Source organism: Tinamus guttatus, unplaced genomic scaffold (genome assembly GCF_059628265.1).
Source record: "Tinamus guttatus ecotype Peru unplaced genomic scaffold, ASM5962826v1 Tinamus_guttatus_pri_ptg000535l, whole genome shotgun sequence".
Taxonomy (NCBI): Eukaryota; Metazoa; Chordata; class Aves; order Tinamiformes; family Tinamidae; genus Tinamus; species Tinamus guttatus.
The window spans coordinates 376,667-520,845 of record NW_028289069.1 but is presented as its reverse complement, the minus strand read 5'-3'; the positions used below and the strand labels follow the sequence as shown (position 1 = coordinate 520,845).

Here is a 144,179-nt window from a genome sequence, read left to right as displayed (position 1 = left end):
AGGTCTCATGCTGTGTCCTTGTTGAGGAAGGGTGCTTCAAGAGTGAGTGCTGGGCCTGTGGACCAGGACACTTGTTTTTGGAGTCAGCAATGCCGAATTTCATCTGCCTGGTTTGTTTGCTCACAAACAGATCAGGGCTGTGAGTCGGGCCATCATGCACACCTGGCTTCTTCGAGTCCAGCCAGACCCCTCCAGAGAGGAGACTCTCTGCTGTATTGCTTCCTGGAATTTTTGGCTAAGCTTTTCCGGACGGTTAAAAAACCCTGCCTTCCTCTACATTTCTGTGTAATACCTGCACAAAATGCAATGCTAAAATGGATGGGGGGAGGGATGGAAGAAAAAGGAAGGAATCTAAGAGGACAGATAAGCATGAGAAGGGCATAAAAGAGCTGAAAGGAAATTTTCTTTTCTACATGCCTCATGCAGTTTCATCAGCATCTAAACCACGATGCCCTTTCTTAAAAGGCACTTGATTCTTTGAATGTCTGTAGGAATAGAAAAAACTCACAAAGATGTGATCTGGTTAAGTTGCAAGATTACAGGGAACAATAACAACAAAACCTGAGGTTTTCCTTCTCTCCCATTTGGGCCAACTATAGCCCACTGAGGGAGAATGATCTGCACATTTTCCTTCCCACTTTCCAGGATTATACTTCCTTTAGCATCTTTTCCGATACCGTCTCCCCCACTGTATAAAGCAGGTTCGTGAATTCATTTATCTGTTATTCAGCTGACAGAAGATCACAGCTGAGAGTTATCTTTTCTAGGAAGAGTGAGCAAAAAGGGTGCACCCCCCCACACACACTATCATATTTGAGAAATTAGCTATTCTCTCATCAGGTGCCCTGTTGTTAAATTTTATCCTTGAAACAAAAGGGAAAGTTTTAAGAAGAATGTCTGTTAGGGATAGTTAGCTGGCTTTGCTATTCCCTGTATATCATGAGCAGAAATGTTGTTATATATTATCTCAATTATCAGTAAAAGCTGGTAGGGCAGGGGGAAGGGGAGTGGATTTTAGCATGTTCCCCTATGTTTATGTGACGCAAAGCTCGCTTTGGCAGACCAAAAGGAAAGACCCAGACTGAGCTGCATCTTCAGGTTGAGACAGGCCTGTCTCTAGGTTTCTCAGGCTGGGTAGGCAACTTGGGTTTGACTGCAGGATGGATTTGGGCATCACCCTTGGAAGGACAGGTTTGGGATGACCAGCTTACTGTCTACAGTAGTCGCCCTGCAGAGTAGGACTTCCCTCTGAGGTTGCGCTGGACATGTGGAGCAGCACAGCTTTGCTGTGTCCTTTGCACCGGGGAATTGAATGTGCAAAGCAGTGGTTAAGCACCATAAGGCAGAAGAATCTGTAGCGCTATTTGTCACTTCCTACCTGTCCACGAGTTGCCTGATAAATACAGCAGTATGAAGTGATCTATTAACAGCACTGTTCATCGTAGCTGCACGCGACACAGCGTAAACCCAGTGTGAGGGAATAGGGGAGTCATAAGCTGCAGAGCAAAAGACGTCCAGAAAACTGTGCAAGAATGAGCAGGAGTAATATATATTTAATGTGGGATTATAGGTGAAGCTGCAGAGAAATCTCTCTACATTAAATTTTAAATTAAAAGCTGTACCTGAACCAGACAGTGGTGTTCTAGCTTGCTCTTACCAACTTTATTTTTGTGAACACATCAGTTAGTTTTTGGCATGCAGGTGCCTAAAAAGCATCACATGTGCTGAACATTTTCATCATTTCATGATTTCATCTTTTTAATGCAATCCTTGTATTCATTAAGGCTCATGTGTTCTTCCACAGCTATGATGAAATTCTGTAAGTTGTATGTTTTATAGTGTTACCAGAAGAGTCCAGGCACAAACTTCTATCATAGAAAATATACATGCATTGTATCTGATACGTGCTCAGGTGCATAGTTAGTAATGTCCAATGTTTTCTGTGATAAGAGTGTGTTTTCATCTACGTTTGTATATACAAACACCATAAACGCGCATCTACTTTTTGTACAAAAATCTTATTCATGATTGCCTGAAATTCTCAGTGCTATGATCATGATCCTCACTTAGGCAAGAAGAAAACCCTGCTATTAGAACAGATAAAAACTGCATGTTTTGGAATAACAGTAGCTACTAAAGTTCTTGAAGGTGATATATGAAGGACGTAAGTATTTGAGTAAAAGTCATAATGGTATTGCGAGTATTCTGCAGTAACATAATCTCATAGAGAAACCCCTCTTTCAAAGCTTGTGTCTTCATTAAATGCTGTGGAAAATGTTAACTATTCTTTGAGGCATGTCTATACTGTTACTGTACAATATTTGAAACATTTATATTCTGAAGGTATGTAAATGGCTGCAGATGGGTTATTCTTTAGCTGGTATTTCTGACGAATATTATGCAATGGAGCACTTGTCCTGTTGAAATGCATTTTTTTATTATCTATATTGTTCCGACACTAATTTTTTTACTAAAATATTTTACCTTGATGATATCCTAAATTCTCAGATTTTCAACAAATACATATGATGCCATTAGTTTACCTACAATATGAATACTTAATTCAATCTCCAACCTTCCAGGAGCTTTAAAATTATTCAATTTGTATCAAAACTGCAAAAGCAAATAAACAGGATGTAGCCCACCAACAGAAGTGAAACTGTCATTGATACCAGACCCAAATATTGTTATAAATGTTAAAAATGTGTGTGACAAATTTCACAATGACATATACAGTTTAGGAAAGACAGAACTATAGGCTACTTGTGTTTCAATTTTTCCACTGCATTAAAAATAACAACTTCACCTTATAGGAAATGTTATATTACTGAAGAACTTGTTTTTATTCAAGATCTGAAACAAAATAAAAACCAGGTAGTAATTTGAAAATACAGACTTGAATGTGAACTCTTGTCCTCCCAGGTATTTTGTTAACCAAACTGTGGTGCCAATTACCACTACCTGTTGAACGTGACTAGTGACTAGGATAAAGAAAGCTTCATGTAATGTTTTCTCCATCCTAACTGATTAGTGCTCTAGCTGCTACACTGCAACTTTTTTTGATGGTACTCTTTTGTTTCTTATTCTCTCAACTTTCGAGTATCAAAATTATGGCTTTGTTGTTTAATTTTAATTAGCTGTCTTCTTTCTCCAATATGTAAGCATCATTTTTTTAAAAAATATCCTGACTAGAAAGGAAGAATATCTGTAGCATGGAATGAAAACTCTCTTGCGGGTCAGGTTTGTCAGAAGAGAAAGGATTATGAAAGAACAAAAATTGAGATATACCAAAAGCTGGGTCTTTCTGAGTCTGCGTGTTCAGCTGGAAGTAGTTTATTTGCAATGAACAGGAAAAGAGTTGTAACCTAATTACTGAATAATAAATTCACCAAAATTTTGTCTCAATGACTTCATTAATGCAAAAGGAATATACTGTAACTCTAGTCCTGGTTGTGAAAATGATTAATGAATTAATCATTTTTTGTTAAATAATAGGCAAGATTAGTCAAATATGCCTGGGTGAAAACCTGGACAGCGTTACTGCAGTACTGAGTCTGTCAGAGACATCAGTGTGAGAGATGCCACAACCGAGCCAAAGAAGTTCTGCTCTAATCCAGCAGTTGACCTTAAAACCAGGTTTCTACAGTGCAGAGAGGAAGAGGCCTCTGGGAGAGGGAACTAGGGAATCCCTTCCATTTTTCAGGAGAAAACGTTCTCTAGAGGTATGTGCAAGCACCAAATGTAGTCACTCTTTAGCAGCATAAACATGCAAAGTTTTTATTCATTTAAAAGTGAAGATGTATTGATCTCTGTAACTGAAACTGATATCAGTCTTTTTCTCTCCCCCCCCCCGCCCCAAATTGGGGGAAAGAAAAGAAAGAGGAGAGAAAAAAACAAAAAACCAAAAACAGATGGACTACTGAACTTGTGCCAACCCCGAGAGAGGAGAATTGCTATGTGATGTTGGTTGACAAGGGAAGAACAACAACAAAGCTGCTTTAATTACTTGAACTATTCACATAAAATACAAGATAAACTGAAGATCCAAAGAGGAGGAAATAAAGGGAAATGTTGAGCTACCAAAGAAAAAAAAAATGCCTGAACTTTCTGCCCAGAATTTGTCCCATGGCAGTTGGGAGATGGTAGAAACTGTGTGGCAGGTGGATAAGGGAAATGCATATGAAAAATACAGAAACAAGTGTTCCCATTTCTGGTAGGCAAGATACTGCCAGCAGTAAGTCATTTACTCCAGCCTGGATTTTCTGTCATCACAGGGGAAATGCCACAAAACTGGTACCCCACTATTATAACAAATAATATCTGGATTTGTTGGAGTTTTGTTGTTTTTGTCACAAAATTTTGGAGCTATTCTACCTTGCTCGGGTGCTAAAGAAAGTTGAGTCATGAGAGCCAGTTTGGCCTTTTGCTTAGGGGCTGGAGACAGCCTCAGAGGCTGATGGCACCTGGGATTTGGAGAAGAGGCTCCTGCTGTCCTGGAGACCAGGTGGAGGCCAGCGAAGTGCCCTACAGAACCACACGGGGTATGAGATCAGCCAAAACATCTGCACTCTGCTTTTTATCTTTGACTACATGTGGACCCTGGACCCTTTTTTAGTGCTTTGGACCATACTGTGTTTTTACAACTCCTTTAAACTAACACAATAAACTGCAGAACAGCTTTCCTTTCCTGTGCAGCTCTGCAGCATTTTTGATGCAGAGGTGTCAGCAGACTTCATCAGACCAGGAGAGGCAGAAATGATGTGGCAGGGAGACATTTGCTTTGCTGAATGTCAAACTGCCAGGGAGGGAAAGGAGTTAATTGATTGCTGTAACTAGTTACATAAAAAATAAAATACCACTTAAGATGCAACTTGATTGCCCACAGTTCATACAACTGTGTTTCTGCAATTTGAGGCTCCATCCACCGTAATAAGAATCTTCTTGGATGCCTTGAAAATTAGTATACAATTGCTTTCAAACAACCTTTAGTTCTCCTCATTTTGTTGGGGTTGTCATCAAGCAATCCTGTTATTGTAAAGTATTAAACAGTTAACATGGCTCAGCCTTTGAGTGTGAAGTTTTTGCTTTACATTTTGCACAGAAAAGGTGCTAAGAAATGAATGTCATGTCCTGGAAATAAATAGGCTGCACAAGAGACAACCTTCCCAAGTCCCTTTTGTCCCAGGGAGGCTGCTGGATAGTCTTCTTGTTCGTTAAATAAACCTGCTAAGGGGGAAAGGAAGTTTTTTTGACTTTTGAAGCTGGTTTCTGTAGGAAAGGTGGTAATTTTCTTGCATTTGACAGAGCAGATGCAAAAGGCAAAGATATGGTGCAGCAGAAAGTAGGGAAGCATGTTTGCAGTCTGTGTTCTGGTGGTGCATGGCAGCTGGTCAGCCGCGGATGGATGCTCTGGGCTGGCAGGTCGTCTTTGACAGTTGTGGCTCTAAACCTTGGCTCGCTTCCCTGGTCTGCTCTGCCAGCCTAGTCAGAACAATTCTCTTCCCTTCATTCGTTCCTCATGGGCTACGCCCACAAGAAGAGGCTACTCCGCACTCTTGTGCCGGTGCAGTACAGGGCTGCTGACCTCCGAAGTGGGAGGAATGATGGGAGAGAACAGGACAAGGTGGGAAGGAGGGAAGGACAGAGAGCCGAAGGGGTGATGTACCCAATTCAGGTAATGCAGGATGATATCCTAATAGTTGTGGGTCTTGCTAACTCCCAGGACACACTGCAGCAACTCATCGTCTTTTGTTTTTCATCCGTAGCATTGTTTTATGTTTTTTGTGCATGTGTAAAGCTCCTCACGCTCTAAAATGATGACTGAAATAATTAAGAGATGATATATTCCAAATGCCAATTAGAAGTAGTTTCTCTTCCTCACATAAAGGTCTTCATAATGTCATAGTCCTTGAAAATTAATAGTTTATTGTGCTTGAATTGTCCTATGCTTTGTCTCCTCTTTCTACTCCTTCTGTCAGTAGTCATTATAGATTATCATCACATATGATGAACTTTCACCGATTTTCCTGCAGCAGAGCTAGCTCAGGCAAAGGGCAGATCGGTGGCCTCAATTAATTGCAGTATCCTTTTCTATTGCACATCAGGACTACACTGAATCAAGCATTTGCTCATAAAATTATTCTTATAAAAGGGAGGAATAAGGAAAATGTAATTGCTATCTTTGGGTTCCTTGACCCAGGTTCCCAAAGATAGTTATGCATCAAGTGCAGTGGATGTCCCTTTCTTCTCCATCCGTTTGAAGACCTGGGCCTCTCGATCTAACACTTGTTGCCCACCAGTCAGGACTGGCTGAATGATCAGCATTTTAAAGTCCTAATTTAGACCTGCCCAAGCGCTCAGCCACGTTATGCACCAGTGAGGCAGGTGACAGTGCAGGACTTTGACATGAAGCTGTTTCTAAAAATACCAGCTAGCTCGGCCTCCAGAGGAGGAAGTTGTTAGAGGAGATGCTGCTCACTTAGATACGGAGTCCTTTATTGGGACTACAAGAGCAAGTCTGAATGAACTAAATGAGCCTCATGTTCAAAATATAAGACTTCAATGTCTCATGTCTTGACCCCTGCCAAACAGAACTGGGAAATATCTGTACACCGTAAATCCTCAGCTGCTGAGGCAGAAATATTTTTTCCTTAATTTCTAAAACAGCCTTAGGACATGTTCTGCCCAACAGGAGGATCTCCGTTGCCTCCAGGAGGCTCCAAGGGGCTTTGGGTTGCAGTGAAATCATAACCAGGGGATCTTAAAACAGACTTCAGTACAGTATACCAGAGGACAGATGTAACCAGTAGTGCATTTGCTTCCTCCACCTAAAATGTCATCTATCCCACTGTTCTTGTAGTAGGTAATCACTAGGATACAGGTACAATCATAATCAATGCTTTAGAAAAGAGATTACCATTTCCTATGCCAATCTGCATATGAAAACAGTGGCCTGTAGTGCTGCCTCATGTCTAGTATTCATGGAAATAGCATTCATAGTGTCATGTTGGTTTGGAATCGGCACATTTATTTGTGTTATTTGTTTAAAACTTTTTTCATACAAATGGCCTTACTGATGACAGAACATTCTGTATGGCTGAAGAAATAAAAAGATCCTTAGGAAATGGTAAGCTTATAAAAATGAGAAGCATATCTAATATATCCATAATATTTTGTAAATGTGTATATATATGCATATGTATGTATTTTGTATATGTATATATATAAAAATGTATATGTATATATTATATATGCAGGATTTTATTATGGATATTTAGCACTAAATGTTTTCAGCTCAAAAAACTTGAGCATTTAAAATCTGAGAACACAAAAAGAAGAATGAAGTACAGTATCTGGTCTTTTAAACCTGAGTTAAAGAGGAAATAAGAAATAAAAGCATTTCAGCATCTGGAGAACACAAAATGTTGTGTGGCTAATTCATCCTGGACAAATGAACTGCATTTCCTAGAGGGTAGACCCATTAGACTAAAGCATGCTCAGAATAGACTGAATTTACAAGATGGTAAAGATAGATTTGTTTACAAAAAGTGGGGTTTTTTTGTGTGTTGTATAAAAAAAAGACCAACCCTGAAGTGCTTCTCATAATGCTATTTCTTTTATTGATCACGATAGAAGTTCCAGTGTGCAGAAAAATGATGCCTTCTGTTTTCATTATAGATACTCTTTGCTGTGCTGGGAGTCAGGAGCGAAACACTGCTTTTCACTGCTCCTCTACCTCCTCTCCTGGGACTCCTAGGGAAGTCATCGGGAATTATTCAGCTCTTTAGGGGGTTCTACAGCAATGCTGACCAATCTCTTTGGTTTTGTAGCCTACCACAGACATACATGTGCAACAGAGGGGGATTCTTGGAAGAGCAGATCTGACAGCACAGCCATAACATTAGCAGAGCGGAGATTTGTGCCTCCGCCACATATTACAGCTGGGCTGTCCCAAAGGAAGGCACGCAGGGATATGCTTTGTACTAAACTGTGTGCAAACTGTGCGTCATGGTTGCACTGTGGAGCAGTAAAAATAGAGGAGGGACAGATTTTACCCTGCCCTCTGCTAGGCAATACAAAAAGAGGCAGCTTCTCGTTTGAGGACTCTTTTCAGAGTTCTGCTGACGGGAAAATAAAGTCATCGGTGCTGTGGGATTAACAAACCTTTGGCTAGCCATCAGGAGAATGGTGTTTTTCCCAAAGCAAGGCCTCCTTTACCCTCTTCATGCATAGTCCAAATTTGCTCATCTAGTGGGGCAAATATATTCCTTAACGTAAAAGTAGATTTAGATGAAGTCTTTGACAGAGAAGGAGATTAATTTGAGTTAATACTTGTCTGTTTGAGCTGAAAAATACTGGAAGTGGATACAAGCATTGGGATTTCTGTAGGATCTGTAGCCTTCTATGGCAGTTTGTGCTGCCAGCCTGTGTGCAAGACTCTGCCTGCTGAGGCTGTGCTTTTTTGCAGTTTTATTTTAAGTAGCATCCATAGAAATCTTGCCAAACAAGACTGATGCCAGCTCATTTGCTGTGGATGGCCTGAAGTGCTGCCCTCGTTTTCTGTCCCTCTCTCTCTTTTTCTCTCTCTTTGTCTCTCTCTCTCTCTCTTTTTCCCTCTCTCTCTCCTTTCTTCCTCTTTTATTATTTTTTTTAAAGAGGGAGAGGGATGTGGGGAGGAGAAAACCATTGCTTTGTTTCACAAACATGGTCACTGAATTGTCTAATTTTCCTGAGTTTTCAGGAACCTATGACTTCAGCGTATCCGAGGCTTCATCTCAGATGGTGCTAGCTGTAACAAGGAGGGGAGCAGGAAAAAAAAAAAAAAAACAGGCAACTCAATCTCATGTTTGTGCCTATCACAAAGAGAAAGTCTTCAAAGTAACCTGCAGCTGTCAGGTATTTCATTTAGGGAGGCAGAGCTTGGATTTGGGTACAAAACACTGTCATCACTTTTGAAAGTTGTAGATAGCTCTGTGCTTTCAAAGTGTGCTGCAGGAATGACAGTGTTGCTCTGCTGTGCCTTGTCAGTGAGCAATGCTCACAGCCTCTTAATTCTCAAATCAAAAAATTGGTCTTTAGCAAAATAAAAAGCCCAAATGTTCGCCTCCTTGAAGGTTGATCTTCAAACTAAACTTTGTAATGGTGCTCAAAAGCAGTCCCTTTTTTAAACATAAGGAAATATATTCTTTTCCACCTGCTGCCTCCAACTCTGTGGCTAAAGCTATTATATTTTCAGACTAGAGTGCACAATAAGCAGAGATAAGCAGTAGAAACTCCAGGGATTTTCAGCGTGATAGGTGGAAGTTTTACAAAATTAAGCCTAGAAAAGAGGATTATTTAGTGCTCTTTGCGCACTTCAGAACTGAATGGGAATTCTGCTCTTTGGTGCGATAGGTGCGCTAAGGTCATACTCTTAAGAAGTACCTACATATATAACCATACACTAAACAGCCCTGCTATTGCACACCATTTTAAGAGAGCAAAAGTTTGCAAGCGATGAGAGAATCAAATTCAGGTCTTTTTAGATTAATATCAATAAATATTTGATCTTTGTTTTTCTTCTGAACATCCTGATTCAAGATTTCTGTCACAAATATCAACATAAATAGAATAAGCGGATGCCTAGGAATTTGTAGGACTGTTGGGAATCACTGTGTTGTAAAACTCTAGTTTTCTAAATTCTAGAACTCAATAACCAATTATTCTCAGCATTATCCAGATTTTGTGGTCTGAGTGTTAGAGAAAGGACTTCAGGCCTTTGCTGGTCAGCTACAAGCCTGGTTAGTTAAATGAAAGACTATTGCATGTTGTTTCAGATGTTGCATCTTCATGATCTCTAGGCAGTGAACTTCAACGTTGACCTTTGACATGAAATGTAAATCAATGGGGTCAAACTCTGAGCACCATCTGGGCAGGAAGATAGCTGTGGTTCTGAGTGCTACAGGCCAAGATCGATGACATTTCAAAGTACCTGAAGTTGTTTACCACCATCAAAGCACAAATGCCTTTGGCTGAATGCAAAGTAGAGCGTTTGATATCTGCTCTTGTTCCAATATCTCTTAAATGAACAACCTTTAAATACGTTACTCTTCGTATGCTGCACTTTGTTTCCTTCCACATAAGGGATTATTCAGAGCACTTTCTCTGGGACAGAGCTTGTCAGTCAATTGGAAGTGATTTCACAAGTATGTTCATATAGCAAGCTGTGTGGCTTTTGTGTTAAATGTTAATTGAAAAGCGTGTGCTCTACCAAATTTGAACAGAGACTATGCTGTCAGAGGTCCCATACCAACCTGTGACTTGGCTCTGACCACCTGATGTTATGCAAAATCAAAGAGAAGAAAAAGCATAAAGATATTCAGAAGTCTCTGGTCGTAGTGACAGTGGAACTTATATGACCAGGTGCTACAGAAAACAGTCATGAGGTGCCGGGTGAGAACTTTGTGTAAGTTTAAATGTGGCTCTATGACCTGAAAGATGGGCATCCAGGGTCATTGCTGAGTTACAAGAAGGCTGTATTCTTGAAAGCAATCCAAGGGTGTGATCCCAGGAGCTAAGCTACATAGGCTCCAGCACAGTCTGAAAAGGGTTCAGGCACTTGTTTTGCCTATGCTAAGAGAGCAGAACTAAAATTTCTGTGATTTCCCCCATCACTACCACCATAGGAATTTTCTGTCCAGGAAAAGAAAAGATCAAACTTGCTGCAGTGTATTATGATACTATTTTTTTTTAAGGTGAAGAAGTGTCAATCCTTTCCTTTTTCACAGGCTGACTTCCTTGCTTTTCTAACAAAGTTCTACTTCTCTAATCTGATCCTTTCTCTGTGCTAAATTGTTCTCTCACTTTAGCCTGTGAAGTTTGTTCCAAGCAGAATTCATTTGTTTTAAACAGATCGACTGCTTTCAACTTTAAGGAGGTTGTATTTTGCTTGGGAGAGACCAGGAAAGATCACCTAGCCCAAGCTGTCTCTGCTCCCAGGACTGAGACTTCCTGAACTAAGCTTGCTGACATATGGAACATCTTTCTATTTACTAATCTGCCCTTTTCCCCTCCCTCCCTGCCTTCTGTTTTAAAATCGCCATCCCCAAGCCTTCCTATCAAAATTATACGTTACTATCCTTAGATGTGGCTTATTTGCTGCTGCAAACAGAGATTTTCTAACATCCTGAGTTATTTCTTCATTCTTTGGAGATGAAAAGTGGTAGATTTTCAGAAAACTGCAGAGTTTTTTTTTTAAAGCTGAGAGATTTCCATCAACACAGCTGTTTTCTGTGCAGCAGGAAACATTTGAAAATCTAAGGCTTATGTATAGCAGCCAGAACCACTTGTAAGAGGTCCTTCATGGCCTATTAACAAAGCTGTCATATATATAGCTTGCCTGTAATTAAATATTGATATGGATTTAGTCTTAGTGCAACACTTCAGACTAACATGGAAAAATCCTTTTAATCTGTGGCTCATATCATCATCCCATTACACTGCTTACCCCTATAGGGCTGTGCAGTAAGGCTGGCATAAAAAATGAGAAGGTTCTTCAGCTTCTGATGCCAACTGAATCCCTAGTGTCTCTGCTAACCCTGTAATTAAAGATGCCAGTTCATGTCAGTGTTGGTTTACATGAGTGGAAGTTTATCCACAATGGGACTCCAGTCCTGATGGTGAGGATTGTCAGCCTCTTTCACGGTGGTTTTTCAGTAGCTTTTTTCTTTACTGGTTGACTCTTCTTGCAAAAATAGCAGGTATGTAAAAGTGTCTCGACTCAATAGTAGTCCTATACCCTCCATGAAATAAAAAGTTTTCTGAATGAACGGCTCACATTCCAAGAAGAATTTCATTCCATGATGCCTGCTCCTTTTCACCTTGCAGGGTCTGCTCCAGGTTGTATGTGACCCTACAGTACTTACAGGTTAATATGTCCTTGTGCACAACTGCCTTTGCTGCTAAAGCATCTTGTGTGATTGAGGTGGTCAGGGCCATGGTACATGGGAGAGAAGAGCAGTGTCTATTAAGGTGTAAAATGTACATTTAGAGTCTTTTGCCCATGGATCTGCCTGCATTTATTAAGCTGTGGCATGGGCATTTAAAGTGTCTTTTGCTTGTAGGTTTCCATCAGCCTTTTAATAAGCATTTTTAATTAGTGGGCTCTAAATCTTTATGTTTCTCCAAGCAATAATCATGTGTTGACTCTTGGTTTGAGTGTGGGATTTCAGGCTTCTTTTCAGCTTTTTAAGAACACTTCTCAGGCTCAAGAGACATTCCACAGAATCAGCAGTTTCTGACAAGTGTGAATGATTCACTTACACTCTATGTGGTTTTCTATTGTGTGGTGCTCATCTATTCTGATACCCAATTTTACAGGCAAAATTGTCTTTGAAGAGTATAAACGAGTTCCTATCTGGATAGAATAAATTCTTTGTATCACACCTTTACATGAATGGATTAGTCTATTTTTAAGATGAATTTTTCTAAATTGGGTCTTCTCTAAATTCAATGGCATTGAAATATTTTTCTCTCTGAACTGATGTAGTCTAATGAAATAAAAACGTGGATATGACTTAATGAGTTTTCTTCTATCATTAAGAGCATGTTTTTTCTTTTCATTTCTGGTCAACAGGAGTGACATCCTTTTCTCACCTGCTTATAAATAGCAGTTACAGAGATATGGCACAGCATAAACATAAGGAAAATGCACCTCCGGAGAGATTTAGCATAGCTTATTTTAATGAAATCTTTCTTTATTGGAATCTGATCTGTATCTGCCCTGTGGATTAGGGCATCTTTGCTCAGGAATCATTCTGGGTCAGTGGTGCTCGAGAGAGGTTCTATTTGCTGATATATTTTCAAGTGCTGTTTTTACTAGACCATGTAGTTCTGCACCTGTTTTTCTCCCCTGAGAAAACTAGTCTATTTAAAGGGATAATTTCTAATGCCATGGTCAGTGGACTCTATTTCTTTTCACATTTATGTGGTTTTGAGTTGTGCACTGTATCTGCTTTTGGTCACTAGGAATTGGCTCCTGTCAAATTCAGCTCTGCAAATGTTTATTCTTAAGAGGGTTTATATTGCCATAAACAGTCCTTCCAGTATCAGTGGAACTTCTTCCATGACTCAGTTCTCACTTTCTTTAGCTCATGGATCCCCTTCCTAAGATTTGACAACAGGATAAGGACCATTTTATTACCCCAGAGGGCCCTCTCCAGAGGGCTGCTATTTACAAGTGTTTCAAAAAACACTTGTATTTGTGCTCTTTTGGCCTGCTCCACATTGGGAGTCACCTTATATTAAAGAAGAAAAATAAAATACAAAGGAAAACAGAAATTAAGCTGATTGATAAAACAGAAATAATAAATAAGAGGGATCCAAGCAGCATGGGAAATGCAGCAAACAAATAAATGCTAGTTAAACTCCAGTTTATACTGGGAAGTCACAGAACTGCTTACAGAAGAGGCACTGCATAAGCATCTCCAAATCCTGCACACTGGCCTATTAATGGCTTTTACAGAGCTAGAAGGCTGAAAACATCACTTAGGAAAGAAAATAAGCAATAGCAAACTCTTATGTGGGAGTTGCAGCATCCTGCCTCTTTTGTTTAAAAAACAAACAAACAAACAAACAAAAGTCTCTTCAGTAATGCTGAATAGCTCCTGTAGACAGGAGCTTCAGTGGGAAAGGCTGAATATTACAGCTTATAGAAAGTTACTGATTATTGTGGTGATGAGAGGGGTGTGCTGGTTAAATTATGCGTGATATGTTCTTCAGAACCCAAATACCCTCATCTGCTGCTGCTCTGAAAGAGGTATTTCAGCACATGTAATGTTCACTGGCAGGTCTTCCTCATCCTCCACTCTATATGGGTTAGATAAATAATGTCCCTATTCTGCACACGTAGAGTTGAAGGGTAGGCTAGATTAAGAGACTTGCCCAAGGGCATAGAAGGAGGCCGAGTCTAACCATTGCTCTTGTCAACCAAAGTGCCATTTATCAGGTTGCTGAGTGAGTAGAAGCTCCTATGTGCTGTTATTGGTGTTGCTGGTCTGACAAGAAGGATGCATTAGTCGTGGTAAGGTGGCATACAAATGAACCATGTTAATTTAAGTGCCATTAGGAACATGAGACGGAAGGAAAAAAAATCAATGCTTTGTTTTATAGTAAAGAAAAAATCAATAGGGAAAGAAATGGTATTTTCTCGTATCTCAGAAAAAAATTGTTGGACAATGGGGAATAGTTGGAGGAAATTAAAGCTATTTAATATAAGTTGGTAGTGGCCTTTTAGAGAAGGATAGTCTGGAGTTATCATTCCATAATAAAAACCTGAGTAAAATCCAAAGTGAAGTGGTGAGAAAGAAATAATACCAAGTAGAGGCTGATTTTTTTTTTAATTAAACTGGCAGCGACGGCATCAAGTCTATGAAAACTGCAGAAAAGTTACTAATAAATAGAATCCAAAAGTAAAGATGTACAGCAAATGAGAGACCATCTATACTCCCCCAAATCATGAGGCAGCCTTGTACAAGAATGACCCTGCTAAGGGACCAGAGATCTTTTTCAAGTCCATTTTTCTGTCTCTGACAATAGCCTGTAATAGATAGAATGGAAGAAATGTAGGATCAGGCCAAAAATGAAATAATTTTTTGTCTCTCACTCTTGACAATCTGAATTTCAAAGACTTCTTGAATTGGAGATGGCATCTGGCCAATCTTATTCAAAAGCCTTTGACCTTTTTCCTGCATGTTTTCTAATTACAATCAAAACATAAAGTATTTTGTCAGAATGAATCCCACCACTTAAGTATGCATTGTATTAGAAATAGAGGGGTTGCTTTGCTTTAAAGCTGCTGTTAATCTTTTCCTCAGTACCCCTACTTCCTAAGACATGACAGACATGGAAAAGTTGTTCCCTTTGAGCTGCTTTTTCCCATCTCATATATATCTGCCAGATTTCTATTCCACTTGCTCCCCTCTAAGTCATCCAATTGACAGACTACAGTAGTCTTTGATATTTAGTTTTTCTTGAATTTAAATAATACTGCTGAATATCAATTTGCCTTGCTGTTCATATTATAGATACTTGTAGTCAGAACTTCAGGACACAGTGCCATCATAATGATGGTCTGTTACTTGTGTGTTTTGTTTGTTTGTTTTGTTTATTTTCTTCCTATTTTTCTGTGTTTTTTTGACCAGCAGTGACTATTGGGTGGCACATTTTCAACCACCTATCAAGAGCATCTCAAGCATCTTTCCTCACTGATTAGAAACCTGATGTTGAGTCCATCAGCTGTTTGCTTTAATTTTGCTTTAATTTTGATTATTATGTGAAACTCGCTCCTATTTCTACCCCTTTTCCAAATTTCTTTTCATGATAATAATAAGAAGAGTTGATCCTGGGGAGCTCAACTGCTTCTGCTCCTCTATGGTGAAATGTGCTGCTTCGTTTTCTGCCTTTTAGTTAGTGTTTTGTATGTGAGCAGATCTTTCTGTTATCATGGGGGTTGTGAGCAGCTTGGTCCAAAGTTTTATGTAAAATTGCAATCACTTCATTAGTAGAACCATCCTTCACTGTATTTCCATTGATTTGTTCAGAGAATTCTGATAGATTTGAGAGGCATGATTCATTCCTCATTATCTCATATTTACCGTGCGTTTACAAATTCTTGTACAGCTCATGGCTTGACTCAATTTGCATTGCACAAGAATCAAAGTTACTGATATCTAGGTACTTCTTGATGCATTTTTTAAAATATGCAATTGACATTATAGAAATTTTCTTCTGTTTTTCTGATGGCAAGATCAGTGAGTGAAATTTTGAATATAGTAGTTAAGACTTAACAATGTCATATTTCCATTCCTTTAGTATTCCAGGAATTCCATTAGGAATCTGAATAATAAACCATCAGCAACAAGGTTTTAAGTTTTACAAAGAGCCCTTGTAAAGGCTCATTTGCTGAAACGTTAATTTCAAATAGTTTTGCAAATGAGCATCCTGTAAAGAACAACTCTGGTACAAAAATCTATCTAAGGTTGTTGTATGCCAAAAACATGTAGACATTGGGACTTTTTTTCCTATAGTCCTTTTACTCTATTGCATGTTCTTTTACTACTATTATTGTATCTCCTCTTCTGTTATTTTCTTCTGCTTTTTTTTCTATATTTTTACACTTTATAACATCTCTCCGTATGTGTATATAATATAAGTTGTGTATATCATATATATGTATGTTTATATAATATTAATGCAATATATTTCTCTAGTATATATTCCATGTTTATATTATATATGTTTTTAAAGTTTTATTTTGCCAGTTGTATCTTTCCTTCATCTGAACGCGATTGCAACCTTTTGAGGAGGTTAACAGATTTATCAAAACACTTCAAGTTTGTTGTTAAACTATGCCATTTTTCTCTTGTTCTATTAATTCATTTTTTTCATAGGTAATACTAGCTTCGTCTAAGCCACTAACATTATGCTTTAAATAGTCTTCCTGATATCTGAAAACATTTTACCTTTTCAGATACTTCTTTTATTTTTTGTTGTTGTTTTTTATGTAATACCTTTTTTTGAAGCTAAGTGCGATAAATATATATTAGTAGCTTTCTGTAATGCACTTCTGACAAAAAAAGTGAAGTGTTGGTATGGTGAATCTTCTCTCATGCAATATTGCTTGATACCTTTGTGGTTTTTTTTCTTATCTCAGTTACACCTAAGAGATTAACTGCATGCACTATTCAAAAATTGGATGCAGAATGGATTCATACTTTATTTACACAGAATTTTCTCTGCCATTTTATTGCTAAGTCAGTTAGTGCAAGACATGTCTTAGTATAAGACATCTAAAGCAACATCCCACAGCATCTTTAGTTTTTATACCTCAGACTATCTTTTCCCTATACTCTCCTTTTTCTGGATCATTTATGAATACAATAAGCTAAATAAGTCTTGGCGCTGATCCCTACTTTCTTCCAGTGAGAAAAGTTTATTTCTCCCCTCTTCTTTTCTCTCAGTCCATTATTAACTCAATGTCTTCCCTCTTGCCCATTTTAATTAAAGCATATTGGGAAATACTTTTAAAAGCTTTCTCCCCGCCTTCCTTCCCCTGCTGCTGTGAAATTAATGGTATCACCTTATTCATCCTTATTCATCCTTATACTTATTGGCTTCTTCAGGTAATTCCAACTGATCTGAGACCTGACTTTCCATAGTAAATGTCCTTCTCAAATCTTCTTTGGTACGTTAGTTTGTTTATACATCTTTAAATCTTACTCCTTGCTATTATTTTAGCGATTGCAGAAGTCAGATATGTTTTCTACAGATTTTCACATTAGAGATGTCAATTCTTTTCTAGTTACCTCTTTCACTGGATCCCCATGGAATTCTTATAAATAAAGAAATAATACATTCTTCTGATACCAAGTGAGAAACCATACTTTCCTGTTGTAGTTCAACATGAGGGTGGAACTCTGGGCTGAATCTTAAGAGCTTGTTGCTATTATTTATATTAACTTTCTTCAGAAACCTTTAAATCTCAGATGCCACTTTTGATGCATTTCTGTAAAGGAAAATTTCTCCCACGGTGAACACAGTTACAAAGAATTAATTCACCTTTCTCTGTTATGACCTTATTTTAATCAAGTGCTGTGTACTTTGTTGTCAAAAAATGTCAAGGCTTCTTTTTCCTTTGCAAAACTAAATTATTTTGTTCTTGAGTAAGAGGAATCAAAGAAAGAATATGCCGGAGTCAGCCTCTTACAGTCAATACCACAAACATACATATATTGATACATGCACATCCTAATAGGGTTTTAGCTATATTTTAGAAGAGAAATGGGAAAGAGGAGGGAAGACTTATTCTACCCTTATTTTCCTCTGTATATATGCAAGAGCAAGTCTGCTGAAACAGCAGGGTAAGTCCAATATGATAACTAAGCCAAGAAGCTCAGGATGACCAGTGGAGGAAGAAAAGGTTTAGTAGAGCTATCCAGAGCTAAAAGTGAAAGGAAAAAAACAGGAGTGATTTTTCTCCCTTGAATCAAAGCCTTATAACAGAGTTCATGAGAGCATCCCATCTATTTCAGCAGTGTCTGACCAGCTGTCGTGTCCTTCCTCCTCCCGTCCTTTCCCTGGGGTATGTCCCTTTGAAGGCAGAACAAGATGAACATGTAGAGACTACCCTTGTGATTGTGATGTACTTTACCTGACTACAGCCCTTTAGGATCAGATAATTTTGCTAACTTGCAGCCTGTGGTAAAGCTTTTTAAATAGCTTTTGTATGCAGGTAAAAAGACTGACAGGGTTTATTATTATTATTATTATTATTATTACCTGAGATTTTGTAACTCTTGGAGCACTCTTGTACTCTGCCAGACAGAGTTTTTTTGTGAGAAGCTACTGAGTGAGTCATATTGAATGCAGTCATGGGAGTGTAGCTGTTCCACTGGAGTCTTCATCAGGAGGTTTTTGTGGGGCAGTAGAGTATCTGTTACTTGGTAGCTGGGGCAATGGCAGGGGATGCAGGAAACTAAGTTTCATGTGTATGCTTTACTGTTCTTGCAGCTTGCTAGTGAGTCCCCTTGGATGATCTTTGCATTTATTTTTTTTCTCTACACTTTTGTAAATATTCTGTGCTCTGGAGAATGATACTGAGGTCTACTGAGGTCTACTGAGGTCAGTGATCCAGAAGCACAGTAAAAGCCTGTCTTAGATGTCACCTCTTTCATGAATGCATTCTTTTGTGTTCTACCTTACTTGGTGTAATGATTTCAAAGTCCTCTAAATTAAGATAGTAAACCAGAAGGTTGGGCTAGCTGGAGGAAATGTGTAGTCATACTTTTCTATGAATTTACATGCCCATCAAAATGGAAAGGTTTTGCAAACATCATGTAATGACAGCGCAGTTCCAGCTCCCATGCAGCGAAAGGGGCCTGCAGGCTCCCACGTTCCTCTCGCTTCCCTGCCTTCCTCCTAGGCAGGCACCTGCTGCATTGCCACGGCCATGCTCCTGGCAGGGCTGAGCCATACTTTATTTTTCATTCCAAAGAAAAATGGTTTTTTTTTAGTTTTTAGGGTAAGCAGTCGTGACATGACATAGATATTATAGTTTATATAAGGCAGAACATGTCTTTATACATTAAGCATAGATATTATGGTTTATGTAAGGCAGAATATAGTTTATGTAAGACAAACCATTCATGCCTCTTTTACAAACTCTCCTTAGGTGGCTAGAGATAAAATAAGTCGTGATTTCATTATATTGGTTCTGTTCAGAGCATTAGAAATCCAAGAAGTGACCTCCCGTGAATTTAGCACAGCTCTTGAGCTTTGCTTGTATTACTTCTTCTCTCCTCCCCTCTCTCTCGCTCCTGCAACATCAGTGCAGCTGACAAAATGTTGCATATATCTGTGCTGAGAGATTTGACCTGAGGCTTGTCATCAAGCTCCTACAGCCCTGCTATAATTGACTGTTTGGCTTTGACAGCCCTTTTCAGCATTTGTGTCAATTAACCCTGGGGACTTGAGGGCTCCTCACACCAGTGCACCAACAGTAAATATCCTCTGCTCCAGACAGGAACTTAATGGATCATCTAAGGCAGGTTTCTTTCTGGATCACCTGCTGAAGCCTCTGTTTAAGATGCAAAAGAAGTGTAGGACCTAATTGCCATAAGTTCAACCACCAAATAATAAAACATGGCTAATAAATCAAGAGGCTGTGTTTGTCCAGCTGCCAACTGGCAAGTAAAGCACTGACACAGCCACTTGGCTTCTTTATCCTGTGGCATGTTTGGCAATCTGGAGTTGTTAGGCACGAGGGCAAGATGTCACTCTTTTATTTGAACACAGCTTCCTGGCAAATGAATCTCTGTCAGGCACCCATCAAAATAGAGCATTTTTTTCTTGGGCAATCCAAGTATTGCAGCCAGAAAAGCAAAGAAAATAAGTTGCAGCTGTGTATCTGTGCAATGCAAATTCTAAAGAGCAGCTCATAATGCCAACAGCAGAAACCAAATATACAAAGTAAGGCAGGAAAAGAAGCTGGGAACATATTCTCATTAAATCTTGCTTCTATCAAAAGCCGAGTTGACTTGTCAGAGAAATCCCATTAGCACCAAAGCAAGAACCTAGATACAGACGCAGTGAGCTACTTCAGGATTTTTGCTTCTGCTGCAGGGATTTTTTTTTTCTTCCATCTGCAACTCAATATAGATTTGTTTAGCAGCAGGAATGGTTTGTTTAAAACCTCAGGTGTGCCAGACATTTTCTTTTTCCAAAAGTAGTTATTACCTTCTCTGTTTTTTTTAAAGAAAAATTAATCCCAACTGAGGGGAAGAAAAAGCATTAGGGAAAGGATGAGGCTTTTTCTTTTACCTCATTCAATTTTGTTTAATTGAGAAAGTACAGGAGTTCTGGGAGCCCGTTCTTGCATGCTTACTCCTTACTCTAATGGTTCATTAGGAAAAAAGTATGTCCAGGCGAAGTCCAGGCAAAATCCTTTGTGAATGAGTCTGTTCCATAATGAACCATCTCACTTCTGTGAAAGGTAGAAACGTGGTTTTCGTTACCCTTTTACCCAACGATAGCTAACTTGTGTTAATAACATATTCCTCTTCTGGGAGAAACGCAGCCTAAGGGTCTGAGCTAAAAAGTCACTGGTCACCTGCAGCTCTGATCAGCTTCAGTGGGAAGTAGATGTCTCTGTGGATTAGAATTTACCAGAACAGAAATCCAGCCTTGGGATAAAATGAGACTTTTTAAAGAAATTTAATTTCCGAAGAGGAATGTGACTGCTTAGGGGGGTTGCAAGCTGCTGTGTAAGGCTCTCTCCAAGGCACCAGCTAGCATTTGATGGAGTGGCAGCAGGTGCATCTACTGCCATGGCTGCATCTTATACTAATTCTTACTCTCTTTAATAGAAGAAAAAGCAATTGGAAGTTACTTATTACCAGCAGATACAGAGTTGAGGAAAAGAACCCCTAAAAGAATATCGGACATTAGAGAGTGAATGATACAGTAACTTTTACTCCTGGGGAAAATCTTTAGGTCATGATTATTGACATGATCTTTATGTAGAAGTTACTAGGGTAAAATAAAGTTAATTCCATGGGAAAAAAAAATCTCAAATTCATCCCAAAAGTCCATGAAAATTGTAAATTTACAAATAAACATCAGTTCACAAAACTTTCAGCAAAAAGGATTTTAAGTGGAGCTTCGTAATAAAAGAAAGACAAGAGACGACATGAGAAAAAGAAGCCTAATTGCCTAAGTTGAAGAAATCAAGGAACTGCTGAAACAAAGTTCATTTGAGTGTCAACATGTATACTGCTTTCTCAGCTGATAGCTGTTTTGCACAAATAGTGGCAGGGGAGAGTGGTGATAAGGCACAGGACTGGGCAGTGTTTCAGGGTATTCTGAGGGCTGAATCTTCACAAGTCATGGCTATGCATTTGTTTCTACTCTGATACTAATTGACAGATTTTCAGAGCACTTTGGCACCTGACAAGGCTGATATCCTTGAGTTGAGATATTCGCTAGCTAAGAGTGAAGAAAGCCTTCCTGGGCGTTACAGTTATCAGAGGAACTGATTTTTTTTTCTCTTCTTACTATGTATGCTTGGCTTCTTGCTGTTACCTGTATGGCATTGGCAATGTTTAATTTCCCAGGTCTAGGACAAAAAACCTGAGGTACAGCCATTTAATGAAATTACCATGCTTGTTCAACAGCCTTTATCTGCTTCAGGAGTCAGTAATCGTGATACTAAAGCATTTAAGTTTGCTAATGAGGGAAGGAAGGATGTATTTTGAAGGAAAACATTTAAAAATGATGCTAGAGTTGAGGATTACCAGGTTATGTTGGCTTGGCTGAGCAAAGCAATCCTATGACTGATTTGGTTTGGTATCCTTAAACGCTTCCTCAACTTTACCCCTACAGAAGGACTGTTTTTCTTTACTTTTTATTTTTGTTTTCTCATTTTTTTTCTTTTTTTTCCTCTTTTTTTTCTCCTTTTTCTTCTTTTTTTTTTCCTCTTTTTTTTTCTTTTTTTTTCATTTAATGCCTGAGTGTTTTGCGGTTTTAGGACTATGGCCTTTGTTCTAAAAACAAGTTAAATGGTCTTTACTGAAAGAGCGACACCTTGGAGTGTAACAGCCTATTCATGTGAGAATTTATTTAGGTTGTGTTTATGGAGTAGTTTCTGATTAAGGTTAGAGTTCATAGAAATACGAGAAAAAAAAAAAGACTAATTTGTTCCTAAGCAGAGATTTGAAATAATACCTTCTGCCTCTCTATCTTAACCAAACCTTAGACCAGCAAGAGGTGAGGTTGGTTAAATTCTGCCCACTGGACTCGTTCTGCTTTAACAGAGCTAATGGCAGAGATGCAATCTCTTCTCCAATAAAATTTGTTATTTACACAATGCAGAATAGTGTCCAATGCGAAATTAATCACCAGTGGCCTTGTAATTAGGGTATTTTCATGGGAAGACAGGACTGTGCCTCCTCTGGCAGAGGAGGGATGGAGCATTCAACCTCCGATTTCCTAGTCACTGGTGTCACGAGGGAGTTTTTGTGAGCAGCTGAGCTGTCACCTTCTTCACTGATCTTGTGAGTGCCTAATCCAAAAACTCAATTATTTACAAGGCCCTGCCTGTAATAACTCTCAAGCACTACTGTGGATAGCCAGGAAAATTGTTTTGTTCCCTGCTTATCTCCTTCCAACAAATAGTAAACCAAGCCAACGTGACTGCCCTGCATGCAGTGTTCATTCATTAACAGAATTGCAGAGCAGGTCTATTCCTTTCATTTTAGACCTGTTTACCAGCAAGGCAAGCTTGATCTTGCAAATGCGCATGAGCACCCTGCTTGCTGCAGGAGTTCCATCGATGGTTGTATGTCAAGGCCTGGAGATAAGCTGAACAAGGGAGCGAGCTTTTGGAGAATGGACACTTTGGTTCTTCATTCAAGTTGTAGCCCAAAGACTGTTTGCACTGACTCTGGCTTTTGCTCTGCTCTCAGTCTAAATCATGATTTTGGAGTCATTTAACGTCTTTCATTAAAAGAAGATAGAAAAGCTGTTATCGCCAACCTTTGTGATTGCAGAACTTCCTGCTTGTGATCATCTCTAGTAATTATATCCAAAGCCAGAATTTTGGGGAATGTGCAAGTCATGAAACTTTTCATATGCTACAAATTACAATTTGTCTAGCTTTTTTTTTTTTTTTTTTTGATAATCATGAGGTAAATTACCAGGAAAGGGATGCAGGAATTCTATAATCATATAGAGAAGAGTAATGACAGGAAAGCAAACGAGTTAAGAATATCAGAATTAGCAAAGCACATTTTCTTACAGATTTGTGTCTTTAAATCACCTAGCTCCGTGTTGAAGGAGTTATCTAGTATTTATAGGTCACTTAGAAGTGTAGCCCCTTATATGCATTCTTTGCTGTGTAAGGCAAGGTCACAGTGTGACTTCGGTGACTAGTTTAGGGTTGCTTTCTCTGCCAAATCATCTATTTTTGTAAAGTTCTAAAATGCAGTTTCTTTATCAAGTTAGGCTGAATTTGACCAACAGGCTCAAAAGTAATTAGAGAGCAGTAGGATAAAACCGGTACGTGTTATATTCAAATGTCATTGCAGGAGCTTCATTTCTTACCAAGCGGATGGTAACAATGAGAGAAATGGAGGGCAAAGAATAGGAATAGTTTGAAGATGTATTCTATAAAGAATGTCACTGAAGTTTTTATGTCTAAGGGCTTATGCTCAGTGAATTATGGAGAATATCCCCTAAGAGCATAAATAATCTCAGGCAGATTTGTATTCAACAATTCATGTGAATTTCTCAGACTATCACACCATAATAATAATAATAATAAATCAGTCCAAGAGGGCAAATAGAGAATATGAATCACAAGTAAGTATGTTAAATTGCCCAAAGTTCTGGTGACCTTCTAAAATTCATCACGATTCGAAGTTGAGATTATTGTTAGGAATCACTGAATAATTTAGGATGAAAAATAATTTAGATTTAGTTTTGCCTCCTGCTCAAAGTCTGTTTTACTGGATAGATCTGGTTGCTCAGGATTTTACCCTGCTGAATGCTGAAAATCTCCAGGGAGGGAGATTCCTCAACCTCTTCAGCCAGCCAGGTTTTCTGTAGAGGTGAAAAATGTTTCTGACACTGCCAGATGTGTTTTCCAGTTTGTGTTGCATTAAATAAATGTGAGCATACAGGACTATATTAATTATGGATGTAATAATCCCAACAAAGTAAATGGAAATGCATCAGATACTGATTTGACTTGAGATTTTTCAGTGATGAGCAGTGGGTTTTGTGTTTCTTTTTAATGTATTAAACATGCTGTTATGATTTAAAGATTTTAATATACTCCTTTTGTTTTCCTTTCATATGTGTCCTTACCCTCAAATTTCCTTTACTTTTAATAAATTGATCTTATGTATTTCCTCTTTTCCCCCTTTAGTTTATTGTTTCAGAAGTTTCTTCTCCATTTCTGCGCCATTTCAGAAACTGACATTTCCCATCATCTGCTTCTTTTTCTTACAACGACCACCCTTTTTTGTACCTGCTTTTGTAAATACTTTTTGCATCTTTCATGTGTGGACAGGCTTTACATATAACAAGCTCAAAAAAACACCTGTCTGAAAAAAAAAACCAAAACCTCCAGAAACTTCTGGGCTGCAAGGTCATTTATTTGACTACTTGCAAGTGCCAAGTTCATAACGGACCTGTCATCTTAATTTTGCTCCTTTGTGCATCCAAGTAACGCATCAAGAGGCATGATGCTCCTCTGAGTCTGAAAGCAATTAAATTGCAGGATCAGTTGTCTGGTGGTTATATTTCAATTCTATAAGTCATGAAAAGGAATTAAGTCTTAACACTTACTGTGAATTTCTTAACTTTAAAATATTTGTCTTTGCAGTCAGATTTTCAACACATAGTACGTTATCAGCATCTCCAATAGTAAGTTTAAAAAATGAAAAAAAGAGCACTGTGATAGACAAGATTTTATATGGTCGGTTGTGCAAAAGCTGTGTAAGTTTGTCTTTATGTTTTTTTTAAGCGCTTGTCTTTGTGGGAGAGAGGAAATTAATCATAAGCTAGTCACATAATAAATGTGACTAATAAATATTCCACGCTGATATATTATACTGAATATTTGAATAAGAACAATGTGTTTTAAAACTTTTTTATCCTGCAAGTTAATAAATACATGCATCAAGTAAATACATGCATCAGTGTATTTATTTGAACCAACAAATGCATGTTGGTTCAAAAACTAGTCTACTTTATTATTCAAACAATTTAATGGAATAGAAATACTAAGCAATGAGATTTCTGTTACGGAGATTTTAAGGAAAGATGAAGAACTGAATTAAGCATTGATTGAGTTATAATGCTAAACCAGTTTTGACAATAATAGCTTTTCTTTTTACTTGTTTTCCTGGAGGGTACACGAGAATTTTTACTTCAGTTCCACTTACTCATTAAGTTTAGTTTAATGTTTAGTACAATCACAGCTGAGAAAACCTGTGAGAACTGAACAGACAGAAAGGCTGGCATTTTGGTTGGACTTTGTTTGCTTTGTTTGTGTGTTCCTTCTGCCAAAGTTAAAGAACAGTGAGAAGATAAGCTTTATTAATTCTGAAATCAGGAGCAGTATTGAACCAGCAATATTTTGTGGTAAAAACTTTTGATAGGTAATGTTTCCTTTATTGGAAAAAATTCTAGTGAACACTAAAATTTATTTAGAGAAACTTTAAATGATGTAAATAAATGTGATTGCAACTAATAAGAGAAAAAATATTAGTAATGCATCCTTGGTGCTGCAAAAGCGAAGACCGATACACAGTATTAAGACTCTCTTTATAGGAAAGAGATGCGCATGTACACACACATGTGCTTTGTTACTTCTTTTCAAGCAAAAAAGCACAAATATCAAATATGATTTTGAGCCATTATTAAAATTTGCTTTTCCTGATTGTTTATTGAAATCACAATGAAAATAGGTGCTTCAAAATCCACTTATAATCACTCTCTTGTGCCCTCTAAATGCAAGCACAAAATACTGTCCTTTGGATTTACACAATTATATTTCTTAAGAATGGCCTGTATGGACAGTTCCAGCATTGAATTTCCCCTCCTTTCTTGCCAAAGGCTTCACAGCACAACAATGCTTTCATATTGTTTAACTACTGTGGTTAAAATGGGAATAACACTTGTTTTTGTGTTTTGTTTTTTTTGAAAGTGTTTATTTTGGCAAAACCGCCATTAGAGATGCGTCAGGCATGTAGTGATAGAAGAATGATTTAAACAGGTAGATCCTGTATTCTTTTTCATTACAAAAAGGTAGCATGCATTTCCTTTGCTTTTTAATAGACTTAGATGGGGATTTTTATTGACTCAGAAAATATGTTTTAAAGTCTTCACAGAACTTAAAGGAACAGAGATATTATGGTTTTTTGTGTTCTTTTTTTCCAAAGTAAAATGTTTTTCATTATTTTTGCCTGAGCTTTTAGTATTAAGATTTAAACAGAAACAATCATTCCTATGTTTTGCAGCATCTCTTTATGAATACTATTAATTGAAAATACAAGTATTTTACTTTCAGAGTACTTTTATTTTACTTTAATCTAATAATGAGAGAAAGACTAATAATGAACAGTGTCTAAAAGCACTTTTTTGGGTTTTTAGAATATTAATTTGTAGCAGCAAAAACCTCTTTAGAGGGACATTTCATAAACCTATGACTTCTAAAGCTTAAATTTCTCAATTGGTCTAGGGAGATTTTTTTTTGTATTACAAGTAATAAGGAAAAAATACATATACATACACATACATATATATATATTTCATATATATAGTATGCAAAAATGTGATTGACAAAATGTGAAGAGAGTGTTTGTACTGAAGAGCCTCTACTAAATGACAGAGCAGTTTTGTATTCAGCATGTAAAGTAGAAAACATAATGTTGTAACGTATCATTATCTGAGATAAACCAAATAATTTAAAAGCAATTAATGAGGAGAGACAACTATAACTACAGCTTGTGTAATATTTCCTCAATAACCTCTTATCAGTCAACTTAAATAGACATCTTACTAGTGAAAAAAGAAGGAAGCGAAGCAGTATGTATTCAGCATCCTTCGACAAGTGGCATAAAGAAAACAGAAGAAATAAAAATGAAAAGATAAAAGCCAACCACCATAAAAAATAGTTGTAGAAGGCATTTTTTTAAAGTTGTTTAAACTGCTTATTTATAATTCAGCCTTTCAAACACACATGAATTGTTAGAGTAATTTACACCTTGGCATTGTCTCTCTGTTTCTGTTTCTGTCTGCTATTCTGTCTCTGACTGCTATTTGAAGGCCTTATTTTATACAGCTGGACTAATACTATTCCACAAATTGCTACCTTTCTGAAGCTCTGATGTGAACCTGTCTGAACAACTGCCACTTTAGCATCACCATAAAAAATACCTTTCAGATAACAGCTCTTCCTTTCGGAAGGAAAGCAAACAAAAAATAGGAACAGTGATCCGCTTCCACGCATAGCGGAGCTGGCAAGGGCTCGAGCCAGAGGAGTTGCACTTTTGAACTGTTTTCTCCTCTTTTGGGGACTTGCAGGACTGCTTGGGTGCACAGCTTGTCCCCAGTGAGTTACAGCCTGAGCGCCCTGTGGGCTCAGCAGCCATCCCCACTCCCAGACTTTATTCTTGCTGCCATATTTTTATGTAAACCTTGGCCTGGTCCTCCTGGGTGCCAAGGGGCATCCCCTGGAGGTTGTCCTGTGGCTTCGTTTTGTCCTCCTCTCCCGCTGTCTCCACACTGTCTCCCCCTTCCATGTTATGCAGAACTAGAGGAAACTTTGGACATTAAAACAGGGGAGATGGGAAGGAAGCTGTTGGTCTGCCTCGTGTTGCATGGAGGGCGGTGACGGGAGAATGGTCTTCCTCCCCTTTGGTGAGTAGTTCCACGGTTGTCTTCAAATGCTCTTAGATGTCCTGATGAAGCCATTGCATAGCTGTGATGTTTTGTGTTTCACTTGTTATCAACCATGCCAAACAAGTGGTTTTAAACTTAGATATATCCTATATTTCGGCGTCTCATTGTTTTCAATAAGGTGACGCTCAAAAGTATTTTTCAAATGTTCATACTCCCTAATCTCATGTTTAATTAAGTCTCCTCAACATGGCAGTCCACTCTCACTGTCTCAAGCCTGGTCTAAGGAAGATGGCCATCATTACCAGTTTAATTTAAATTACTCCTCACCAGCTCCATTTTTATTTCAGCTGGTGAAACTTATTTTTGTTTTATCTCTAGCCAGTTCCTAGATCCTTAGTAGATCCTTAGTACTTGGTAGAACTAAGACGAAAATATATGAGACTGTTTTAAAACGAGCAAGCACACTGTAACTCTGACTTAGCTAATGCAATGCCCTTGTTAGGACTCTGCAGAGGGGAAGGGCCTTGATTGGAGATGCAGGATTTGATGATCATCTAGAGACGCGACTTATACTTGCTGGTCATCCTTAGAGGTAAGGCCGAGTGGGGCAACCTGGACCCACATTTCTTGTGCCATAACTATTCTGTGAATAAGAATAGGGGTTTCAGCCTCAAGTTCTTTCTGTGTGACACCAAACCTATGAAATTCTCATTAAAATAGTTGTTTTAAATGGCTATGAAATAATTAGTTCCCCTGTTTCTCTCTTCTTTTAATCCAGAATCTACACTGAGGAAAGAATACCGAGCATTTCTCCCATATCTGCTATTTGGACTATAGTATACTGCAATTCGATCCTGTTACACTAATGAAGCGGTCCAGTCTCAGTTCTGCAGGGGACCTTGTATCGGGTACCATTCATCACTTTATATGCCTATGAATCTGGATGAATAGAGGCTGAAGTCCAATGAAAAATATTTTAGGATAAAAAAAAAAAAAAAAAAGAGGGTATTCATCTTAATGTAACAGTGCCAGGAAAGCTAAGGTGACCTGGGATTTGTGGCTGTGGATGTGCTCTAATGCTTTGCCTTTCATACAGCGATAGCGTGAACCTTCAGCCCTGGCTGATCTATGTGCTGCATAACTTGATGGGGGAGAGACAGAGCTCTCCAACAAGAAGTCCAGAATGTTGAAAATGTTTTGCTTTTCTGTAACAAAGTTTCATATGGGAATGCGTGACCGAGTTGGAAGCATAAATTGGCATCTTTCTCCTCTTTTTCACAGGATGGCATGTCTTCTCAGATCCTCTCCCTCTTCATCTTGCTCCAGCCACGAGTAGCCTTGCATGCTTGTAAGTAAAGCAGTGATGGTCATTCAAGCTCTTTGTGCAAAATAGCTTTTGAGGTGTGCTGGTGGCTTACCCCCATGCAAAGGTTTAAGCTTTATATAAAGCATAAATGACTGGTTTTAGAAAAGGCAAAGATTTAATTCATTATTCAGAGGTGATGAGGCAGTCATTTGGAGACAAATACTTCTTAATGACTGTTAATCAGACACTGAGAAAGGCCTCCCTTATCTATGATGTCTAGAAGCCCTGGGGCAGTCTGGAATTGCATTGTACTAGGGTAACCTGTGGAAATATTTGACTTGTTGGTATCCTTCAGAACTTGGTTCTTCTATTGTAAAAGTTTCAGAAGACTAAATCCTTGATTATCTGGTGAACATTTGAGTGATGTTGTTAGCAAGCATGATTTTGTAAAGTGCACAGGAATTGTCAAAAGCTCATAGGGAGAACTGAGCAGCCAAGAGAGTCCTGCAGAAGAGGATGTGGATGCTAGAGTTTAAGTGCCTGGGATTTCACAAATAACAGCTGTTCGTGGAGATGCTTAACAGCGAAACATGGAAAACTCATCGGTATCCAGCAGTTTTTGCTGTTCTCCAGAGTGCCGATCTCGCACTTCGATGAAGACATCTCCAAACGTTTCACCTAAACTTAAAACCTCAGTTACGGCTCGGGCTCTTTGGGCGCTGCCCGCTCCCCCGTGGCGGGGGCGGGCGCTGCGCGGCCGCGTGAGGACGGGGGGCGGCCGCGGCTCGGGCTAGGGGCCGAGCAGGGCCCCGCGGCAGAAGCAGCAGCAGGAGGAGGAAGAGGAGGGGGAGGACGAAGGGCAGCAAGGCGCTGCCGCCCGCAGCCCCGCCATGGGAGCGCGCCCCTGCCCGAACCGCCGCCGGCGCTGAGGCGGCTCCGGCGCAGGTAGGAGGGAGCCGGCCCCGAGCTGTGTGTGGGGGTCTGGGCCCCCGCGCACACGTGCTGAGGAGGCGGTGAGGGCGGCGCGGCGCGGCCCGGCCCGCCGGAAAGTTCGGGCAGGCGGCGCCGGGGCTGCAGCCGCCGTCGGGGGGCGCGGGTCCCGCTGCGGCCGCGGGCAGGACCGGGAAGCGGAGAGGGAGAGAGGGAAGGAGGCAGGGACGCTCCGAGGGCTTGGAGCAGCCACTCGCCTCTCTCCGCGGAGGTGCCGGGGGGCTGGGGCGCCCTTACTCGCCGCGGGAGCGTGCGCGGGGCGGCGCGTTTTGCCGCGGTGTCAAGTGAGCGGCCGGGGCTGAGCAAGCCGCTGCCGCGGAAACTCCTACGGGCTCCGCTTCGGCTTTAAAACGCGGCGGGGCGGCGCGGGGGGCCGCTTGCTCGGGCGCTGGTGCGGAGCCGGAGGCTCGCCCTGCGCGCTTTGATGCGCTGCTAGCGCTTGGATTTGGGAAGAAACGTGCTCGCCCGCAGGTATGGAAAGAAAAGACGCTTCGGAATGGATAGGAGGTTAAGGAAAACTCTCGTGTGTGCAGGCAGCGAGGGGGCTTGGACTGTTTGATTCCGGCTCTGCACCCTGCTGTGGCTTAGGGAGCTGCATTTAATTCGGCGTGCGTCCTGCTCACGTGGCGCCGCTTGGAAAGAATAACAGCGCCCAACCGTTGGGATTTTCTTTGCATTCACCTGCTGTTGCAAAGCCAAACTCCCCGGAGTTGCGCGCAGCGCATTGACAGAGGAGCTGAAGAAGCCGGGGTCGGTAGCCAGAGCCCTGCTATTTATAAGGCTTCAGAGAGCAGGGAGGAGGAGGTGAAGGAGGAGGGATGCAGCACAAGGCTGCTGCTTGCCTCCTGCATCAACTCCGGAGGCAGGTCCCGCACGGTTTGGGATGCCGCGCCGGCGCGGGCGAGCAGGGGGGAGCCGAGCCCGGGCTGAAGTGTGCCTAATCGCTCTCTTGGCAGGACGCGGGCGCCGTGCGGCCATCGCCTCCCATGTGAGCACACTGTCCCCTGTGGGATGCGGTAGGCGATGCCCAGTTCCACTGCAATGGCAATTGGAGCCCTCTCCAGTTCTCTCCTCGTGACCTGCTGCCTCATGGTTGCCCTCTGTAGCTCCACCATCCCTGTGCAGAAGCTGGCCAAGGCTCAAGACAAGCAGGAGATAAAAGCCAGCCAGGAAAAGAGGGATCACGCGTCTACGAGGGACGGTCAGGCAGGCGCTGGGAAGATGAACGAGATCGGCAGGAGCGGCAGGGAGGAGGGCACCAGAGACTGGAAGAGCAAAGGAAGCAGGAGCTCCTCCAACAAGGAGTCTTGGACTAAGCAAAAGCAGGCTTGGAATAGCCAGGGAACCAGCAGCAAGCTGGCGAACCTGCAAGCGCAGGAGCCGCGGGTCGATGATGCCTCTGAGGAGCCGCGGGCGGCTGAAGAGGCCGCGCTGCCCGAGGCCGTGGCCAGTGTGACCCCCGAGCCGCCGGAGGAGTACGCGTACCCCGACTACCGCGGCAAAGGCTGCGTGGACGAGAGCGGCTTCGTGTACGCCATCGGCGAGAAGTTCGCGCCGGGGCCCTCGGCCTGCCCCTGCCTGTGCACAGAAGAGGGGCCGCTGTGCATGCAGCCCGAGTGCCCCCGGCTGCACCCACGCTGTGTCCACGTGGACACCACGCAGTGCTGCCCTCAGTGCAAGGAGAGGAAGAACTACTGCGACTTCCGCGGGAAAACCTACCAGACCCTGGAGGAATTCATGGTAAGGAGTGGGGGGACTAAGCCCTTCCTCAGGTCATCCTGCCGTACAGAGCCATGTTATAGCCCTGAAATGCTTTCTCCATCTTTCAGGGCTTCCCCTCACCCTTTTTTTTTTTTTTTTTTTGCATTAATACTACATCTGCACTGCTGTAAAATATTTCCCTTCAACACGACCTTTCTTGCTCAGTGATACTTTAATATTTAAGACGGGAGGGGGCTGGTCTTTATTAAGTCCTCTGGTATTTGCAGTGAAAGATGTAACTCACAGTGATGCTGCTTGCTGTTGATGGGGATGTAAGGGGAATTCCCCGTGCCACATTTATTACCTTATTTTGCCTTTCATTAACCATGTGACTTCTACCTTGCATAGATCAAGTAGTGTTGGGAGGGCTGGTTTTCTATTCCTAGCAATTTGTCAGTGCGAGCACCTTTTTCCTGCAACTCATTTCTGCTTTTTTCCTTTTGGCTCTTTAAACAACTGGGCTGTCAAAATTACGTAATATTTTCTCTCTTATGGGCCTTGCTTTTAGTAAGAGCATAGTTTGCATTCTGGATTACAGTGATACTTTAAATATTCTACAGCTTTTCTTTAGAGAATTCCTCTTCAAATTGGGTCTTTTTTAGCACCATCGTGCAAAGTCATTATCATTGAAAACGCAGCTTGCACAGCATGGTGCACTGAAAAGTTTGGGAGTTGGGGCCAGGTTTTGTCGTTGCTTGCTGTGCCTTTTCCCCTTTAAGTCTCTTACTGGAGCCCAGATCTGTGAGCAGGTTCCAAGTGTTCACTTGTGTATGTGGAAATCAGCCCTGGAAACCATGCATGCAGTAAGAAGTCTTTAAAACTTTGCTACCGAAGCCTATGCACAGCATATGCAGAGGCATCGCGGCTTCAGCTGCCCTTGGGAATTGCGGCTTCGGCTGCGCTACGGAATCGCCTCTGCTTTGCTCGTGCTCGTCGGGTGGCAGCCCCGGACCACTGCAATCAGTGGGAATGCCAGGCAAAGTCACGCGCAGGTGGCGTCGCATCGCTACGGAGCAGGAGCAATCGCAAATGCAAATAACTACACGCTCTTTCCAAGGCTGCTTGCAAGTTTAAGGCTGGCAGTCTCATGGAGTTTGTTAATATGCTGCCTCTTGATTAAGGTCAGGGCAAGAATTATAAGTGGGTAGCGATCTGGTTTTATTCGGGTGAAATTAGCTGAACAAACTGTTACGTGTACATGCAAGTTTAGGGTTTTGCTTTTATAAGCTTGGTATGCCAAAATATGCCCTTAACCAGACCAAGTGCTAACTCAGATGCTGGCTTTGCCAGGGAATGGGAGGTTTGATGTGTTTTGTCTTCAACTTGTAGTTCTTCCTGCAGCCTGCACATGCGCATGTGTGTGCGCATGCACGTGCGTGTGTTTTTCCTTTTTAAAACAACACGCACATGTTGATTGGGGGAAAAACAAGCAAACAAACCATAGATGTGAGAGGAAGGATGAAATTTTCTTAAGCTGTTGTGACGAGGCTTCACTCTTCTCTTATAGAGGTTTGTTTCTTGTCAGCTTAATCTTGTGCACATGCACCTGACAGGTGAAAGTTGAAAGATAATATTGCTAGAAATTCCAGTGCCATAGCAAATAAGGTTAGGATTATGACTTTTTTTTTTTTTAATGTGATCTTTTTTCAAGCCTTGAGAAATCCAATATAGATTGTATAAGCTTTCAGGTTTTTTGTTCATGGATTTTTTTATTTTTAAATTAATGTTTGCCATGTCTAAAGTAGGAACAGAAAGCTAAAATTGCACCAGATCTTCAACCACTCTAAATTACTTGTTGCATTTTATTTTTGACAGGTGATACTAGTTGTTGGCTAAACCAAGCTATAGCTGTTTTTCATGCGTCACTAGTGGGAAATCTACCTGTTTAACATTTGTGTGTTTCGTTTTTTCCTACATCTGCAGCTCCACAACGAAACACTTATACATCTGCTGATAAACTGCCCTCTAAGCAATTCTAAAGAAGTTGTGGTTTTGCCATTTGCACACCCTTTTTAGCAGATTTTAAGGCTGCCTGATGGATACTTGAGGCTTCAGTGCCTCTCCTTGTCCTTGCTCAGTATTTGTGTAGGCAGAACTACCACTGTCCCGGAATTAATAACTTCAAACATAGACGCCTGGGGTTGTACAGAGCCATTGTATCATTTGGATTTAGAGAGAGGTTGACAGGTCTTAGGCTTTCCAGTCCTTCCTGGCTCTGTCAAATGTGAGTGGTACAGTTGTTCCACAAATGAACCTGTGGGATGTTCATCACATCAACCGGTCTTCAGGAGCAGAGGAGATGAAATGAAACAGCAGAGGTGTCTTTTCATTCTGATCTATTTAACTGCTGTTATTTGTGCACTACCTTATCATCCCGTTAGTGATGATTATGCCATCAAGTGTTGAGGTACTATTAAGATGAGGAAAAAAGTGGTGTTTTCTGTTTCTGTACAGTTTCTGTTGCAGCTTGAAGATCTATTAAAAGCAATGTGTTATCATTTAGTCCAGAAATACACAGATAAAGGTTGACACTGGTACTATTTTAGCAACTGCTGTGGTTCACTTCATGAATATAGCTTTATAAAAATAACTACATACAAAGCTTACTTGATTCTACTACGATCTACTACCATCTACTGCCATCACTCACATCGGTGTGTTGTGCATGTTATCCCATCAACTTGCAGTAAGCCACAAGAGCTGCTCTCTCAAATGTGGAAAGCTGCATTGTAAAACTGGAGAAAAGAAGTGGAGAAGTGGAAATTTTGGGGGAACAGAATCTGCTCTCTGGTCATGGCATGTGCTAAGGTGGTCAGTAGCTTTCCCACGCATTTCCCATGGGCTAATGTGTGAGGTGGTCAGGCCAGGTGTAGCTCTTCACTAAACCATGTTCCTTGGATTGAAGGAACGGCAGGGGACTGCGGGCAGCTCTTCCTACAACCAACGCAGCCCTCTGAGACAGAGGAGAGCATTTTTTCTCACCTGTCTCAGGACTTTCCATGCTTTTATTTATTTTTATTTGTCTTTATTTTTAAAGGCTTCTTGCTCTAAGGATTTTAGGCTTTTGTGAAATTTGTAATTCTAGTAAACAAGCTACTTACTTACTTAATTAGAATACGTTTAAGTATTACAGATGAGTGGTGTCATTCCCAGCATCTATGTGCTGCCTTCTTTCCCGATTATCATTAGATATTATAGTTTTTGCATTCCTTTTAGTACTGAGCTGTAAAGTCACTAAGTGGAGCTGTAGGAGAGGAAATTTCTTTTGTACTTACTGGGCATGTTATTGCATTTTTTTTTTCAAATGAAAAAACATTTCAGCAAGAACTAAAATGAAATGAAAGCAATAATTAGCCTTGTTGAGCCTGATCCTTGGGATGAGGTCTAGTAGGGCCTCATTGATCAAGTTGGATTCTTTAAAAAGCAGACAAAATCAAAAGAGCACCTTTTCATGATTCAGTATTATTGTTTGTAAATACAGGTCCAGAGGAAAGGGTTCTTAGTAGTGATTTGCAGATAGTTAGGGGCTCCAATTTCCTCAAGCACTCAAAATTTCTCATGCAGCTTTCGTGGTTATCTGCAATATCTGAGCCTCTTGACTGTGAAAATTGGGTCAGAAATCTCCCTGTCCACTGTGACTACTGCTCTACAAGTGAATGTGGCACCTCGTAATTAATTACAAGACAAAGTAGTAGTCCCAAAGCCTGTCACAAAGATCTGCAGTATTGGACTGTGCACCTACTCTGTAGTATTTTATCCAAGTATAGGATATTCATATTCTGGGGAGAGAGTAAAAGAAGAGAAATCTGGAAGGGACTAGCTAGCAAAGGAATTCTGAAAGCAGAGCGTAGCACAGCAAGGACCCTGTTTAGGCTTTCTGAGCAGACGGGGTGGCAGGAGAAGGAGATATATGAGAGTATTAGCAGGGGAGAGTGCTAGAAGAGAAGCAGCAAACCCAGGCAAGCAAGTGGCTGGAGATTGCAGAGCGCAAGCAGTGGCACTTTTGGGCTTGGGAAGCAAGGAGCATGTGAGAGACAAGCAAGCAGAAACATGTAGGTGAGGCACTTAGGGACATGGTTTAGCAGACATGGGGGTGATGGGCTTATAGTTGGACTGGATGATTTTGAAGGTCTTTTCCAACCATTATGATTCTATGGATGCAAGGAAATAATGTGCAAGACTGTCTAGGAGATAGGGAGAAGAACCAGATGGCCTGAAAGTTAAGAAGTCTGATTCTTCTCTGTGAAGAAATTTTTCTGGATTAGATGTTACTCTGCTTATGCTGCTGGAGAAATACAGAAGATGACTTGCCTGGCATTACCTGGAATCTGGAATGCTAACAGGTCCATGAAATAAATGGTTATTCCAAAACCAGAATCTGTACAGTTTATAAATTTAGAAAATTGCTAGTAATAAGATTAAACCATGCTTTCTTCTTCCGCTCTGAGCATGGATGCCGGTGTGGTTTTGGAGCTTGACAATGAGTTTTACAATACTGCGTTGACCCATCGTTAGTCCCTTTGCTTCCCATCTCCTTGTGTGGTGCAAAGCCACCAGAAGTGCAGCATACAGGGCCTAAGCTTGAGCACCGAAGAGGACAGGTAGAAATGGACAGGAAGCAAACACAGACCTTTACCAGTTCTTTTAATCCTAAATGGGGCCATGTCTCTGTTTTCTTTTGAGCTAATTTTATTGGAGGCCATTGGTTAAGTAGTTGTCATGGCTTTCCTGTGCTGCAGAGCTTTTCTGAACTTTCAAAAAAATCTCAGTAGAATAGAAAGCATGGCCCTGCTCTTGTTGCTTCATCCTTGTTCTTTAAATTTCAAATTCTTTTCAGAAAAGTTTCAAACAATTACAAAAAAAAATACTGCTAACTTACAAAAATAGCTAAATTCACGGGAACTTTTTCCAGACATATCAGACTTGTTTCCAGCATCCCTTTAAGGTTTGCATGTGGGACGCAGATTCAGAGCAGAAACTGTGATTTATTCTGCTGCAATGCTCTAATTTTGCAGGGCAGCTTCATTTTCCTCATTATTCAAACCAGAAAAAAAAAAAGCGCACTTGTTTTATAAAGGCACGGGGAAATAAGAAGAAATAAAGGAAAGACAGTGCAGATGGGAAGCTAGAAACTGTGTGGTTTAGAAGAGTGGAGGAACTAAAAGCTGATGAATTTGCGTTTCAGGTTTCTCCGTGTGAGAAATGCCGCTGTGAAGCCAATGGTGAAGTGCTGTGCACAGTGTCAGCTTGTCCCCAGACTGAGTGTGTGGATCCAGTCTATGAACCCGATCAGTGCTGTCCCATCTGCAAAAATGGTAAGTGACTGCTCAGAGATTCTTCTCTTTTTTTTTATTATTTTTTAATTTTTTTTCCTGAGGCAAATCAAATGTACCTTATTGAGCTCATTTAATTTTCATAACTTAATGAATTGAACTCCCCAGTTTAATTGAATATTTTTCGTAACTAAATTAGACAGAAAGTCTCTGTACTCCCAGCAAGGCCTTGCATTAGATCAAAGTCTTGGTCTATTTAGAAGAAAAAATTACATGACACACTAGCTCATCACTTATAAAGAAGAAATTATAATTTATTAATATAAATGAAAGCTGCAAAATCTCACATGGAATTATACTTAAAATGGAAAAAAAAGACATTTAAAATTATTCAGATAATTTTCAACCATTTATTATTTTCCTAGAATTGGTAGGTCCATTACATTAGCTAAAACAAACTGATGAAAATTGTGGCAAAGCGAGGGGAGGAGAGAATGTACAGCATATGCTTTCCACAAATTCAATAGTAGATGATAAGGGCTAGTTAATTGCATTGGAGGAGTTTCATTTGTATGGATATAAAAGTAATTGCTTCCCATGCCTTAATTGGTTGTTAGGACCCTGGAGGAATTGGTTCTTGAATGTACTGCTTAAAGGCTCTCTGCATTTGGAGATGAGGTGTGGCCTTTTTTGAGGCATTTAGGGGTGGTTGCTGCAACAGGCAGGTTTGGGAGTTGAGCTCACTGGGCTGCTCACACACAGTCCTCAACTTATTTTCCAGAGATGGGAACCGTTTCAAAAATCAGGCTCAAACCTGCTTTAGTTTCCACCGGGCTGCTGCTTCTCAGTGCACAAAAGCTGAATTCCTTGAGGTCTCCCTGCAAGGCAAGCGTCCTCAGCATCTGATTCTCCAATATTAATTGCATCTTACTTGGGCATGCTGGCATCACTGACCCAATTTCCAGGCAAGGTGACCAGAGCTGGCTGTTTGCAGTGAGCTGTCCTGTCACTTCTGGGCATGTCAGAGAACCAAGAGTGGTTTTCCTTGTTAGCTTTTAGACAAGAAAATAAAGCCACTAACGAGAACAACAAAAAACACGATAGTTCAAAAAAGGGTTGGCTTTTCTCGTTCAGCTGCTTTGATGCAGTAACACAAATACCTTCCCAAGCAATCCAGGGAACCAATTTAAAAAATACTAAGCTATTTGGTTTTGGAGATTTTTTTTAAAGCATGGGACATGTACCTTTTGCAAAGGGTTTTAGTGAATTGGTGAATATTTTCAATTAGATTGGAGCAAAAACCTATACAGCAGGGAGACCTTGCCTGCCTCGCCTTTTCCTGTTCAAGCCTACTGGAACAAATGTGAGTTGGGGAAGCGATCATTAATACCATGCTTCAAGGTTGATCAGAGCAGTGAATGACACCAGTGGTTACTAAACCAAAAGAGTTAAGGATGTGTATGTGAAGCTTAACCACAAAATCAGATGGTGGAAAAGGTAGTCAACGTTGTGGGGGGAACCTGTTGAAAGTTTGCAAGTGAGATGAACCAAGTCAGAGCTACATCCATCACTAGTAGCACCACATTCAGATGCTGGATTAAAAACTGTGCAGGAAATCTAGTGCAGGGAGGGAGAATTGACCTATTTAACTTGATTCCATAAAAGTGGTGGCAGCCACTCGAAGGGACGGACTCAGGCAAGTGTGCGCATGTGTAGGTGCACACTTCTCATTTTGAGCATAGTAAGAACAAGTGAGCGGAAAGCTTGCTGCAGAGTGATGTGCTGAACGCAATAATCTTCTGAATCCCATCCTGTCTAGCAGGAAAGAGCTGAGATATTATAGCTGTGGATCACTGATTTCAAGAAAAGGTGTTATTTTCCACTTTGTGGACAGGGAACACTTTAAAGAAGTGTGTGTTCTGAAAAGTGGCCTACAAAAGGTGTCCAAAGTGCAAGCTCATATGGAGGGAAGTTTGGTCACGGGGAGCTGTCTGCTTTTTGTATCTCAAGTCACTACTGCTGCGGGAGCTTATTTTGTTTTCTTGCGTATACGCCCTGCAAGGGAGCAAACTGGAGGCAGAAGGGAATGGGAGAGGGACTTTATTCTGTGGGTTTAAAAGTTGAGCCTTGTCTTTTAGGTTATTGACAGCAAGGAAGAACCTCCAAAAAAGCTGAATATGCCTTCGGAGAGCCTAATTAAGTAAGAGGAGCCCTGTCCTGTTCTCCTTCATGCTTTACATACTAATAGCTCAGAATCAAATAAATAATAAGCTCAGAATCAGGTACAAACATTAGTGCTGTGCAGAGCAGTGAGGGAAGAGTAAAGATAACAAGCGTAGCGCACCTTTTTCATTAGAAAAAGGTTGAGCATTTGTCACTACTGATTCATTTGGGGGGGGTGTCAATACTGAGAGTGAATTATCTCAGTAAATTAAATTACCTTGGTTGTCTGTTCCACTTCTATTTTGAGTATAAGAGCTCTAATAGGCATATGCAGCTGAGCAGTGGTTTGCTTGAAGCACGATGTCTCCAAGAAGGCAGTGGAATTGAGCGTGCTCTGGCAGGTAGCAGGACTTTGTAGGAGGGTTAAATTAAATCAATGGCTTCAGCGTTGTTCAAGCACCTTGGAGCATCTGAACTCTAAAATGGGATGTCCTGCTGCAATATGTTTAAATAAAATTAATTCCCTCAACTGTGTATGGCTTGGTCTCGGCAATGGAGGCTGTATTGCAATGCCGTCCTGGTAGAGATTGAGGCAGGGCTTCTGCAAACATCAGGAACCTCATCGGTCTGAGATTTAAATTCAATTAAATTAAGAAAAAAAAAAAAAAACCCACTACTGACCAAGCCAGCATTTCAGACTAATCCCAGTGCCACCCATATTGTGTGTACCAGCATGATTTGCTCATTCTGTTCCGCAGTTGAGGCATGTAAATACGTAAGGAGGTCAGTATTTGTTTCATGATTTTAGGTTCAAGAACCACTTAGCAAAATGTGCACAAACTTTCTGCTTTAATTGGCTGTACTTCTTAAAATGATTTATACCAGCAGACTCTTAACCAGGAAATATTAATGTTTCAGTAGGAAAAACACCATTAAAGTTGCATAAACAGCTGTATGTGATTAAAATTACCTAGTGACTTTGCAGGTAGGTGAAAAGCTATAGGAGATATTTTGACAGCTCCTTCCTGAAAACAAAGAAATATCAGACTTGACCATTTTGGCCAGCAGCTAGACAATGGACATTTAAAGCAGTTTCCAAATCTGATAGTTGATAAATTACTCTTAATAGTAATTTTTGTTATTGGTTTGTTGTTGATGAAATAGAGAACAAGTTCAATCTTCGCCGTCTTATTTCAAGGAACCACTTTAATCCTACTCCATCTCCTCTCTCCTGTGTCTCATTAGTTGTTTACTCGAGGAAAGCTGGTGGCTAAACAAGGTACATATGTTTCCAGGGCAGAAATCAGAGCCATTTTGTTTGGCAGCTTTTTTCATTTTGTTTTGCAGCAATTTTTTTTTTCCTCCTTAGGTCAGAACCTGATTTAATGTACATAGCTTACCAACCCCAAGTAGGTTGAGTAAAACGTTTGTCCCCAAAATACCTAGGCCCTGCTATTTCAAACTTACACAGATGAGCAGGCATGCATGCACACATATACGAGATCAAGGGTGACCTGGTCTTTTCATGCTCAACTGCCTTGGCAGCTCTATGTGTTTTTTATTCGCTCTAAGGGTATTTCCTTAGTACTTATGTTGTGTTGGCTTTATGATTATCTAATGACAGAGAGCTTTCAGAGGGATGAGAAGGATCTGTCTGAAGACATGGCAAAATTGTATGGACATCATGGCACTAAATCTGTTACTGGGACAAAAAAACATTATTTATTTTTCTTCTAAGCCAAGAGATTGCAGTATTTTTGTTTAAGGGAGCGGGTGGGTTCTGCTGTCAAAAGGCAGAAGCATCTGTCCCTGAGGATATAACATCATCTTGTGAGTGTGCTTGGACACAAAAGGATACCAGAATGATTAAACTAGTGTTTAATATTTAAAGTAGTGGCTTTGTGCTTAGCTAGGAGGATGTCAAATATAGAAGAGCACCTTAACATATCAAAGCAGTGTATCCTATAGACTTTCCAGCATTCACTTTGCTGTATTTTCTCATTAATGGTTATTTGAACGAGCCTGGGAAGTTTTTCCTCTGCACTCATTTTTTTTTTCCTCTTTCCTGATACTGTGGGTTTAGATTGTATATCAAGGCTAAATGCTGCTGTGCTGCTCCCCCCTGTAGCATCTGCATGGGGCATGGGGGGAGAAATCCCCTCCCTCCACTGTAGCTTGAAGCAAAAGGAGATGATAATGTGCCCCAAAGAGAGGGATAGCAGCACCAGACCCAGGGGAGTGTGAAAAACAAAGTGCAGGAGAATGAATAAATTTTCTGACAATTTTCATGTTACCAAAAAAATAACAACAACAACAAAAAAAACCCAAGGTCAAATTATCTTTTGCTGCTTGTCAAAGACATTTCACATATTGGTTGTACCATGTGGTCCTGTGAGCTGCTTCGGGTTCAGACAGGAAAGCACCTTTATGCTAATATACACCTGGTATTGCAATAAACTGCACTGTTGCTTGATTCTTCCTCGGTTACTGCATATTTTACAGGGAAACCCATCTGGGGCTTTGCTTGCTTTCCAGGGAAGTGGCTAGCCTGTATTCTTCTGAATTAAGTAATTGGTTTCTTCTGTGAAAAAAAAATTTAAGAAAAAAAGTATTTGCTAAAATTTGGACTGCAGTTTATATAAATGAGTTCACATTGAACTTCTCTCCACACACTGCCTCCAGTACTCTTGCTTTGCTGTTGGAAGAAAGTTCAGAAAATGAATATTAAGGGATTTGACTCTTCTCCAGCAGCTAGTGTTGCTTTTTATGCTGTTCACCAGAGAAAGCATTCCCAGCATTAACTGCTCCCTTCTTTTGCTATTGGGAGTCCGGATTTTGTGTATGTGACCAATTGAAATTGTGTGAAAGGTTTAGGAGCAGCGCATGATTCCAAGGTATGAAATATCTGTGTGCATCTTATGGTAGATCCATGGAATAAAATTGTATATCAGTAGAACACTTCTACTTGATTAAATTATAGTCTTATCAATCCTGAAACTGTCTCTTGCTCCAGCTCTAGTTACCAGAGCTTAATGCATTGCTTGACATTAGCTGAGCAAAGTAACTGTCCATGGGAGCTGTTAGTTTTATTTTCAGCACATAATCCTGTTTGGACAGAGAAGCTATAGCAATGATTGGGCTCTTCCAGTGTGATACCAAAACAAGTAATAGAAGAAGTACAAGTCTGACTAGTAGAGATAGAAGTGATATATTTGCAGCCTCCTTTCCTGCCATTAACTGGATCAGGGCCTGACTTGTATGTCTATGTGTCTTTCTGGAAAAGGATTAAGCAGGAACAGGGCCTTAGAGAAGCAGCCAAAAGTCACTAGTATTTTGATTAATATTTGTAAAATTGCAATGCTTTTCTTGTTGTTTTCTCTGCAAGTAATGTCTTGCCATTTCCAATTACAGAACTGGGGAACCCCCGTGCAGCTTGCGAGGTTAGAGTCCTGAATTAAGACCCCAGTGATTACTCTTGCCCAGCAGGGCAAACACCCTTCTCAGCTGGAGAGCACAAATGCTTTCCTAATTGCAGACCTTGCTGCTTAGGTGGAAGCAGCCTGAGCAGCCTTCACTTTGTGAACCTTTGGATCACTTCCATGAGAGTAATTACCCATGCGGTTTTGCTTCCTGGAGCGTGTTCGGCTGTACAGCTGTGATTTAAAAAGAAAAAAGTAACATTTTTTTAAATAATTCCTTACCTTCCTCAGCATAGTTACCTAGTTATCAAAATGATTAGTGTTCCAAAGATGACAGACAACCAAAAAGTATGATCGCCGTTTTCATCTTGGAAAACTCTCTAGTGTTTTCTTGCTGCCTACACTGGTGCTGTTTAAATTTTCATTAGAGGAATGACTTCCTACGGAAAAAAAAAATCACTTTCTTCCAAATGTTCCATTTTTCTGCTGACTCCAGAGCTCTGTCTGCCCTTTTCTGCACAAGTGGTCCTTGGATGGGAGCAAGTTCAGAACGATTAAAAGCTCCACATGTAAATCCAGCTTCCCTAACAGCCTTAGGGATAGTCGACACATTTCTCCCCTAGAGCCCTGTTCTCTATTTCCTCCCACACCTGCAGCGTTTTGCTGGTTGCTGGCTGACTTTTGACTCCAAAATGGAAGTCAATGCTTAAATTTGGCAGTTTTGGGAGAGGTATGTATGCATTAAAGATAGAATAGCAACAGAGAGTAACAACAGTTAAATGATACGAAACCAAGCACCAAGCCAACAGAACGGTTAATGAAATTCAGCATAACCTTGTATCTGGCAGTGAAAGAGATCGCTTGGGTATTTTGATGACGTCTTGTAAAGAATTCTGCCAAGCAGTTTTGGTTAAATATCACTGTGAAATGCTATATGTAAACATCTGTCATGCCTCATTAAGATAGGTTTGCATTTATTAGAAGTACGCTATTATAGAAAGGCTGGTTCCTCCCTCCTGATTTGTATGATGTTGTACGGTTGCTGAGCCTCAGCAACAGCAGGTTGCAGAAGTACAGAGAAGAGCAAAAAAACTCCAAGTGCATCCAAATACTCTCCCATGAGAAAAAAACAGGTCTCTAGTTTGGATGGCAGGTGAATTAAAACCCATATGATAAAGGGTTTTATTAGAGGAAGTAGGGGAAGGACAGTGGAAGAATAATACCAATTAAAAGCTTCCCTACATTCATCAAGGGGAAATGAAAGCAAACCCAAAGGCTTTCTATAAAGTTTTTTAATACACCCTATAATTAACCTGTGTAACATATTGCAGAAGCTAGTACCAATACACATTTTTCTGGGATTAAAGAAAGACCAGATCTTTGATAAAAGGAATAAAATATTGGCTTTAATCTGGCTACAGTGAAAATACTTGAAGAATATCAACCCGCATGCTGCAGAGTCTGGAAGAAACTTGCATATAGGAGTTTCTTCTTTTGCTTCAGCAAAACATTAACATCATATTTCTTATTGTCCAGATCTTACAATTTCCATTTTGAACTGTCTCTTTTTAAAATATATCCCAGAAAAAAAAAAGATTATTTTGTCTTGAGCTCAGCCAAATAAATATTTGAAGTGTGCATATGTTCTTGTTAAGGCAAAAATAAATGTATTTAATAAAAAAAAAATACAGGAGGAATCCTTTTTCCACATACCCATTGCTTTTTGGGGTGTGCTGGGACACAGCAGTACTGTCTAAAATAATGCTTTCAAGTTCTTTGGTACATATAGATGACAGAAGAGATAATGAGGATGCCTTTTGGCATGTTCTGGTTTTATTCTATCAAACTTTATTTAAATATAACTTGAAGAAAGATAGGTCACCCATAGATTGAGTGTGCAGTAGCTCTCCTTGCTTTCTGACATTGCTTTGATAGGTCTAAAGGGGCTCTGCAGCTGTAGTTCTTGCATGTTGAAAAGGATCAGCTGAAGGGTTAATTAAATAGAGGCCTAATAAGCAAATAAATCACACCAGTTTATGGAGTTATTTGTTATGTCACTGCACTGGAGAAACGTGCTGCCCCACACTGGAGAGCTAATTATTTTCCTGCCTTGGCAGCTCGTTGTCCTGACGTATCGATAATGAGCAGATTAGATGGCAGCTTGGCCACCCCCAGCATGTGAATGACTGTCTGGAGGTCCCGCTCCTGCTGACGCTGAGGCCTAGGCTAGGCACCAGTTATGGCCACTTCCAGGTTAGCTCTGCATCCGCTATTTAGCCTCTCTTGTGCTTTCTGTCTTTCCATGTATATTTGCTTGTAATTATACCTGTATGTCCACCCAAAGAGCTGAAATACCTAAGAAAATCTGATAGCCTAGCATACAGCCTCAACATGGAAGCCAAATGCAGACTGTGTTTTGATCTGAGTATTTAAACAAGTTGCATCTTTCTTCTTGCCTGCTGGTCACTCTTTGCCGGATCCTGTCAGCTGCTGAAGTGCCCCCAGGACTCAGAGAAGCAGGGATTTGTCCGAGCATTTCCGAGCCCCTTGCTGTGCTACTGGCTGTGCAGTCACCTGGCAAAAACTCTGCGCTGGAAGTCATTTTTCATGAACATGCCTGTGATGGAGTGGCTGCGCACAGGAGCCGTCTGGAAACCTTCACAGTCCTTGAAGCAGGTTTTGGGTCCCTGAGCAGGAGAATCTGATTTTTTGGTAATCTGATTTTGAAGACTGATATCAGAGCCAGTATTCCCAGTGGACAGCTGGCAGTACTTGAAAATCGCCCTTACCCAAAGTTATGATAGTGTAAATGAAATGTATGGATTACAAAATTCAGACTGTGCAAACTCCATAGTTTAAGGCGATATAAAGCACACTCACAATCCCCCAGCTGTCAGGTTAGCTGCAAAGGTCCTTCCAACCCTTTGAGGTCTGGCCTCCTGCCAAAGCATCCAGGTCGTAGTGAATGCCGGTGTCCTTAGGTTGTATTCCCTGAAGATCTGGCCAAGGGATGTATTTTCCTTTTGCAGCTGCAGTCCATCTTTTATCTTAGGAAAGAGGTTTGTTGAAGTGGGAGCTGGGGCTTCATGATGGCTTGCTGGAAAGCAACTGTTTCTAAGCATGCTAATCCTTGCACCTGGCTGATATATGGACGCATGGTAGTCCTTTGGGTACACAGACTGCTGCACCTATAATTCACTCATGATTACAGGTAATATATACAAGTTGGAGGTTCATCTTTAGTGCCTGTTCTTTGAAGCAGGGGTAGCCATGGATTTGGAGCTTCAAGAAAGACCTTGGGAATTAAAGTATTGCTAAGAAGCATTCCTAAATGGGCAGCTCCATAATAGGATAAATACTCACCTATTGTCACTAGAGGTCAGTGTTAAAGTAATTTTAAGGTTAATTTTTTAAAACTCTTTCTATCAAACCGTGGATTTTCTGTAAATTCAGACTTGTAGGGATTTTGGCTAACAGGTGGGACTTGCAGGTGTCATAGCTTGGCTGTGGCTCTGCACAAATGCAGCATACGGTCCTGACAGGTGGTAGCTAAACTGTGTTAATGCATTTTTCTGGAAGTTTATCTTCAAGTTAGAAAAACCTTCTAGAAGTTTTAGTCAGTGAATTCTGATTTTGCAAGGTGTGATACAAGTATGTTGGAAGATATCTTTCAGTGAGTAGGAACACTGCTGTAGAGAAAGAAAGTGTACAGTAATGGGAGCATGGAAGATGTAAAAAATGAGTACAAAAACTCAGACTGGATATGTGGGTTGAGTCATTTCATACATTTTTGTAATCCTTTTTGTTTTAGTGAAGTTACTGGTGATTTACCTCAACATAAATGACAAGCTGATTTGAGCTGTTATGTTTTTTTCTTTCCCTTCCTTACTTCCTTGCTTTATTTTAATTGAAAATTGGAGTTCTTTTTTAAATTCATAAATTAGTTCATTAGCAGAGATCTGATTGAATAGCTGTTAAAATCATTTTTAACTGGGGGTTTGAAAGCAAAGTTACTTACTGAAATTGACACAGCTTCTGCTGTGATTTGCTGCCTTTTACGCATTGGTTCCTGGGTGTGGAGGTGGTGATGTCCATGTGTGTGAGTATGTTTTTCTGTGAGCAGTGGAAAGGTAACATTTCCTCAGACAGCTCTGATTCTAACCTCGGCATAAGTCACTTTTTTCATCTTTTAATATCCCAACCCCTTCCCGCTCATGCTCCTCCCCCTGCCCCCCTAAAAAAAGAGATAAAAAAACATCCTTTGTAAAAGCCAGAGCTTGATGAAAGTCAAACCTAAGTGAGCATTTATATTTGAATGTGCATGCTGTGTCAAAATAAGGACTAGCCTTCCATGCCTGATTGCCTTGTGGAAGTAACTTACATAGAAGTCTCAACTAACAAGATGGATACCTTTATGCAAGGATAATGTTTGTTCAAGTGGAGCTGTACATCTGTGTTGAGGTCTGTAACAGATACATTGGCCATGCTCATGAAGAGCTTCTGGATGATCTAAATTTATGACCGCCTGAAACTGCTCAGCCACAGGCTCCCCGTACTGCAGGTGCCACTCACTGCAGCTTGCTGAAGGAGCCCTAATATCTGCGGAAACAGGGGGACTCTTGAAGAGTTGCCGCTATCTCCTGCCTGGGGACTTTTTCCAGAGCCTCTCATCTTCATGGTGATGGTATGTGCTTTGGTCATGCCTTGACCTGCATGGAACAGCATCTAATCCTCTCTGCTTTGGGCTATATTGATAAGGAAAAGAATTACATGACATGAAAATATCAGAGTAGCCTCATTTAAAAGTGATTCTTCATCAGGATGGAAGAATCAGGATGATTCTTCATTAGGCAAGGAAAAGCATTAGATGACACGAAAACACCTGGAAAAGAGTAGAGCAGCCTCACCTAAAAGTAATTATTCATCGGTATGGGATTGAACATTGTGGCGCATGTGCAGGAAAGAAGAATAAATTTGATGGAGGAAGGAAGGAAAGCTATCATTGGCTTCAGAGAGCCTATGGTGTCTCAGGAGGCCTTTGTAATGCCGAACTAATGAACCTGTTTTCAAACAGAAGATTATTTGATTATATTTTCCTTTGTAATTCTGGATAAAACAGCATTATTCAAATGGGTGTCATGCCTTCCGTTTATGGAAAGTGAAATGATGGCATTTGCATTTTATGCTGTCTCAAAGTCTTGACTTCCCCAAAATTGTTTTTCTGTGACAAACCAACCTCAGTGATAATTAAGAGAGAATAGCTTAGCATATATGCATATATAAAAGTACTTCCAACATTTTAATAGAAAGATGGCTGAGTAGTTCCCAAAAGTGAACTTGAACTTGGTGTTATTTTTGGTAAAGAAAATAAAAGAAACACTTAAGAATAACCTGTGACCACCGATCCCAGCCCTTGGAAGGTGCACCCCAAGAAAAAAAAAAGCTGTTAGGATGCATTACTGTGGATTCCTTAACAGTTTGGTAAGGTGACACAGACTAACTCAGTCCTTTTCTGTTTCTGGGATATTTTCTTAAGGAAGCTCAGTGATCAGTCTGAGCCTAGTTATCCCATCTGGTGAGCATGTTGATGACACGCAGGTTTCCTTCTGCAAAGAAATTATGTAGTTAGTGTGTTATTTATTCAACTTGAAGTTCTCAGCTGACAGGAGAGGTATTTGCTGGAGTTTGCATCTCCAGCTTTATGTGGAGAGCTTCATCTTCTGCTCTGCTACTGTGAGTCTAATTTCATCCTGTTTTTCAAACTCATTCTTTTCACTTTCTCAGAGGATAGTTAAAGGCTGTTAATGCATGTGTTGATTCAGAACTTCTTTTCAACCTTAAAGCCATTTCTCGCTTTCTTCTAGTACCAGTGATGTGCAGGGTGTTTTTTCCAGACGCACTATCAGGTGTCCAAAACTGTATGAGGTCTCCAGGTCTCTTGCAGCTTCATGCAACTAATCTTGTCTTTTTCGTCTTTATACACACCTCCACAAGTGCTCTATGCAATCAACTCACAGTCTTAAGGCAGCCCAGCCTTAAGCACCTCTGTAAAGCACTAAAGCAGTACTGGAGAAGACCACTGGTGGACTAAAATGTCATGCCCATGCATGTGCAGTGTGTGGCCATTTAAGGAGATGACTGTGTTAATTCTCAGATTATTTATTAGCATACAAACTGCTAAAGGCCATTGATTCCTTCCTAGGGCATCCATTCAGGATGCCAGCCAGCATTAATATGGATTACTGAGAGTGATTTTATTTAAACTTCTGCTGAGACTATGTGCAAAACTCAAATCTTCTGAGACATCATTTTTAATTGGAGCTGCTCCTTTATATGCAATAATACAGCTATATATTTTAAGACATCTATTTCCATGCTTTGTAATCCTATTTCAGGGAGCTCTGGGAAGAATGTAATATAATTCTTGCTGTAAAATGTTTTAGATAAACCTATGAATTCAGCCAAAGCAACATGTCCTTTATCTGCCGCTAAGTTCTTTCATTAGTGGCTTTTGACAAAACAGTGCTATGTAAAAGGTGACTGTCAAACTGATAAAAATTCAATTTTCTTTGTTTAACCAGAAACAGGTATGCCGTCTATTTCTGTTCTTTTTATCTGTTTTTTTCTTTTTTTTTCCCCTTTGAGCTTTGAGACTACTGACAGGATGGAGATAGGTCTGCAGCTATCAGTTTTGCAGCTTGAATTCAGGCACTGACAGTTTTCTAACTAGTACGAGCTATATATCTATTAGCAAAGGCACACAGCATATCCATACTAAGCAGTGATAAAGGTTGTATGCAGTAAAGCTATAAAAACAAACAAAATATTTTTGTTTTGCAGGAACGCAAGGATATATTACAGATGTTTGGAAATACTGCAGTGAGGGAGTGAAAGCTCAAAGGAATACTCTGCCCTTTTTTTTTTTTTTTTTTCCCTTTTCCTACTTTTTCCAGATCCACCTCGATCTGGAACAATTTCAGCAATGAATAGAACTGCAGTTTGCAGGGATCCAGAGTAGGCGAGCCCTTGTTATCTTTGTGTTTCTAAACACAGAGGGTTGTGGAGAGTGTAAACCCATCATCGGCTGAAGTTGGAATGAATATGTAGGCGCTTTTTCTAATATAATCATTTAAATGTGATTCTGGGAACATAAAGACTATAATTTATTTGTCTGGAAAATAAGCACCCAAAAGACTGGGTTATGGTGGACATATGTAAGTATTGTTTCCCTCCAAAAGTCAATTTAGTAGAGAGAAGCAGTTAAAATTGCAGATGTTTCTAGATCATCTCCACTGATTTTTACTTTTGCCAGCGTCTTCATTCAAATAATGCTTAGGTGAATTGAGGAAAGGAAATGGAAGAGAAGGGGAATGAGAAACTTTTGAAAGAGAAGAGGAGGAATAAAAGGTGGAGAAGGAATCAAGAAATGTGGGAGGAGGACTAGGCTTTGTCATTTTTGACTTTTTTTAATTGTATTTTGTATTTGATTATGAATTTTCTCATAATCTATGTTTGGTGAAGGAGATTTAGGGAACCCCTACATCTTTTTGGCTGAGGTCCCCAGTACAAGACAGATGTGGAGCTTCTAGAGAGGGTCCAGCAAAGAGCAACAAAGATGGCTAAGGGACTGGATCATCTATCATTTGCAGAAAGACTGAGAGCTGGGCCTGTTTAGCCTGGAGAAGAGAAGATTGAGAGGAGATCTGATCAACATGTACAAGTACCTGAGGGGTGCATGTAAAGAAGATGGGGCCAAACTCCTCTCGGTGGTGGCCAGTGACAGGGCAGGGAGTGATGCGTATCAATTAAAACACAAGAAGTTCCATCTCCATGTGAGGAAGAACTTCTTTCCTGTGAGGGTGACAGAGCCCTGGAACAGGCTGCCCAGAGAGGCTGTGGAGTCTCCTTCTCTGGAGATCTTCAAAACCCGCCTGGATGCCACCCTGTGCCATGTGCTCTGGATGTCCCTGCTGGAGCAGGCGGGGGTTGGACTAGATGATATCTAGAGGTCCCTTCCAACCTTAACCACTCTGTGATTTTGTGTGATTCTGTGGCTCTAACACAGTGGGAGAGTGAGCAGCAAATTGCATGGCACATGCTTCACCACCTCCCCTTGCACTCCTGCAAGCCCTAAATTGATCCCATTGCTTTAATCATGAACAAAGTCATGCATCAGAGTTTGTATATTTCCTACTAGGATAGGAGTTAAGTGTCCATTTTATTGATGAGCTTATTGAGATTTTACATGCCTCTGCCGGTGGCCTTTATCACAGCATGGTTTTGATGCTTTGGCAGGAGAATTTTATCAAAAATGTATGAAACAGAGAGGGGCTTGGCAGAGCTAACTATTTTAAAAAGATTTTTTTTAAAAAAATAGCAGTAGAGGCCTCTAATCACAAGAAGCATTGGGGTATTCAAGAAATAAGTTGGCTGAAAATTTGTTTTTTTTTCTAATTGGTTATTGTCTTTAGTCATAATAGCTTTTTGATGACCTTAGAAGTATTTGCAGTCTTAGCAAGAAGCACTGAAGGCTGAATGATTTCACCTCTAAGTTGCTTTTCTAGGTTAAGGCAGAGTACACTGAGATACTGTTTTTCTTTGTTGGTAAATGGTTTTGGTCTTGGTGGTTGTAAAGTTACCATTTTGTCCTTTGTGAGCACAAAAAAAAAAATCACATAGAAATTTATTTTATTTTCTTTTTAGAGACGAGAAAGGAGAAAGGGAAGCCCTAACATGGAGGCCTAGGTGTAAAGTAAAATACCCTCCTAGTCCAATGCTGTACCCCAGTTCTGTGGGGTGTTTCACTCTCGGACTCACTATGTCTAGAGCTGATGTCCTCAGGCTGGGAACCCCGGAAAGGAGCCGTGACATGTCCCCAGAGAGGAGCCAGTGATGCCTATGTTTTCTGGTGTTGGAGGGATGGCTATGTAGCCCAATTCTGTTTGTCCTTATCAAAGCTGATATCAACTGGAAAAATTGCTTGAGGTTTGGGGAACGACCTGTTTTTTTTCTCCCCTTTTCACTTTAAAGAGACATTGCCCATCTCAAGCAGGACCTGCTGGAACAAGCACTCTGGGATGCCTCTAGCTCGTGCGAAGTTGTTATGGTTGCACTAGTCAGTGAGATTCCCAATGCTTCAATTCCCAAACCATGGTGAGTGTATGAAGTGTGGAGAGAAGCTATCTGATCATGGTTAGTGCTCTAAAGTGGGATAACTCAATACAGCATAACAGTCATCTTGCTTCAATATGAAGCTTGAAAGCGTTGGAGAAAGCAAATACCATCAGTCATTAATCTGGCCAGTGAATGAAGCAAGGAGCTTTCAGGACCCTTTTAAAGGTAAATATTACTAAAATGCTTACTGCAGCTTAATGAGGTTGCTTGTTTGACACTAGACTGTCTCAATAAAGATCTTAATGAAATCAATCAAAGAAATTAAAGGAAATGTAAAATAAGCAATGGAGAAGGTTTAAATTTTAAGTAAATCAGGAACATCAGGAACATTCCACTTTTGTCAAATGCTTTTATTAGGAATTGATGCCATCACCATTGCCTTGTCACCTGGTTTATTTTTTAAAAAGGCAAAGATTTACTCCTAAACGAAGGCACAATGTCCCTCAGGTTGTTTTCTTTTCTTACTATAACTTCCTTTGCCAAACTTCTGACTCTCAGGCTTGGACAGTAGCCCAGTTAGGTTTGGATCGTTGCCTGTTCACAGTGTTTTTAAAGTAGAGAGACACACAGTGCAGATGTCAAGTTGTGTATGCACTTCTGAGTGTTTACTGTGGGATTCTGATACGCAAAGTTACCAAGTATTTGATAATCCAGGTAGGCATTGTCATGGTCTTTTGGGTTTTTGACCCACAACTGCAACGAAGCAGTTCTTTGTGGTATATATATAGTTATGTAGATGCAGTGATAGAGATTTGATTTACTAAATCTGATTTGACTGTATTACACAGTCTGTGATCACGCAGCCCAAGCAGAATGAAATCTATATAGATTGTTTTCTAAAGTTGTCTCTAGAGAAAGAGGGAAAAAAAAAAAAAACTAAGAAATACCCCAAAGCTGTGCAATGTAAGTGCAGCAGGATCCTGATCTAGGGCAAAGTCTTCTATTACTACCCATAATAAACATCTGAAGTCTGATTTTGCCATTTAAAAAGAGTAAGTAAGGAAGAAGTGATCTGCAATATCTTATCTATTATGCTCACTTTCCAGAAAAAGAGGGTTTTTTGTTTTGTTTTTGATAAATAGTACAGTACTATCCAAAGACAGCTTGGAGGTGAGAAGGAGCGACATCCTCTGTTGTGAAGAACTCACAGCTTAAATTTTTGTGCAAACATAAGGTTACAGAGCCGTATCTGGTTTTTTAGCTTTCATCCGGCCTGGCTAGTAAAACAGGGTGAACCTTAGTCTTAGGAGCTTGTGTAACTTGAAAACGCTGACAGTGGGGAAATCAGCAGCCAAGAGAAGTTGCATGGGAATAAGGGATGAACGTATGACTAGAGCTGGCTCTGGTCTTTCATTTCTGATGCAAATGGAAGCAATCTTTGGTTTGCTTCGTTTGGATTCATTTGGTATGTTGATTCATTTGCCTCTGTTTTGAGGCTAACAATTATTTTGAAAAAGACATGAAATGAGGAAGTTCTGAGTGGGGTCTCAGTGGCAAGAGATCTGGCTCCCAGTAGCGTGATTGGGATTTCACAGCTCTTGGCATTGCGTGTGGGACATAATTTAAACAGGGAGGTTGAAGGGAGAGGGACAAAGGAGAGAATGGGAAACTGAATACCATTAAACTGAAAAAATCCTCTGGTAAAAGGAGTTCAGACTTCATGTCTTGGTTGTTTAGATCGCATAGCATTAAAAATTGGATTAAAAAACACATGTTCATTTTATACATTGTATCACAACCATTCCAATCACTTTTAAGTTGGAATCAGTTAAGGAGCTTTAATGATAATGACCCAATTATTTTTAAGACTTCGTAGTAAACATATCGTGTCAAGATTTTAAGGGTTTAAATTAATGATTTTGGCTTTAAAACTTGGTAAAAGCTACTGTCAATAATAAAAATGCAGTATGAAGTTCTATAGGCCAGGCACACTAATCGTACTTTATGCTTGTTACATCAGGAAGTATTAATTAAAATTGGAAGCCTGTGAATATTTCTTTCTTTCTCTGCAGTTTTCCTAGAATGACCTTACTACATTCAAATCCTGCATGAAGGTCGTGGTTAATGTAGTTTAGACATCAGGGGATCGTTTTCAGTCTTTAGAGGATAGAGACCAGAAACTGATGTTTTCTCCTATACAGTCACTACTGTCACTATTACAATATTCTTTATTTTCTTTAATTTGAATATTAGAGTTCTTATTTCTGATGACTTCGTTAAAAGGGGATGAGGAAATTAAAATGTGTATTTCAAAATCAGCACAGGATGAAACCACAAATTCTGATAATAGTCTTTTGGGGATGACAGAGGTTCTGGAGAATGGAATAATAGGTTAAATAATTATTAAATATAAATAAAAAGTAAAGCTGTGGTGATATTACATGATTTCCTCCGTAATAATTGCCAAGGTTCACTTGACCAACAGTAATAATTGGGAATAGTTCATCTGTTTTTTTTGGATTGAGGAGAAAGCAACTCTATATTTCTACTTGTTGCAGGGAATAAGCCTTCCATTCTGCTCTTAACTGCTTGAAATGACCTCTAGGGCAACCGTGCATTCCCTGCAACTTCCACACCACCTTAGCCTTAGCACTTTAGTGTTTGGTTGTTTTTAAAGAAGAATAAAAGAGCAAACCTGGATCTTGACAAGCATATAAAAGAAAAAATGATTTTTATGGACAGCATCCTATTTCCCTCTATATTTTAACATTTTGAGCATATACGTCTATTTTATCTCTGATTTAGAATCTTAAATGATGTTCTATCATTCTCTTTACATTTCTGCAGTGTATATAATATAAATTAATACATGTAATGTAATACATTTTACAGTATAAGGTAGTGATTATAGATAGATGTGTGTATATGTGCGTATATATATGCATGTATGTATGCACACGCATACACACACACAGGCCCATACACAGTCTTAACTGTTCCTGCGATTACTTCTGGTGCAACTTTCATAACTGATTGACTAGAACAGGGTATATGTTAATAAAATTGTCTACTTAGACTAAGCTAATGAGAGGATCAGAGATTCATCTCTTAAGTACGTCCTATGGTTCGTAGTCCCTTATTGCTTTAATTGCTCTATGTTCTAGCTGTCCTGAGCAGAAAATATCACTGCAAATGCACATATTTCATGGTAAATTTGTTTCAATCCATACTTCTGAATGTGTGGGCACCCTCCACTCATCTGTTTTAATCCCACAGAGCTGAAAGTAGAAATTTCAGCTGTTATTGTAGTCAAAGACGACAAATTTCTGATTTTTTTTTTCTTTTCTGGGTAGTGCCTGTCTGCAGATTCTGTTTTGATGACCATGTCTCAGTGGTAGCCCAGAGTGGTGGGCACATTCTTCATGATGTCACCTTTTCAAAAAGAATCCATGGAAGAAGAATCCCTTATACCAAAGGGGGAAAAAAAAAAAAGCTAACTCGTGCTTTCTTGACAAATCTGTTTCAGGATTCATATTCATTTCCAAAGCTCTACGTTAATTTGGGGTGCTAATGATCCAAATATCCACTGAATTTTCAGCTGCCCTTTTAGTATTAACCGTCCATCTGTGACTTGTGAAGCTGGCAGGACAGATTTGCACTGCACGAAGTGCCTCCGACTGATACTTTTCTCCTCCTGTATGCTGCATGGGGCCATCTTTGCTTGGTAAAGAGTGAATCCATTTGTGTTTGCCACAGCAAAGCTTATAGCAGTGTTAATTGATAATAATTATTGTGTATTTAGGGCTCTGGGGCTGGCATACGAATTCCTGAAGTCTTTAAACAGTGAAAGCGCTCAGCTCATATTCACAAAAAGCAGTTTCTTTGCCAACAAATATTTGTCCAAATGTTCAGAGTTCAAGGCATTTTTTGTTTTCTTTTTTTTTTTTTTTTTTGCAAATGCACTAATAGTACAGTTAGCTTCTGCCTGTTGTGTATATATGCAGGATGAAGTGCATTAACAGTTATCTGTTATATAGGGGTGATTTGAGAAGCTGGATTTTGTTGCAGTGGTCTTTAGTTAGTTAGAAGCAGAAGAACTTGCAAAGGAGAGCCCTGTTCTGCAGCCTTTCTTTCTCTGACCCATGTTCTAATTATTCTTCAGTAGATGATGATGAAACTATATTATTTCATCTATTTTTGGTTCTTGTACCCTGCAGCTCTATGCTCCAAAAGATTTTTTTTTCCTATCCTGAATTTTATGCTGGAATAGCTCAGCAAATCCCCTTTTAACATTAAGAATGAGGCAAGCTCAAAGATTTTTTGCCCTTTCGTGTAGAGCTCGTAACAGGACACGGTCTGCAAATTGTATAAATATTTTGTTGACATAATTAATTCTTGGGACTAGATTTGGTCTGCCAGTAAGTTAGGTGGATGGTCTTGGGAGGTTTTTAGGAGCGCTTATACTGTTCTTGTCAATCAAATTGTATGCTTTGGTTTTTTGCTGTTTTTTGTAGAGGCCCGTCTGCCATTATCACCACTGTAAGAAATGGGCTAAGGCAGGTTTGTCAGGTACTCTGTTATGTCCAGCTCGCTCTTTTTTTATTAGAAATAGCCCTGAACTAATTTCTTAATACCTTTTAGAGCCCTTGCTGTGAAACTTTGAAAATATGTTTGCTGCTGGAACATCTGCTCACCGCGTTTATGTGAGGGAAGATTGTTCTCAGGGTGATTCTTAGTGAAGTTATCAAATGTTTGCCTTGCATAGTCTGCATATCACCAGCAACATCTGGCAGGGGTTAGTTGATGAGTCAACAGACAAGCAAGACCTGCTTGAGCAGTGTTGGTTTTTTTTCTGAAGTTCTTCAGGACAGCTAGAAAAAAAGGCCTGTATCTGAGTGATCTCTTGAGATCTCAAATATCTACTCAACTTCCATCTGGATTTTGGGCTTGTGTAGTTACACTGTGTCGCTCAATGGTCTCTAACAAGAGCTCTGATGTCAGGAAAAAGAGAACAAAACAAATATTGTGTTGTGTCCATGTAAACTCCTAAGAAAATACCTGTATTCTTATTCACTTGCATTTCACCCCAACTCAAGGTTTTGGCAGGTGCAAGAATGGCCTTGTGACTGCAGATCTGGCAACTTCATGAAGTATTCCGTGAAATTATGGCCTGAGGTGACAAGAGTTTGAAACTTGCATCTTTTTCTGAAGTTGTGTGCATTGTTCTGTCCTATACATTTATTTGGAGAAGTGTCTGTTGAGAACTTAATTGCTGAAATTCAAATGTATGTTACACTTTGAATAGTTAATTATTTTTTGTTAAGTGGAACACTGTGAAGAGATGTAATAGTAACTGAAATGAAAGTTGAAGATCACAGTGTCAGTTTTGTTTGCATCTCAGTAACTATCTTGAAAGTGGTACTCACGTGTCAAGTTGGTTGCATTTATTTCAGAAAAAAAAAAAGACCATCATCATAACTGTTCTGCACTATCTGCTCCATGAGTGAGAGCTTGGGACATGGAATATTTGTGTTTTTACCACACACAGTTAATATTACTCAGTGGGAGAATAAATAAAGTAGTTCAAAATGCTGCATGAATGGTTCGTATTTTTTTATATTCTTGTTATTATGTATTAAATACAGTTGCCACTATGACTGTTTGTTTGTCGTAGTTCCCAGGGATTTTAGAACAAAAAGGTGTCTTATTTTAAAGCTGTCCTTTTATTCCTGATGTATTGGAATTTGTTGCTAGTATTGCTTTCAGAATTGCTCCATAAGGAATAACAGAATTCCAATAAAAATGGTAATACTTGATTTCATAAAAGTAAAGTGGAGAATAAACCACTGTGCAGGAGCAAGAGAGGGTTTTTTTTTTTTTTTTTTTGCTGCTGGACTATATTATCACAGCAGATATCTTTTCTAGGTTCTTTTCCCAAGAGTCCAGGTCACTGTCCCATCCTTGGGCTCTCGCAACTGAATGTTTGTGGCACTATTTCAGGCTTGCTACGCTTTGTCATCTAATCTTTTGGACAGGAATATTTTCAAAATATAGTTTTGTTTGCAGTCAGCTGCCAGGACTACTTGGTGTCTGTGTCAGTTTGCATCATGCACTGAGCTAGCAGCAATGTGAAAATAAATGCAAGTCCGATTCCGCATGTCCAGTGTTTTTTCTCTTGGTTTTCCACTGAATTCCCATCCCGCTGTGTGCAAGCTAGTACCATTTAATGTTATTTCTATAGGCAGTGTAAAGGTCTGATGTGGGCAGCTTTTGATGGAAAAGCTGATATGATGCTTTTGGTGCAAGTTGTTCTGCTAATAAAATCAGGGCCTCTGAGCTTTACCAACTTGAGAGAGATACTGTATAGATACTAGTAAGACAGGTTTCATATATATGTAATAAGACAAATTATTAGAAATTTAGAACTTGCCTTAATTAAATGATGTGAAGGGAATCCTCTTTCTCTTCCTTCATAAGACAAATTATTAGAAATTTAGAACTTGCCTTAATTAAATGATGTGAAGGGAATCCTCTTTCTCTTCCTTCATCTGTGGTTTCTTTTTTTTTTTCTTGTTTGTTTAAATTGTGGTAGAACACGATTTATTATACATTAGTACACTGTATCTTGGTTGGGGCTCTAACAGGATATTACTATTCTACATGATTTCTGGCTGAAACCAACAGTTTTTACTTTGCAGGAGCTATGGTGGATGTGACTTGCCCTTATATCTGTGTGTATGGGTGCTCAGCATTTTATTTCATGTTGTACAGCAATTTAAAAAAATTCTGTGTAGTTTGAGCGTTTGGTGTGTATGCTGATGTGTGTGCCCCCTTCACACAGAAAGAGCTGTAGAAGTTGCACATACCGCCTAACACACATCTTTTTTACTGAACATTAAGCACACAGTGATCTTCTTTCTCTCTTCTGAACTGTGCATTTGAATGAGACTTCAGTATATTCTCATCTCCACAAAGCCTACGTGTAAGGAAATGTTGTATGAGCTGAAGGTTCTTATACCTCACATTTGATTTACAGTAGATCAAGTTTATGGCTGGTACATGCAGAATTTTACTGGCTTCCTGTATCCATTGGATATGCAAGTTTCAAATAAGTATAGAAATTGTAAATGTAAGAAGATTGCGTCCGTATCAAGCAGCAGCAAACTTTCCTATTTGCAGTTGATTGGTTTTTGAATTATTGTAGCCAAATGTAACATATTGGTGAAGTAAAAACACCCCTTGATGTCATGGGTTTGGAAAGCCAGGTTGTTTAGATCATTCTGCTCATTCGCCCCCCCAAAATAAAACCCTTCTGTCCTGAAACCTGATGCCTGGTGGGTGGATGTGGCACCTTGGAGTGATGGATGGATACCCCATATGTGTGTCTGTGTTTTGTTTTGTTTGTTTCTCTCCTTTTCAGATTTAAAAGTTTTTCTGCTGAAAGTAGGCATGCTTTTCCTACTTCTTTTTCTCTCCCACTTTCCCACTTCTTGCTTTCATTGTTTAATAAGAGTGTAGAAAAGAGGGAAATATAAGAAGACAGAAAAACCTGCATCAAAAGCAAATAAAACTAAAATTTTCCATTTTTCAAAAATCTTTTTGGCAAGATTGCTGTTGAAGGGTTAACAAAGCAAAATATTTTATATAAAACTTATCTTGTTTGTTGTTTAAATCCTTTTCTGACTATACATATGAAAGTTGTGCAGTCTGTACAGCTGATTTTCTTAAGGTTGATTATATGATATGTTCATTATATTCTTATATAACATATAATACATAATATTGTATGTAAATATATATATTATATCACATATAATATATGTAAAAGATATAATTTCTCAATTTATGTAGTTAAAGATCATTTTCCTATTTATTTCCATCTTTTTTTTTCTATTGATCATAGAAAGCTTCCTGCAACACATCAGGTCATATCTGACTTTATGATTTTTTTTAAATACCAGCTCTGGTCGTGCACTCAAGAACATACTTTGGCATTATCTGCATGTCATGAAACTATAACCATAAGCTCAGAGAAAAGTCAGGGAGTAGGGTGACACCAGCAAGTTTGACATGATGCAGTGTGCTGGGTGGAAAAAAAAGAATTTAAAGGTTTTTTTAAATATCAGCTATGTTGTTTATTTGAGTAATCCTTTAAAACAAATCTTTAAAAAGGAGGAATTGAGGTGAAGAGGCTCAAAGCTACGTGAGTGCTCTCAAATGATTTTATCATTAAGATGCTGAGAATTTCTGGCACCCAAAGGTTTCCAGAAAGAAACAATTCACAATATATACCAGGCATTTTACAGGAACTGCTTTGACATCTTCATGCAACAGTTAGTTCTGGAGGAAAAAAAAAAAGGGGGGGGGGGAAGGAGAGAGATACTTATTTAGATATTGCTGGTGGGGAGCACCGAATTGGTTGTGTCCTGGTACTTTTGAGTCCGAGACGTGGGGTGCTGTGCCCTGGTGTCTGAAGGAAGAAATTTGATTTATCCTGTGTCACCTCTGTGGCAGGATTTCTAGTTCCTCAGGCTACCTTTCCTGAGGGCGCAGATGTGCAGATTTGCAAGTACAAACTTGGCAGTGCTTCAGCCTGGCAGCCCGATTTGACGGAATCTGGCACCAGCCCGTGACAGCCCATACAGAAAGTCTGCTATCCTGAATGTCCCCAAAGGTGCTCAGGTGAGACCACCTGAAGGCAGGTCTCGGCTGTCCCAGCAGGCATGAAATTTGCTCTTTTCCAGAGTTTCTTGCAACTTGCCCCTTCAATTTATGGCTGGGATGCCCACGTCTTCTGACTTCAGTGTCTGCATGATGGCAACTTCAGGGAGAAAATTAGGGCAGTAGGGAGCTTCCCTTAAAATATTTCCTTTAATTGGAAATAAACAAGAAAGCAAGAAACCAAGCCATGGGAAGGCTACCCCTAATGAGTTGAATATTGTCAAACAGAGCTAGGCAGGCTAGCCCTTTCCTTTAGACAGTTTTTCTCACTGTCTAGCAGCCCAGACGTGGATACAGGCTTCTTTTAACAAGAAGCCTGTATTAGATGTATTAGAAACTTTTTTTCTTAAGCTGTGTCTTGTGCCGGAAGAACTTATAATAGGGTAGTTATAAAGGGAAAATAAGTGACCGAGTGTCTCTTTTAAAAGTTCTACCCTGAAAAGAAAAGAGCCTGAGATGAGGAAGGCCCCAAGTGATAAAAAGCAAAGCTTTTTCCTGATGCCTTCCATTGTATCTGATGCTTTATCCTGTTTCAAGAGTTTGCCTCTTTCTGACTGCCCGTATTTGCATTCAATCATTACTTGTCAACGTAGTTTTATTTAGTAGGAATAAATAGGGCATAATTACCTAAAATATGGCTCTCATAATTACAGGTGTAGAGTGGTTTTATTTGCTAAAACTTTGTGCCAAGGGAAAATGACACAACGTGCCCAGAAGGCTAAAAATCTGAAATTTAAATTTATCAATCTGATTGTTAAAGTTTGATTAGGGCATTTTGACTTTGTGTCAATTTTCTTTGACAGTCTGGTGTTTGCAGCATTAGCCAAAGATGAAGATGCCTTGAACTGCAGTTTTTATTGCAGGCATTTTGGAGAGCAGTTGCTTCTGCTTGCATATGATTCCCTCAGAGAATCTTATCTTTGCAGCTGGATTATTTTGTCCTGCTGTTGGTAAGTTTTTACCTCGAGCGGTTTTCCTCTTACAGTAGAAATCAAGACAATTGTACTTGAGGGACAATTCCTTGATGGATTTTAACTCCTTGGTGTAGTTTGACAGGAATTATACAAATTCGCTATAAAAGCTGCCTTTCCAAAATGCTTTAGCCTATCTTAAAGCTTAAAGCACTTAAGCCTCTTCACAGCACTGTGGTCAGGACTTCCCTTAAAATGATTTTTCTTTGTTGTTGGTGGTGGTTTTGTTTTTTTTGCTTGTTTTCTGGGTTTATTTTTTTTGCAGTTTAGAAATAAAATGACTCTGCGTTGTCTTGTCTAATAACATGAAGAAAAGATATTTTCACATTCGCTTTAGATGGCAAGAATATATTAAATGGCTGTTAGAAATTGGTTCGTGTCTCTCTACTACAGTTTTAAGAAAAAATGTCACTTTCAACAGAAGGATTTAAGTGATTTTTCACTTTCTTGAAATATAATGGAAAAAAGGTATTAAAGATCAGCACTATGCTTGTGCTTAAGAAAACAGATCCTCAAAGTACAAGTTCCTAGAGCTCTGACTAATCTTACAGCATGTAAGTCCCAAGACGTGCTGAAATCCATGGCTGCAAGGCATCGTAAAGGAGAAAGTCCTTATTATTGAGGGCTTCAGCTGTTCATCCTCTGAATAAGAATTCAGCTGCCCTTTGTCATGCAAGAGCTAGTCTAGCTCGATGAAATTATTAGGTGAAGACTCTATAAGGGATGTAGGTAATTTTCCATACAAAATACAGTTGAATCGTGGAGTCGTTGCCCAGTTTCTTGTGGCTGTCAAAGGGTTTCCATGCACTTAAAGTGCATTTACACCAGTTCAGTCAAAGAGAAGCTAACAAAGTGAAATGCAGGGATAAGATGCTCTGGAAATTCTTGTGCTGAGTGCAAGTCATTATTTGGACCATCAAGCAAAGCTCTAAATGGTCCTGGAGAAAGAAAATTATATATTGCAGTTTTAATGACTGTTTTCCAAATTCAGAGTGGGGATTTAAGTTGTGGGGTTGTATGCTAAATAAAATGCAACAAAATATTATCTAAAATGTAAACATTTTAGAGTTTATAATGCAGAAAAGGAGAAAAATATAGAAACTCAGATGCAAGGAAATCAGTCTAGATATCATAAGCCTCTTAAGAAGCTATTTGATGCTTGCAGGTTGTATGTTCATTCCTCCAGATTAAGTGCGTTCCCTGCTCTTCTCTAGTGGAGATGAGGCTCCCCTTAAAATTTCTCTCCTGACCACATCTCCATTCTCTCAAAAAACATATCCAAAGCTTTCAGGCTGCAAAGATTCCTTACAGGAGTGATTTATGCACAATGTGAATAATACACAGATTTCAGTGGTTTATACATAAAATCTCCCATAGAGAGGAAATTACAGACACATTAATGGCTATAGAATTTACAAGTACATCCTGTGCTACTAAAGCTTCGGGTACAAAGTGCAAAGACAGTTTTTGCAAGTTAAGTCCCCGAGGAAGATGGCGCAGGGATAAATCACAGTATGAAGGAGAAGGAGTCAGAGGAGTTGATGGTTTCTTCCTCTGAGGCCAATACTCCACCTTCCCTGGGAGGCTGGTTCTCCTTCTTTTCACTTTCCATGTCTCAGAATTTCACATATTTTGCAATACTTTGAGCTGCTCCGTAATTTAGTGTCCCTTCTTTTAATATAGTTTGCATTCTAGAGGTTTTCTGTAAATGAGTAATTTATATTCCACACCAGCTGCCCTGGTCTTCTGTATGCTGGGTGTGCAGTAGGTGTGAAGTGATCATTTTTACTATAATAGAGTAGAAGAATACCCTAAAGACAGATAGGGTGGGTGACAGTATAATCATAAATCGAGCTTTTAATTGTTGTTTGTAGGCTATTTTGCAGTAACAAATTCATTACAAATGTAAAATGTATTTTTCAGCTTTGCCACTTTCTATTTACTTAGTATCTCTCTCCATTGCATTAATCTGAGTTTTATGAAAATCAGTTCAAGTGTCTTGGGGATCATTTGTGATTTCCTAAGGCTCTGGTTTTGCCTAGGAGAAAGCAAACATAGCTTTCAGATAAACATAAAAGCACCAGCTGTTTTTCCTCCAGAATTTATTTCCATAATACTTGCCTTTGGAGATAATTTTACAAGAAGAAACCTATTATATGTGGAAATATTTAAGAATAAGTTTACAGTAATTCTATTACTGTAAATACAAGGACTAGCTTCATGCTTGAGTATCCGCTCCAGAGGTATGATGTTTTCGAGAAACAAAGAAAAAGACAGAAAAAGAGAGAGATCTGGGAAGCAGCCCAACCTCCCTGTGCTGGCTTGGCTGCCTTGGGGGCCCTGTGCCTGGAAGCCAGTTAGCTTTTTGCCAGGGCAATTTTATGGGCTATTATTTTAACGAAAGACCTAGTTTGATTATTTTATTTTATTTTATGAACATCTCTTTGATGGAGCATGATGACTGCCTCCTGTGAAGAGTAGCATCAGCAACAGTGGTGGTGCCTGTACCTTCATGTGCTTTCTGCTGAGTGGAAGAACGTTTAAATGGTGATGATGATGATTAGGGGCATCCTGTTTCTTACTCCTTAAAAGAGGAGACATCCTTGTGTCACTCATTACATGACTTTCTGCCGCTGAGATTGTAAACTGCTCTTTGCTAAAACGATGCACCCCGAAATGAGAAAAAAGATCAAATTTTTTAAAATGTGCCCTTTTTTGAAGGTACATCTGCATTGTGTGGACCTAGATGAACTATGGCTTTTTCCTAGCCAAAGTATTTTTCCTTGTGATGTTAGGGTTGATGTCTAACTATGCGAACTGTGTCCATTGGTGTAGCTTAAAAATCAGCAGCGGGAATACTGATGGAAAACTCCTTAGCTATATCGTCATCATCTTAAGATGTTTTTCAATAGACCTTGACCCAGCTGAAATATATGTACAAATTTGATTGTTCTCAGGATGATTCTTCCCAGTTTCAAGGACCTGTGTAACAGAGATGAACTCCAAGTGTGCAGTGACCACACTTCATTTTCTTCCAACCTCAGCAGTTTGCACACCTTTGCCTTGAACCATCTTTCCATCTTCTGGCTTCTCACTGCTCCTACCCCTCAGCCGCCCTGTTAGTAAGTGAGGCTGAAAGTGAATGGCAAAGGATGCTGTCAGAGTTCGTCATACTTTAAAGTGTTATATGATGTACCAACAATTGTAATTCATTTTTCAAGATTGATTCCTGTCCCTTCTTTCCCCACAGGAAATTATATTATTTATCCACTTTTAGAAGGCAGATTCTTGGAAACATTATAATTGAAAAAGTTAGAAGGGGGAGAGAAAGTCATTGAGCTTGAATACAAAAGTCCTTAGTGGAGCAGTTTTGTTTTGGTACATTTTAAATAAATCTTAGTCCACTTAGCTTTAGGAGAGGTTTCTACTGCACGCTGTCCTCACTGAAACCGATTTGCTGCCTCGCGCGCCAAATGGATAACTGAGCAGTTGAGGCATTAAAGTTATAGCTCTCATCTCAAGAAGGCAGCGACAGAGTGGGGTGATGGATGTCTGCAGGAAGGGGAAGCACATGGTGGGCAGAACCAGGGTTTTTCTGGGAGCGTAAGAGGGGAAGGAAAGTGGGTAACTGGATTATAGCAATGAAGTATTGGAGATGAGAACAGCTGTAGTGCCTGGGGGCATTTCACTGAGCAATTCCTGGGCACTTGCTCGCACGAGTCCCTCTTCTAAGAGATGCCTCCAGGCCTAGGTAGCACCTGGTCACGCAGACGACTAAGTGATGGGTCGCGTGTGCGTTGGGGGACCGCTCTGGCTGGGCTCTCGCCATGTGCCTCCAACAAATCTGTTAGTGCCTAACTCTGTAGCTTCAGTCTGGAAATGGCCTTCTGCAACTTGGCAGGTATCACTTTAGAAGTAGGTTAAGCAGAGAGAGCTATGCTAGTACGGCCAGAGCAGGTCAAGTCTAGTAGAGTAGTGAAAGGCTAGATTTTCTTTTTTTTTTTTTGGTGTGTGTGTATGTAGACAAGCCTCTAAGGAAATAAGTAAAGCAAACAAATGAACAAAAAAGCCTCAAACAAATATAAAAATGCAAGCAACAACCAAATGCTAAACCCTTGAAAAAATCTCATTTTGCCAGGAAGCTATTGAACCAGGAAAGTTTTTGTTGGCTCCTGCAACTGCCTTTCTGGAGTTGAATTCTTAAGATTCAGAGTTTTGATTCAAATAATTCTCAGTCAGAAAGATTTAGAAAAAATACAGCTTGCTATATTGGTTCCAAAGTGGGGTTAAATAGGAGCTGGCGCTCGATTGCAAATGTTTTGCCATTTTAATTGCGTAATTCCTTGTAGTAGTGAGCCACGTTGGCCATCCTTGAGCGGCAGATTCCCACTATCCTGTGTGTTACAGCGACTGGCAAAATACCCTGACTTGCTTTCTTGATTGCCAAAGCAGCATTATGCTGTACTTTGTTTCCACTTTAGCTTTCAATTTAGTGAAAGTCTTTAGGGATTTTTTTTCCTTAATTCTCAAATCTCTTTCTTCGTTAGCATTCTGCAGTTCCCTTTCATTAAACACATATTTATTAAGTTTTTGAGGATGCATGCACTGCCACGTGTTACTGCACATTTCCTGGTGCCCTAGCGAGCCCGGCTGATAGCACAGCTGACTAGTGCTGCAGTATTTTGGCTAACTAGAATACGCTTTTCGTTCCAGGCTTTGCAGCAACTCCCTGATGCATAAAATTACTCCGCCATAGCACGTGCTCTTGGACATGCAAAGTCCATTTAAATTTGCATCATGTTTTTTAGGATAGTGTGGGTATGGTCTTTTAATGAAGGCATTTCACATGGTTTGCTCAGACTGAGGAATAAACTGATATTTCGCCATGAGAATAAGATTTAATTCTGTTAAAAGCCGAGCAGAAATACTGTTTTCTGCAAGTTTAAGGCATGTACGGCCATGGTGCCGAGCAGCGAGTGGGCAGGCAGCGAGCTCGTCTGCAAACAAACTGCACCAGCTCCTGAGGGTGGCGGGTTGTGAAAAAATTGATAGGCTCCTTGCTGGCCTCAAAGTGTTTACATAGTTTTCTGCAAGATGCACACAGTGTTCAGCTCATGCCTAATTGGTGCAGTTTCCCAGCTTCTTGGGGAGCACAATATCTCTTTACAAATCCTAGGACTTTTGAAAATCATTTTAAGTAGAGTATTCAAGCCTTTCTCTCTTTTTTTTTCTGATAAAGGAGGTTGTTTGATGTAGCTTATTGTTATGACACTCGAGCCTCCTATTTAATTGGCCCCTTTTATGCTCCAAGTCTTTCTGTTTGGCTCATAGGGTATTTGACTGCGTTGTGTTCGATGTGCCTTGGCTGCTTTTTGTTCAGCATACAAAAAGCAGATATCTAAAATTCTCCGCTCTGAATGCACGTGGAAATCCGAGGGGACGGTGCTGTTGTCAGGATTATGGACTGCTCCCGTCTGCTCCCTTATGAAGTAATTTATATCTGTGCAAAAGCAATTGTGCTGCCCTGCTTTTAGTAGCTTTTTACATTTTCATTTCTCAGATGCTAATGTCACCACAAAGTGAAATGGAGAATCAGGCTTTGGAAGAATCGGTGGCGAAAAGGATAATTTCATTGGCTCTGATTGCTTTGTTTTATATTCTGTTGAATTTTCATATGCTTCTCCCATTTCCAGGGTTGGAGGCAGACCAAAACATTAATCAATATTTCTGTCACATATGATAAATTAAGAATAAAACAGTAAAACATAATCACAAAACAAGGCTTGTGCATCTCAAAAGCCGAGTCTTTAAAACACAACTCTAAATAACATTATGGCTCCTTTTATCTTCAATATTAAAACACACACGCGCACACCAAGACTTACTCTGAGTAAACACTCTCGATTTCATACCTGTGTTTTCATAGCAGTAAAATAGGGCACACGATGAGCCCATTTTGCTACACAAGAACTTCATTGAGCTTTCTTCTGTCTCTTTGCAGCAGATGCTGCTAGTTTTTTTTTCCAAATTACGTGGCAAAATGTTATTTTTAATTGTTTTTGCCCTTTGGCAGATTTTCTTTCAGTCTATCCTTTTCCTGTCTATCTAAAAAGGATGACCCTAAAAATGGAAATGATATTTTTATTATTGTTGTTATTATTGCCTTAAAAGCACCAAGACTCTATCTAGTGTGAACAAAACATTGCTTTTCAAAAAGATACCACGTGGCGCGTGCTGCCTATTGGTTAATGACCCTAGCAGCTAGGGAAAATTGCAAATGGATGGGAGCCTTTATTTTCATTCTGTCACATATATGCGTTTGTGAGAAGTCTCTGAAGATGTTTGCGATGTTATTTTCTCTCTGCATGCATGTCTTTAGGCATTGATAAACCACAGAAATAGTCATTTATCACTATTAAGTGGAGTCGCAGTGGGACTCCAAAGTCCCAGATTGCTTTTAAATTTGGGTCCACGTGAATCCTTCCTTTGTAGCAGAAAACTTTCCCTGGGACTTGGTTGAGTCATATCCAGAGGTGCTGAACTCAGTGGCACCAAGGGGAAGAGTTGCCAGTAGCAGAGGTGAAGTCTTCAGAACCAGTCACAGGCTACTTTTTGCTGGCTGCTTTTTGTGCTTTTGTCTTCCAAGCTAATGTTTCCCAGAAGATGGAAGAAGTCAGGCTGGGATATACTGTCTCTTTAGAAGAGATTAGGGATTGAGATGAAACAAAGTAGGAGCAGATACCATCTTTGGGAAAGCAATGAGATAGGGAAGGATGAAGGAGGCTCTGCCAATGCATCTTGTGTGAGCTGTGTGGCTGGTTCTGTTTTTTCTTGCCGCTTTGTGTTAGCGTGTTTCAAAATCCCTCTCAGGATTGCTCTGAGAGTGGAAGGGACTCTGTAATCCAAAGGAAGGCTGGTGTCTTTTGAAGTGCAGTGTGCAGAGCCAAGCACAGTAATCCTGTCTCCATGGCTTGACCCTTAACTCCCGGGTGTCACTGTGAGCTCAGAGAAAAGTCCTGTGTCATCCTGGTAACAGGGTCAGACAGTTTGGAAAAGAAGTAGGAAGCTTGTCTACATCTTAACAGAAAAGGGAAAAAAAAGAAATCTGTGTTTCATTAGTCTTTCTAAAAAAAAAAGGGAGAATTCTGTAGGAAGTACAGAAACATCAGAAAGCAAAAAGATCTGAATGATGAAATACAAAGCTCTTCCTTCATTTGAGTGCTTCTGAAGTTATAGGAATGGTGTCGCTATCCGTAATGTTGCTGGAAAGTGAAAGTTTTCTGTAGCAGAGGCATTTTGAGAGTTTCTTTGCATAAAACAAAACTGTTATTTCTATAAGATTTTTATCTGTGATACAATAGTGATAATTTCAGCGCAGTTTTGTCACTGGCAGTCACAACAGCAAATGATGTTAGGAATTCAGGAGAAATATGGAACAAACAGGTAAAGTAATATCACCCTGCTACTGTGCAAGTCCATGGTGTTTTTGTAGCTTGTATACGGCATGTCGGTCTGGCCTTCACACCCCAGAAACGTCTCAGGAGAAAAGGAAGATTTTTGGAGAGGTCAGCAAGGATGAAGGTACACCTGGACCCTTCAGGCTGCAGAAGAGGTGATGGGAGAGAGGATTGCTATTATAAAGGTCTAGAAATTGGCCTGTTATTGCCTCTTCCAGGACAGCAAAGAGTAGCAAATGTAATTAATCAGTGGGGAAGGGGTCAGGCAAACTATTGTACCCTGTGGACCTCCTTGTGACCACATCTTGTAGAAGTTTGCATGCGTTCGGCAATGGAGAGTTTAATCAAAAAAGAAATCCTTTAAAGAGCCACTTTCGAGTCTCTGGTTCAGAAAATGTTAGAAGCTGGGTGTACATTTTAGGAACCAGTGCTCTGTGTCCATGCCCTTCCCTACACAGCTCCTTTTGGTTGCTCCCAGATGCCACTGGACCTCTGATCCAACCTAGTGTGTTTATTTCTTACATAACATCATGACTTCCAGGATGAAGTCTAGGATTCCTTTTTTTTTTTTTTTTTTATGTTCAAGGACTGGAAATTTCTCCATCGAATTAGGAGCAAGTAGAAAGGAGATAAGCTAAACATTGAGGTTCTGCCATTCGCAAATACCGTAGTGATGAATATATTAGAAGTACGCAGGCAGATAGGTGTGCTGTCGGTTAATGTAAGAGTTATCTGCTTGACTGTTGCAAAGAGCTATTAGAAGGGCAGCCATATTAGAAGGGCAGTTTAATTTAAAGCCAAGGCCTGAATAAGTCTTAGATCAAAGCACTATATTACAGGTGTTGTCCCTGTGGTTCTAATCGGCTAAAATCTGCCCTGACTTATTCTCCGGGCAAGCACGTTGACTCGCAGTTGAGCAGGTTGTCCCTAATTTGGTTCCGTGCGCAACAGAAACAGCCGACTGGCGCGCGGTTTATCAAGTTGCTGTGTGCGCCTTGCGTATGGGGATCGCTGGCAGCCCATGCGTGTGCAGACGGGGGGCTGGAGGAACTCGACGGGGCTGCGAGCGCCGCTGCAGTTCTGTGTGAGGCGACGAGCGGCCGCCTGGGGGCTCCTTGCGAGGTTGCCAAGGTTACAGGTGCTCTCGCTCACGGAGGTGAGCGGCTTGGGCCTTCGCTGCTGATAATTGGTATCGGCTGTTTTCTTCGGAGATAACATAATTTGCATTTTAATTAAATTGTTGCATTTATCAACATTGAAGCATAAAACGTAACTCACTGGAAGCTTTTCACACCACCAGCATAAGGACTTTGGAGGAAAAAGAAGGCAAATAGCCATGGTCACATTTTCCCCAATAATGGTGTTAGGTTTTTAAACTTTTTAAGCCTTTAAGCATGTAAGGGAGGAGAAGCCAATTATAAAGTCTGAATGAATCAACCACCAAATATGCTCTCCTAATTGCTGAGGTGCCAATATCACTGTTGTTTTGGAATTTAGAATTTGTTACTTCAGTTATGGGAAGACCCAGTCCCCTGCTCAAGGTGGGAGCTGAGAATATTCGCAGAATTTGCTGCTCACAGAAGCAGTCAAACCTCTGCCTTCACCCTAGGAAAGTGATCTCTGCATTGATACCAGTGTGATTGGGCTCAAGCAGAGCCTGACAGAGCCAGGGGAAACTTTGGGAAAAACAAATGCTATTGTGGTGGATTTCACACTGCGCTTGGAATTGGTGCAATATTTCATATTGAATTTTCTGCCACTCTTAAGAGTGAGATGGTGAGAACTTCATCTGCGTGAAGATGCGCAGCACCGCTGCTTTCTCTGAGACTGACCACAGATCAAACAGGGTCAAGCTGAACTAGTAGCAGATGCTAAAGTCAGGCAGAGCAGTGATGATAATGACAAGCCCAGAAATGAAGGCAACCTGCTACGCAGACCAGGGATCTGAGATTCGCCTTCCCTGCTATTGGTGTTCACTAATACTGCATCTGGAACAATTAATGAGAGAACTGAGCAGCACTTTGGAGTTAGAAGAGCCTCAGTTTATCTTGAGATGCTTGTTATGTCCTAAGGCAGATAATTTCACAAACTTTTTTAAAACTTGGAAAATACCTTGCCTTTTGTGATGAGAAGTTGCAAAACTTGCCACATCCATACAAATGGCCCAGTTTTAAGCAAAGCTGCAGTTTCAGCAAATGCCATTAGGGCACCTTGTGTTGGCTGATTTTGGAGGAGAGGTCTCTCTCCCACAGGAGAGTGGGAAAAATGGCAGTGTAGAAAACTCGCTGCTCTTCTGCTCCCAGGGTCTACTTCAAATCTTTGCTTTCTCAGGCTCTCTCCTGGAAGGAGGTGGCATAGGGCTGTGTTAGGTGGTTCACCAGCATCATCTGCCCAAGTGACAGATCCCACCGGGTCCTGCTGTCCTCTCTTAGGCAGATCTAGGGCGGAGGTGGCTGCTGGAGCCCCATGGGTGCCCACCCTGAAAGCCACCCACAGGCTGGGTGCTCCGCTGGCACCTGCAACTGGGTAAGTCCCATTTTTGTGGCTGCAACAGGGGGAGAAGGGAAAAGGAGCTAGTGACCAGCTCCTCGGGCTGCGGAGGAGCCCCCAAAGCCAAAGCTTCAAGACTGAGTGAGACTTGGGGGAAAGGCTGAAGGTCAAGTTTCTCCCTAAAAGAGAGGTCTTAGCAATCAGAGAAATCATGAAAGGAGGGCTGAAGAACTGTTTTCTGTGTTCAGGCACTATATTTTATGGGCATTTAAGTGCATGGAAGCGTTCCTGTAATATAGCTAGCCCAGCCTTTTCATTGACGACCTTTTATGTAACATTAACCACAATACTAAATTCACAAAACTTCCTTACATTTAGCTTCCAAGAGCACAAAGGAAAATGTAAGGCAAGGATGCCTTGCATTCAAATAATGACTACTGCCATTCTGAATAATATCTAGGATGTGCAGTTACAATAATGATGTGTTTAAATGTAGAACCCTAAAAAGGTAATTTTCTGCAGAATAGCCATATAAAAAAAAAAAAAAAAGCTTGCTCAGTAACTTACCTTGTTGTTGCCACATATTTTTGTAGAGTTCCCTTTCTCAAGTAGATGGTTATTTTCTTTCTATAGCTTTTTAGCAACAGTATTATTTGACACCTATTAAAATAGTTTAAGAATTTAGGGCTAGCTTGTTCTGTCTTTACATTAAATACATTTCTGATTTCAGAAGGAAAGTCACCCTTGGCATTCAAATACTTCTAAGTGAGAATGGAGCATTTAGGGTTGGAATCCTAAGAAATGACATTTGCTGCACTGGTTTTACTTCGATCCCTGTTTTTTTCTTACACCGAAAACATCATTTTTGTTCTTCTGCCTTTTAAATAGCATTTTATATAAATCTCAAGTTCCCTATAGACCTTATACAAATTCTACTTCTAATTTTTTTTTTTAGCATTTCTTTTCACAGCTTTTAAAATGAAATAGCTACTACAGGACGGTATGCAAAATAGGGACTCTTTTTCTTCTGTGGGGATCAACCCATCTTGGCATGATGGAAAATTGTTAGTGACAGAAAGAATCCTGCATGTAACTGAAAAATATTGAGAACTCTATACATCAAAACAGAAATCTGTCAAAGTGCTAATGAGAGCACTGTAGACTTCCAGAGTTTGGAAGTCTACAGTATTGCTGCTGCAAGATGGTGAACTAAATATTGAGAGAATTAAAGTGGTGACATAAACTTCTGCAAGTCTTGCGGGTGCTCTCTAGAGGGATGACTCTTCAGTGGGAAATATCTTCATCACTGTCAGCCTGGCACATACTTCTTGGGCTGCTGTGTCAGTGCACAAAACACACGGTCTGATCCAAGGAGAGAACTGTTAAAATTGATTTGTGAGCCATTTGGTTTGTACTTTATAAAAAGTGCAGCTTGTGTCTGCCTTTAGCTTTCAGGGAGAGCACTTTAAAATAAATAAATAAATAAATTGCTTTAGCCATAACGTTTGGCTTAGTTCTTATGATTGATGACTGGCAGTGGGAGATTGAGCCTCTTCTGTGATTTATTTCCCTGCTTGGCAAAGGGATTGATAAGCTTTTGTGCACCACTGTTCTGTCATGAGTTTCAGCTGTCTCAGCTCAATGTTTGCTAGTTGGTACCGTGTGTCCTGCTCTGGGGAACGCTCGGACCCAGTGCTGTTAAATAGACAATCTCCATTGCAGAAGCTGAGCTCTGGCTTTCCTCAAGGAAAGTGCTGTCCTCCTGGGAGCAGCTGGCAGTATACATGTCTGGGATGTATAGGGCTTAGTGCTGTTTTACAGGTGTCTGTGGATTTTCAAGGCATTTCATTTGCTTTTCAAGGATTTTCTTTAACGTGGAGCTAGAGCTGATACAGCACTTGCAGCCTGCTGCTGCAGAAGGATGTGAGGCTGACATCTTTAGAAAGGATCAGATTTGTCTTGTGAACGTGCTGCTGTGCGCTTGTTCTGCCTGATCCTTGGAAATGAATTTGTTACAGTGTACTGTGAAAGAAAGAGTTTGTATGTCTGCTGACTTACATAAAATGGAGTTTTTCATTTTATATGTGAAAAGTGTTTTTATACAGACAGTGCTGGAGCTATTCAGTTCTAATGGAAGCAAAATATTTTCTCATTAAATGGAAAATAAACTACTCTGATACTTTGAATATTACACAGAATGTGACACTTCCAAAGTGCAGGAAAGTAATAATCTTTATAGCCGCCTCTCTAATAGTCTACAATACTTACAGATGCGATGCTCACGTTCATTTAACATGTCCAGTGTTGCTTACTTTGCATTAGCTTTTCCATGCTTGAGAGTACAGCTAGACTACGCTGGGTGCGAGCATGCGATAGGTGTCACATAATAAACTCTTTCTTTTTTTTAGGCCCAAACTGCTTTGCAGAAACCCTTGTCATTCCAGCAGGCCGAGAGGTGAAAACTGATGAATGCACTATATGTCACTGTACTTACGAAGAAGGCACGTGGAGAATTGAGCGGCAAGCTATGTGCACTAGACATGAATGCAAACAAATATAAGAAATCTACAAATCGAAGTACTTTGGGATTTTTTTTATAAAGTATTTCACAGCGGTGAGCACCCTTGATGGTCCAGGGAAATCTGAACATGAAGATTTTGGTGAGGAGCAGAGAACAGTATATTGGTATTTTGCTTTTCATGGTAACATAATACTGCAAAGCAAAGACGTGCATATATTTAAAAAAAAAAGTTTGGACATAAAGAATACCTGTCTTAATAAATGTGTTTTATTTTCACAGTGAGTACACTAAATGCACTCTATCAAATATTCTATGTATTTCTATAATATCATTATAGAGCTTAAAATAAATGTTTTATATAGACAATACAGATTAAATTATGGTTGCCTGTCCTGTTGTAAACATGCACCATAACTAAAACACTACATTTTTGTTCTAGTTTAATCATATTAGAGTTTTTTTTGTTTGTTTGCTTGCTCATTTTTTGTTTAGGGGGCCATGAAAGAACCAGTGTATGACAAAACTTGGAAGCTCTCTGTCTTTTGCAAACATGCAGCATATGCTTTCAGAGAATATTTGCTCATTTATTAATATTGCTGTAATGTAAAAGTGGGTCAAATCCTTTTCTAAGTTCTACTGGTGCGCATCTCCTGGTCCCAGCTGAGATAACTTGAAGCAGCAGGTAATATGAAGCTGATCTTGCATAACCGTTGTCATAAAAATGTAATTTGACCAAATCAATTCCTAATACAAGTTTGGACGTAACACATTGCAGTGGTACAAATTCCTTACGATGTGACCAAAACAGCTGGTTTGAAATGATGGTGAGTAACCAAACAGCATCATTAATGTAATGTGCAACAGATGTGAAGAAGTATAACTCAGAAGGGCTACAGTGGCTGAACAAGCATCTGCAGATGTGGTTCCTCTATACAAACCCTTTGGCAGCAAAACTGGTTCATAGCTGAAGGAAAGGAAAGGTTTTCAGACAGCTCTTTGGATCCACCAAAGAACTTAAAGCGTGCAACCTGACCCTGAAGACACCTAAGGTAAGGCTACTTCTGTGGCCTTTATCTAGTTTTGTTTTGCTTTTAATTTTGTTTATCACCAACTCCTAAATTGCTTTGAATTTGTATTGAAGAAAACATTTAAACATGGGCTTACCTGTGAGCTTTCACTGTACATAAGATTTAAAGAATCAAGGCCTGAAACAAGAGTAGCGTTACTTATGCTCTCATTTATCTTTTGCTACATACTTCCATGATGTGACCCGATTTCTAGGTTTCTATCCATATCAAGTATGAAATTCCAGCACTGCTGAAGACCATGGGAGCTTTGCAGTTCTCCAGCAACTGCAATTGCTAGCAGGGATAGAGGAAGTATTTCACCTGGGAATCACTCAGCTGGCAGCAGTGAATAGCAATGCAGAGTGCGGATTCTTTTTTCTTGGAAGCAAGGAGGAAGAAGCTCCTTGTATCTAGCTCACTTGTATCTAGACCAAGCACACCTGCAGGTATAAGCATAAATGCTTAATTTTGCCATTTTATACCTTATTCCATCAATTCCTTTCACTTATTCAAAGAGTGAAATTCTACTTAGTAGGAGTAAAGGAGGAAGGATTTGGCTAACAAAAAAATGCATTATTTAAGTATATCTCTTCACTGATGTACTTGGATAGGATTCATTGTTTATATGACATAAAGAAAGCTTGTTCCTAAATCAACAGCACTATGCTTCAAAGATATGTAGGTCCTTACTTACCAGAATCAAATATCTCCGCAGCCTGGAGAAGTGCCAGTATCCTTCCATGAATATCAGCCTGAAGGAAGTGGGAGTACCCCCATGTCAGAAGGGCCGCACAATGTGAGTAAGAGCAGCAAACTCATTTGCAACTTGGGATGGGATTGGTGTTCCCAGTGTGTTGGTTTGTACCTCTTTAGGACACTCTATTTTTAGTGCAAATATATGACTTGCAGAATTGTGAATCTTTCAGTGTATGGCTATGTTTAACTGGCAAACTTTGGAAATCTCATCTTTGACTAGTTACATTTTGTTTCTTCTTCACTGAAGGTTCTTGTTAAGCTTATGCTGCTTCCCTAGGCTTGAATTTTTTGTTCTTTTAGCATGATTTGTCTTTACCAAAGTATCAAGTATTGAAGTTATTGAAGTATGGAGGTTAAATTGAGGCTAAATGCTATTGTTGTATGTGTTTTTAAGTGCAGCTTTTATAAACATTTTCTACTGCACATTTTTTCAGCGCATTTTCCCTCCTTTCTCTCCTAGTGCCAATATATTCTTGTCATAATAGATTGGTCCTTTCTAATTTTACCTAGAATTTCCTGGACCGATTCATCTAGACCATTTAATGGTCACCCAGCTTTGCAGGTGGTTTCTTGAGGAGAAAGTATTTTGCTACTCTTTTGAGTTGCAGATTTTTTTTCAGATATAATGTTACCTAACTATAGAAGTCATGATGAACTGTGAACCTTCTTTACGTGAAGGTCACTGGACCACATCTGGCCTTGGCCTGCAGCATTTTCACATGAGAGCTCTTTGGCTGTCCCTAAGGTGTGGGTATAGGCTGATTCAGCTTTCCTGGACAGATTTCACCAGCCTTTCAATCAATGAGTATCAATCCTTGATACTCAGCTGGTTCCATGCAGATTATGTATCCTGTATATGAAAAATTCAACTTTGTATGTATGTAGTGTCTATAAAAACTCCATTTTAAGACATACTGATAGCAAACAAATAATTTTGTATTTGAAGGTCTATTGCTTGAAAAACGAATATTCTTCTTGGATGTTCTTTTGTAGCTTCATTGGCATGAATATATTTCTGTTTTGGCGTCACTTGCTTCTGCTTATTTCCCAGCTGAAATCACAGCAAGGTTAACTGTTGGTGTGGTCTTCTCCATTTTTGTAGGATTACACTATACATGTGTTTGGCTTCAAACATATAATTAAGGCCGCCAAGAGATCATATTCTAGATAGTTTCAGATAATTAGAAAATTACACCATTACTGTTTGATAGGAACATTTAAGCCCTAACACAAGCACATTTAAACCACAAAAATGGAAGTGCCAATATTTGCCTTAATTTTTTTGTGAGATTTAAAAGGTAAGAAGAAAATAATGAGAAACTTGAGCCACTGTGAGTGAAAAGTCTGAGCAGTTGAGGTATCAGTAAGAGTCCTTAAGGGAAAGGGAAGAAATACGGCAAAGGAAACAAACAGGAGAAACTCCTGAACAAGCCTAGAAGTGGTAGACAGAGACGCTGAATATTACTGGCCATGGTCCTGGGCAAGGTGCTCCTGCTGACCTGCCCCGAGCACAGAGGCTGGATGAGACAATCTCCAAGGGTCCCTGGCAACTCCAGCAAAATATGTGATTCTGAGTAAAATACCAAAACAGATTATGATATTCAAGGCCTTTAATACCTTAGTAATAGCAAGAAAGAAAACGATATGAAGAAAGGTCTCCTGACTTTTGGAAAACTCTCTTCCGTTCTCATGCAGTGCAATATAAGCTATATTGTCATGACTTGTAAAATACTTGATATTGCCTTTTGCTGATAATTTTAGCATCTAAACCAGGATAACCCTGCAATACATTGGATGCTTTCAGAATCATATATTATTTAGTAATTCAACATAATGTATATGAGTACTCGATTTATTTCTCCTTACTAGATAATTTTCTTCTCAGCCTATATTACCATGACTCTTTTGTCTACAAAAATATACGCTCTGCCCCGCTGCATTTAAAACAGAAGGAAACACAAGCTGGAGAGACTGCACTGAATTGAACCTTTTTTATTTATTTATTTTTATCCTGGTATTCAAACCATTCATCACTTTTTGATGAAAATAAGTACTATTTAGTTAAGGAATTTTATAACTCATTCAGTTCTTGGAACATAGCCGCTTCCTCCCAGAGTCCCTTTTCCTTTCAAAAATTATTATTCACCACATGAAAAATGTAAATTTTCAGTCCTTTGAAACATTAAACAACACCCATGGCAGAGAAAAATAAATACAGCCTACATTGTCTTTCCAATTAATCATTTATGTCTTTTTAAAAAGAAATATTGCTTAAGTCCAAACTTATATGCCAATTATCAGTTGCAGGTGAGTCAGAATTTTTTACTGGCTATGTGGAAATACTGATATGGAATATTAATTAATCAGTAATAGGAAATACATTGATATAATTAGATACATGAATACTGATGTTTAAAAACTCTGCACTTACTAGAAATACTTGTTACATTGTACGTATTACATTCGTTTGGGGCTACTAATTAAAAGCAGTGTCATTTCTGTCATTCTTAAGTTTCCTGCCTTAAATCAGTTTTTAAGAAGCAGCATAAAAAAGCTTTTGTTGCTAAGGACAATATAGTAATGGAATAGCAGGTTAGTCTTGCTGAAGTAAATATTTATAAACTTGCCATGCTAAATGTTAAGTTGATCAATAATCTTGACCTTAATACTTCAGTAAAGTCAAGAAGTTAGTCTACTTCAGTTTTCTATTTTGAACAAACTACAAGGTAGGCTTTGCAGGACTGTCTCCCAACCAGATATGCTCAGTGTTTTTGTGTGCACAGATTTTAAGCCTTGGAAAGAGGTGAGTTTACGGAAGATATGTTGAGGGGGAAAAAAAAAGGATATCTGTTCATACATAGTGTAGAAAAGTAGTAAACATAAAGCACACATAAGTTGACTGAATGAAAGCTTAACATGTATTTGTGAATACAAAAATAAGAAAATGTTCTTCCATAGTGTTATGCATAGCTCCAATCATACAAAATAGTAGTCTAGATGCTTTAGCAATGAGAGGCTTATGTCAAATTCAATTTCAATACCAGTATCTCTTGTACAAATATTCAAGACCACAAATAAATTGACAAATGAACTTTTTTTTTTTTCATAAACCAGCATAAACTAAATTAGAAACTCGGGATAATACTGATAACCAGATGTGAGAATTTGTTTCAATAATTCCTATGAAATAAAATATTTGTCTTTGACTGCAGTCATGGAACAGCAGACAAAACACAAATAATAACCTTAAGTGTTATTTTTGTTCACAGTAGGCAGAACTGAACGCAAACCTTTATAACTACTCATTTTACTTTTTCCCATAAGTCTTAAAGGGTACACAAACTGTCAATTAAAGTGCATTTCAGCTATTAGGAACACCAGAAAGCTTTGCATTTCTGTATTCTACTTAAATGTATAAATGTATGCATACAGAAGCAAGTCAATATTCTGTACTTTTCTCCTTCAAGGTATAGATACTATTTTATAAAGGCTTTTAAGTGATTGACTGATTTGCTAACTAGAACTTTCTGTTCCTGAAGTGCAACAGAAAGGTAAATACATTAATCTATATTTCTTACTTCATCTATATTTCAGCTGACTTAAAGTGCATTAAATGTCAGAGGATAATTCTGAAATTAATTTGCCATCCATACTGTAGGAAGCTCTGTGTGATTATTGGTATATTTTTACCACCACAAAGCCTATATTTTCTCAGAGACAATACTGTGACCTGGTGTGGGGGAATAGCCATTAATAAGTCAAACTAATAATAACAAATTTAGTGCTATTGCAATTGGCAAATTATGGAAATACCATATAGTTTTGCAGTGCTTCAAAGAAATATGACAACCTGTTACATGAAAACCTGTCACATTCACGTGTATTTCTAATTACACATGAAAACAAGGTATGGGTAGCATTAGTCATTTTTTGGATTCCAATTAAGTAGAGATGAATTTCTTAACTAGCTGCTAAACCTTCTTGTCTCAAAATGTCCTTTCCCAGCTATTTATCTTCAACTGTCATTTGATACAAATAACAATTTTATATTTTCTTATAAATAGTTATGTTGTTTATAGTGAAGTTCAAGAAATAAATAGTATCACTGTCTAGAAAATAATTCTTATCCTTTTATTTTAGATGCCTTATTACATATTTTATATAAAAATTACTGCTGTTCCTTCAAACTGCAAAAAGCAAGCTAAGACAGTGTGTTTTCATTTTCTGCATCCTTCACATCAAAGTACATTATATTTGGAGTTTCACTCATATAAGCCGCGTATTAATGAGCTGCTTTTAGTACAGAATTTTAGGTGATGTGCAATAACAGTAGTTTAAAACTACGTCTTGGAACTAGCACAGTATTTCTATTTTTTTTTCCCGAGAACATAGCTGCTTAAGAATATATTTAAACCTGTGGTCCATATTTATGCTTCTGAAGACTAGAAGAACTAAACACCACAAGCCTCCCCCTTTTTTTTTTTTTCAAACAAGACATATACAAGACATACAGGTAAAACTGGCTTTCCTGTCTAGCTCATTTTCATACAACTAAAGGGAAAGAGATAAACTCTGTAATCTTTTATTAAAACAGTACAATTTTCATAGGGTAGAATAGATAGAATTGGAGGGTGGGTCCTGTTACTGAATGTCAACTTAAATGAGGCTACTAATGAAAGAGAAGGGAAAGGGAGGCATCAAACCACCGCTTAGGAATCCTTGTCAAAGATTTTACAAATTAAAAAGTACAAGTGTCATAATACCAATATAAGTTGTATTTTATTTGTTTGTTTTTGTTTTATTATTTTGTTTTCATCAAGTAAAAGCCAAAGAGTGTTATGGTCAGCCGGATACCTTTAAGGGTGGAACAGGGGATGATTAAAGTGAAATTCTACATTCTATGAAAAGAAGTTACCTATTGGTTATAGGCGAAACGATAAAGCATCACTATACTGATAGTGATGTTATAATTCCTCATGGAAGAAAATTCAAGATGTTATTGCATTTGGGGCTAAAATGCAAAATTCATGACTTCTCAGTGTCAGATGCAGACCCCGAACTGTTCATTGCAACAGTCTAAGGCAGAGTAGACAGGCAGTTGAAAATGACAGCATAGAGTCATTACAATAGTCCATGTAGAAAATAGCTGTGGCCTATAAGCAAAGGACTAAGAAGAGGAGTACATATGCAAAATACTTATACTTCATTTTCTTTTTTTTTTATTTAGTTAATTGTCTCTACTGCTATTAACCTAGCATATAATATAAATGCCTCAAAAATGAAGTAGTCCCAAGGGATATGACCAAGCGTATTTTACCAATGTGCTGATGTATAATTAGCTCTCAAAAAACAAATCTATGCCATTGATGTAACTAAAACAAACTCTACACATTTAAAAATGTTTATTAATGTTATCATGTTAAAATACATCTGAGCTCCTGCAAGAGTGCAAATATTACAACTGTTGACACTTTGTTGCTCCGTATATGAAACTGTTGTTGCATGGACGACAGTGAGTTCTGTCACTGGGATTGTATGATCCTGGGCTGCAGACAACTTCGGGCAAGAAAAAAAAAAAGGTGATATTTAAATGATATTGATAAAAGAATTACTTGAAGAATTGCAAAGAATTACACTGGAAATGTTTGGAATGTACTTTTATTTGGAAAACAAAAACTGATTTTTTCCATCATTCTGTCACTGATGATGAAAAAGATTTATATATTTTATACATCTACATTTATTTTATAATACTGCATTTTTTCTTCAGCACTTACCACTGCATCTACTTTTTCCACCAGTGAAACCTTGAAATGGTTGATATGTGATAATGTTTTAATGAAAACTACTGTAGCTGCTTGTATAAATAATGGAAGATAAAGCTGAAATTTGAGGTCTGGTCATTATTAGAAAGTAGTGGACAAATAATCCATCAAGTGAGCAGAAATCAGTGTTTGTGTAGAAAGTATCTATAATCAAATGTTTTTTTCCAGTTGGTTCATGTTACACCATTTGATTAAGTCCATATGGCCATCTGAGGAATGACTTGATTTTTTGTCTATAAATGAAAGACTAACTCAGCACTAGAGTCTTGGCAGAAGAAAGCAAAATTTAAGCTGTTTGATTGTTCCTATCCTGAGCCCGACTTCATTTTGGCAACTGTAACCTTTCTTTAGGAGAGATTTCATTTTTAATCAGAATTTTAAAAATTTTCCTTCCCTTTACAGAACAGTTGCCCACCTGTCTGGGGGGTTTTGCCTAGCTTAATAATGACTCCTCGTCAGTACATCAGAATTTTTAGGGAGGATTTACAATATTTTGTATGCTTTACCTTAGGTGATCCTCAGGGGCTGCCATGACCTTGTCTAGCATTATTTGCCATTGCTATTGACTCAAGAGAGTTTTAGGGGTCTTTCTTAGAAAATTTCAGAGAGCAGTCTCATATATGACATTAAGATCTTGTATTTTTAGTATATTAGCACAGGCAGATCAAGACAGCTTTACTGGAAACATAAAGCTTTACAAATGCATGTAAATCAGAGGCATTTCCCACCCTATGCATCAATCCACTTGTGCACCAGAGGAATATTTATATTATTTACTGAAAATTATAGGCACACTTCTAGTAAATCCTCCAGTATCCTTCAGTTTAACTGCAGCAAGGTAAACTTCTCTTACATTGGAATTTTAAGTTGATTGTAAGCTTATTTCCTAGTAGAATGTTATCCAGGGGAAAGCATGAAAGGAGAAGGGAATGTGAAGTGGGTGACCTGTAGCTATTCAAACAGCTCCTCAAAAAATGTCTTTAACTAGTAAAAATAACTTGTCTCCATCTTTTTTCACTGAAGGTGAACTCGTATGCATATAGCATCACTCTGAAAGTATAAACATCTTAGAAAAGTAATCTGTCTTTACAGCATATTTTATGGACTAGCCATTTCACACCTCACCAATTTAAATGAATGTAACATTCCAATTTGTTTTGCATCCTAGGAGCTAACATTGTTTTTGATTCTCTCCTGATTTTTAGGACTCCTTCAATATTGTTTTGAATAATAAATTTCCTTGTGAAGTTTCAAGTTATTACATTTTCAAAATATAATCACTTTATAGTATGAAAGAAGTGAAGAAACAAAAATTAGAACTATTACATTATCTAGTCTATTAAAAATCACCTTAGAACATGAAGCTATGCAGAATAATAAGGCAAGACCAAAAAAAAATCATAAAGCTAATGTGGGTTATGTTATCAAGTTGTGTCTCCAGACAAGTCCTATGAAACATAAGAAATTTTGCACCATATTAATGTCGTGGCTGCATCTGAACCACCCCGTCCCCCTCCCGCCCCCCCCAAAAAAAAGCAATTAAAGAATATTTTTAAAAGCAGGTGAAAACTAATATTTAAAGATTTTGTTCATGTGTGACTCCATCAGTCCTGTTAAGGAAACTTTACAGGTGGATCATATCGCACATAGCAGTTATCTAAGCATTTAATTGACTTATCCTGGAATGCTGTGCTTCATTTAATATAAAGCAGGGCTTTATAAGTAGAACACAAAAATTATGAGGAGTCATATGAAATAATTTCTAAGATGTTTGGACCAGAAGATGAGACAATAGCGCAAGCTTTAGCGCTACTTTAATATACAAGCAAAAGGGAGAAAAGAAAAGAAAAAAAAAAAGGAAAGGAAAAAACAAATGAGGACATAGTACGATATGAAAGAATGTGAGACCAGATTATGGGGACCAAATTAAAGCAAGTTCCAGTATAGAAGATTTAGAGTGGTAGATGATATGGTGAAATGGTTATCTTTAGTGCACAAACTGTGTGGCAGCAGTATGAAAGAAATGATGTGTTGAGTTTTGTGCACTAAAGAACCACAACTACTGGGATGTGATGGGAAACTAGATACTATAAGTAGTAGTAGATTGAACAGGATAGAACAGGAATAACTGAACCTGTTTTACTGTTTCAGAGGTAAAAATAGAGCAGCTGTGTATGGGAATCCTGCAGGAGATACGCATGCCCTATTTCATCTTTTCTTCTTGTTATCAATAGTCCACCTTATAACCTTCCCTTTTCATTATTGAGACCAGGAGCCTAGAAACACACTATTCAGAGCTTAATGTAATTAAACTAGAAAGTCTGAATACTATCTTTTCCAGTGTTCCAAAACAGAAATGACACATGAAAGACTATTACCTGAGGTCTGCAATAAAACCGTGGTGCTGGTTTTAGCACCACAGCCCATGCTTAGTGCTAACCTATAACTGGGGAGTAAGAAACATGTTGTAATTTTTTTCAGAAAAGAAAAAAAAAGCCAGGAATCTACAGATCAGGCTCCAAGGCTATGTAAACTTTCATGAATAAACATTTAAACAGATAAAGGTAAGCTGAAAATGATGAAGTTCCATTAGTTTTATAATAGAGATAAATGTCTAATTAATTTGAATATGATAAGGCAGCACATGCAAACATACTACATTAGAATAAAAATCAGGGAAAGAAAAGACAGTAGTGAATGAAGCTTAAAAGGGGAATTAAGGTTTGGGGGCGGATTCTTAAAGGGATTACTCTTGAGCTTACTCTTAGATTTATTAAACATTTTCACAAACAAGGTTATCAGAAGAAGTCCCAGTGAAATATGCTGACAAGATAAAATTGGGAGATGCTGTCAGTAAGGGCAAGATTTAAATCGTCAGGAAGAAACAAAGAATGAGAAAGGCCAGAATATTTGTTTAGAGAGATCTTTGAGTCACTAAGTCAGCACTAAGATCTGTTACAACCCCAGATGAACTAAAATGAATGCTATTTGTCATAGCTCTTTGGGTTGATACTGGTGTGGATGTACGACTTCTATCTAGTCCTGCAGGCAAAGGAGTGTGGCAGACGAGAAAAAAGTATTAATGTCCCCTATTAGAGCTAAGAGTAAAGTTCTATTTTATATTGAAAAGGAATACAAATTAGTTTGGAAAGGAGTAAGACTTCAGGTTTAGGTCTAGAACAGAGCTATGACTTGTGTGTGGCGGCGGGGGAGAAGGGAAAGTGCACTTCTCGATATCTTGTTTCTGTTTGGGTCAGCATAGGTATCAATGAAGTCTGGGAAATATGATTTACTTTCATGGAAAATTAAGCTAAAGAAGATCAAATACTGGTAACTATATATGTTAACTGCATGTTCTCAAACTTTTTTTTTTAAAGACTGCATAGGTTAGCAATAAAGTTATTTTAAAACATAAACAGCACTTCTTAAATTATTAAAATATAGTCATCTTGTAACATGCCTATATGGATTGCTAAAGGCTGTTGTATTAATGGGAATGAGCCTTTGCCAAAGGGAAGAAGAAAAGGAGGAAAGCCCATGGCAGAACTAGTCTGTGCGTAACAAAACTTCCGAAAAGAAAGCAGCTTTTCTGAAAGATATTTTAATCTCCCTTTCCTTGACATAATGTTCAACAACAACATACAGGTAACCTAATAAATTCTGTATGTATTTAGCCCTTCCAATGATTTGTTACATTTTGCTGCAAGGCATCAATCAGCAAATTTAGGTTTCTTCTTTTAATGAAAAATAATTGCAAAAACACAATCACATGTGGAAACATTGCCTACATTCTGCGATTTTACAGTCGTCTCACTGTTTTCTATTTCCTGTGTAATCTTAACATTTCTTTTTAATGTGTATTTTTATTCTCTAAACCATGTTTGAAATGTAATCTAATACTTTCACTATGAAAAGCTTGACTACAGATTTATTCTATGTATGTCTGTCTTCTGTTGCTCCTTTGAGACTTAAGTCTTGTGATTTAGATGGGTATTTTTTAAAATAATAATTCAATTCTTAGTATCTACAGATACTAATAATTCTTAATATCTTACTTGTTTTAATATGCAGACTGGTGTGAGTAAAATTACCATAATTTGATCCACCCTCTTTCATTTTATCCCAAATGGATCACAGATATTTACAAATTTTAACTTCCTTCTGCAAAGTTATTGTTTCATATGTGATTGTCACTTAATTCAAGACTAAAATGTGAATTTAATGTAATTTTAATTTGTTAAGTTTTTAAGAAAGCACTGCATTAGTAACCCTGCTTTTAAAAATACTAAAAACAAAAATAATTCAGCCTTGTTTGTCTCACCTGAAAAATAGCATTTCAAAGGAAAAAGACTTAAATCTGAGTGATTTTAATTTAAACTGTCCCTAGAAATTGGGGCTTTGGCTTCTAAATCAACAGGATCTTAAAAAAGATTCTCCCAAGTAGTAATAGCATCAGTAATAAGTATTGGTTACCTTGACAGACCTGACCAAACCACACTCAAATGGCCTAAACCTGTATGGCTGAACAGGTTCATGAGGCTGAAGAGCAAGTATTCAATCAGCGCAAAAGACACCTTAGTAACATTAAATACTTAGTATGATAAATTTGTCACGTACCACAACAATCTGGGCAGTCTGGATGACTTACAGGATTCATTCCATATCCTGGATAGCAGCGGTCAATCCATACCATTTGCAGAGTTCCTTCAATGTAATATATTTCAGGCAGCGGGTCAGAACTTTTCCTTGTAATTTCCGCTTGATGCTTAAAAAAATTCTCTATGAGAATTCTGGCCTAAATTGGAAGAATATAGTTTTTTTTCAAAATCTTTGTAACAAAGAAGTAAAGATACACAAAAAAAAACACCTGAGAATGTGCTTATGAGCTAGGACTGGCATAAGATTTAAATGAATCACTGCTAAAGTTTTTGATTGTAGTTGATAGCTGAATGGAAACAGCAGGACAATGTGGTATTCTTGGATACGCTATTTTTAATTTAGATAATCTCTGATCAATTAACACAATATCTTGAAATTGGTGAAGATTGTATAAATAGAATTTGAAATACAATCATGGCAATTTTGCCCACATTATACTTCTGTAGCCAAAAATCAATAGCCTTATGGCTTTCCCACCTACGTAAGTACTATTATTTAGGCCCATTTTTATTTCAAAAATAATTTCTATCTTTGTTAGCTGTCTCCATTCAATGAAAAGAAAATGCTAAGAGTTTCTTAGGACCAAGTAAACTAACGAGATTATTATATCAATCAAACGTAATAACAGTAGACTATTTCACTTACTGAATAAGATTTGCAAAATCACAGTCTGAGAAAGCAAAAACATAATTTTCAAACAGTACAGAACTAGCAGCATAAAACTACTGAAAAATTAGGATTCAAGGCTTAATAACAAGCTTAACAATACCTGTTCTATTTCCCCGCCAAAGGCAACATATGCTTTTTAAAAGTTTTTTATCTTCTCTGGATTTTGTCAGCATTTTACAAAATACTGGAATATTAAAGATACTAAGTCATAGTTAAATTAAAAATGGTGAATTATAAACTGTAAGACAGATAAAATATGTTACGAAAAAAATAGATCCATTAGCAATCTGAAAAAGTCTGTCAATAAGAACTGTAAGTTCTGTATAATCAGAGTGTTCTTCATTTGTTCAGAAGAATTTATTATATATTTTAAAAGCTAAATTGAAGAAAAGGAAAAAAGCAATGTATACGCAAATTACAAAAATGGCAAAACTGAATCTGTTTTGGCTGTATTAATTTGACCCTCTTGTCTCTATGAAAAAGATGAACTTTGATCATGAGCTTCTTCCACAAATCTGGGATTTTTTCAGTGGGCAGGATAGAAGTTGCTTAATGAATACTGAGTATTTTAGACTTCCTAGCCCCTCCAGAGGAATCCCAAAGAACGAATTAGATACCTATTATTTTTCGACAATGGGAGGGGAAGAGATAGATTATTCAAAATGGTGTTCAAAGCAAAAACTATACTGAGGAGAGAGAGCACCTAAAATTGCTGCAATATGAACGAGTTGTTTAGAGGAAATCCCCAGAAACACTGAGGTCATGATTGTTCTCTTTTCTACTTGCCTCTAGTGCCTTAATGCAGGACAATATGTTGAGGATTCACAGAATTTTCTTCTGAATGTGGGCATACAAAAAGAAAAAAAATGTATCTTTTAACCAGATATCATCTCTATGAAAATATGACCCAAAGAGAATCAAGCCCTAAACCTCCTATAGAGCGGCATGTAAAGGACTTCATCAGCATGTTTATGAAATGACACTTCTTTGTTGTGACACTTCTTTGCAGAAGTTCCTTAGCAATTTATCTTTCCTCCTCTACAAGAATTTTTCTATGAAATTCTGCCCCTTTCATACCCCTTCCTTCCTCTTTTCTTTATTTCCTCTCTTCTAGCAGCAGGTATGTCTTCCTCCTGTCCTTCCCTGCTGCTGTTTTACTTCCCTCTCTAAGAATATCCCTGTCAATTCTTCTGAATTAACAGCTAGGACATTCACCTAGAAAGGGAGAGTTTGTTTTTGGTTCACCACAGCACGTACCAAAAGTCTACAAGCAGATAAAATTTTATCAGATCAGCCATAAGACCACTTTGAAGTGATGAAAAGGCACTTTCCATTGCAAAAGAGCATGTTTAATGTCTATAAGTTAGTACATGTTCAAAGCTTTCTCACTGTCCTGCTGCTTTTCATACTTAGTATTTCACTTCAGTGTAATTAGCTCCCCACCTATTACGAACAATATCAACTGTTCTCAGTACAGGCTGATAGCATGATCTGCCTTATCCATAAAATTAATAGAAAAATAATTTTAACTGACAAAACTTTTATATCCAATAGTTCATTTCTAAATTCACTAAATACAGTGTGTTTTATGATGCTTCCTCTATCTATCTACTGTACCTTGCTTAATCTTTCAGATGTGCCACAAGTGCTTTGTTGACATGGTGTGTTGCTTTTTCCCTGGTCTAATGAAGCAACTGTAACAACATACAGTCTATTTACAGAGGAACAAAATTAATGAAGTCAACACCAAGCTTTTCTTTCTTTTTGTTTGTTTGTTTGTTTGATGATTGATTGCTTTATTACTTAAAGATTCTGGTCATCTCTGATGCAAGTTTGTTGGAATTTCTTCCACATTTCAGATTTCTGATTTGCAACAATGTTTTTTAAAAAACACATTACTTAAACTTCTATGTCTAGTTTTCAGTATACTTAAATATTTCGTGGAAGCTGACATTTAATTGTAAATTCGGATGACAAGGAAATGTATGATCTTGAAAGCTTCCCAAAGTTGTAAATATTTGAATCCTTTAAAGAGAAATACGTTACTCTCTAAAAATTCCTGCATGTCACACTGTTTTTGTACTCTAATTCAGCAAGCCAGGAACCCCCGCATTTCAAGGTTCGGGCTATTTCTGCATGAAATCTGTATTTTCTCTCAAGAACAATCAGGACAATGTCTAGTGCTCTCAAACATATCACCCTCTTATCCCACCCTGCCCCAGCAAGGCAGGGGAAATAGTACAGTTTGATAAAACAAATTACTTTAGCTACTAGTAGTTTTTCAACCTGACTAGATTCATGTGGAATGTGAACTCATCATGGATATGTCTACCAGAGCTTTCCTCCTCTCACATCTCAGTTCCTCTTATTTACCGGCTCAACCCCTTCTATTCTCATAGGAATCCCTATGAGTTACTGACCTGAAGAAAGATTGGAAGTATGGATTGAGGAAAGATATATGGTTACATTTTATTAATTAATTCATTTGCATGGGTCCATGTTCCTAATCAGTTAACAACTACAAACACATTATGGCAAGGGTCTGAGGAATAGCTAAGTAAGAGGATGTAGGTCTCCAGAACTGGTATTAGATTTAGGAACCATATATTAAAAGCAGGATTACCTGTTAATGTGTGAATTTAAGTCTTCATATTATAAGCTTTAAATGTCTCTGCAGTGGAAGTAATTCTGAAACACCAAGTACTACTTATAACTCCAAAAGTATTTTCTTAGGCATCAAACTACTAAAAAGTCTGTGTTTTACCACTGTCATGACTCAGCCTTTAAATCCATTTGAAACTCTACCTGGAGAATTTCTCCTCCTAATGCTCAAACACTGTGGGAGACATGCCTATTGGCTGAATCTCATATATTTCAATAATCCTAGAATTAACCTAACTATGCTATTAGTATTGAGACTCTACATGTATGTAAGCTCTATCTATTACAAATTCAGTCTTTAGTTTCAAGAAGTGAGGGAAACGAAGTGTGGGTGCTATACTTGAAGAAAGAGTATATTCAAATTGCCTATCTTGGTACTTAGTGACTAATATGAAATGTATAAACGTACATGCAAAATGTATAAAAAAACAGTGGCCTTTTGAGAGTTGAAAGACTTAGAAACTAAGTTCAGCAAATTATTAAAGATGTCCTTGTGTACATTCAGCCTGCCAGTTATAACATTTTGCTGTATCTTTTTGGAATTTAGATGGTTTAATAACATAAAGTATTTCAAATGAACTACCCATTGATTGGGGGTGCTTTACAGTTGCTTTCAGACCTCATTCACAGCATAAAGGAGCTGAGTCTTTCATATGGTTTCAGTGTTCAGAGGAATACTCTGAAAGAGTCTCGAAAAGAACAAAGTATCTCCCGAGACTCACTGAGATTTTCATTTAAGTATAAACCCACCCAGATATGAGGTATCCCAAAATTTTATACTTACTCCAACACACATTGTTATTTAATTTTAATTGGATAATAATTAGGCATTGAATAATGAGACATCCTGTCTTAGCCCACTGTATAGAAACTGAAACTCAGAAATAATGTAAAATGAATACTTTTGAGTAGCCCAACTTAATTTTTTGCTATTGACATGAATTTTGCATACAATATTTTTCACTTTTACAATCTTGAATCTTTGTTATTAAACAAAATGTGCACAATATTTTCTACATATATGTAGTAAGTATATTCCACTAAAATAATTTTCATTAAGTGTATTATTAAACATTCTATAAAACCAAGGTAGATTTTACCTGAGAATGTAAAGAAGATTTCATTCTGTAGACCTGCTCTCTGCATTTTTACATGATGACATTCTGACTTAATTAATGTAACTTCACAAGAAAGTTCAGCCACAAGCTTGGTTAGCAACTGAAGCAATGTTTTCTCAAAAGAAATATTGTAAATACTGTTGCAAGGGGCTGCATGATACTGAACTGTAAACTCATAATAATAATTTGGGTCAGAATAAGCTGCAGGAAAAAAAATGTAGATGATGATGAGACCCATATATAAAGTAAAAAGTAGAACGTAATTTCTGTATTTGAAAATAAAATGCCAATTTAAATTTTAATTTATAAACAAAATCTTTTTTTGCACCCCCACAGAATTTTTACTGATAGACTAATGTGTGCTGGGTCCGTTGGAAATACTTAGAGATATTTACAAGTGAACAGTTTTATTTATATCCACATGTAAGTCTTACCCTTTATTAGTGGGAATTTTTTTTTCTTTTTTAATTTTGGTACCTAAACAAGCCTAACAAATACCTATACATATTGTATAGATATGAAATTTACTTTTAAGGATAGATCAGCTATTTCACCTCTACCATGAAGCTAACTGCACACCTGAATATCTATTACAAATATACTAGCATAGCATAAAATGTGTTTTCCTACTTATTTCATAATAATCACTCTACAAACCTAAAACTGTAGATCAACAGAGTAGCAGGTTAAAGGGCAGTTAAGAAAACCGGGGTAACAGAAGGAAGAATGGAGCTCATGGGGTGGGTAGAATCATAGAAAGGAGAACATGGGGCAGGGGGGAGGCATGAAAGAATAAATTAGAAGAAACTGAACCAGATGAAAGAGAAAAATAAAGCAGCAGAACATGCAGAATATGGTACCCAGTTAAGACAGCTCATCAGATCTTATGTCTTTTTGTTGCCTCCCCCAATTCCTTTTCCTTTTTGTTGCATTTTCTGAGTTTTTTGTATATTTGTATCAAACTTGAATTTTGTATGCTAATATTTAGACTGGATCTTTGCTGAAGAATATAAGAATGCATTTTTTTGTATTTCTTTTCCATCAGAAAGAACTGTGTTTGAAAGGTACTCCTTTTTTGATTCAGTCCAGCCAGCTAATTGCTGGAAGTCAGGGTTTTTCTTTATTAGGGATTCAATGTCAAAGTCAAATTAATTTATGTCAGTGGTTAATTTAGGTCATTGTGCTCTGCTCTCAGTTTTCAAATGAGCACTAGTTTGCATTTCAAATTTAAGGTCATAGTTCCTTCTGAAGGCAGACAACAGCTTTTGCCTGGGTCTTCTACAAGAATAAAATCCCTTTTTTGATCACTTTAAAGAATAGCTAGACGTGAATAAATAATGTTACATCTTTCATTTTATCACAGATGCTTTACCTCTTTGCTAAAGGAAATGTAAACAGAAGATATAGATATTACATAATTTTGAACTCAGGAAAGAAAATCAGGTAAAAAATTAATGTGTTAATCTGTTACGAAACAAATCCATGTGGCTCTGTTACAATTAGCTTCATAAGAAAAAATACAGATTGATATGATACTAGTTTTATGTTTTTGAGGATTACTGTTCACCCAATTCATTGCATGTCATTACTTTACATTTCTTTATAAAAGAACTGTATTTACAAATTTCTCAATCAACCAGTCATCTTCGTTTAGGGCTTTGTAAACGGCATTAAAGGAATGGTCTGGTAGCAATTACTATTAGAAACAATTTATCCCAAGAAACAGAATTACTTTTTCTCTCTGTGTTATGGTAGGCCTATACATGCAGTTGTTGAATAATTTTTCAAGGCAACAACACACTTACCAAATTTAATAACTTACCATAAATAAGGTATTTCATTATAAGCTTTTTAGCGGGTTCCTCTGCTGTTAGCTTGTAAATGAGGGAACAAGTGTAAACTCCGCTCTGGTCAGCTGTGAAATGTCTCAGTATTAACGTTCCTGTTGGTGATATTTTCACACTGCTATTTTCTAGAAAATACAATAATGAAATAAATTAAGCTGGCATTATGAGAAAATGGAGAGAGAAGGGTCCAAACAGTTATTTACTTTTATACTGGGCACACCATCATAATTATGGATTCAGTTGAAGGCACAAAACTCTTAGAAACATAGAAAACTCTTTAGAAATTGTTCAGCATTATGAAAATTTGTCTTACTGCTGCTGAGCTTTTAAACATCAGGTCATTATATTTTTTTATTTGATCTCAGCTGCCTATTGTTTTCTAGAATACCTAACTATTCCCAAGAGGAGAAACCTGCCAGACACAGGGCGAAGTGGGCATATACTCTGTATAATTTACAGTCATACTGTCTAGTAACCTTTCAGTCTTCAGGAACTGCCTCTGCCAATTTGCTGCCTGCTGGTGTTTAACAAGCAGTAAACTTCAAAGTAGGAAAGTCTGGAAGTTCTAATTAAACAAGGACTCTCAGACAGACATTCAAAAATATATTTATCTATATATCAAAATGATTCACGCTTGTTTTAGATTATGATAAATAATCTTTCTGTCACAAAAGCTATGTGCTGTTAAAGAGACAAGTCTGGAAAAATATTCTTGGTTAATTCAAGGCAGAGGGTAAATGAAATCCTATTTTAAAGGACAAATTGTAAGTAGCGCTCATAATAAGTTTTTTAAAGAGAAAGAAAAGCACTGCTTGAGGTCAGCCTTTGGATGCTGCTGATGAGCTGTACAGCTGCCCCATGTAGCCTCGATGTGGGTTACACGATGTCACTTGATCAGCCCTTTCCTGGGTTGAGAAGTCCTCGGGCAGTGACAATACAGATCAGGATTTCTCAAATATGCAGCCCATCGTGCTGGCAGCTGTCAAGGGAAACCTTGGGAACCCCTGGACTAGAATCAATTATAATAGATTTCAAGGTAAAATAACCCCTTTGGTAAAGTATTTTGTGAATGGTTTGTCAGAGGCCAAAATAAAATAAAAAAGTCCCATTAACTTCCTAAGTAATTTAGACCTTTTAACATCTATGCTTTTGCACATGCACGCTATTTTTGGGTGCATTTGGAGGGAGATTCTAAGAAAGGTACTGGAAAAACAGTAGCCTAATTGAAGCTCATCATATACCTGGCAGGACAGTGTAGGACAGCTTTGTTCCTCATGAAGCTATTTAAGGTTTTTATTAATTTTATCATGGATGCAACTGTGGCTAAAAATAAAAAAGAAGGATTCAAGTGTTTCTTCTAGTCTCAGACAAAATCAAGAGTAATATTAACAAGACTGGAAGTGCAAATTGTTTTGATAAGCTTGGGATTTCATGTTAACCTAGCCTCTAAAATCAATCCTTTGATTTTACACTATCATTTGCTTTATAGATGATGAACAGGTTTTTAATCTGATTATGAACTACAGAAAATGCTAAGTCTATGAACTAGGATGTCATTTGTTCCTTTATGGTGGAATAGCTAATAGATAAGTCTTCACTGAAAACCAGCATGGATTTAAGAACTGTAGCTCAGATCTTTGGCATGTTCAACTGTCCTTCATCAGTCAGAAAAAAAAAATGTCAACTAAGTGGATTGCAGAAGCACCTTTAGGATGTATCACAAATTACAAATTTGGTCACAAACTATCATCCCTTCACAAAAAATATTCCTTCTGTGCATGTATTAGTTGAAAATGTGGATAAAAAGCAGCAACCTTCCTGCAAATGCAAGTTCCTTGATTCCTTCTCATCAAACTAGAACAAGCTGATCCCAATGTTAGCATTAGCAAATATTTTAAGATTGAAATGTTTTCTTTTCCTTTTCTGTTCTACTTCAGTGTTCAGAACACCTTCAAAAATGCTGTTTTATGCAGTGAAACTTTAAGATGCTAGACGTTAGAAGTAATTAAAGTTTTTTTTCTGCTTAGAGTGCATCTTGAAAAATGGTCATTCTCAACTAACAAAATAGCTAATATTTTAAAAACTTCAAAGTACACTTGCCGGATCTTAATACAAAGGAGCTGCTAAGCTAACTCTGAAGAAAATGACTTGCTAATTTTAAAGTTACAATGATTTAAAATTACATTTTGTGCAGTATTTAATTTTTCATTACTCTTTCCACTTCATGTAAGTTTACTTGGGATTGTCTTTGAACAAAGCTGCTTATTCAAAAAAAAGGTTTTTTAATGGCTTCAGGGGAAAAGGGTTTGCTGACTTTTTGAGTTTCTAGTGTAGTCATGATATCCTAAATATACAATTAGACAAAACTTTCAGGCAACAAAACACTTTCTTCAGATGTGCTTCCAACAAACCCACCAAAAAAGTATGAAATAATATATCATGTAAGCTTTGAAAACTTTAATTTCCTACTAATACGGGGATTCAGATAGATATTGGGATAGGTATTGGAAAACTGACTACTCATTCTGAAATCCAGACAATTTCTGTCATTTGAGTGGATTAGAACCTTGCCAAATAGAGGCCAAGTGATCATAATTTTTACAAAGCAAATCCTTCATAAGCTAGAAATTTAGATTGCTTTTTTGTCTGTTTATATTTTTGATTTTCCCTGTTGTGGTGGCTGAAATGGACATCCTCTCATTACTATTTTGTTTTAAAAAGTTACTTTATAAAACCTGTCTCATCTCTATAAAAAGTTATGTCAGAAAAGTACAACCTTTCTTCTTTTCTTGAAACATTTCTGTCCTCCTGCTGCTGTTTCTAGTATATCTAAATCTAAAGCTTCCACAGAGCCAAGAACCCCTGCCGCCCTAGGTTTTGTGCTAAGGTTGGCATAGCAACTTGGGATATTACTGCAGGAATAAATTTAAACTTGTGAAATGGAAGTGAGGTCTCTGTGGTTCTGTTCTACGTGGTTAGCACTGTCAAAACTGCACTCCAGGTAAGCAGAGGCCAACAGAGTGAAAAAAGCAACTTATTGTTAATTGTGAATCTGGAGGTTGTGTTCTGTCTGATCAGATTAAGCTCAATACTAACTAATACACATGATGATATTGCTGGTAATCTACTTGTCACACATCACAGACTGGATATCAAAATTTATCAGTTACAATACAGGGCACAAAGCTAACCATGATGCATCCATCCCCATGTGGATGGATAAGGTGACACACACCGCAGTCTTAAGTATAAGCAAAAATGCTTATACATCTTTGAAGCAAAAATACAAAAAATGCTTTTTGAGGGCTAAAACCTCATCTAAGGCTAAACCCTTATCAGACTCAGAGCAAAAACGTCGTATAATATTAGATGTTATAGAATTCGGAAATACTCTACTATGATGGATGGCATGTAAAGGATTAAGAACTAAGAATCTCTGTGGTGAATATGGTAGCAGATTGCATGACACGTAAAAGTTACTCGAAAACACAAGAGAACCAAGGATAGAACTCTGATAGGCACCAGCATTTACTGAGAGGAAAGCAAATAGGATTTGAAAACACTGCTATTGTAAGAGAATGGATGATTCATAACTTGAACTGTAAAGTAAAAGATTAAAAAGGTATAAATTTCAACATTACCATGTTGAAAAAACATTTGGAGCCAAGCTATTTTCCATGGTGTCCAACTATAGGACAAGAGGCAACAGACACAAACTGAAGCACACAAAGTTTCACCGGAAAATGACGAAGAACTTCTTTCCTGTGAGGGTGACAGAGCCGAGGAACAGGCTGCCCAGACAGGCTGTGGAGTCTCCTTCTCTGGAGATCTTCCAAACCTGCCTGGATGCCACCCTGTGCCACGTGCTCTAGGTGTCCCTGTTGGAGCAATGGGGTTGGATAGCCCCGTTAGAAACATCTTTCTGAAAAAAAAAAAATCAGCTAAAATAGCTGTGTGCAGATAAGCCATAAGCTGGATTTGGCAAGGGATGTGAAGGCCCAGCAAAAACAATTGCAGCAGAAGGAAAGCAACAAAGATGTTGACCCAGGGCAGAAAGGTATGCTATAGCCAAAGGACATGGGAAACACTGAAAGATTGAATGCCACCTTTGATTCAATCTTTCCTGGCAAGGTCTGATTTCCAGGCATATCCAAGAATGCTGAGCAATCTGCCTAACTAATGGCTTTTGTCTATTTTACAAAGTCTTGGTGTTGGAGGTCCCCAGTGACTGGAGAGGCAAATAATACATCCTCCTTCAAAGCATTAAGGGGACGATCCCGACAATTATGTCTCGGTCAGCCTCAGTCCCTGCCAGCACAGTGAAGCAAGTCCTCCTGGAAACCATTTTCAGGTGCACACATGACAAGATGGTGACTGGGAACAGGCAGCATCGATCTGTCATGGACAAATCATGCCTGACCAATATGGCCATATGGACTGGAAGAGAGGAATGCAAGGTGGGTGCAAAATGGGCTGGATGGTCACTTAGAATAGAAGTCAATGGTTCAAGCTGAAAACATGAATCACAAGTACAATTTGCAGCAATTAAGGCTAAATGTATAGCAGGCTGCATTAGCAAGACTATAGCCTGCACATCAAAAGTGATTATCCCCCCACTGCTCAGCACTCAGGAAAGCACTCCGGAACATTGTGTTAGATTTTGACTTACCAGTACTAGATAGACACTAACCAAAGTCAGCAGAAAGCCTCTGAGATCATTAAGAGGCTGGAACATGTGACAAGAGGCTAAGGAAACAAATTTTTAGCCTGGAGATTGTCTAAGGAGGGATTTGCCATCTTCCACTACCTACGGTGAGACTATGGAGCCAGACTGTTCTTAAGATGCGCACCACAAAAGGACAAGAAGTAATGATGATAAGTTGCAACAGGGGAAATTGGAAAATTATGAAACTACTGCTTGCCACATGTCCTGCTCTATCTGGTAGTCTTCAAAGATGGCACCATTCTCTACAGAGATCTGCAAATGCATTCCATTCTAGTTATCCCTTTATTCATTTCTAGCTTTGTATTTTCTTATATTGAAAGTTAATTTATATGACATATATACATTCACAAAGTATACTCAGTTAGTTCTTCTCCTTTTACATTCCCACCTTTAAAACCGTCATGCTTCTTTCTGGGAGGAGGAATGGAGGGAGAGTAGGGTTCAGAGAGCAAGCCTCAGGTATTTCTTACCTGAAAGAATATTGCCACTTGGTCCATGCCACTGGGATACTGGATCAATCAGTTCTGAGTTTCGCAGACGATTCGTAATGCACAAAATACGTGGACTGTTTTGATTCAATTTGACATAAACTTTGACTGAAAATGATTTTTTTCATCATTAGTAACATATTTATCAATGATATTCCAACAGTAAGCTATGTAAACTTCAAGATAGTAGTTCAAGGATAGTATTGATGGAGTTGTAATTTGGGGACTAGGCCTGTTATCCCTCCGCCAAAATGAAGTGTTAAATACAGAGCAGTTTTGTTTTCTCCAGGAAATCCAATTAAGAGAATTCTTTCTGGTGCCACGTTTATCTGCTTTTGTAAAGCAGATGCCACAGTGCACTGCAACATCCTCCTAAATGGAGCATGGCACCTAATATGAGAGTCTGTACAGTGCACTCGGTATTTGCTTCGAGCGGTCAGTGTTGCACTCAGTGCTGAGCTACATATTGTTTACTTCAAAAGTAATGAGATGGAAAACAAACTGAATGAAATAAATATTTATTCAGTCTTTTCCCATGGTAATAGAGGTGTGCATGCCTTTTGCATGTCTTGCATGTGATCTGTAGTATGTACAGGTACTTCTAGCTCTAGAGTTGCTTTAAAAACTGCATGATTTTTATCCTTATAATCGCTCTTCTATTATATAGGACTTTATTTCCCTCCCCGACACTCTGAAAAGCATTTGTGATCTATCATCTCAGCAATAAGTGATGCTAGATATTCACGCTCCAGTAAAGGTTACACTCAAATATGGTGCCGTGCTCTGTATCAGGCTACTGTAATGCTATTAAAAAGCTACTAGTTTAAAATACTAGTTAGTAAAACTCCTCATTTGGAGAAATTGAATCAAATCAGCAAATTACCAAAATTTACCAAATTTACCAGATTTACCACTGGCTATTTCAGATTCTCAGCAAGTGGAAAGTAGTACACATATCTGTAGTAGGAGGGGATTTATGCATGGAAAAACAACTTGCCTTTTTCCATGACAGGAACTGGTAGAAATGACAACACTTAGTCTCCTGTCTCCTCCAAATATGACTGTTTGCTTTTATTAACAAGTGAAAAGCCACTTATACTTGTGCTGCTCAGTAAGTCATATTAAGTTGCTTAGGGAGAGCACTGGCCTAGATCTAGCATTTAATAAACTTCAATAATAATAGTTATAGTTTATTAACTATAACTATAACTATCATTATAGTTGATACCAGTTTTAATAACTTTAGAATTTGGAACAGGAGATATATTCATCTCATCTAATAGTCAGCTTTTTACAGTACCAACATATGCAGAAAACAGATAATATATATTTTCAATCATACAACAATATGTCATGGAAATAAAGTGATTTACAGGGATGCTTCTTTTTTTTTCTTTGAAGCATGAACTCTACGCATTAATGCAATTGCATTTATGTGAGCAATATTCTTCTATTGTAAATCCTTCATATTTTTCCTCAAATTTACTAACCTACTGACTGTAATAATACTCTACTATGGCAAAATTCTATACATTGCCTATCTTTTCGCTTTCTTAATATAAACTACCAAGAGAAAGCTTTAAAAAACCATAACCATTTGCCATAATTGTTTCATCTGTGGACAAAATTTACTGGGTCTAAGAACCTGGACCAAAATAAGTCGAGGCATATCTTTTTTTCACTCTCCCTGCAAACAGCAGAAGTTTTAGACATAATTTGTTCATGTTCACCCTGCTGAATGAATTAACAAAAAGAGATGTGGAGCACCTGTTGCTAGTGTGCAGTATATCTATGTGGCAGGCAACAGTGCAGACACTACTTCAGGTGAAACTGACTGTTCACTGTTGTGCTGCACAGCTTCAGTAGAGAACCTCACAGATACTTGTACATTGCCTTTGGTTCTGGTGTTAATGCAAAGAGAAGAAAATTGAATCTTTCTCCATTGCAATGTAAAAAGTGTAAAAGCAATAATGTTTTTAAAAAATGGGGGGTGCTCTGCCACCTTTGTATTCTATATACTTTGAAAATGCCTTGCCAGTAAGGGCAGACAAGTACATTTCATTCTGTTTAGCTTTCAAAGAAGTACTTTCATTTCTTTTTGACATGTTTGTATTTTGGCAGAGAGAAGAGAAATGATGTTTACTATCTGCCAGAGACACAGTGCAAGGGATAAATGGGAAAGTAAAGGACTATATGTTTTGTAAATATAGCTCACCACAGGAGAAATATCACGTAGATTTTTGAGTTCATTTTCATTTATATTGTATGAAATCAAGAATTTAAAAAAAAATTAACCACCGATTTGAAACCAGATCTCCCATTTTAATAAAATGGAGCACTATGATCATGAGGCAATCATCCCCATTAAGGTGGATAGTTCTCTAACAGGAAGCTGTATCCTGAACCCGAAAGAATACCCACAGAAATTCAGTAGGGGGGGAAAAAAAAAAAACAGATTGGGATAAAGACTCTTCTCTGATGAATTCTCAGCCATATGTTTGTTTGACCACCCTGGCTGACAAATAATGTTCTGTGTTTGTGAACTGCTTTTATGTATGGATGAGTCTGAAAAAAATTACTTGTGAGGATTTTGGAGAACAAAGAACTATGTGCATTTTCTGGAATAGGACTTTGTTTCAGCCTGTAGTTTGTTCTCCAGTCTTATTCACAGATAGCCCTCATGAAACTTGCATGTTATTGTTCTCACACTCACAGGGAAAAATGAAATTTTTGAAGAAAAATACCTGGAAATCGGATAGATCCCACTATTTTTAAGCTACTGCCTTCTGGCCCTGCACTTCGTAAAAATCTCTGTGAGGACTCAACTGTTCAAAAATAAAACCATTACATTAATACAACAATTAAATTTACCTGAAAAAGGAAACATATTTTAGGTTACTCTTTACCCCTAATGAATTTGTTTTTCAAGAGATATTAAGTTAATCATCTGACTCATGTCTTACACAATGTATGATTCCCATTAATGTGACAAAAATAATGACCTGATATAGAAGAGCACTGGTATTGTGAACATCACTAAAGTTTTGCTTTAAACATATTCTTAAGCTTTACAAGAGAACATTAAATTGAGCCTATTTGATAAGCACTGTCTAAAATTGGAAAAAAAATTAATTGCATTGTTGCCATGCTGTCAATCAGCATGCTAATTTGGATAATGACCTCTAATGAATTAATGAACTTAATTTTGTTAAGCTTGTACTGTGGTTTTTATAAATGTTTGAAATTTTATACAAATGACTTTTACATAAAAAAATATGTTAGATTAAAGAGCAATGGATGAAAACAGCTCTTGCTCATGTGATAAAAATTCTCATCTGCTTGTGATTCTTACACAGGGTGATGTTGATGAATAAAGTGCACTCATACTGGTGTAAAACATACATTTATCAAGCTGTGTGCTAACATAGTAACTAAGCTGAAACTGATTGTTAAATAAGCAGTTGATTTACTGATTAAAAGGAAGTCTTTGCATGATCTGCTCAGTATGAAAAGCAGTTAAGTCTCATATTTCTACTTCAAAGACTAAGCCTTCATATTCTCTAGCAGGTTAGTAAACCTGTAGTAGGATTGCCCCAGGGAGTTTTACAAATGGTCACAGCAATACTGGCATATGGCCTTAGGATAGTTTAAAAAAAAAATGTATTGCATCAAAAACACTGTCAAATCAAAATAATCAACTACAGAGAAATGTTACTGCCATTTTAATTCACGTTTCTTCTATTTTAAATAGAGATTAATTTTTTTTTCTTTTCAAAGCTTTGTAAGACATAAAACACTTCTGAAATAAAACTGAAGTATCTTTCAGCTGGGCATTCTAGTTCAGTTAGAGGTAGGTCTGTTTTACAGGTGATATAGAACTAAAGCCAGCAGAAAGCCAACTGCTCAGCATTCTGCATTCTTTGTCTCCACCTCCTGTTTGGAAAGAACATGAGTTATCATGAGGTATGACATGTTTGTGATTTCTCCTTCTTTCAGGGAATCTGGAAAAGAAAGCAATTAATAAAGAATAAAGAAAGCATTTATTACAAAGAGCAGCAATAATAATAATAATAATAGTAATGACTGTATCGTTAGTAGCAATTATTTTCTGAAGATGGTCCAAACATTCATGTGACACCAGATCAATGCTTGTTGCTAAATTCACTTCAATGTTGACAAAGTAAGAGCCACAACAAATACTCTGGTAAACTGATCTTAGAGTGAGGCATTTGTTGAGGTCACAGGAGATCTGGGTTCAAGTCCCAGCTTTGCTTGAATTTATCTTGATTTGAGAAATGATGGGAAACTTCAGTTCGCCTGATCTAATATACAACTGGCACTCATACGTCTCTACCTTACAGTGTTGCTACAAAAAAGAGAAGCAAGGCAGATCCTCCAGCGTTCAGAACAAGATAATCAAGGTAGGATAAAAAGAGCTGTCTACACATGTCATTTCAGAATGCAAGCAGAACACTCTATTCAAAATATTTAGGCAGGAGGAAAAAATAACACCTCACTTGGGAACAAATTCTGAGAGAAGATAATCGCAGAAGCAGTCTCATGTATGATGGATTTCTGTGATTAAGGCTTTAATTTACTTTGCAGTGCTTGCTTTACTGTGTGCCACTTCTACAACTTTGTTTGAGGAGTACAATTTTTCAAGTAACATCATTCTCCCTAAAGACCTTCCACACGCTTTGGAGGTTGTTTTAGGGTGTGTTTTATGCTATTTTTTAATTAGCATAGATTAAAATTTTCTTAGCATAATATTCACACTATCTTCTAGATTTCTGCTGCATTGATAAAAACAAAAGTATGTTTTCACTTAAATTTAGGGCCCAAAAGAACATAGTCCATTGACAAAAATCTGCATATCTGTTCAATTAAAGTATTTAAATTTATATGAATATATAAATCCTACTTGAGAAATCCTACACTTCTAAATCCCTTTTGCCGCTATTATCCATCCACATGATCAGTAAATATTTTTTATGGACTACTAGGTTGATTTATGTATCATAATTGGAAATGAAAAAGATTACCCACCAAAAAAGTTAAAATCAGGGGGAAAATGAAAACATCCATCTCAAACAGACAGGAAGGTCTTCAAAGTTTATAGAAAGAGAGAAATGTACCTAGAAAAGGGACATATGCGAGCGCAAACTGACATATGTGAGAGGAGGTATAAACTGTTTATGGGATGTTAGGGGGTATTTAATTGGTGCAAACAGGAAACATTCTTTTTTTACAATAATAATTTAAACCTAAAGATGGAGCTCTTGAACTATTTAATATACAAAGAACTAGAAAAAGTGGAACAATATAGTTAGTGAAGATATATAAGGTTTTGGATTATTCTTTGATATTTTCAATGACTGTGCATTTTTGATTTTGAGAAAACTTAAATGCTCGTCTTTCATTTTTATGTCCTTTGAATAGAGAGATGTTTCTGGCCATACATGAATCCCAGTCCTCATGTACTTGTTCTTCCCTCTCCTTTTATACTGACTTCTCAAGTATTTTCAAGTCTTTTTTCAGGTTTTCTACTTGAATACCTTTGCCATCCTCCTAATAACCTTGAATTGAAATGGAACTTCCTGCCTCAGTCTCTAGGGCAAATTATCTTCCAATTCTCATCCACCATTTTAAGAGCTTGTATGATGAGGTTAAACAGACCCACATTAAACATATCATAAAAGAAAATAAGAGGAAAAAATATGAAGAGATCATGGAGAACTACAAAGAAAGAGCAACAAAGGCAACAGACAAAAGACAGCAAAAGTGCTTAAACTACATTTTTAACTCATTGAATAATAATCTGTTTTTTTCTCTTCAACTTGCAGCTGCATTTAACAGGCAGCAGGGAAAATGAAGCTTCATTCCTTTTCAAGGAAAAAAGAAACCAGATTTCTGAGTTAATTCCTCAAATTAGTTTTCAAAGCAGCCCAAAGCGCTAGAACTATATTGGGTCTGGTTCCTCATTGCTTTGTACTTGATACACTTGTAAGGAAGCTGCAAGCAGCAGATGCTTCTGTAGAAGAAAACAGATGAAGAAAGATAGTTATACACTGCGAGCAGACTTAGGGAAGTCAAGGGTAGTTCAAAGTAGGCCTGATTCAAATTTCACAGTTGCCTGAAGAGACGTTCAAGACAACTTGTTCTTGCTAGAATTCAAGGGTATGCTTGCAGTGTAAACTGTCTATGCTACTTGAGGATTCATTGGGTGACTGTAAAACGTTCTGGAGTAAATTCAACAGCTTTAGTAAATTCATGCCACTAAAGCTAGCCAAAGCTTCTACAGAGAATTAAACAAAGCTCATGTATTTCTCAGGTATTCTGCCAAGAGGGGAAAAATTATCAGTCCCGAATGAGAAGTAGTGGGTGTACTGTGCCTGCACATACACCCAACAGCCTCTGCTCCTTCCTGGCCTCAGGTCTACAACAGTGCCAAGTCAATAGAACGTACCTTCCCAGATCCTGCCCCAAGTCAGAATCTGCTTAGGTTAATGTAAACTAAATCAGTATTAATTCATATGCACAATGAATTTTAAGATTCCATAAAGTTATTCTGCCATTTTATAAAATATCTTACTATGAATATCTTTGCCTTAAGAGGACCACTACATAGCAAAATCAATCATCATCTTCGAAATAATTCATCAGAAAATTAAATTTGGCTTGAAAATGGCACTGGCAGGAAATATTTTAAAAAGAGCTTTAAATAATTAAACAATCAATTTATTAATTAATAAAACAGTGTATTACTTGAATGTTCAACTGGCATAGTTTCACTTCATGTATTTAGAGACGAAAATCCTGTGAAGTGATAGGAAAATATTTAAGTTATGGTAACTGCTAAAAGTTTTTTTAATGTAATTATGTTTTGCATTATTTTTTGCAGAGAGATTTCTGCACCGAAAGAGTATATAAATAGCAATGCTACTTACTTAAAGCAGTTATTTCTGCTTAATCATGCTAATAGTCAACTGTTTTCCTATATCATAATATTTTAATTACAGCTGGCATTTCTAAGCTGACTGATGGAAGTGCAGTGCAGAAATATTTCCATTTCTATTACTAGTCTTATAAAAGTAGTAACAGGAGCAACTGAACTTCAGCTTCTTATCTGTCTCATGTTTAATGATTTGGAAAAAGTTCTGCAATACCTGAGCAGGGTTTTGCTTTCTATCCGGCCTTCACGCTTCTGGTCTGACAGCTACAGTGGCACTAACACATTTTATAAATTAAGTTTAAAAGGGACACTTTTTCCACTAATTATGCTATTTTAAAGCTACTTTAAAGCTGTCCTGTCCTTCCTGTATGTCTATTCCCTTCAGATAGCTCAGGAAAGTCAAGTCTAATTAAGACATTTTAAGTCCACACTGGGAGCAAGCAGTTTAATTATTTACTTACAGAAAAACACATGAATCTAAACTGTGACCACTAGTAAATAGCAAACAAAACTAACGAAAAATCTTATGCTTATGTTCACATGCTTTCCTTCAGTCTCCACTCAGGCCATGCGAATGACTCATAAATTGCAACAAATGCCATGCTTGGAGATGGCAATGCCTATTATATCCATTAAAGAAAACCTAAGGTAAAGGAAATACTGGGACAGCCATGGTTTAGTGAATATAGGCCAAAAACCTGCATCTAGCCCTAGCCTTCACAACCCTTTAGCTTCCTCCTCCATGTCCACACGGAAGGAGCAAACCCTGCCCACCCAGCTGCAGTGTCCACACGGACAGGTAGCTCTAGGGGCACCGTGTCGATTATGCACGAGGGCCGGTGCCCGGGCCCGGCCGCGGCAGCTCGGGTACCTGCGGCGGGTGCCTGCGGCAGGACGAGGATAAGGACGAGGGCGAGCACGAGGTAGAGGACGGGCAGGCGGCCGGCGGCGACCGTTGCCCGGCGGCGGCGCCACATCCCCCCTGGCTGAGCCGCCCGCTGCGGCGCGCGCCGCCCGGCGACGGCCGTTAACGGCCGCAACGGTCGCCGTGGCGACGAGCGCGGGCCGGGCCCGGCGCGGCCGCCTGCGGCCTTCCCTGGCGCAGCGGGCGGCGGGGCTTTCCCAGCGCGAGGCGCCGCGCAAGGCCCAGCTTTCACATCCTCAACTCCCGGGGAAACATCTGCCGCGGCCCCGGCCCTCCCTGCATGTGCACACTGCGTCCCAGCACCTCATCCCGCAGCCCGGTTCTTTCCCAGGAAAGAATTTCAGTCGCCAAAATCCTGGGGAGAGTTTTAATTGCATTTCACTGGGCAAAAATCAATGCAGATAGAAAAACACTAATAAATCCTTGGAGACACTTCCATTTTGTGCCTTAACTCTGTCCCCTGGCTTGGCCTCTCCCTGCCTTCACTTTCCAAAGCTTTCCAGGAGGAAATAAGCTGGGGGGGAAAGGTTGGTTTGCAGCACTGGATGTTATTTCTAATGTATAAACCAGGTCTACTTGGTACCTTACTTACTGAGCGTAAGGAAATGGAGACTCCAGTGTGGCATTTCGAAGGCTCATTACATGCAAAAGTCAAATCAATTTGGTCAGTTTGGTACATATCTTTTCACTAACTCAACTTTGATACATTTTGTGTGTGTGTTAAATATACGTGCTTCAGTGCAATTCGTATTTGTTGTCCAAATGTGAACAGACCAGCTTATTTTAAAATACTTCAACAAAGAGACTATGTCATTCTCAGGAAAATGGAAAGCGCCTTAATTTTGCCTCTTGTCAATGTAAGTAGCTGTAGTGTTGTTTCAAGTAGCTAGCTGTGCTCCCTTGAAGGTACGGGGGTAGCGTGGTACCCCCAAACCACCATCACATCACATTGTGAGGCGTAACGCCCCACGTTACCAAGCAACAAGGGATTCTGCCCATTTGAGAGCTCCATGCTTTTTTCATGCCCTACCTGATAAATCTCTTTTCAGGAGAGAACTCATGCTTTAAATGGTCTTGCTCTTTATGGTTTCTTTGCACTGATCTTCTGGAGGATGACCTCCAGTTTTACTTGGGTTTATTAGGAAAGACCTCAGAAGACTGAAGAAATGGGAGTCTTTTAGGGAGTCCCGGTCTCTTGTGAGGTCTGCTGCCAATTAAGAACGAAGGAAGAGAATGGTCATGGTTTCCCATGGAGCTGAAAGGCAGTAAGGTGCCGTTTACAAAGTCTCAGTGCCAGCTGAACCGCTTTGCAGAATGGACCGCCAGCAATATCGAAGGCTGTTAAAGAAGATGCGCATGCCCTTTGTGAGAGGTCCTGAGAACAGACACGACTTTGCCAGCTTTGAAGAGAAAGACAGTAAATCTTTCCTTAAATTCAACCCGTACACCTGTGCAGGAGAGCCGAATTACCCTTTATTCCCACATCGGGATGATGTGTCTTTAGTAGATCCTTGCTCAGGTTTTGTGAGTCCAGGAGCTGATGCTGAACTCCAGCCCTACGCCGGAAGAGCCGTCGAGTCCCTGGTGGACTACAGTGATGTGAAACCTCATCAGCGGGTCCCTGCCTCGGGAGAGAGAGGCCAGGCTGCCCACAGGAGGCGGCTGATCCTCCTGGAGGAAACCAGCTGGGATGGAAGGTGGAACTCCAGGGCCGTGCCAGCTGCTTCTGTCAGGGCACGACTTGGAGGTAAAGCAAGGCATTAATCATAACCCCACCAAAAAAAAAAAAAAAAAAGTGTTTGATAAATAAGTAAAATCAGTTTCTGAAGACCATCCTGCAAGTTTCTGAAAGAAGAACCTTGTAAGATACGTTCGTACTGGACATTGGAACTGAAAGTAGCAACTGCAATCTGCAATAAAGTGTTTGTATGATTCATTGGCTCTGCTGTAACAAAGAGGAACCAGAGAGCAAATTCTTGTGAGCGTTTCCAGAAAACCAAATCTTTGAAACTAAGTAATATTTTTAAAAATCTATTTATGTAAATCAAGAAATTACATGTAAAAGCCATAATGAACACCTGCTTTAATGTGAACTGAAATAACCTATTATTCCAAAGAGTTAGGGAACTCCCTGAATTTTTCTGTATCTTTTGCTATTTCCTCACAAATAGTAATGCAGTTTGCACTAAGACCTATTCCAATGTCTAGCTGCTGAAACAACAGGAATCCTTTAGGGCTGCCATCATATTCTGGTCAGAGTTCACATTGCCTTTTTAGTTTGTATCAAAGTGTTATACCTAGAATTGTGTCTGATCGTTTCATATTAGTTGCAACATCAGAATGGAAGCTCTCTCCATTTTTAATGCAAAGCAAATTTACATTTGTGGTTAATATTTAAGGCCATAGTCCCATGAAAATTCTGGGGAGTAAAACTGTCTATCCAGACAGTTTTGTGAGATTATTAGTAGTGAGAAGTGTCACTTTTCTAAAGGCTTAGCAGATTCAAACAATTTGCAACAAGAAGTGCTCTTTACAGCCAGAAAAAAAAATCGTTTGGGAACTCAGGCAACATTCTGAAGTCCCAGAGATGGGATTGTTTTTACTTAGTATATCTATAAAGAAATATAAATAAACTCCTTGCTCCATTTTACTATACAAAGAACCTAAGAAACCATAAAGGATAAAAAATAGAAATTCTACCCACTTCCCTCTTTCTTCTTGTTCATCCCAGATCATTTGTGCTTTTGTTTGTCAGTTACTGTGATTTCTGTTTACATATGAAATTAGGAATTAGGTGTCAGGCGTGAAGCAGAGATGGTCGGCTGTTTTTGCAAGTGTCTGGAAGGGTGAAGGACAAGGAAGGACTGAGGTGTGCAAGTCTGTCTAATCCAGCATCAGTTTTCAAAGAGAAGCTCTGCAAATGTTTTCATGTACAAATTTTCATGTACACGTTTTGCTGGGCGCACAGGTATCAAATACCAATATGTGCAAACAGGTATAAAGGAGTTTGAGTTTTAAGTTGCTTTTTTTTTCTACAAGACTGCATAAACAAATTCCAGATTTCAGCAGTGCAGTGCAGAACCCAGCTACCAACCCACAGGCACATGATGCAATGAAAGTTGCTAATCTTTCTAGATATCAGTCCTGAAACATTCCACAGCTAAGCTGTTTGGGGAAGTTCTGTTGAAAGAGATCAGTCACGCATTTTGCAAGCAAATTCTACAGTCACTTTCTCCACTGTATCAAGGATGAATTAAAAAAAAAAGACCCACAAACAAAACAAAATGAAAAAAACAGGAAGAGAAGCAGCCTTTGAGGTGTATAAAACATCTGTAACGTATGGGAGAGCTTCTGCATGTGATCGAGTGTTTGTCTTTGCTTGCCTTTGGCTTGTCAACACAGTTGCTACATCGGACTGCATGGGCAGCCTTTTATATCTGCTAATCAAAACAAATTTATGGAACTGTGAGGCCCTAAGTACATGTAAGTGAAGTAAAACTGGCAGAGAAGCCTTTCTAAGACCCCAGAGTCAGAGTCTACCAGAGAAGGGATGTAGATTAAGAGCTCCTCTTCGTATATTCTCACTCAGTGCAGGGAAGGTGCTTGGTGCTAGAAGTGAAAAGAGCTGACAGTGCTTGCCTGTTGAGTCCTCTTCTGTCAGTCGTTTGACAACAGGATTCTGTCCTCATTTCCACATGCTTTCAAGTTTCTCTGCATTGCTTAGGAGGCCCTGCAGGATTTGTGCCTGGAGACCTGGCAATGATGCTCCTATATCCGGTTTGTTAATAGTGCTCTATTTTTCATGGCTTAACACAGAGTTGGAAGTGGGGATTACAGGAAGAATCAGGACTTCTGGTAAGTCAAGTAAAGAGTAGAAATGACCTCTTATTCCCATTAGAAGATGAGACACCTGCACCTAGTTCAAAAACTAGGAAATGGGAAACATTAGAAAGTTTACCTTGATATTAACCCTTGTTCTAAGAAATGAGAAGTTATTTAATGCTATTGTAAGAGTGACTATGTTTGGATCTGTCTTTTCGTTTCATCTTATGCAGTGGATAATTAGCAAAGGATATCAGAACAGAGCAAGTGTCATGTCATCATACTTACCAGACTCGTTTCTTATCATGTGATGATCTGTAGACTGGTGATTTCCAGCGCTGGAGCTGGTGTCTTTGTAGATAGTAGTTGCAGATTCATAGATTTTTCTTCATGAATATATCCAGTTGTTTCTTGAACCCATCACCTAACTTTCAACACCTCCCCCTTTCCAGATAATATGTATGTTAAACAACGTCTTAAACATAGATGGGTTGTCTCTGCATCTCCTACCAGTGATTTCCATCTGCCTTGAAAACTGATCATTTATCCCTTCTTTGTTATCTAGTTTTCTAACCAGTTAATTATCCACATGAAGATCTTACCTTTATTCCATACCTGCTCCTTTCAAGGCATTTATTCACCAGAGCCTCTTAAGAGAGAAGAAGCCAGAGCCTGTTAGCAACTTGGGGAAATTGCAGCCACACTATACTCCCTCCTTGCTGGTCTTTGACTAGGTTCCTTCCCTGTGGTTCCTCCCCTGAAGCAAGAAACATTTTCTCTAGTCTGATGATCATACAGGATTAAGTTGCACATTGAGTGCGAGGGATATCAGACTAGGATTCTAACCTTTCCTTTCAAACAGTGTTTGAAAGTAACTGAAGTCAATGCTGGTGCCTCTCATTTTGTAACATAGATATTTAGGGGAGTAAAAGATTTCATCTGCCCTCAGAAAGAAGAAAAAAAAAAGAAAGGAAAGGAAAAGAAGAAAAAAAAGAAGAAAAAAGAAAAAAATGTAAATCAGAAGCAACAACATGTAAAGTAGGAAAAATATGTGCAACTTAACCATAAAAATAATAATTCAAGGACAGTCATAATATATATTGCTTATAACCATTGGAGCATATAAACCAAGTTAAGTAAGAATGAAAAAATGCCCTACAGTAGAAACAAGAATACCTGTCAGTGGTAAAAAGTGCTATTAAATAATTATCCATCACACACTGAAATGTTTATAGCATACTGCCTAATGGACCAGTATCTCATCCAGAAAATAACAAATAAAATAACAAAAAAAACAAATAATCTCTTGAGGGCTGAGTACCATTACATAAAACACAGATATGGTTTCAGTAAGGATTTAATTGTTTAAGGTCTATACAATCATGTGTTTGATTCTGCATTCATTTTTCACTAGCAGAGAGATCTTTGCTTGTTTAACAAACAGTTTTTTTTTTCTCTGTTACTTCTTTTGTCATGCATGTTTTTCCAGTATATTGGAAATTATTTCAAAACTGTTGTTTTTATGCTTATGTAAAATCAGTTTCCAGTGGGTGGTTTGCAGCTTTAATTTCTTCAAAAGGAGTAAAAGAAAATGGAGGGAAGTAGTGATGTCAATGGGCTATATTTATTTTTCTTATATAGAGAGAAGTAGAATAATTTACTCAAGAACTAAAGCACATGAATCTGGAAGAGTTTTCTGTAAACTCTTCACTTTGTGTTCCTATGTCCTGCTGAACCTAGTGCTCCTACTGATTTTTAAAAAGATACAGTGTCAAAAACAGTGCACAATTTTCAGGTGCGAATGAGGTACAGAGAAAGAAGCTTATGAGACTTTGTTTATTTTGTGAATCCTCTCTACATAAGTCTTTCTGCTGTGACATTGAGAATCTCAATTTTTACTTTAAAAACAAAACAAAATTTGTTCTGGCTTTCATGGTTTCTGGGAAACAGCTCTAAAGTCTGACTGAATGAGTCTGAAGTTTCAGCCTCTGGCTCAGAATGCAAAAGGAAAAAGGATGACTAGCTAAAATAATAACATGGATCTGAAAGTATCATTGAGCTTTTGGTAGTTAAAAGTGGCAAAGCCACTGAGTTCCCATCTTGGGCCAGAACAGACTGTACTGTTTTCAAGCCTGTGTACTGAGCAGCAGCAGCACTGAAGCCTCTAAAAAGTTGACTTAAATAATTATCATCATTGTTACGCTGCATTTCTCCACTGAAGGTAAAAGAATAAATAAAATTTAGAAGATTAATCATCCCAGCAGTAGGACAATTGTGTGAAGATAGCAAAGTACAACATAGACTGGAAGAGCAAAGGTCTCTAGAAATTCATATGTACAATTACCAGAGCAAGTGTAAAATTATATCATGTCCTGCTATGGACACTAGAGCTGACATGAGTGTTTTACATACGCAGCACAAGTAATAATGGTTGCAACCTTTGCCCTTTTAATAAATAAACCAGAGTAGCACTATCTTAATGCAACTCTTAGGACATATGCACATATATGACCGTATCTGCCTCTTTAGTGTAGAGGACACTAGTATATTAAATACCTATTAAGCAATTACAACATTTCAGAAATAAAACTGAATAGAAACATCCCTACAAAAATCTTATAAATTTTCAGAGAGCATTTAAAGTTTACATTGCACTAAGACAATGAAGATGCAGCCACCATGTTTACTAAAGGTCATTGCTTACTTAGGAGAGATCTTCTAAAGGAAAATGTTTTAATTAGACAGTAATTCAGCTTGAAAATTCTTCATGGTGCCAAGTTCCTCATATTCTTTCTAAGTTTCTCGAAAGCATCAACTGAATTATGTCACACTGCACATTACGTTCTTTTATAAAACAGGCCACGCTATTTCAGTACTATATATAGCATTAGGATACTAATAATCTTAGTGTCTACTGAAAACTGTGATTTTCTTTTAAACTTTGAATGATTAGTTCTTTGGGGCAAGAACTAACTTTGCATTGTGCCCAGTGGTTTTCAAGTTTTAGTCTTTGAACTTTTTTTTCCAAAGCACACCAAAAATTTCTACGGTTAACTAAGAAAAGCAACGGTATTATGAGTTAGCTCTAAGTTGATAAATAGAGATTTTCATATGAAATGGATTTTTTTATGGAGTTCGGAATTAAAAAGAATGTTGAAAACTAGTAGTACTTTCTGGATACTAAGACTTCCCGGTGTCCACAGAAAATGGTCTTATGGCTATATGTTTGCTTACCCTTTTTTTTACTCTATCGACAATGTATAACAACGCTATGCAGAAGTGCACCTTTCCCAAAGTCATCAAAGCATTATGCTACTTAATGATACAGCTCTTTAGATGATGCTCTTATACATATCCTTACCTTACTTACAGAATTGCTATGTTTCTGACCCTGTTTCCCTAAAGGAACAACTTGGTTTCATTTATCCTGTACATCTATCTATTGATCTCCCGATAACTTCTGCCCTCACTGGCAAATTTTTGACAGGGACATATATGTATCAAAGATGCATTGCATGCCTGCAAGTTTTTTAAAGATTCAAGTTTGGGGAGAAGAAAGACTTATTTAGTCTTATTAGTGTTTATGACAGAGATGCTGCTCAGGCATTTTACCATTCCTTCTGTTTGGCAGCAGCAAACTTAGTTAACAGCATGTGCGTACAAGCAGGCATGGCAATATGTGAAGCTGTGCAAATCAGAGCAATGTCTGCTGTGACATTATTTAGCACTTAGTGTCATCTTCAATGTAATTTAATATATCTTTGTGAAAATATTTAATTCCTTTCAAAGTGGTGACAATAGGTAAATGAAATCCGGTGTTCAAATGAACTTGGGATTTTTATGGGAAGCCGTGGGTTGTTTTCATTTGATTTAAAACTAAAGATTGCTGAAAATTGATTAACACAATAGGAAACCCTTCTTTCAGGTTGGAAGACTCTGGTTGAAGATGCTTCTGCTTTACCAGACCAAAACCATATTTTTGCATTTCATGTGAATCCCACTCTCAAGGTAAGAGGTCTGGTGCTCTTGTAATGATGCAAAACATTTAAATTATGTTGCTTCTAGTTTGTTTTCCATTTAACTTATTTTTGCCAGTGGTTACTATTTCACATCTTCCATTGGATATCATGAAATTAGCGCTGTATTTCAGGAAGCTACACAGTAACCGTTGACTCTAATCAGTCTTCAGCTGTGACCATTCTTGTTTTTTCTGTATTTCCCCTGGCTACTTAGACTGTAGTGTAGGACTGGTACTATTGATATTATTTATGTGTAACTGGAGACAGAATTAAAGAAAAAAACAAATAGAAATATGCAAAAACTCCAAAAGTACAGTTGAAATTATTATTTTAATATTTAGGCAAGCCCATATTGAATGTATTTCCATATATAATGCTTAGATACTGCCTTGTCTGGGGCAAGTCCCAAATAAATTAGTAAATAATAAGACACCCATGCTTCCACGGCACTAGTCTAATTAAGTCTTTTCATTAGTGAGAATGTAATGGTATAATGCATCCTTCAACAGGAAGCATGTTATTCTTAGTACTTAAAATGTTGCACATATTAAGAGTTCTTTAAGTTGGACCACCTGAATATCAGTGAACGTCACACAATCCATCAGGTGTTTCTAGGGGACTCCAAAGTGCACGTTTGCTATGCCATTTGATAAGTAACATAGCAGATGGGAACCTACATTCCAGAAGAGCAGAGAGGCAAATACATAGTAGTATAGTATTTAAACCTCTCTTCACTATATTACATTTTACTTAATAACTAAAATTCCCAGAAATAGATCCACTCTTGCTCTCTGGTGTTGGTTAGTGAAGAATGTGAAATTATGTTTCACATTTGGATGCAAAACTAGATTCTAAACTAGGAGAACACAGATATGTACTCTTTGAACAAGCAATAATAGCATGCTGATAGCAACACCTTCAGCTCTCTATTCAACCGTTTCTTTTAGAAATCAAATGATCTTTCTGCAAGGTGGAGAGAAGAAAAAGCAAGGAAGTATTTCTACAGTTCAAGTACTCAAAGGTGAGAGACTATTTCTTTTAAGAACAGTTTTTGTCTGTGTTTTACTTCATCTTTTATCACTGTTTGCTGTTGTGCATCTTTAGGGAGCTGGGCATGTAAGAATGCAATCAAATTTTCTACCATTCTGAACTTCTGGCATTGTAACGACAATTATTTGCATAGAATTCATCTCACTAGCTTTAGTTACCTAAAAGTTTGTATTCAATCTGTGCAAAATATCTCTACTTCCTCTACGGGCAGTGGAGAGAGACTGGAGTTTCCAGAGGGGTTTCGGTACATATGTCTTCATTGCCTGTCATGAGCTTGGTGTGACTGGTATCTAATCTCCATTTAGAAGAGTCCATTCTCATTTAACTGACTGTTCAAGCCTAGACAAAATAAATCCCATCAGCACAATATGCTTATTGCAAGATAAGTTACTACTTCCAATTACGGAGTGATGTCTTACATAAGAGAAGCCTTAAAAGCGAACCATAGTTATTTGTTCCCTAGTAAGTAATATACAATTCCAGGGTTTTCACTTTCCTTTAAACTAGAAAGACATTTACTTTTTCCACATCTGTATTTATCACAGAATTTTATATTGTTTAGCTGAAGTTGGTACTCAATAATGATTATATTGGAAACCTTTTCTCTTGTGTCTTATTGTTGATATAGAGGTTATGAAGAAGTTCCTTGGGATAATATTTTGCCTCCCAAAATCCAGCCACCGGAAACAACAGTAGAAGTGATGGCTGATCCTGTTTCCCAGTATTTCACAAGAAAGAGATACAATTCTGAGTCTGAATTAAGCCAAGTCAGTGAACAACTTCTTGTAAACTGTTTATAGATATTGCTAATGAAGTGTAGCCTATATTTTGTGTCGATCATACACATAAACCCACAGTAATGATTTCAAAAAAAACAGTCCCAAGTGAGCACTTGAAGTCAACAGAACACTCCAATAATTGCCTCAAATGGCTCGATATTTTTTTTCCCTTTTCTGCCTATAAACTGGAAATTTGTGCGAAAGAATGACAGGTGCAGTAACAGAAAAGAGGACAAGAATATCAGTGAAAAACTGATTCATATGAATGATGCTGTAGCATAACAAATATCATGCTGAATTATTTTATTTGTGATAATGATTTGTAATAATTATTTTTAATAAGCTAAAATTCAGTCCTGCAATTGTATTTGCACAGATCATCCTTCCCATGTGAGTTTATCTCACTGGAGGTAGCCACATGAAATTCTATTAAGCCAAATTAATTAGGTGATATTGCCTTACAAGAAGTATTTGATATGGTCTTAGGTTGTTGGAGGCCTCTGGGACAGATTTCAGACAAGATCTTTTACCTCTCCACAGAGACCTGTTGTTTTGTAAGTATCATTTCTTGTGAATATGAGAGTCCTCTTAAGTATTTCCTCTTAATGAAGTCTGCACGCAGACTGATCTCAGCAGCATTCTCTAAGGAGAGAAGTTAAGATATTTAGTCAAAGTATCCTCCAAAATGCTTTTCCAGAGAGAGAAGAATTGGAAGAAATCTGTAAGGTTAAATATTATGTCATGACTGCATACATCTGATGTTTTCAGCGAGACAATGTGTTTACAAAGACACCACCAAACACATTTACAAACTCCAGGCTTTTTCTGTGCTCTGTAGGCTCCCTAATGATCTCAGAGTGCATCTAGCTTGGTAAAGCGAGGCAGAGGAAGGTCAGATGGGCTCAGCTAGTGAGCCAAGTAGAGACGTGGTCAAAGCAAGGTAGGAGGACTAGAACTTGCCTGCTTTCCAGACTATAAGCCAACAGGTTTGCTTGGGCAAACTCAATAGATGGGTGCACTACTGTGCAGAATTGTCAATCAATGAGAGAGGCAAGCATCTGTGCAAGGTGGCAGGGAGAGAGAACATACTATCCTTATCATTTCTTGGATGCTTCAGACAGAGCAAGAAGAAAATTTAAGCCCAATGTTAAATTTTCCAGTAATTCCCCCAAACTGCATATGAGAAGTGCTGCAGGAAGAGAGTGCCTTTTCAAAGGAAACTTTCTTACACTAAGAAACTGAAGTCCATACCTGGGGGTGGGGTTTAAAAGGTGAGACTGCCTGCTGAATTAGGTCATTTAACATATATGCCGACCTAATCATTTATCATGGTCTTTTGCCACAATTCAAATGAGCAGTCATCATTCCAAAAGAAAAACTGTGGCTTTTTCACCACCTCTCTTTTGGGACCTCATAAATATTCTACTGGATTATTCTGTCTGGCAAAAAAAAAAGGTGATTGATTGATATATTTTGTCTTCAACAGTGTAAGCCCAAGCTCTCGAACCTGTCATATCCCTTCCTATACGTAAGTACAGTCTCCTTGGGTCCTTTCCATGTTCTACATTTTTGATTTAGCCCAAGCAACCCATCTGTCCCATTTTCTATGGCATGACTTGTACATGGACTATGGGATCTATTCTTAAGGTCTCTTCTGGTGCCAAGGGAGGGGAAGTGTTGAGTCTTCTCTGCTTGTGGGTAGCTCCTTTCTGCTCATATATATTAGAGCTGTCATTTGCTGTGTGCTGCAAGTTCAGCAGGTGTTTGTTTTCATCTTGGGACACACCAGGCTAGCAGGACAGTTCATCTCCATGCATTTTCTCGTGGACCACTTTAATAAATAACTAGAATTTTGGAGCATGCAGTATGTGGTTCAGCTGCCTTCAGCAGCTGTGCTATGAATAATGTACATATTTGATTTCCTTTCTATCCAAACAGTGGCTGTGTTGGTGCAGTAAATTTTGAAGACGTTGACAATGCCAGCGTGGACTTAATCACACTTGGTCATGTGCGAAGTTCAAAGCCTCGCTACACAAACTCTGCACAGTACGTTTTCTTTACTAGCAGGAGTTTTGTATCACTTCTTGAATTACAGTTTTGAAATAGGAAAAAATCCTTCAGTATCTGGTCTTGTGCAGGGGGAATTCACCTTGTTCTTTTCTGTAACTCGAACAAGGTTCTGTTAATTAAAGAAGCCCAATGGTCTTTCACATACTCTGAAGATTGATCATGAAGAGTCCTTTTCAATAACTGAGTCAGCAATTAGTGGCTTACAGCTGTCACTGCCATGCTCAGTGTGGATCTGTATAGATCTAAGGTACCATTCTGTCTACATGTACAAAATTAGTCATCAGCTGATGATACAAGATAAGCAGAGAGATCTGTACTAAGATGATATTGTAGATTTTATCCATCTATGTGTATTAATGGTAAACCAACATGCAGCTTGTCATGACTAAGTATTCTTCATAGAACCCAGATGTTCTGTATTAGGGGGAATTACTCTCCTAACACCACACACTGTGCTTTTCAATTAGAAATGTTAGTTAGAGTTTTTTCTTTTTCTTTTTTTTTTAGAAATTCAAAACTTCTTTGGATTTTTTTTTCTTTCTGTCTTACTTTTAAGTCACAATACTTACCTGACATTTTGCGAAATGTCTCCAAGGAAATATCTTTGTCATAGAAACATGCTTTCAGTAATGTAAATGAAGCTTACACATTCATATAACTTTCTCCAAGCACCGTGTTGCTAATTTTGAGGATGGAGTTTCAAGATCCTAGAGTTTCAGTATGACCCAATGACTTTTATCTAGCACTGAACAGTCTGAACAGACAGAGTAGAAGCTACTCTAAGTGTCCTGGGAGGTAGAGTTTCTCCGTGATGGTGCCACTGCAATATACCATTGTCTCTGTCTCATGAACTCTTCATGTTTTGACTTGGGCTGGGAGACAGAAATGAGAATATATTCTCCTTTCTGCTTCTAACCTTTCTAGTCTAATTGCACCAGCAAACTCTAAAGAATGGGCAGGCACTTTTCCTCTTCTCCACTAAAAAAGGGCTGTATCTGAAGCTAATCTGAGCACATCTGCTAGTTAGGCCTTACCCCAAAACACCTGGCTTGTGTTTCCTAATGTGGTTAAACCGTCTAACATAGGCATTTCTATAAATGCCCAGCAGCAGGAATAGAAGATTTACCTCTGGATGTCAATGGTGCAGGCTAAGGGGAAGTTCAGTGGATGACAGCTGCACTTAAATTCTTTACTGATGTTCCTGGGGACTGCATTAAGCTCATCACTGTTGAAAACAATGTCTGTTAAAAGTACCCAATTACACATTCCCTTGATTAAATTTAATTTTGGACAAGGAAATGCATAATACCCAGAAAATTCAATAGGGGTAGTAAATCAGAATATCTGTTTTTTTTACTCTTTTATATAGTAAACTGCTAAAGATAAGTTTGTTTAAAAAGCATAATTTCAATAAGCATAGTAGGACAAAATTAAGGTAAGAATGCAGTAGTTTGGAAGGATAGCTTATGAACTTGTATAGCACATCATTCTGCAAAAGAAGACACATGGTTGGGTATCAATCAGTGTTCTTATGTGACATGCATAAAGCACCATTAATGTAATCAAGCTGTAGCTAACCCTTTTAAAAAATATCATCTGCTTACAAATTCCTTACCAAATTCAGAGCAAATAACTTTTCAACTTTTCTAGCTACCAGTGTTCACAGCTGTATCTTACTGAAAGAGCAGCTTCTGTCTTTCCGTGGGCAGTTGCCTTAAAAAAGATGGAATCATAAATTAGTTTATACCTTTCGATTACTGGATTACATTCAAGGCTTAGAGCAGGACCTAGGAATTCCTGCTAACACCATTCTGAAGAGTCCTTACTTCCAGAAGACTGTGCTTGTTTGCCAGGCATTGCTTACTGTCATAGTTAAAGCACGCCCAGTGCTTTAGTGTTACTAAAGAACAGGAGCGTTGGGTGAAAAAGCGAGCAGCATTCCTTGATGCGAGCATATGGCCTGAATACTGTAATGTTGAAATATGTGATTTTTAACTTTAGCCACTAGATGTCCTTTGAGTTTGCAAAAGTCCCCTGAATGCCATTAGGAGCACCTCTGTACCTTTGCTTAGATCGTAAACTTTCAAATTCTAAGGTTAACATTTTAAGCCTTTAAAATTTCCTAAAGCTGTAGTCTGAGATGGTAAGAAGCATTTTTTTTAAAGCTTTGGAGAATATACCTGAAAAGAGCCTGTTTTATCTATCTTATCAGATTTTTCTCTTTTCATCGACCTTTCCGTTCTGTGTTTCCAATGCTCTTACGTAGTCCACATTTGTGAGGAAACTATAGGACAGAAATTTTGCTGGGGCAAGCAAAAGGGAAAAAGCTATAAAAATATTTCCCTCTCTGTTCTGAACAAAGTACAGAATGCTGGGCATTGCTTAATGTATGGCAGAGTAAGTGCTAAACATTCCCTGTTGCTGGGAGGCTGTTGCTTGGAGGTGGCTAGAATTTCTGAGCTACAGCTTAGGTCTGTTCCCTTCTGCTTTTCCTATCAGTTTTGAGGAGATTTCATATCCTTTTTGTACATGCCGCCATCCTTGTAGGGAACAGCACATCATTCTTCAAACCCATTAGTGCAAGATGTTCACAGGCAGAGTAAGGTGCTGCCCTGTAAGATGGTTGAGTTTGACCCATAATTCTGTAATTAAACCTATTAATGCTAGGCTTTTATGTCTGTTGTGCACCATGCTGTTTCATTGCATATGCTGCATAACAGCCTTCTCCCAGCCTTCATTTAACTTCTGCTTGATTTAGAGCATAAATGTTAGAAAGTTTTTTGATGAATGTATTTTTTTAAAATATAGCATACATAGATTCCTCCTCTGTATGTATAGCATACAACAGAGATTTCAGAGTTTGCAGGGAAGTTAATAGAGCTGTTAAGCCTTGATTCTGCTGTGTCTTATTGCTGGTAATGTAGAGCTTTGAGGGATGGGAGCTACTGGGTGAATTATGCTGCAAACAGGGAATAGCCAGTCTGGAGCTAGTTGCTGTGTTTGGTGTCTATGCGGCTTTACATATTTGAGCACCAGGCTCCATGTCACCTTCTCCAGCATTTGCTGTGTCCTCTTCCTGGCTTTCAGTGAATGGAGCTATGGTCTTTACTGATTTCTGACAACCTGGGAAGCAAGAGCTCTGAGACCTAAAATGTTCTGGCATCTTGGAAACTCCTAACTTCTCCGAAACAAACAAACAAACAACAACAAGAAAAACTACTAACCACTAAATCCTTCTTAGAGTATACCTGTTCTCTGTGCCTAAGACTGTCACACATAAAGATTGCTGTGATTTTGAGTAGAAGAAAGAAAAACTTCACAAAGCAACATAAAAATCATTTCTCCTCTTTTTTCTTGTCCTCTTTTTTTTCCCCGCCCCCTTCCCCTCTCTCTGTGTTTGACTGTAGTTCTGGACACATCCACAAAGGTATTAAGGCTCCTCAATTCCCACTAAAATCCTTGAGAAGCAAGGGATGTCATTTGGATTTAGAAGCCTAAATATGCTTTGCAAATCTGTAAAATGGAAAACACAATCTCACTGCAGATAGGCACTTTCACTGTTTGATGGAGTATCAGCATTGCACTTCCTGCCTCTAGCACTCGGGCGACAACATCAGTTTTCAGGCATCAGCTCTCTGGAGGGAGGCACTGGTTTTCCCCAGACCATACAAGAAAGCAGTTACCAGTCAAATTAAGAGGAAAGCTGAAACTAACTGAAGAATCATCTGGCTTGCAGAGACAAACAGGAAGAGTGGTGAACCTGGGCATATTTTGTATGTTACCCCTGTGCCCACTCTCTCTTTCTTTTGGCAGAACAGAAAACCACCTTCTTTTTTTTTTTCTTTTTCTCAAGGAATTAGGAAAAGAGATAAAGGTCATGTTGTATGCTGCAGTGGAGCATAAAACCCCCTAATGTAAGATGAGCCTAGTGAACAAGGCGCTGGATATTTACACAGCACACCAGATACTACTCTGCAGTGCTTACTGCGCAGCTTGGAAGTTTTACAGATGGGAATCCAGATGCAGTGGGATTAAACAGCTTGCCAAATACCCTTGGGAATCTATAACGAAGTTAGGAGTGAAACTCCATATATTCTGAGTTTCAGCCTGTATTTTTTTTACCAGACTCTAATTCACGAAATTCTAAACTTTAAACTATTGAAATTGTGCTTTGTTTAATCACAGAATGGTTGAGGTCGGAAGGGACCTCTAGAGATCATCTAGTCCAACCCCCACCCTGCTCCAGCAAGGACACCCAGAGCATGGGCACAGGGTGGCATCCAGGCGTGTTTGGAAGATCTCCAGAGAAGGAGACTCCACAGCCCTTCTGGGCAGCCTCTCCCAGTGCTCTTGCACTCTCACAGTAAAGAAGTTCTTCCTCCCATGGAGATGGAACTTCCTGTGTTTCAACTTGTATCCATTACCCCTTGTCCTGTCACTGGCCACCACCAAGAAGAGTTCAGCCCCATCTTGTTTACATCCTCCCCTCAGGTACATGTTGATAAGATCTCCTCTCAGTCTTCTCCAGGCTAAATTTGATTAAGAAGACAGATGCTTTTCAAAATTAAAATTAGCACAAATTGTTGGATTTACGTCTAAGAGTTAGTCTGAGATAGAAGGGAAAGCTTATGAACATAGGCTCTGATGTAAGCTTTTTGTCTTTCCTCTGAGACTCACAACAAATGATTCTGGGAAAGCCATGCCATAAATGTTGTGACTCAATTACAGGTACTAAATCTATGAGTCTGAACTTATTAATCAAAATTATGTTTACAATCTAGTGAATCAAAATTATCTTTGTGATCTGGTAGCAGCCTAATGTGGCCAGTGTACATTTTCATGCGCGAGCTGTGGAAGGGCTTTTCTGCAAGCAGACTATTTATCTTCCCACCTGACCAAAGATTCTGGATGATAATCCAATTCCTCTCACTCTCTTCCAGGCTTTCATTAAAGCCTAGCTTGGAAAAAAAAAAAAAAAAAAAAAGATTGATGACATGATCTCTGCAGATCTGTTCCAGCCTTGGAATATGATATCATCTAAATATCTTTCGTTTGTATATTCTCTCCTAAATTTGCTTTAGGGTGAACTTATTCCTTTCTTTTATCTTGGTTATTTTTCAACATATGCTTAAGAGAGATAATAATAATTATACATAACATAATACATAATGCTACATAGTCCTGTAGCATTTATTTACCAATGATAATGTACAAATCTTAAAATAAAATAGTGAAAAAAAAATTAAGAAGTTGTTGAAAGAGCACTCTGAACATATATTTTTAAAGCTGCTCTACTCTATTATTGCCTTTTTATTTATTTATTTATTTTCACCAAAATGTTTTATAAAGCTCAGGGCTCCATCCACTGCATTAAGGTGTCTCAGTGCAGGAGTGTAGGTCTGACTGATTTCTTTTCTTGCCACAAACTAGCAAATTTCCACATTGAATACTTTGTTGCTTTCTTGTATGTTCAGTGAATCTTGTTTGTGTAACTTTGTCGAATATGCTGGCCAACATGTGTTCAGCAACACTCTTTTTTGTGTGTGTGTGTGTGTGTGTGCATTTAATTCATCTTTTTTATCTTGGATCCTCTTTTTTCCTCTTTGTTGTGTTCCCCCTCCCCACCCCCAGTTGTCTCCTCTTGTCTGCCTGCTTTAAACTCTGTTCCTGTATTTGCTTTCTCTTTTTCTTGTCACCCATGAAGTATAAAACCTTTGGAATCAGTGAGCTGGAAACATTTGCTTACAAGGTTTCCTGAAGAGGGATGGAATTGAGGATGTGTTCACACACTTTGCAGAACTGAGACCTTTGTAGTGTGTTTTAGAGGATTCTTTAGAACCTGAAGATTACTGTTTTATTGCTTATTAATTTGCTTGTTTCTTACTGATTGGGTTATTAATTATTTCATTATAATATTTATTTAGCTGTGGAAGGTGAATTGGCTTTATACGTCGCATAGATGACCATATACCAGGTATGGAAGCAACTGAACTTCAGAGTAAGTTATGGGCAATGGGCCAGGTTTTCAAAATAGCTCAGCAGTTACACTTGAAAACCAGAGTTCTCAGAGAGCTCCCATTCTGGGTGCAGTGCTGGTTGCTAAGCTCCTGTAGAAATCTGGCAAGCAAAACTTTTAGATACTGAGAACTTTTGGAAAGTTCTCCTTTAAAAAGGACTGCTTCTGAAACACAGGTGTGTATCAAGGAAGAGGAGGAAAGTTTGAATTTTGAGGCAATGTTGAGTTATAGGTATTTTCTTGGGCAAGTTACGGAGAGGAGGAAACTTTGCAGCAATGCTAGGCTGGCTTCCAGGAAGGCTCAGGTTGCTAAATCTTATGGGCATTTTAGAGAGACTCTGCTTTTTTATCAGTGAAATAAGTAGTGACCCAATTCATTCTTTCTTGATATTAACAACTTATCTTAAAAACCTCTCTGTTATTCAGAAATGCATTTTGAACTCAATAATTACAAAAACTATGCAGAATCTGTGTTTTTATATTCATGTGGATTCCCAACATAACCACTGGCTGCCCTCTTAGTTTTAAACATCTTTATTGGTTTGTAAGTTTGTGTAATAATTCTCTTCGACCTCACAGCTCTGAGCTTTTTCCTTTAGTTGACCTGTTCCTCAGTCTGCTGCAGAAACAAGGTTATGCTCTGTGTGGTATTTTAGTTCTGCAGGTGTTTTAAGGGTCAATGGAAAAAAAGCCTCCCACGTGGGTGATGGGGATTTCCTCTGCAGCAGTCATGGGCAGGGCTCTGGTAAATGCTTGGTTTGACAGACACAAACAATTTTCTTTCCTTCTTGGCATTGCTAGACTCCTTTACACTCTTCATGTATACACGTAGTATAGTAAAAGCATAGTATGTTTAGTCCATTCCAGCATACACAGTGATAGTAAATGCTGATCAAGTTACACAGATCTCAGATTCCTCACTGCTGTGTCTCTTGTATTGTAGCACAGCAACTTCCTGATTTCTCACTGTTTTGTCTATTGCAGCCTCTTGAAATTTAACAGGAACAGTTAGGACAGACCTTACGTGCTTGTTGTTGTTGTTGTTGTTTCACAGTATAGGACTCTGCCTCTTGAATTAAATAAAAATCTCCAGCACTCATTAACACAGACTTGCTACTCATAATTCATAAGCTCTCATAATGTTCAGTAGATGGCAGTGGTACACACATCCATATGCGATCTAACTTAAAGTGTTGTTTTACCTAGCAGCACTTCCGAAGACTTAGATCCTTGCCACAGCACTGTGATAAGGTAGATTATGGCATCACTTTTCCAGAATTGAAGACTGAGGCAGCCAAAGTGTGTCCCAAGGTATAAAAGAGAATAGGACCAGACCAAAATCCATTTCTGTGAGTTGATTGAAATGGTAACTTTATACATGCAGTTTCCAGGAAGAAAACAGCCTGAGTGTTTCAAATCCCACAGTCTTGCACAAAGCTGTGCTCTGAAACTGTCCTTTTCTCTCAGTTTCCCAAGTGCATTGGGCAAAAGTCTACTATCACACCAGTGTATCTGTAGTGACTTCATATCACAGTCATATTGCTGCAGTCAGCCTCCAACTGACTGTGTGCAGCATCCCTTAATTATCTGCAAGTTACCACAGAAATCTCGCAGGCTGCAGTTAGCTGGAGACCAGACCCTCTTCCTTGCACCTTGCATAGTCATTTGATGGGCTGCTAAGAGCTTTCCCACAATGTTTCTTTTCTTCAGAACCTGACAGCTCGTCCACTGTGTATGCGTTTTTACTAATTTCCCCATTTGAGTCACTGGGGCAGGAAGGGTGCTCACATAGCCCACTTTGACACTTTTCAAATCAAGATTTTATCGCTTGAATTGATTTTCTTTGTTTCTGCAAGATTCGCCTATACTAAAGAAAGCAGGGAAAAAGTAGGAACAAAACAAAGCTGCTTAAAAATGTGGAAATAAAATGTTCCAGTTGAACCTGGTCCAAAATATTTCTGGGAAATTACATTTTGATGTTTTTGACCTTTTAGAAATTCCAAATCCGTTTGAGAATACACATTCCCTACGCTGCTCCGATACTTGAGAGAAAAGAGTACGAAATACAAACCAAAACACTATGTTCAAAGATCCTGCTTTCTCACACTGCCCAGATTACCTTGTTGGGACTTCATGATGTTTCCCAAGTACATTTTTTCCCAATGCAAGAGACTGTATGGATTGTGTTTCCTGACAGGATCATATCTGAGGCATTTGAACTGTCGTTCTGCTTGGCACATAGGATCGTGGTGTAAAAGAAGAGACACAATGTAGGCCTACACATAGGCCCACCTGGGAGGGAATTTGAAGTGGAAAAGAGTCTTCTATGCTGTGAGTGAGACCCAAGGCCTGTTTTAAAATTGCACAAACAAGGGTTAGTAGGTGGCCTAGTAGATGCAGATGGCTGGTAGATGCAGGATTGCATTCACTAGAAGGAGTTTTTGCACAAAGAGCTTGTACTCTTCAGTCACCCCAGCTTAATTCTAGGTATAAGGTTTTCCAGAAATATAAATGATCTACAGGATCTTGAATTTGTCCATGATGACTGTAAGATCCAACACCGAGGAGGGACCATCAAGTATCAATCCAGCTGCTCCTTCAGAACACTGTGGTTCTCCAGTGGGTTCTGTGTAGCCGGTGGCTGGCTTGGGTAGCCTAAGGCATCTCCTACCACTCCAAATGCCCTTATGGGTGGCCAACTAAGTTAAGTTCACACTGTTTTTTTCTGAACACTACCAGGGAGTAAAAATCTTCAAAGGCTTCCCAAGGTGGACGTACTGAACCGAGGCACACCAAAAGAGAGGCACACAGAATCGCTGCCTTCCACCTGAAATCCTGGAGCTAGCATCGATCCAGCTATTAACACTTTGTGTGTTTCTTACGGTTGTGATTAAGAGCTGTTCACATGATAACAGGGAAGCAGATGTCATGACTACAGAAGGAAAGCTTGATGATGACAACCATAACCACAGAAGAGTTCTCTGCACTGCCCAGTTGTAGCCTGGTGCTTGTTTTCTTCAGCAGCAAAAATCTGGTTTAGCTGCTCATCAGCAAAAACATACTAGAGCTAGACAGCATGATCCAAAAACAAAAAACCAAAGGGGTATTTTTTTAACCTCAGTTTCTTCTGCTTTATCACATACATAACCACAGCGCATTTTTGCATCTTCTTTGCAGGTTCCCAGGAGAGCAGCTGCTATAGTGTAGCGTAAGCTTTCTTACTATCCTGGTACTTTTGGCTTCTCTCTACACATCTCTCTTCTCTTTTAGGGCAACATCCTTTCAGCAACATCCTTTCATCCTTCATGTTATGAAGTTACTGACTTCTTTGAATATTTTTTGGCAGACAGTTTAGAACAAATCTTTATCTTGGGTCATCTTAATTTTGTTAACCTGGCTCCAGTTTGGTCATTTCTGATGCTTTTCTCTTCGGGAAAAATATGCTAACAAAAAGGTATTATTACTAGGAGTGCCAGGTTGCTAGTTTTTCAGGCTTTAAAGATCAGATTTTATGATTTTTATTTTTACATTGCATAGTGCATTTGGATATCTCCACAGTTGTACAGTTATGTTAGATAACTCCAAATACATGTATAAAATGTTCCATTTTGGAGTTTATTTTTGAGATCTTCTTATCTTATCTGTGACACTCATACAATTCCAAGGAAATTAATCTCTCTTCATAATGTGAAAGATGTCGCTAGTATGTGGGCAGTAAAATTCTGTTCGCAATTTGAATAATTCCTTCAAATAGCACCACACCTTCAGATTCAGCTGAACACACCCAAATCCCTTGTGTTGGTGTGCCTCAGCCAGGTCCCTGTGTGTGCAAATGGCAGGTTTTATACAGAGTCACCTCATCTGTAGCTAACCTGGCAATTGTCTGTGTTTGCATGAAAAGTCAATTTTGCCTGAGGGCCATTTTGAACAATTCTGAAAATATGTTCCTGTGCTGTACCAGCCCCTCAGGCCGACTTGTCACCATGACATGGCTGCTGTTAAGACACAAAGAAGATAAGCTACTTGCTCTATCAACTACTTGGGGATTCCCTATGCGTAGCAGCTTTCCGAATGCCGGAAATCTGTTTTACTGATCCTACAAAGCCATCTGCGTTGGAGGGTCTCACATGGCAGTGTGACCAAGAGAATATAGCAGTGTGTGAATATGTGTGTATATACTGAATATTCAGTAAATATATGGGTGCAAGTGCAAGGTTACTCCAAAGAAAAGGCAAAGAACTAGACCAGCCTGCTGCTGACTATGAGCATATGGACAGCTCATGCTGTCCACACACTGCTCATGCTTCTGAGGCATGTTTAGTTCACGGGCAGCCCTTTGTGTTGATAACTGTGGATTACACACAATAGAGGCAGGGACAGCATTTGGTCATTACCTCTACTACTCTGGTGAGGAATTTCAGGGCCAAATTTAGTGCAATAGTACACTGGTCAAAGAACTACCTAATGAACTATACCTCCGACATGGGTCCAGTTGTGCAGCCTGTGCTGAATTTAGTTTTGGAGAAACATCTTGTCAGCTGTGCTGAAATTCTCTGTGCTTTCTAGTAACTAAAGGAGATGGGTTTTTTTGCCCAAAGCATATGGGAACCAAAATGTACCTTGGATACAAAGGGGGCACTGTTATCATTCATTCGTGCAGTCTGTAAATGAACAGGAGAGAGGCACAGGCAACGTTTATGGTCACAACTCCAGCTGATTCAGTGGCTGAAACAGCTTGTCGTGAGTGCTTACCCCAGGTGTATGGGCAGTCTGGACATATGTATAATTCAGTGGTGTCCTATTTTGAGCTGTCAGTATAGAGCAGGATGAGGCTTTCTGAATGACTTGGTGCTGAAAAAACGCTGCCATATTGGGGTTTTAGTTCATTTTATTTTTAATCTTCATGGATTCTGTCTCTGAATTCATACTAGCATATTTTCTCTTGTCTGCCTTTTTAGTTTTTTTTTTAATTTGGTCCATCTCTGCCTAATCTTCCAGTAAGTAGAAGTAAAATTGTCAGTTGCATTACCTCAGATAAGTTCTACTCAATATCTTTGAGGAAGTTTCTTTTTCAATTTCACATTAAGCCTTAGCTTTGCAATTAAAAACAGGATTAAATAAGTGCACAAAAAGGCATATACTGTCTCAGTCCAATGTTGCAAGCTAGTATTTAAGTTGATATATCTAAGGGGTGTTGATAGTATTACACATAAATCTAAATTTATTCCAAAAAAAACAATCTAGACGAAACTTGAAAAATTTTAGAATCATTTGGGAACGCACTCTTCTTATGTTTAAGCCACAAGAAATTTCACCTGTTAGCCTGAAGACTGCTACCTTAATTCTATCCATGTTTCAATATGGGACCTAAATGTCAATTATATTTGCACCACATTTTTTAAGAATATTTCCTTGAATTCTTTTTGTGATCTCTTTTTTTTTTCTTTGAGAATAAATGTCAGTCTCAATCATGAATATCATACAGATATTGCCAGAATTCATGCTACCTGGAAAAAGAAGAAAAAGAAAAAGAAAAAGAAAAAGAAAAAGCCACCAAGGAGCTCCCTTTTGCCCTGTCTAACCAAAGATTTTGAGTGGGATCATCAGCTAGATCACCATAAAGTTGCTTGACTGATACTAAAGAAGCTATGCCAGTTTACACCTTTTAAGGGTCATTCATTGCATTTTGATGATTTTTTGTCTATTCCATATTCATCTTGGATATAGAAACATTAACTTCTGTAACCTATCTGTAAGTCATATTTCAAGCCTATGTTCATTTAATTTATTGTTTCTTGCTCTTCCTCCTTTAACTTTTTTCTTTAGCACTCCAAATATCCCTGGGTACACTGGCAAGGTTCATTGGACAGCAACCCACCCAGCCAATTCTAATGTTCCATCAACAACCCCATCGATAATTGCACGAATGCAGGGGTAAGTATGAGGTATAGTTTTCAGCTTGTTCAGAAAGATTATAGAAAAAATCTTAATTTCATTAATTAAAGAACAATTAAATATTAAGCATGACATTTCCTTGGTTTAAAAGATACAGCGCAGTGAGCATTACGTATCTACACGTGCTAAATCAGCTTGTGATTTTAGGATTTTTCTGGAACTTCGTCTTAAATTATGATTTATAAAATGTGGATTATTCCTACACTGATAAATCTCTCCTCTAGCCACGGTGGCAAAATCATGACTTAAGTGATCATATTTTTGATTGATCCCCATGTGTTTTGAAAGAGTCGCATGTATGTCAAAGCTAAAATATGTCAGAGGAAAACGGTGGTATTCCAAAATGGTGTTGGCAAACCCTTGTGAAATGGATATGTGCTATACAGAAAACAGTTGTTAAAGTGAGGTGGATTTACTCCACATGCAGTGAGGGGGAAAGCATGCCATGCCCTCACACTGATGCATCCCCTCTGAACAGGAAATCATAGCCCCTCGTCTCTACTATGGCTACCTCAGGAACCAATTTAATGTTTATTATTCTTTCTTGCTTTTCCATGCAGGGCTTGTTAAAACTGCAAGCCACGTTTTAGAAGTAGTTAGGTGTCCTGTTGATTTCAAAGGAGCTGGACACTTCAGGACAGCTGAAAAGACACTTTTCCTTGTTAGTACATAGAACTCCAGAAATGAGTGTAGCTTTAAGCTTGAGAGTAGCTTAAAAACTATTTGTTTCTCCTCTCCTTTGTGTTTTTGTCCTTTCTTAGATCCTGATTTCTTGTTTTTCAGAGTGACACTATTTCCACATATTCCTGAGATATTTTTTCTTCCATTAAATTGCCTAATCGGCTTTAGGATTCTGTTCACAACTCATCCTGCTTCTTTTTCAACACTTCCCATGAAGAATGTCCAGAAATGGCTTGAGAAGTTTTAGGGAACTGCCTGGCTTTTAAAGTGTTTCATCACTGAGCAAAATGCACTGACTTCCATATCTGCTTTCCACTATCCTTCTACCTCTGCTTTCTATCTCTTGTGGTTATACTTAGAAAAGAGACTTTAACCTCTAGCCTCAGCAGAGACCTCTAGTTTGCTGGTGACACAGAGTGAAAATACACAGCAGAGTTTTGAGGTCCTGTAGGCTAATAAAGCTGAGAAGCAGAGAAGCCTCATGCAGACTAACTTGCTTCTAAATGTCACAGACAGAAGGAAAAACACAAATACATCTTAGCAGATGTCACTGGCAGCCTTCAGACAGATGCAAGATCAAGAGCAAAAAGGTGTCATCTAAGAAAGGAAAACGTATATGTTGCTTCCTTTACTTTCTACAGGCATTTGTGTGGGTGTAGTTTGTAGTGGATGAATTTTCTTAATTTTGTAGTAGATGGTAAGAATAGGGGTTTTCTTGTCTGCTAGTGGAGCCTCTCTAGAACCATCGCAGAATCCTCTGACTTTTTTTTTTTTTTTTTTTTTTTTTTTGAAGAAGGGGGTATAGGAAACATGTAGAGGGTATAAGCTCACCAAAAAGTTGTACACCAGATTTTACTGCCTTTTTTTGGTGCTGAATGATAGGTGCCCCTGAGGGTAGTACCACTGGTTTTCAGATGGCAGCAGTCCTATTTGACTTTCACTTGGACAACTTATGGAGTAAGACAGTATTCACTGAATTAGGATTGAGCATCATTGGCCTTTGTGGATCTGTTATGTAAAAATATTACAGGTACTGAGAGTTTCTCTCCATAGTGTTAGTGATGCCCACAAAGGAGAAATTCTTAATGCTTGGTTCGTCTCCTTTGCCCAATCAGTGATAAACATCCTGCTCATTTCAACAGTCACAGGCTCAGTTGGAATGAAGTGGGAAGATAAAGAGATGAGAGCTTAGTTTTCGAATTTGGGGCTCAGACTTTAATTCACCTCCACATGCTTTTCACGTGGGAGGTTTTTCATTCTTACTGCTTTTAAAACAGTGACCCATTTATTTTCTCTCCCTTTGATCATTCTCAAGCTATGATTGTAATAATTTCCCGGAAAGTAGCAAGGTGTTCTGTCTGTTGGATATTTCTGAATCTGCTTCATCTGACGTGTCTACAAAATATGTCCAGCCTCCTGAAGACAATTATGGATATCAGACGGAGCCTCTGCTCTCCTGCTAACATGGTCTAATAAATGTTCCTGTCAAAAGGATCAGCAGCGTTAGATAGACCAGGCAGCACTCAGCCACTTCTGCCCTGTGTTTCTATTGCATGGAGTTTCAGCAGTATGTGGAGAAAAATCATTTATACCTATTATATGGTTTCAAAAGGATTGTATAGGGTACAGCAGATACCCAATTTCTTCATCTTTGACTATAAATAGTGTTTTTATAAGTCAAGCTTTATTGCTGTATTTTTACTTTATTTATATTTCTAGGTAATCCCAAGTGAGAAAATAAGGTTTCAAAGTCCTTTACTGCAATTAAATTCTGGGAGCATTATCTAGCTTTTAAAGAAGACAGAATGTTTTATGTTTTGTTTCATATTTTGTTTAAATGAACTGTCTATTGGTACCCCAAAAATATAAATCTATTTGAGCCACCAGTAGTATAAAAATGTCATGGCCTCATAATGATTAGTATAATACTGAATTTAGTTTGGTTTTAGAGACAAGGATGGTAAACTTTCAGTAAGCTGCTTCAGGGACCTTCAGATATATGGGACATTTCAAGAAGGAATGTAAGGACAAAAGAAAATCAATGTCTTTTGGAAACTGAGTGGTGCCTTGGGTGCCCTAACATAGTCAGAGCTCATGGCCGTTTTCTACAGACTGCATGCAGGTTAATTGTGAAGCAACTGTGTGTGTCCAAGAAAGGTTGGAAAGAGGCAAGAGCGGAACATGCCTTTCTTACAGCTGTGTTGATTTGTCTTTCAGCACATGTTAGATAAATCCAGAGACTGAGAATTAAAGCTTTTATAAAGAATTTCCCAAAAATGGTGGAAGTCCTTATACAATTGAATATTGTACATTGTTAATATTCTCTGAGACCAATGGGCATAACTGTTTATAGAGTGAGGGGGATGAAGGTGTGGATGTTTAGCAATAATGTAATTTAAAAATTTAAATCTTTCTTTTTCTGTCTTTTTGTAACTGCAGATACATAGCAGAGCATGGACACTCAACTCAATACAATCACCAGGGTCCTTTCTCCCAAATGCTTACTCCAGTTAGTCCTCAGAACTCTCAAAAAGATACCACAACAAACTATTAAAGTTTAAGAAGCATCAGACCTTTTTACCTGAGTAGTAGGGAGCCTCGGTGTCTGAAAGTGAGGAGGAAGGAAATGTGTGGAGATGCGTGGATATTTTAAATGCATAACAAAAATAAAAAAAATGCAGAAGTGGTTGGTCTGGGTAGTCCTTACTACATTGGGCTCATATCTATGACTTGCTAGCATTGATAGTTAAAACCTAACAACCAGGGAAACAAGGGAAGTCTTAAGTCTAAGCTAGAACACTTGCTGTCATCTTACTGGATTTCTGTGGTTATCAAGATAGAAAATGATGCTATAGGAATTATATCAATTGACATAAATGTTTGTAATATATGCATACAAACAAGTGTATTGATTGCTAATTTTTACTAGGAAAAACAATACAGAGCAACAGTACTTCTCACCAACTCTCCTAAGTGTGGCTTGCAAAGAGAGCTAAGTGTCACACAGTGAGATTTTAAAACCTGCCAGTTTTGGCTCTCTGTGTATCAGTAAAGAAAAGGAGTCAGGTTATGATCTCTAGTCTGGAGCTTAGTTGATGTTATATGCGGCTTGCATCCATGCTTTAACTCTCTCTTGAAAACAGTTAAATATGAAGGCCCAAGGGCCAATACTCAAGTCTGTGCCTTAGACCTTGGATTTTCTGTTGCATTATAAAAACAGCATGCGCAAGTCGCATCCACGAGAGGGAAGACCAAATGTGACTTTCAGTTCAGGGAAATGTAGTCTGCTCCGTGGGCCAAAATATTTCAAATTGTTCATCTGAATTTTGGCTGCCTGAGAACTTGCTCTAGATTTTCAGTCCTGGGGTCTCTGGTATTAACCAAATCATCTGTATTGCTACTCAGCTACGTCTCTTGCTTGTCTGTTTTTTGTTTGTTTATTTTCCAAAACAGACTTGTGAGGGGTACTGTAAATACAACCTATTTGTAAGATATAATTGTCCCATAGCCAGTTAAGGGGCAATCTGTGAATGATTATAAAATATACCAATGGTTACAGACCTTTCCAAGGCCCATTCAAGAGTAGAATGAGACTCGTAGGAAATGCTGGAGTGTAGGGAATATAAACCACAGAGCCGGGAGACAGCAAATCCATGAGAAATCCATCTCTCTTCTCGAAATCCTACATCTTTGCCACTAGCTCCCACAGACTAGACCCTCAACAACTATAATAGGAATTGAACATCCAAATCTCAGCCACAAGGGATATATGTGTCCCTGAGGCACAGAAGCTAAGCAAGAGGAGCACTGATGCTAAGGTGTACAATTTCTCTTGATAAAACTGCAACAGATGGTTGACCCTAAAGAAAGATGCCAATTCTTGAAATGTCAACACAGAAACCTTACCCCTTTTAACTGTCTGTGTTTTCATCATGCACAAAGCTCTAACACCATATTTTTTGAAGAGATGCCAAAACTGTTCCCATCTAATGTTTTCTCGGTACGCGCGCAATTAGAGCACCTACAACAGCACGTGCACAGGTACAGGTACAGGAAGCATGTAGCCTACCTCTCCCTTTCCTGCTTATCCATATTAGAGCTGCACATGTACTTAAGTTGGTGAATCTTCAGATAAAAACACTCTTTTGTAAAATTGCCCTATTATGCCGTACTGAATTATTATGTACCATATAAAAATATCTGCAGGTTTGTTAATGGTGACGAAGGCTATGGTGCTCTATGCTTGAGAAAGATTCGAATCTTTCAGAACCCCAACTCTGCAGTGCAGACAGAATGATCCTGCTTTGGGTCAGAATGTAGGAGCTGTCTTTGCGCAATGGAATTCAGCATCACAGGCTATATCTTGAAGAGAAACTTAAATTCCGTTCAAACTAGCAGTTGAAAACTGATTACATTTCACACCAGCAGTGGGCGGAGAGCACTAACTGTAAAGAGAAATGTGATTGCTTGAGTATGTTCAGATAGGATGTTTAGCTCATCTCTACTTTATGTACAAAAGCATTTTACACAGAGCATAATTAAAGCACAGGAATCTAAAGAGATGGAAGCTGTGTTTAAAATGAGACGGGTCCTCAGCTGCAAAACTCAGCATAGTTTCCTCTGACTTTTCAGATCAGGTAAGATTCAGGATCTCCACGTTTAATGTGTGAGAAGTCTCTTAGATGGACCAAAATTGTAAAAAAATTAAAAACTGTTTTACACTTTTCTGTACTTCTAGATCAAGCTGAGGAAACATTAAATAAAAATAAAAATAAAAATAAGGAGGAGGAAAAGTATTTTTAAAAGTCAACTTCTAGTTACTTTCAGTTTCTTTGAGACTTGAGCACAGCGCTCCTGGGCTTAAACAGCAAATGGAAGGGAAATACTTGTATCTAAACCATGAAGTACTCATTTTATTTAAACTAATTAAAACCATAAAAAGTATGCTTGAAATCTTTTTTTTCTCCTAATGAAGTTCTTACAATTTTAACAAAATCCATATTTTGATCATAAAATTATAGGACTATGTTCCTTGAAACCACAAGCAGGGAAAATTTTCATATATTGAACTGACTGCACTGCTGCTGTTAGCAATGACTTCAGGGGACTCTTCACATGTCAACTCTAGAAATAGCACCAGTTGATTTAATCTGATCCTTTCTAGATTCTTGTGGTTGGTGGCATGGTGAGCTGGGTATTGTTTTAAAACATTCTGACTCTTCCACGCTACGCTTACAAGAAGGAAAAGAAAAAAGAGAAAAAAGAAAAACTAACATGTCCTGTCACCTGTTACTTTGGCACGTGCTAAAAAGGATATGAAAGAGAACTGCTGTTAAGGAATCTTGGTTTTGGCCCCCATTGGAACCCAGTGAACAAACTACTGTACTTAGTGGGACAGTTTCTCCCTTACACGTTAAACACTTTGCTGAATCATAAATGCTCTTAATCTATATGTGGCATTCATTTTTTTCATCAAGCAGTGAAATTTAAAGTTATTACAAATAATTTTGGAATCTTTTAGTTACAACATCAACACCTAGATGAACAGAAACAGAGTTGGCTTCCGGTGTGTAGTAAAACTACTGAAAAACAATGCTGCTCAGAGAGAAATGGTTTCCTGGCGAGAATTTAGGTGGTTTTCTTCCTGAAACGATCTTCCGAAGCAGATCATTTATGCCACGCAATATAGTTGGTACATTTGTAGCTTGTATCACAGAATTTCCTTTTTAACGAGCTAGTTTTAGAAGTGAATTGATCCAAATTCATTTTGTATGAAGTAATTGTTAGCATTGTGACTGTGCTTTTAGCATTAAGACTTCAATGTACACAGTGAATAAACATGTCTTAAATGATTCTATTTGTTTCTAAACATCCCTAAACAATATCTGTATTTCTTGTATGCACAAAACTATTAAAAGCTACATTTTTTGCACTATGCTGAATGGATTGTTCGTAAGAAACATTTTGTCATGGAAAAATGCGATAGAGTAGAACAATTATCATAAGTCTGGCTAAAGTTTATATTCTTTTTTAGAGTACATTCTCCTCTCTCTTCCTTCTTTCAAGTCAAGGATCAGAAATATGCATTTAAGAAAATATATTTTCCTTTGGTTTGTTATTTTATTCCTAATGCTTCTCATCTGCCGTCTAGTAAAGGTCATAGAAATATTAATGTACTTCCAAAGCAAGAAGACCAAAAAGCTGAGCTTTCAACGTAACTTAGAGTATGGTGATGCAAATTGCAAAAAATCAGTGGCCTGTATCTTCTCACAGAATTATTTAGTAATGAATATACCAAGTGAAAGAGAAATGTCTGTTGGGTAAACAGCACACATACACATGTGCATGGTAGGAAAATAATATGATATAAAAAGGCTATGTAGATTCTAGCCTGAAATCTTGAAAATGACTGGAGAAAATAAGGTACTTAAAGAGGAGAGAGAAATAAAAAGCATATCATAATTGTAAAAATTATTTGGTTTCACTGTAGCTGGAAGCATTTTTTATTTAATAAAATGCAATTAAATATCATGATTAAATAGACAGTTTATATTGCCATGGAAGTTATCTGGGAGCTCAGATATCCTTTACTGGGAAAAGCCTGGGAGTGCAGAGGAGAAGAAAAGTCTGAGGGTTCCCCCTCAGCTGGTGGCTAAAAGCTGCTGGTTTGGGATGTGTCTCTCAGCTACTGCCGGCTTTTCTCTCCCCACGGGAATGCCAGACTCAAGGATCCTATTGCACAGGCTGCAAACTGCTGTTTATGCCTTATCTCTGCTACCATTAAAAAGATATTAATCAGGTTCCATCTTTTAAACCAGCGGCAATGTGCAGCTCCCTGGTGTCACTCTGCATGAAACAAATATGTATGCGTAAATGCTATGCAAATTCATTAATTTAGGAGTTTGCCTTCAATTTCTTCAGCATTTGCACAACTGTAACGCAAAATGAAGTATCTAGCACTTTCTAATAAAGATCTATAACACACATGAGTAGCAGTGAGGAGTTCAATGAAACTATTCATATGAATAAAATGCTGCTTGTGCAGCTTCTCTCATCTTTGATGTGGCCCTTTGATTCAAGAAATTATCCATATTTAAGAAAGTGCTTACAGACAAAGCTGAGCACAAGTGCTTTGCTGGCTCTGTTTTAGTGCAGTATATACCTTGCTGGATGCTCTGGTGTAAATCTTCTGACTTATGTCTATGACGGCTACCAAAAAAAATAAAGATCACTTAAACTCATTTAATACCACTTAAACTAGATTACTGTTTCATTGCTGACAGGAAGTCTCATAATATGGAAATACAGCAGTTTTTCAGTAGAGCAAGGATGTATTTATTAAATCCAGCTGTATCCTTCAACCAGAACCTTTGACTATTCAGTCAGTCTGCTATTTATAAGTTTCTCACCCCTTAAAAATTAAGCTAAACTAGTAGGAACTCCATGTATTTTGAGGGAAAAAAAAAAGGCCAAAATGTTCTATGCAGGGTGAAAAGAAATTATCAGATGATAAAATTGTTAGCAGCTTTCTAACATGTTCAGTTTTCTGATGAATGCCAGTTCAACTAAGGAGGAAAACCTAAGATAGCGAAGAAGTCCAGTCCAGCTAAGCAGACACAGATGTGGGAGTTAGTTAGGGCTTCCACCTTACCTATATCATGTGCTCACTTCCCTTTGCCTCCACCTCCCTTCCCTTTTAATAGGGGAATAAGAGCTGCCTCGTGCTGCTCTTCACTTAGGGAGCTCAAGTAGGAAAAAGGACAAGACCTAAGTGGAGTTATTATTATTCTTTGCCAAAATTAAAATGGAAACTGATTTCTTTTCTTGCAGGCTCCACATACCTCTTGCTATCTCTCTGTCTAAATCCAGCCTTAACCTGAGGAGCTTTTACTGTGAGATTTCCTACAACTTCCTATGATCATTTCCATATTTTTTTGCTGACAGCTTTCTGTGGGACAATTAAATAATTTGGGTAAGCAGTCACCCCAATCAGAATATTTTCCAGTTAATTAGCCGATCAGATATCAGTGAAAAAAGCATATAATTGTATTAGCCACCATCAGTTTGACACAGTAAATATGCTAGTATGTACACATCTCAAATAATGATACAGTCAGTAGACTGGAAATCTTACTAATTTGTACTTAAAATAATTAGAGGAAAAAAAAAGAGCAATGTCTGGAATAACTGAAGATTTCTTAGAAAGCAAGCAGCATCACATATGTAAGTGATCAAAAAGAAAAAAACTCTAATGTGAGCCTTGATAAGACTGACTAAATGCAAGGTAACTTGAAGTAAACTGCTTGGTTTGTCAGAGAACTGGGCAAGCTCCAAGCAAAATAATAATAATAATGAAAGTAAATTAAAAAATGTGAAATCATTCACTGATGTCAATAGCTGTCAATCAAGCTGCAGCTTTGTAATAGCTATAAGCAGATCCATAGAGGAGCATAAGAGCCTAGAGGAGTGTTCAGATAGAATTTTATTGCTCAAATGCAAAACTGAAATTATTTTTTCTTCCCACGACTCACTGCAAAAGTGCCACAAAATGCTCAGATTCCCAGCTGCCCAGAAAGAACTCTTTGACCTGAAAGTCCCCTAGACACTGAGGCTGCTTCCACACCAGTGAATTAGAACATTTTAAGGTCCATTTTTCTGGACCCAGAAAGCTTGCAACAAAGCAAATAAAGGCACAGTAGCTCAAAACAGCCTGTTCTCTGGGGATTAGGACAGGGTCTTGAGGAGAACAGGTATGGGTAGGATTCACAGCTACAAGAGGAATGATTGCTGCAGATCTCGCAGAAGAATCACAGAGTCTTTACAAGCAAAGAGGCTTGGAAAGGAGCTCTGTAGGTCATGGTAGTATAGTGCTCAAAATGCAGCTGCCTGTGAAGGCAGAGCAGGCTACTCAGGGGCTTGCCCAGTGAACTTCAAAAATCTCCAAGAGCAGAGATATCACTCTGCAGACAATATCTTCCGGTGCAACCCAGCTCTCACTGTGAGCAGTTTTTCCTCATATTTTCTTTGTTGCAGCTCATGGCCATCACTGTGTGTCATTTTGGTTCGCCCTCAGAGAACAGTCTGGCTCCCTCTTTCTCTAACCACCACTTTGAGTAGCTAAGACTGCAATAACACTCCCTCTCCTATGGACTCCTATTTTTTGCTAAAGTTACTCGGTCCCTAAAGCAGAATTCATATGGCATTTAATTATCCAAATCTCTTATATATGTATAGTCACTCTTGCATCACATGCTCCAGCCCCTCTGAACCCACCTCAATAGCCCTCCTCTGGACTGCCTCCAGTTTGGCAATATTGGCCTCCCTTCTGTCCAGCTGCCTTAGGACCATATCTGGCCCTGTTGAATTCTTTTAGGCAGGAGACTATTGAACTTCCCCTATCCCATAGGGCAGAGGTAGTAAAAAGGGATAAAAGAAAGGTGAGCAGCTTCCCTGGGTTACTTTGAAGCGGAAAGTGGTGTACCATGGATTTCCTTTATATCAGCTATGCTCTTTGCTCAAATTTTTCTTTCAAGTGGGCTAATGAAATGTTGTGCTACTGTTCAGCCTTATTTGAAAAAAAAAAAAAAAGAAAAAAAAAGAAAAATTTCTAGAGAACTGAATAGCAAATAAAAGGTATCTAATGTGAGAGAGATGAGCACCCATCATATTTATAAAACTTTTCCAGGAAGGAAATCCTGTCAACTTTCAGAAGATCCTCATCTATCCAGACATTTCAGTCAGAGCTGTGTTTTTGTATATAATAAATTGCTTCTAGTTGGCTGAAAATAATTTTTTAGCTCTTATCTCTGTGATCGGTTACCTCTGCCGTTCTTTAATGGCCTTCACCTCATTATGCAACTAGTCATTAAAAGCTTAGTATCCAGTACAATGGTAGCTTATGTAAAGTGATCTATGAGAGCTTTATATAGGCTTACCAGCCGCAGCCTTAATTTTACTCATTCGTCTTAATTTTTTGTAATCATTTTTTGTAAAGAGGGTATAATGTCAGGCATGCTTCCCTGCTACTGACAGATCCAATCTAGCAGATAATTACCATAAGGAAATTGATGCTTTAGTGTGCAGGGGAGAATTTAATTTACTCAGACATCCTACAGTACAATGCATTCCAAAAGATATGAGGATTTAAGTTTTTAAGAAATTAAATTTCACTATTTAACATGATTACTTATGTTGAACATCATTAACTAGCTTTTTTTTTTTTTAACTGCTTGATATAATTACAAGAATGGTTATTTGGTCTAAAATCCAAAGTCATCTTTAAATAAGGGTTAAGGATCCATGAAGTAATAAAAAAGGTTGCATTCTTTCTCTCCACCTCTCCAACACCAGCCTTCCAGCAACAGCATTAAAAAATCTATAGAGATTAACTGAGCCAATGCATTCTGTGAACCATAGAATTTTTCCAATGATGTTTTAATAGATCCATTGTTATTAGCCTATTCCACTTCAGTTCCATCGGTCAGGAAAGCCTCTTTAGTGGTATTCACAAATACCAGCTCCTTATAACATCTGAAAAATGATAGAATCATAAAGGAGTGGTTGAGATCCCAGTTAAGCAAGATGATTAACTTCCTTAAGTTTAATTTGGGGCATTGGAGTACTTCCAAAGAAATCTACGGGATTCAGAATTAGATTAATTTAATTTAATTAATCTATTTAAAACTGTTTACTCTTCATGAGAAAACTTCCTGTCTAACTTACAGTATTTATACCTGGCAAGAAGGACACATGCGGCACGATCAGGAAAGTATAAAAGGTTGAGTTTATGAAAAAAAAAGAAAAGAAAATCCTGAAATATCCACCAGCTTATTTGCATTGCTCACTGAACTTATTAATTCTACCACCATAGAATTAGGGCAATTGAATTTTGCATACTTGTCCTTACATTTTTTAGAAGCTTTACTAAACATTTTGAGAGGGCTTTTCTAATTTTCTATTTGTTATGAAGTGTAGAGTAAGAGAGGGAAAAAAAAACATATCAAACTATCCAGTATTTTTAAATACTCTCTGAAGATATCATTCTGGGTTAAAATACTCCCTCTAAGAATAGGAACACGTGACACTTTTAAAACTGTGCTGCCCAGAACCTTGATGTACCTCCCGTTAGGGACTCTGTCAGCACTGGGGGTCTTCGCTTTAGCTGAAACCAAGCAAAGACCAAGTGCTCCCAGATTTCACCAGGAGTCTGATGAGCATTTCCAGGAGGGCCACAGAAGGCTCCTGATCAGATGATGTTTCCTCTTCTTCATTAAAAGATACTCAAACAGTGGTGAGGAATTATTTCAGCAGGGATAGAATAAGGCCAACCCTGAGTGCCATCAATAGTCTGTGCTATAAAACCAGCTTTGTCAAGAGTGTGTTTCTTGTATTTGCAGGCAAAAAGCTGAGAAACTGTAACTAGAAAGAAATTATATGACTCAACATTATTTCCAAAATAATAAAAGGTAAAACCAAGCCATCTTTTATTATAGCTATAAATATATAAGGTAAAACGGAAAGAGCATAATGTCGGTGATGACATCAGCACTCACTTCGAAGTAGCTGTTTTTAGAAGAACTGCACTTACAAGAATGCCCCCAAAATGATGAAAAGAGTCAGTACATAACAGCGGAGTGTAGAGGCTGTGAAGCTGTGCTCTTACACAGCCCAAAAAGACTGAACATCACTTGAGTCAAGATCTCCTGCAGGTCACAGCTTACCTGAGGGGGAAGGTTAATGGGGAGGGAGGCAGCAAGAGAATGGCTTGGTAGCTACAAGAGATGTTGCTTGCTGCGACGCAGTGCTTAGCTTATTTTCCTTCAAAGCGAGTAGACCCATTCACTCTGGAAAGCTTTTATTCCCTTCAGTTTTCAAACATAGCCAATTTTCTATTAACCAAATTATTCTACAGGATTTCTTATGGAATAGAAAAACACACACATGTACACCATAGTTTTAAAGGAATAATTCCACTTTCTGAAGCTTGTCAAGACTCTAACATATACCTCTACTGTATAAAAAATGCTGGGCTTTGGGAGTGGGTCCTGCGTAACAATTATTTACCCAAACACTTTAAGGTTGATCTGTATCTACTTCAGGAGGGAGGCATTGGCAGGAGAGAAGTTGGGTGGTTGAAGAAGGTGTGAGCATCTCCTGTGTAGACACAACCAGTCTTCTTTCCTGTGAAAAAAAATCTTTTTTTGGTATTTTTGTATTTATTTTTTTTAATTCACATGGAGGAGCGTATTTTCCTCTTCCCTCGCACTCAGAGCAGAGTCTCACCTCCTATTTCCAAAAAGGCTCAGAGACCAGGCATGGAAATTTTTAGCCTGCAGGGTGAAAGTTTGAGCGGGTGGGTGACTGAGAAGAGTAGGTTTAAGTGGAAATTATTATGCAACCTCAGTGGAGACACATAAGGGGAGATTGCTGCCATGACAGACCCATTTATTAATTTTTTTTTTCAACCTAGTGGGTGCCCTTGCCCTCTGTAAATTTTGGCTGAAAGAGCGAGCAGTTAAGAGTGAGCCGTTGAATGGCCCTTTTTGCTTAGCGAGGGTTGGAGTGAAGTCGGGAGTCGGATTGGAGTGGAGTCGGGCCCCGCATGGGATTTCCCTGGCGTAGCCCCAGGAGGGCTTTGGGCCCTGTGGGTTGACACGACATCACACATCAGGATATGGTTTGTGTTTTTATTTTCTTTATTTCCTGCTTCAAAAAAGGAGTTAGACATAGTGTGACCATGAGGCACTGAAAGGTTGTAGTTCAGAACCCTTCAGTGAGGCCTCTGCAAAATGGTACCTGGGTCCCAGAGCACCCAAATGGCTCCAAGCCATGAGACCACCATCACCTGCCACCCAAGACCATTTTGGCTCAGAGGCACTGGCCCGACATCCCCTTGCCACACTGGGGCTGCTGCCAGGCCAGCACGGCCGCTCCCTTCTGCCCACATCTTCCCAAGCTGCTCAGTTACCAAGGAGATCGTGACAGGATTGGCCAGAGATGGAGGACATCCGTTGCACACAGATGTGAGGCTCCGGGATGCCCTGGCACTCATCAGGGCTTCATCCCCCAGCAAGGTGAGCATGGAGGGGCCATTTCAGGGGCTTCATCCTCTCCAAGATGGAGCCATCTTGGGGGCTTCATCTCCCCACAGGTGGGCACAGCAGGGTCATCTTGCAGGATTCATCCGTTCCAAGGCAGGCACAGTGTGGCCATCTTGGCGTTTCATCCCCTCCAATGTGAGCATGGTGGGGTCATCTCGGGAGTTTCATCCTCTCCAAGATGGGGCCATCTTGGGGACTTCATCCCCTCCAAGGTGTACACAGCGGGGTCATCTTGCAGGGTTCATCCCCCCCAAGGTGAGCACTATGCAGGGCCAGTCTCAGGGGTGACCTGTGCCTCTCCAAAGGCCTCTATTTGGAAAGGGGGACAACAGTGCCAGAAAGTGGGACAGAAGAGGGGAAAAAGGTTCATCCTCCAGATGAGCCAGCCCAGAAAAAGGCCAGATAAGCCCCTTTTCTCTTATCTGGATTTTGCTAGGAAGGAATATGCAACGTGGCTGTCCGAGGACTGTTGGGCTGCCTGGAGGAAGGGGGTTTTCTCTAGTCCAGCTCTGGAAAAGCAAGCGCTGGGCAAGCTGGATATTGGGACCATTGCTACTTTCCTCCACCACCTTATCAGTATGGCCGGGCTGGCAGGCCGTCGTGTGTCATACGTCAGCTCCAGGAAAATCCCCTGATGCGGGGAATTAGGCTTAGGGGAACTAGGAGGTAATTTGATGTAACCTTCTTCCCTGATTTGTAATTAGTTGTCTGCAAATTCCCTACTCAAGGAAAATGCAGTAAGGGAAGATCAAGGTTCGGGAAGGATGGGAAATGAGCATGCTGATGTTGTGGGAAAGATTGTAACCGAAGCCAGGAGCCTAGACAACTTTGAAAAAGAGGGAGATACAGTTGGAAAATATAATGTC

General features: G+C 38.8%; 3 protein-coding genes across 3 annotated transcripts; 2 read left to right on the top strand and 1 right to left on the bottom strand.

Annotated features, from left to right (window-relative positions):
* Positions 1-31,067: 31,067 nt before the first annotated feature.
* Positions 31,068-74,466, top strand: VWC2 (von Willebrand factor C domain containing 2). The gene is made up of 3 exons (XM_010220897.2): positions 31,068-31,978; positions 37,185-37,314; positions 74,016-74,466. Exons 1-3 carry the CDS (start codon positions 31,262-31,264, stop codon positions 74,165-74,167), a joined length of 999 nt encoding a protein of 332 aa, XP_010219199.2. The 5' UTR covers positions 31,068-31,261; the 3' UTR covers positions 74,168-74,466.
* Positions 74,467-81,302: 6,836 nt separating this feature from the next.
* Positions 81,303-105,873, bottom strand: ZPBP (zona pellucida binding protein). Its single transcript, XM_088534095.1, has 8 exons — positions 105,768-105,873; positions 100,689-100,769; positions 97,927-98,052; positions 92,706-92,855; positions 90,866-91,084; positions 88,722-88,798; positions 86,394-86,571; positions 81,303-81,507 (listed from the first exon to the last, which is right to left on the bottom strand). Exons 1-8 carry the CDS (start codon positions 105,871-105,873, stop codon positions 81,407-81,409), a joined length of 1,038 nt encoding a protein of 345 aa, XP_088390221.1. The 3' UTR covers positions 81,303-81,406.
* A 1,181-nt stretch (positions 105,874-107,054) lies between these two features.
* On the top strand, positions 107,055-132,964 carry SPMIP7 (sperm microtubule inner protein 7). Its single transcript, XM_010220898.2, is given in 10 exon segments — positions 107,055-107,568; positions 113,569-113,651; positions 114,610-114,683; positions 115,341-115,479; positions 115,978-116,045; positions 116,978-117,019; positions 117,430-117,537; positions 129,404-129,511; positions 132,653-132,739; positions 132,741-132,964. Coding segments are annotated over 10 exon segments (1,257 nt in total). The 3' UTR covers positions 132,775-132,964.
* Positions 132,965-144,179: the final 11,215 nt, after the last annotated feature.

What these genes read in the sequence shown, in the direction of transcription:
- ZPBP (XM_088534095.1), bottom strand. Translation starts at nt 105,873, where the DNA reads ATGTGGCGCCGCCGCCGGGCAACGGTCGCCGCCGGCCGCCTGCCCGTC. An exon ending in GCCGCAGGCACCCGCCGCAG is followed by an intron (nt 100,770 to 105,767) that starts GTACCCGAGCTG and finishes ATTTTTGAACAG; the next exon opens with TTGAGTCCTCACAGAGATTT. An exon ending in AATGAAATACCTTATTTATG is followed by an intron (nt 91,085 to 92,705) that starts GTAAGTTATTAA and finishes TTTTTCCTGCAG; the next exon opens with CTTATTCTGACCCAAATTAT.
- VWC2 (XM_010220897.2), top strand. Translation starts at nt 31,262, where the DNA reads ATGCCCAGTTCCACTGCAATGGCAATTGGAGCCCTCTCCAGTTCTCTC. An exon ending in AGACCCTGGAGGAATTCATG is followed by an intron (nt 31,979 to 37,184) that starts GTAAGGAGTGGG and finishes TTTGCGTTTCAG; the next exon opens with GTTTCTCCGTGTGAGAAATG. An exon ending in CTGTCCCATCTGCAAAAATG is followed by an intron (nt 37,315 to 74,015) that starts GTAAGTGACTGC and finishes TCTTTTTTTTAG; the next exon opens with GCCCAAACTGCTTTGCAGAA.